We start from the raw sequence: 144179 nt of genomic DNA, 5'->3' as shown, positions 1-144179 counted from the left end.
TCGCATTTCCACCCTTTCCAACCTTCGTTGCTGCTCTACGTTCATTACCCATGTCTCGCTCCCATAAATCATAACACTGCTCACACATGCAGCATACACCTTTCCCTTCAGCTTCAACGACACTCCCCTCATCATCAGCACGCCACTCAATTCCCGAAACTTCTTCCATGCACATCTCACTCGAGCAACCATTGCCGAGTCTGATCCACCTTCTCCATTCAGCATGTCTCCGAGGTAGCAAAATGTTTTCACACCTTCCAGCTTCACGCCGTCTCCAAGATCCAACTCAACATTTCCTCCATCTGCAGCTCCCTCTGTGCACACCTTACATTTGAATGTAGCTGCCACACTGGTTAATGACCCTCTCAGACCACTACATTTTTGATGAACCCACTCAGCGCACATTGTACATTGAATGGAGTTCACTCCGACACCCTTCCTACACACAGCACAGGGCCACTTCCCAGTTCTTTCCACCTCACCACATGCTTTACCACTTGCCATCACGTTCGTCTTTCCGATATTCACCTTCAGACCTTTTGTCTCCATACATTCCTTCCACGTGTTCATCTTTTCCTTCAGTCCATCCATACTTTCCGCAATCAACACCAGATCATCTGCATACAACAACTCCCACGGTAAACCCTCCTTTACGTTCTGAGCCAGCACCTCCATCACAGCTACAAATAGTAGTGGACTTACTACCGACCCCTGATGCACTCCCACCTTCACCTCAAACTCACCACTGTTCCCGTCCTTCGTCCTTACAGCTGTGCATGCTCTTTTGTACATTGCCATCACTACTCTGATCAACCATTCCTCCACTCCTAACTTCCTCAATGCCCATGTCAATACTTTGCGTGGAACCCGTTCGAATGCTTTCTCCAGTTTATTTAAGAAATTAAACATAGGAGAAACCATATTACCCACAGATAATACCCATATTACCCACAGAAATTAAACATATTACCCACAGATATTACATGTCCTCAATAGGGGAAACTGAAATTAAACAAAGGATATTATATTACCCACAGATATGACATCATATGTCATCAATAGGGGAAACTGAAATTAAACATAGGATATTACCCACAGATATGACGTCATTTGTCCTCAGTAGTCTTTTTATAACAACAGTTATTTAAAAAAAAAATCAACACCAAACAATCACTAATGCCTAGAATTAAACTGACATAGATGTCAACTGTACATTTATTCACTTTAAATAAAAAACACCGTGAACAATGCTTCATATGTAATGGCTGTAAATATGGGACAATGGCGGACAATATCTCTGGTGGTCTTAATGTTTTTGACCGTTTTATTCATACTTGGTCTTCAATATTTGAATTATCTTGGGCAAATTTGGACCTTTATTAATAACTATGTGATTTATAATATGTATGAAGTAATCATATACAAACAAATACAAAAGTTTTAATTAAAACAAAAGCCACGTCGATGTTACACAATGCCTAGATGCAGCTGTGCCTATAACGTCGATGTTATAGGCACAGGACATTCCTATTGATTCGATTACTTGATGTTATTTTTGTGCAAAGTGAAAATATATCTCGGCAATTTCCCGTGTGGCGACGAATTTTTAATATATCTCAGCATTTTCCCATCTGTTATTTCAGGCGGTGTATGACTGACCATGCCGCGATTTAAAAAATATATATCTCGGCAATTTCCCGTGTGTGGCGACACGTGAACGAAGCTATGCTCCTCTCTCCACATTATTGTGACGACGTATAAATTAAATATTTCATCGTGACGATTGTCATCAAATGGACGAATTTTTAATATATCTCGGCATTTTCCCGTCTGTTATTTCGGGCGGTGTATGACTGAGCATGCCGCGATTTAAACAAAATATATATATATCTCGGCATTTTCCCGTCTGTTATTTCAGGCGGTGTATGACTGACCATGCCGCGATTTAAAAAATATATATCTCGGCAATTTCCCGTGTGTGGCGACGAATTTTTAATATATCTCGGCATTTTCCCGTCTGTTATTTCAGGCGGTGTATGACTGACCATGCCGCGATTTAAACAAAATATATATATCTCGGCATTTTCCCATCTCTTATTTCGGGCGGTGTATGACTGACCATGCCCCGATTAAAAAAAAAAAAATCTCAATGGACTTGAAGTTACAGGCCTTTGAGAATTCATTTCGTTCTATAAAGGGCAACTTTCATCTGATTTTCTTCCCGTTTTTTTTCAACCGAGTCTAAAACTATGTTAGCGACTGTGAAAAATGAAATGATATATCGAATTTGATTTGAAATAAAACTGTGTGAGAGAGGAAGACACCACGGGCCTACAAAACAGGCCTCAAAGCTATGCGAGTTAATAAAATGGTGGATATTTGTTTACATGAAGCCTCTCCCAAAATGGGTGGAGCTATGGTTCCCAGAATGGGTGGAGCTTCGAGGTTTTGTCTTCTCTGCAAGAACAAGAAGAAGAAGAAGAAGAACAACAACAACAGCAGAGGGCACTCTATGAGCAGTGTCTGCGACGCGGCTAATAATAAATCATATATAATTAAGAGCAGTATCATTTTCTGGATACTGTCCATTTACCATAATAAACATCCATTTTTCATTTGTCATGAACAAAAGTAAAATGTTTTTGGAAAACATGGAAAAAGTTGATAAAGTGCATATTTTGAAATTATTGAAGGGAATCTGGATACAGTACAAGTTCTTACTTGTTACTTGCAAAATCAAGAGATTTTCAAGTATATTGGTTGGTCTTATGCGTTATTCTGTCTGTTTGTCTGTTTGTCTGTCTGTATATCTGTCGCCTACAGGTCACAATTTTCAACCGATATTCACGAAACTTCACCAAATGATAGAGTTGGTCATAAGCAAGAAGCCTATTGTTTATAGGGTCAAAAGATAAAACTCCGATTGACTTGAAATTTTAAGATGATTTGCATATCTGGTCACTGAATTCAACCACCAAGTATCTTTGTGGTCAACATAGGAGAAAAGGTCAACATAAGCCAAAAGGTCAACATAGGCCAAATTTCGACAATCAATTTTTATCCGATTGACTTGAAATTTGAAGAGGACTTGCATATCTCGTCACTGAATTCAACCACCAAGTATTTTTTAAGGTCAAAGTAGACCAATAGGTCAAAATAGGCCGAAAAAATGCCACATTGTTTTTCACGGTTTTGTTTAAATATTATTTAAATATGTTTAAACTTTCCCCTGCAGTGTTTTATTCAGTGGTATATTACAACTCGCTGTTTTTCTTCCTATTTAAAAGGCTTTTTCAATTTCCTCTTCAATTCATTCCACTTCAAAAAAAAATTCAATCTCTTACAGTCCTTCCTTTCTACATTCTCTAAACTCACCTTCATTCCACCCGTCCTCTATCGTTTTTAAACGGATCTCTGACTTGAAAATCACAATAAACCCAATTTGTAATAAATGTTTGTTTTTCATTAATTTCTTTCTAAACTCCCCCCTCACACCTCCCCTCCTAAACTCCCTCCTCACCCCTCCCTTTCAATTCTCCCCCCTCACCCCTCCCCTTCAAACCCCCCCCCCCAACCCTCCCCTTCAAAACTCCCCCCTCACCTCTCCCCTCCAAAACTCCCACCTCACCCCTCCCTCTAAATTCTCCACCCTCACCCCTCCCCTCCAAATCTCCCCCCTCACCCCTCCCCTCCAAATCTCCCCCCTTGCCACTCCCCCTTCAAATCGCCCCTGACCCCTCCCCTTCAAAACTCCCCCCCAACCCCTCCCCTTCAAATCACCCCCACTACCATTTTTCTCCAATTCTCCCCCCCCCCCCTTCCTCCACAAAGCTGCCTCCTCCCCACTTTGTCTCCCTTTTTTCTCATACCTCCACCTCATCCAACCTTCTACTTTGCTCTGCCTCCTCTCAAACAACCGCTCACTGTGCCTCTTCCCATCACCATTAAAACCTTCTTTTTTTTTCTTCTTTTTTTTTCTTTTTTTTTGTATACTGAATCGAGGCTCGTGAAAGAGCTGACATTTACTTCACAAACAAATCAACCAGACAAACAAAATATATAAAAAGAGGGAGCGGAAGACAAGAGAATGGGAAGCACACAACATTTAAGAGCAGGGAGATATGTGGGAGGGAGAGGGCTTGGGGGGGGGGAGGCGTGGAAGGGGGGGGGGGGCGGGGGGAGAAGTATAAAACACAAGGACACCAAGGATTTCCAGGACAGAAGTTGGTATTTCAAAAAGTGGAATTGGGGTGAAATTATCGGGGATAGAAAAGATCAAGGTTTTGGATGGGGGAAGATAAGAGATGGTGGTGAACAGCTGTTTTAAAGACCTGGAAGGTGGAGTGGGATTTAAGAGAGTGAGGGTGTTTGTTCCAGAGGCAGGAGAAAAGAGGAATGAAGGAGTGAAGGTGAGCAGAGAGTCTTGATTTTGGCAGTTTAACCATAAGAGGGTTGCAGGCAGATCTTGTGCGACCTGTAGGAATATTTGCGGGACAGAGCCCAGAGAGAGCTGGGGGGGGGGCAAGGCCAGAGTGGAGTCGGTAGAAGATGGAAAGACCACCAACCTGCCTGCGGTGAGTGAGTGAGAGGCCCTTGGAGTTAGCTTCATCACGGGAGATTCCAATGATTCTGAATGCTTTGCTTTCAACAGCGTGAAGACGAGCTAGGTGTGAGGCAGGAGCACCAGCCCAGAGGAGAGAGAGCAGTATTCCATTGAGCTGCGGATGAAAGCCTTGTACGTGGTGAGGAGCTCAGGTGTGCCAAGGAAGGACTTCGCACGACGGAGGATGCCCAGTCGGCGACTGGCTTTGGAGGCCAGATTTGAAATGTGGGTTTCCCAGGAAAGATCATGGCAGATAGTGAGACCCAAAAGTTTGAGTGACAGAACTTCTTGGAGAGGATTATTCAGAAAGTAGATGGGAGGGTTGTCCAGTCGGTCTTTTCGGAGAGACAACGTAAGAGTGTGAGATTTGTCAGGATTGAAAGACATGTTCCACTTGTTTGCCCAGTCTGTGATTTTGTCCAGGTCTGCAGAGAGTGAGGAGGCTGCAGACTGCCGATCTGAGGGATGAAGAATGGAACGACAGAGAGTAGAGTCATCAGCAAAGAGATAGAGAGGATTTTCAAGAGAGTCGGAGAGATCATTGATGAAGACCAGAAAAAGCACAGGGCCCAGAACACTGCCTTGGGGAACTCCAGCCTGAACAGGAAGAAGAGATGAGAGAAACCCATTCAGGGCCACACGTTGACTAAGACTAGAGAGGAAGTCCGCCAGCCATGCGTGGAGATTTCCATGGATACCAACAGAGGAGAGTTTGGTGAGCAGAGCGGGGTGCCAGACCGTATCGAAGGCACGTGATATGTCAAGGGAGACAGCTCTAATTTCCTGTTTGGCATTGAGGACCTCCATCCATTGCTGAGAAAGCAGTAGCAGCATGTCCAGAGTAGAGTGACCAGGTCTGAAACCAAATTGATGATCAGAGATCAAGCCATTGGAGAAGAGGAAAGATTTCATATCTGAAGCAATGATGGATTCCATGACTTTACTGATAATTGAGAGAAGGCTGATTGGTCTGTAGTTGCTGGGATCTGTTTTTGCACCTTTTTTGTGCAAAGCGGTGATGTTGGCAGATTTCCAAGCAGATGGCAGATGACCTTGAGCAAAAGAGAGTGTGAAGAGAACAGAGAGAGAGGGAGTGAAAGAGCGGAAGAACAAGATTTTAGGACCCGTGGGCTGATGCCGTCAGGTCCAGTTGCAGAATCAGAGTCGAGGGTTGACAGAAACTTTTCCACCTTGTCAGGAGGAAAGGACACAGAGTCCAGGAGCAGCTGGGTACGACTGGGTACGGTGGGTACAGAGAGGGATGGGTTTGGGACACAAGATTTAGAGGCAAACACAGAGTTGAGGCATTCAGCTTTTTCACGCGCGGAGTCAGCCGTGTGGCCGTTTGAGGTGAGGGAGGGGATGGAGGGGGAACAAACACCAGAAACAGATTTGACCAGAGGCCACCAGGATTTGGAAGAGGGAGACAGATAAGAGAGTTCTGTCCTGAGAACGGAGAGATATTGTTTCCTGGCTCTCCTGAGGGTGGACACACACTTGTTTCGGGCTTTGTGAAAGGAAATGAGATTTCCTTCCGTTGGATTTGCTTTCCAGGAGACGAAAGCAAGTTGTTTCTGGGCAAGAGCCTCACCACAAGATTCCGTGTACCATGGATGGGAGGAAGGGTATGACAACTGAAGACAAGATGGGATAAATCTGTGCATGAGAGAGAGCAGTTTACTTTGGAAGAATTCCCAGGATGAGTTGATGTCAGAGGTGGTAGAGATGGGAGACCAGTCCAGATGATTGATGGCTGCTTGAAGACCATGCCAGTTGGCCTGAGTGAAATGCCAGACTCATCGACGCTGAGGAGGCTCTCTGAGAATGGTCAGAGAGATGTCCACTTTAACAAGCACATGATCAGATGAGCCGATTGGAGCAGAAGAAGAGCAGACGACATTTTCAGGGAAGTTAGTCATAACAAAGTCCAGAAGAGAAGATGCTCCGTTGATTGAGATCCGGGTCGGGAAATTGACAGATTGTGTCAGTCCCAGTGAGTCACAGAAGTCCTTTGCTGAAGAGCCATGGCTGGTGAGAGAGGTACCCACACCCAGCCTGCTGGCATGGTGACAATTGAAATCACCACATATGAGGAAGAGAGAGTTGGGATGGGTAGATAGAAGATGGTCCATGTTATCAGACAGCGAGATGTAGATGGAGTCATCACTGTTTGGTGGACGGTACAAAACACATATGAACAAAAGGTGGGAGCGAAGGGGAAGCCATAGCCAAAGGTATTCCTGGGGGTGAGGTGGAGAGAGGGCAGTGCAGGGCGAGTGAGGAAGAGAGTTTTTTTATAAAGATAGCAACCCCCCCTCCAGGACGAGGCCCAGGTCTATCATACCGGAGGAGGGAGTAACCTGGGAGAGATACCAAGGAATCAGAGACATCATGAAGGAGGAAAGTTTCTGTTAAGCAGATCACGTCTGGTTTGTCAGAAGCAACCTGTATGGAGATATCAGTCAAGTTTGAGCGAAGGCCCCGGATGTTTGAGGTCCATACTGTTAAAGAAGAGGAAGGGGGAGCATCGGATACAGAACAGGGGGGGGGGGGGGGAGCGGTAGGGTATGATGTGGAAGAGGTAGGGAGAGCTGTTGAAGGTGTGTCAGAGATTTCAGAACAGCTTGGAGAAAGGGAAGAATGGGGCGGACAAAAGGTTTGATGGTGATTGGGTGAGGCGCAGTGAGGTGTTGTTTGAGGAGGGGGAAGAGTGAGGCAGAAGGTTGAGGGAGATGAAGGTGAGAGTTGGAAGGGGGAAGAAGCGGGGAGGACGCTTTGAGGAGGAGGGGTGAGAGGGGAGTCTCGGAGGGGAGGAGTGAGGAAGGGTCTCAGAGGGGAGGGGTGTGGGGGGAGTTTAGGAGGGAAGGGGCAAGGGGGGAGATCTGAAAGGGATGGGTGATGGGGAAGATTTGGAGGGGAGGTGCAAGGGGGAAGATTTGAAAGGGATGGGTGATGGGGAAGATTTGGAGGGGAGGGGTGAGATTGGATTTAGAAAAATGTACGATTAATGGGAAACGAACATTTCTTGCAAAATGAGTTTCTTGCGACCTTCGAGTCAAAAATACGTTTGAGGACGCTGAAGGATGGGTGGAGTTCTGGAGAGTTTAGGGAATGAATGAAAGAGGCACTGTAGCTGTAAGAGATGGAATTTTTTTTTGGAATGAATAGATTTGGTGAGCAAGTCGAAAGCATCCTTTTATAGAACAAGAAGAAAAAGGTGTTATAGTATATGACAGAATACCATTCTTCAGGGGACAGATGAAACATTTTTCAATGACGTGAACACGTGATCACGAACAATGTGGTCAAAGAACGAACGAACAAATAAGAACGAAACGGATAAGAACAGAGAAGGGAATATATATATATATTTTTTTTGAGTTGGGATGAAAACAGAGACAGAGACCGAACGTGGAACGTGAAAAATATAGACCGAAAGGAATTGCGAGCGCAATCGAAGAAACCGCTGAGACAGAAACAAAGCCTCAAGCCAAGGTCAGACACCGTAGCCTCCTACTACTAGTCCTACACTTGGCGTCAGAATATGCGACACGAACTGTACCGACGATTCTGTACACATGTATGAAAAACCAACACCAAGAATACTATTAGAGACAAACCAATAGTTACATACACACCGAAAGAAAGATAAAGTTTCGACCTGTGGTAAAGCCGGTATTACGACAAAAACACAATTGTGAAAAGTTACTTATTAACTTCGAAAGCGTGCGCGCATGCACAGCTTTGAAGAGACGTGACGTCACGTGACTTCCCGAGACGAGAAGAGGGCCTCATTTTGTCCTCATCTTTACCTTTCTCCAAACCCTTCTGCAATCTCCGACACACTATCAACAGCTCTCCCTACCTCCCCCTCTCACCTCTCATCTTACCCTACCCCTCCCCTCCCCTGTCCTGCACCCGATGCTCCCCCTCTCTCCTCATTAACGGTATGGACCTCAAACATGTAGGGCCTTCGCCCAAACCTGATTGATCTCTCCATACAGGTTGCTTCTGACAAACCAGATGTAATCTGCTTAACAGAAACTTTCCTCCTTCAAGATGTCTCTGATTCCTGAATATGTCTTCCTGGTTACTCGCTCCTCCATCCAGTATGGTAGACCTGAGCCTCATCCTGGTGGTGAGGTTGCTATCTTTATCAAAAACTCTCTTCCTCACTCTCCTTTCACTACCCTCTCTCCACCCCACCCCCAGGAGTACCTCTGGCTTCGGCTTCCTCTCCGCTCCCACCTTTTGTTCATATGTGTTCTGTACCGTCCTCCAAACAGTGATGACTCCATTTACATTTTGCTGTCTGACAACATGAACCAACTTCTATCCACTCATCCAAACTCTCTGTTCCTCATATGTGGTGACTTCAGCTGTCATCATGCCAGCAGGCTGGGTGTGGGTACCTCTCTCACCAGCCATGGCACCTCAGCAACGGACTTCTGCGACTCTGGAACTGACACAATCTGTCAATTTCCCGACCCGGATCTCAGTCAACGGAGCATCTGCTCTTCTAAACTTGGTTATGACAAACTTCCCTGCAAATGTATGCTGCTCTTCTTGGGAGTCTTCAATTGTCTGCTGCTCTTCTTCTGCTCCAATCGGTTCATCTGACCATATGCTTGTTAAAGTGGACATCTCTCTGGCCATTCTCAGAGATCTTCTTCGGTGTCGATGAGTCTGGCATTTCACTCAAGCCGACTGGCATGGTCTTCAAGCAGCAATCAATCGTCTGGACTGGTCTCCCATCTCTCCTGCCTCTGACATCAACCCTTCCTGGGAATCTTCCAAAGTAAACTGCTCTCTCTCATGCACAGATTTATCCCATCTCGTCTTCAGTTGTCATACCCTTCCTCCCATCCATGGAACACTAAATCTTGTGGTGAGGCTGTTGCCCTGAAACACCTTGCTTTTTCCTCTTGCAAGGCTAATCCAACTGAAGGCAATCTCAGTTCCTTCCACCAAGCTCAGAACAAGTGTGTGTCTACCCTCAGGAGAGCAATCTCAAAGAACTATCTCTTGACTCTCAAGACTAAACTCTCAAACCTGTCTCCCTCCTCCAAAATCTTGGTGGCATCTGGTCAAACCAGTTTCTGGTGTTTGTTCCCCCTCCATCCCCTCCCTTACCTCAAATGGCCAAACAGCCGACACCGCACGTGACAAATCCGAATGCCTCAACTACTTGTTTGCCTCAAAATCTTGTGACCCAAACCCGTCTCTCTCTGTTCCCACCTTACCCAGTCGAACCCCCTGACAAGGTGGAGAAGTTTCTGTCAAACCTCGACTCTGATTCTGCAACTGCACCAGATGGCATCAGCCTACGGGTCCTAAAATCCTGCTCTGCCGCTCCTTCCCACACACTCTCTTTTCTCTTCACCCTCTCTTTTGCTGAAGGTCATCTGCCATCAGTTTCGAAATCAGCCAACATTACCGCTTTGCACAAAAAATGTGCAAAAATAGATCCTTGCAACTACAGAACAATCAGCCTGCTCCCAATTATCAGCATAGTCATGGAATCCATCATTACTTCGGATATCAAATCCTTCCTCTTCTCCAATGGCATGATCTCTGATCATCAATTTGGTTTCAGACCTGGACACTCCACTCTGGACATGCTGCTTCTGCTTTCTCAACAATGGATGGAGGTCCTCAATGCCAAACAGGAAATTAGAGCTGTCTCCCTTGACATATCACGTGCCTTCGATATAGTCTGGGACCCCGCCCAGCTCACCAAACTCTCCTCCTATGGTATCCATGGTAATCTCCACGCAGGCTTGCGGACTTCCTCTCTGGTCGTAGTCAACGTGTGGCCCTGAATGGATTTCTCTCATCTCCCCTTCCTGTTCAGGCTGGAGTTCCCCAAGGCATTGTTCTAGGCCCTGTGCTTTTTCTGGTCTTCATCAATGATCTCTGAGATTCTCTGGAAAATCCTCTCTATCTCTTTGCTGATTACTCCACTCTCTGCCGCTCCATTCCTCATCCCTCAGATCGGCAGTCTACAGCCTCCTCACTCTCTACAGACCTGGACAATATCACAGACTGGTCAAGCAAGTGGAACATGTCTTTCAATCCTGACAAATCTCACACTCTTATTATGTCTCTCCGAAAGGACCGACTGGACAACCCTCCCATCTACTTTCTGAACAATCCTCTCCATGAAGTTCTGTCACTCAAGCTTTTGGGTCTCACGATATGCCATGATATTTCCTGGGAAAACAACATTTCCAAGCTGGACTTCAAAGCCAGTCGCCGACTGGACATCCTCCGTCATGCGAAGTCCTTCCTTGGCACACCTGAGCTCCTCACCACATACAAGGCTTTCATCCGCAGCTCAATGGAATACTGCGCTCCCCACTGGGCCGGTGCTCCTGCCTCACACCTTGCTCAGCTTCACGTGGTTGAAACCAAAGCTTTCAGAATCATTTCACTCACTGCAGGCAGGTTGATGGTCTTTCTGTCTTCTACCGACTCCTCTCCGGCCTAGCTCCCCCAGCTCTGTCTGTGCTCTGTCCCCCAAATATTCCTGCAGGTCGCATAAGATCTGCCAGCAACCCTCTTCTGGTTAAACTGCCAAAATCAAGACTCTCTGCTCACCTTCACGCTTTCATTCCTCCTTACTCCCGCCTCTGGAACAAACTCCCTCACTCTCTTCAACCCCACTCCTCCCTCCAGGTCTTTAAAACAGCTGTTCACCACCATCTCTTATCTGCGCCCATCCAAAACCTTGATCTTTTCTACCGTCGTTAATTCACCCCAGATCCACTTTTTTGAAACACCAAATTCTTTCCTGGAAGTCCTAGCTGTGTCCATGTGTTTTATATCTCTCCTACCCCTCCCCCCCCCCTTCCCATGCCTCCTCCCCCCAAGCCATCTCCCTCCCACAGATCTCCCGATGTCCCTGTTCTCTGCTGTTGTACTTGTGTGCTTCCCTCTCTCTCCCCATCTTGTCTCCTGCTCCCTTTATTGTATGTTTTGTGTGTCCGTTTTTTTTGTGTGATTAATGTTAGCTCTTACACGAGTCTCGATCCTGTATACAAATCTATATATTAAAGGTCAACAGAGGCCAAATTTCTAAAATCCTCAACTTGCATCCAATTAATTTGAAATTTGAAGAGGATTTGCACATCTGGTCGATAATGCAACTACCACGTATTTTTGAATTCAAGAAAGGCCAACAGGTCAATATGGACCGAATTTCTAAAATCCGCAATTTTCATCCGACTGACTTGCAATTTGAAGAGGACTTGCATATCTGGCCACTGAATTCATCCACCAAGTATTTTTGAGGTCAACGTAGGTCAAAAGGTCAACAACATAGGCCACATTTCTAAAATCCTCAATTTTCACCTGATTGACTTGAAATTTTAAGAAGATTTGCATACCAGGTTGCTGAATTACTCACCTACATGCCACAATTCAACCGATCATCCTGAAACTTCACTAAGTTACAGATGTCACAATTGAGAAGCCTATTGATTTTAAGGTAAAAGTTCATCTGGAGGTCAAATTTCTAAAATCGCCATTTTTCATCTGATTGACTTGAAAATTGAACACAATTTGTACAATGAGTCACTAAATAGGGAAAGAAACTATTTTTGAGGTCAAAAGGTCAACTCAAGGTCAAACGTCTAAAATCATCCATTTTCATCTGAAAAATCGTCACTTTTCATCCTATTAACCCGAGCTTTGATCAAGATCGTCAATTTTAATCTTTATGAAATGGACAATTTAATGAATCAATGGCAACCTTTTTTTTGTGAGGGGGGGGGGTGGATTTTGCAAGTATTATGCTCTACATGACGTCTTGTTTTTTTTGGTTTTTGATGGCTACACTGATGAAATTATTCATAAAACCCGAAAGAAATTGTGTGGAAAATTTGATGCTTTTGTCCAATCTGTAATGGCATTTCCTATAAGACACCTTACTATGTACCTCTCACCCCACATCAATCACAATTCTTCTCTTCCCTTGTCATAACCTTTCCTCCTCACAATACTCCCTCCCAACCCTTTTACTCAAAATAGCCTCAATCGTGGTTACCTGACCCACTCGTGAATGTTTAGGTGATTGCAGTGAGGTGTATTCATAGTAGTGTGAAAAATAAAAATAAAAACACACACACACACACACACACACACACACACACACACACACACACGTCTATGAATTTACTTATTATTAAGTAAATATTATTATTATTAATAATATTATATTATATTTATTAGTATTAATATTTAATTTAATAATATAATATTATAATATATATTATATTATTATATAATAGAATATTATTATTATTATATAAATATTAATTATTATTAATTATTATTATTAATTATTATTATTAAATATTAATATTATTATATTACATTAATATTATTATATTATTATAATAATATAATAATTTAATAATATAATAATATTATATTAGTATTATTATATAATATTATTATATTATTATTATTATATTAATATTAATTATTATTATTAATTATTATTAAATATTAATATTATTATATTATATTAATATTATTATATTATATTATTATAATAATATATATTATATATATATTATAATAATGTAATAATATAATCTATATTCTAATCGGCGTAGGTGATCCATCTGTCCGGGGGTGTGGCTTACTCCGTTTAGAAAGTAGCTCCACCCATTCTTGGAGAGGCTTCATGTAAACAAATATCCACCATTTTATTAAGTCGAATAGCTTTGAGGCCTGTTTAGTTAGGCCCGTGCTGTCTTTCTCTCTCACAAAGGTTTATTTCAACTCAAATTCGATATATCATTTCATTTTTAACAGTCGCTAACATAGTTTTAGACTCGGTTGAAAAAAAACGGGAAGAAAATCCGATGAAAGTTTCCATTTATAGAACGAAATGATTTCTCAAAGGCCTGTAAAATAAAGCCCATTCATTGAGTCACCCTCACGATTTTATATCGAATTCACCATCTGATTTCATTTTTATCGATGGTTTTAGACTCGGTGTCAGAAATAATTGAGAACATTCACGCACACACGGGAAATTGCAGAGATATATTTTTAAAAATCGCGCCACGATGATACATGAAAATACACCGCCTAAAATAACAGTCGGGGAGAATAAAAAACCACCTTTAGAGGCCATTTTTCCCCGCAAGCGGGGGTTGGCCTTTTTCGGGAACTGTGGTTGTTGTTGTTTTTCGGTCCCCTTTTTGAAGCAATGTTTTACGGCCGGATGCCCTTCCTGACGCCAACCCTTTTTGCCGCCTTTAACGACAAGCAGGGAATTACCAGTGAACTGGTACTCAATTTGCCGACCTCGGAAGGATGACAGGCTGAGTCAACCCCCCTGGCGTTAATTCAGCGATTGACCGGGATTCGAACCCAGGATCCTAGGATCCTAAGCCGGCACCCTAGCCGCTAGCCCAACACCAGGGGAGAATGTCGACATCTATTAAAAATTCGCTTTTTCTTTTCCGTTAAGATATATTACTTTTACTTTTGATGACAGTCGTCACAAAAACGTCAACAATGATGCCGACAATCCGACATATATTTCTTCGTTCTTATTTCATTCAACATTATTATCCGGAAGTAAAGGTTCACGTGTTCATTTCACGTGTGAAAAAACAAACTCCATTTCACGTGTGCATGGACGTGTCATTCACATATGTAAAATATACTAGTACCGACTGCAAAGCCGCAATGAGCCGGCGAAGCCAAAACCTCTTGCCACTATTTTACCCATCACCATGGCATCAGTAGGTTAGGTAGTTGGTAGTAGGTAGGTAGGTAGTTGGTAGTAGGTAGGTGTAGTAGGTACCGTACCTGGTAAGACTTGGTAAAAGAGAACAGCAGACAGTCCTCCCCAATACCTGCATACCTCTTGCCACTATTTTACCCATCACCATGGCATCAGTAGGTTAGGTAGTTGGTAGTAGGTAGGTAGGTAGTTGGTAGTAGGTAGGTGTAGTAGGTACCGTACATGGTAAGTCTTGGTAAAAGAGAAGAGCAGACAGTCCTCCCCAATGGCAATACCTGCATACAATACAATAAATGTCACAAGAAGCTTAAGGAAGTAACTATACGATGTGCTAGCTTAAGGCCTATTTTTAACTGGGCTTAACATACGTTTTCACAGTAAGTGTGTAGTCTTCTAACTTCAGTCGCTGTCAGGCGCCAGGGCTGGTTCTCTGACTCTCCGGGCACGGCAGCTTCGTCCACCAGAAGACGTTAGCTTGCAGTGATTAATTCGGTGAATTCCATCTCAACTTCGGATATTTCCGGCCGTGAAAAACTATCCGTATTTCTAAACTAAATATGTAAACCGCTTATACCATATTTCTGGCCGTGAAAAACTATCCCGTACGGCCGCGAGATTTCTAAAAAATAATTCTTCTTCAATTTTAGAATATTTGACGCCGTTTTCACCGTCCGAAACGCGTAATAATATTTTTTCAAATGCTCGAATCTCATTGGTTCTGGTGCTTGATGACGATTTTCGTTGAAGATAACGAGGTTGGTCTTAACGTATTTTAATTACTAATTAGAGGTTTCATGAGATTGTGAATCAAAGAACGACGGGTGAAACAAACTCCTATTGAACTTTTTCGCAATTGTTTTATGCAAACTTCCGCATCCGGTCGATGGCGCCCATCATTGAGTGCTTTCATTTTAGAAATATTTTTGCAAATGCTCGACTCTCATTGGGTCCGTTGTTTGGTGACGCATTTTGTTGAAGATAACCAGGCCCGTGCGGGCCGATGTTGGTCTTAAATTATTTTATTAATACATCGGAGGTGCATAAGATTGTGAATCAAACGACGACGGGTGAAAGAAACTCCTAATGAACGTTTTAAATTTGTTATGCATACTTCCGCCCACGCAAGATGGCTGCGCCCACTGCGCTTCGGATTCTCGAGCCAAGGCATAATCAGGTTTTCAACATAATACGTACTCGTTTATTGACAACACCGGCTTCGCCGGCTACTAGTACCGACTGCAAAGCCGCAATGAGCCGGCAAAGCCAAAGCCTCTTGCCACTATTTTTACCCATCACTATGGCATCAGTAGGTTAGGTAGTTGGTAGTAGGTAGGTGTAGTAGGTACCGTACCTGGTAAGACTTGGTAAAAGAGAAGAGCAGACAGTCCTCAAAAAAACATGACCCATCACCAGGGACATCTACTGCAGCATATCCCCAAAAAGAAGACAATGGTGTCACATCCGATGGCTTTACTTGGTGCAACGTAAAAACCTCTCTCAAGTTACCATTGACTGTTGTCGAATCATGTTTCAGTGATGATAGCACTGGTGGAGGTTGTACCATTTTTCCTTTCATTTCGGTTCTTTTTCTTTCTCCGTAACAGACAACAGTGCCCAAAGCAATGACGATTTAGCTTAGGAAATTTGAGCATATGATGAGAACTATTTCGAGCAGTATATGCTTACGCGTGATTCGGTTGTTTTGCACCAACCTCGTTCCCGGCGTCGCAGACGTGTCGAGGGCGCTGGTAAGATGTCCTGTGTCGAGGGCGCTGATTGGCTGATTCGGTTCTCCAACGGCCACGAGATTTCTAAAAAACAATTTTTCGTCAATGTGAGAATATTTGACGCCGTTTTCACCATCCGAAACGCGTAATAAGCTTGTAAAAAATTATTTTTTCAAATGCTCGAATCTCATTGGTTCTGGTCTTTGATGACGATTTTCGTTGAAGATAACGAGGTTGGTCTTAACGTATTTTAATTACTAATGAGAGGTTTCATTAGATTATGAATCAAAGAACGACGGGTGAAACAAACTCCTATTGAACTTTTTCGCAATTGTTTTATGCAAACTTCCGCATCCGGTCGATGGCGGCCATCATTGAGCGCTTTCATTTTAGAAATATTTTTGCAAATGCTCGACTCTCATTGGGTCCGGTGTTTGGTGACGCGTTTTGTTGAAGATAACCAGGCCCGCGCGGGCCGATGTTGGTCTTAAATTATTTTATTAATACATCGGAGGTGCATAAGATTGTGAATCAAACGACGACGGGTGAAAGAAACTCCTATTGAACGTTTTAAATTTGTTATGCATACTTCCGCCCACGCAAGATGGCTGCACCCACTGCGCTTCAGATTCTCGATCCAAGGCATAATCAGGTTTTCAACATAATACGTACTCGTTTATTGATTGACAACACCGGCTTCGCCGGCTATAAATTAACAGACGGGAAATTGCTGAGAGATATTTCTTCGTTTTTATTTTATTAGTTACGAGCAGAAGTACCCGGCGTTGCCGGGCGGGGGAAGGAGGAGGGAGGAAGGAGGAAGGAGGAAGGAGGAGGAAGGAGGGAAGGGCACGTGCACTTTAAACATGTATATACATGTGGGATGTGGGATATATACATGTGCCGTGGGACATGTGTAGGTGTACGTGTGTATGTGTGTGTGTGTGTATGTGTATGCATGTGTGTGTATATGTGTGTGTCCGTGTGTGTGTGTATATATATATATATATGTGTGTGTGTGTGTGTGTGTGTGTGTGTGTGTGTGTGTGTGTGTGTATATATATATATATATATATATATATATATATATATATATATATATATATATATATATATATATTGTTACAGACGCGGTTTTAGATGTTATTTTACCGAGCGGTTGGTATTACCGCGTCCGAACAGTTACTCCCCGATTAGAACCCGATTCCACCCGACGTTGACCAGATCGCACCGCAGATATTCAATCGGGAAACCTCTAAAGCGACCGAAAGAGAAGGAAAAGAGAAGAAGACAGAGTACGGAGGAAGAACAGATTTATTATACACACACAAGCAAAAAGAAAGAGCGACCAAAATTATTTACAAGCAATGGATGGAAAAAGCAATCACACAGTGCATCGTTAGCTTATTCTATTCAATTTACTTAATCCCAAGACAACGAGTAGGACAGACGACGTTCACACTTACACGGGGGATATTGCAGGCAGGTAGGGCTTGAGGTGGATTGCTGGAGAGGGAGGCAGGGTCGGAGGCAGCCGCTCTCAATTCCTCGCGGTTTTTGGCGGGAAAACCCTTCGTCGCGTATCCGCTGCCGATGCTTTAGACGTCACGCGCTGGCTCGGGCACACCTGCTCCTCTCCTTCTGGTGGAGCCGTCCTCCCTCCTTTCAGCGCGTCTCTCCAAAGCTGGTTTCCTTTCCGAGTACCTCTCCTCTTTGGCTTGGAGCGTTTCGCATCTCACCGCTCCTCTTGGTGCCGCCTCTTCGCTCATCTCCCAGGTCATCTGGTGAAGCAGTCCCTTACAGTCGCTTTTATCACTCGGGGCGGAATCAAGCCGCCGGCTGCGAGGGCACGCCTACCGGGTTGCTAACCGCGGTGCTGGTTGGCCAAGTGGGCTTGGCTCACTCCTCCCCTCTATGACGAGGTGGAGACACGCCTTTCTTCTCCGAGATTAGCACATGGGCAATGGCGGCTTGCGGGATTGAACACCACTCGCACCCCTTTTGAAAGGAACTTTGGAGAGCGGAGATGTTTGGGGAAATTGCAAGGGCCTACGCTTATTTTGTTTGATACAATGCAAAGTCAATCTAGTGGGAAACACATATTTAGCCTACATAGAATAAGGAAATACACTATTTAAAAAGATATATCGTGGCCTGCGTGTAAGTTTCATGGAATTAACTAGGAGGACGGCTGCGACCATTATTTACATTAGGAGGGTGTTACACATACCAAAACCATACTTTTTACATTCGTTACACTTCCTCCAAAATTGTTACACTCCTCAAAAACCGTTACACTTCTCAAATTCGTTACCCACTTCTCAAAACCGTTACAATATATATATATATATATATATATATATTGTTACGGACGCGGTTTAGATGTTATTTACCGAGCGGTGGTATTGCCGCGACCGAACAGTTATTCCCCGACTAGACCCCGATTCCACCCAGACGTTGACCAAATCGCGCTATGCCAAATCAATGATGGAAAGGACACGACGACTGGGAAAGAGGAAACGACGCAAGGGGTACAGTTCTCAAGACCTCCGGAGGAGGGTATAATTACAGTGGTGGAGAAAAGGGGTAGATCACAAGGCAGAGTGAGGTAAAAGACACAGAAGAGATGGGCACTTAAATACAATCTTATCTATTCCCGGACAGACCACAGACAAACGGAACAAGGCTGACTTACACAGGGATTGATGGCAGGGAGGGACAGGTAGTTCGATGGCACAAGGTGCACCTTGGCTCGGGGACAGGATAAAGCACGGTCCAGTCCAGAAGATGCGGGGAGGCCTCACAGCGCTCGGAGGTGGTCTGGCTTGCTCCAAGCTCAGCGCGCATCTGACGTCACCTCCCTCTTCCTGCGCATGCTCAGCGGGGAGTGACACGCCCTCGGCTGGTTGGCTCCGCCCCACTGGGGCCGGTCCGCCGCTTCCATTGGGTGCGGGGGTTACCGGGCTCCGCCCTTGACGAGGAGCTGACAGGGAGCCCCTATTTGGTAACCCCGTCGAGCACATGTTCGATGGCGGCTCGTTGGGGAGGCCTGGTGCCCTCCCAACACCCGCTACCAACTAAGCCGGAGTGAGGACGCGCACTTCCCGCGCCCGCCGCTGCCGTTGTTGTTGTTGTTGTTGTTGCTGAACCGTGAGGAAGAGCTGCGGGGAGGTATTGGGAGGTCCTACACTTCCTAACGGTGCCATACAATCACATTCTGGTGCAACGAAGGGTCAGAATTAATGGAAACGAGTCCTTAACTGACATAGACTAAGAATAACTAGCAAGATGTCCTATAGTTGTCTTACATGAGATGCGGTGAACCTGGGCACGACATTTAATGGGGGAAATAGGGGGAGGTCGGGTCTACAGAGTGTTGTTTACAGAAAATGGGACTAGGGAATGGGGGATTGGGGATAGTTGGGAAGTATTGAGGAAATAGGGGAATATTTACAAGCGGATATGGATGGATGCAAATCCCATATCCGCAACAATATTGTTACGGATCGCGGATTAGATGTTATTTACCGAGCGGTGGTATTGCCGCGACCTAACAATTCCCCCGATTCTTCCCCAACTCACCCGATTCCACTCGAACGTTGGCCGAATCGCGCTACGCTAAATCAATGATGGAAAGGACACAACGGCTGGGATAAATGAAACGACGCAAGGGGTACAGTTCTCAAGACCTCCGGAGGAGGATATAATTGGTGGGGGAGAAAAGGGGGTAGACTACAAGGTAATGAGGTAAAGACACAGAAGAGATAGGCACTTAGACACAATCTTATCTATAACAGACAGACCACAGACAAACGGAACAAGACTGACTTACACAGGGATTGATGGCAGGGAAGGACAGGCAGTCGATAGCACAAGGTGCACCTTGGCTCAGGGACAGGATACAGCTCAGTCTTTGGGAGGTCTCTCGGCGCTCGGAGGGTGCGTCCTTTCTCCTTCAGCTCTGCGCGCATCTCACGTCACCTCCCTCTTTCTGCGCATGCTCAGCGGGGAGTGACACGCCCTCGGCTCGTTGGCTCCGCCCCAGATGGGATCGGTCCGCCACTTCTATTGGGTGCGGGGGTTACCGGGCTCCGCCCTTGACGAGGAGCTGACAACGAGCCCCTACCTGGTAACCCCGTCGAGCACATGCTCGATGGCGGCTCGTTGGAAAGGCATGGTGCCCTCCCAACACCCCCGACCAACCAAGCCGGAGTGAGGACGCACACTCCACGCGCCGCCGCCGCTGTTGTTGTTGTTGTTGTTGTTGAACCGTGAGGAAGAGCTGCGGGGAGGTATTGGGAGGTCCTAAACTTCCTAACGGTGCCATACAATCACATTCTGGTGCAACGAAGAGTCAGAATTAATGGAAACGAGTCCTTAACTGACATAGACTAAGAATAACTAGCAAGATGTCCTAGAGTTGTCTACGTGAGATGCGGTGGACCTGGATGCGACATTTAATGGAGGAAATAGGGGAAGGTCGGGTCTACAGAGTGTTGTTTACAGAAAATGGGACTAGGGAATGGGGGGTTGGGGATAGTTGGGAAGTATTGAGGAAATAGGGGAATATTTACAAGCGGATATGGATGGATCCAAATCCCATATCCGCAACATTGCACCCTTCTCTACCTCGGGGCGTCCCGACACGATAAATTTTTACCTACTTTAGTGTGGCACTCAGATGTAGTTCCCTCTACTATTAACTCAACCCTGAGTGCGACAGTTTTACAGATGTTCACAAATGAGTAAATATGTCCCCCTGCGACGTTGCACCCTTCTCCTCACAGAAACACACCCACAGGATAACCGAATCGCGGAAAGAATCCTCAAACTAAACATACAGCCGGTAGGGAGCATCATTTATACAAGACTACACTGATATTTACACTACGATCCAGGACCTGTTCTTTGAGGAACACATGCAGATGTTATGCATAGAGAGAGCACGCATGCCAGCATCGATACACCAACCCACGAGTGCCCTGTGGCCCTACGGCCTTTAATAATGTGCAGAGCACCCCATCCAAGCACCAAAAGCACCACCCCATTATGTACAGTCAGCACCATCCGGTGCACCAATAAAGTGTTCACAGTCACCGGTGGTGTCGCAGCCGGCCGATGTTCTGCCGCTGGTCTTGCCTTCTTGGAGTGCACTTGGCCTTCTGGCTTCTTTAGAAATAAAGAAAGGCGCCAACCGCGTCCATTTCTAATTTGTGGCCGTCAGGGGGGCCAACTAAAAGTGGTTCACCTGTATGGCATAGGTGCCACGTTGACCCAGAGGTCCATCAACGGGTGGTGCTTGCCCGCAAAAGAACTGCGGTCCATTGTGGGCGGCCACAAAAATTGCGGTCCATATGGTGTATCGATCCAGGCAGCAAGCAGCGAAAGTACAGGCCCACAACTGCGGAGCCAGCACCTCTCTCTCCCCTCTCTCTGCCCCAAAGCCAGATCCTCGGAGGTGGGAGACAAAAGAAAACAAGTGAGTAAGGTGGTAAGGGCGCAAAAGTGCACGCAATATAAGGTAATGCACACTGGGGGCACATGGGAACCAGGTGAGACAGGTACGTTCCTACCGTACGCCCCCCCCCCCCCACCAGGTAACCTACATTGCCCCTCCCTTACCCCTTACTGTATCCACAAAACACAACACTACCCATAAACATCTACTTTACACATCAACAAACGTCCCTACTGTCTTCCCCGTTCCTCCCATAAACCAAATTCGTCTTCTCTCCCTCCTAACCAATCAAATTTGCCATCTCCAACTCAACATCAAAATTTGCCATCACCAATTCATCATCAGTCCCTCCTAGGGAGGGAGAGAAGGAATCACCCCAATGTCTCATCCACGTCGTGATGCGTCTCACAAATCCACACAGCAATTCTCCCTTCCTGCAACACAGAACAAAGGAACACAGGTGTGGAGTCATCATCACCACAGGTAAGTGGCTGCGTATGGTGCGACAGGTTCATCAATCCTAACTATTTCCTAAATGACTTTAACAACTTTACATTACCCGGGGTCTTTCTCCTGCCAAACCATTGGCCCTCTTACACTATGGGTTCTAAAAACCAATTCCCATTGTCCAAACTGTGGTGCTTCTCAATTTGGGGTCTCACTCCCCCGATTCATCTCCCGGTGCCCTCGCACAATTTCTGGGCTGCGACGTGTAGCTCTCCCAGCAGGTCTACCCACCTGCACACCTCCACCACTGTAGTTGCCACCCGAGCTTACCTGCTCCTCACCCTAACCTAACTAACTGGGGAAGGCCCTCTCGCACTCTCACCCCCTCAGTGCCCTCTCTGGCACGGGCTGCCCGATCCACACCCAGGATCCTCAGGCACCCACTGACACTAACGGCTCCCAGAGCCCACCTGCGGCCTCACCTGGCCGACATCCTCACAGTGGTGGAGTGCCCAAAGCAACTACACACACTAACAGGCTACACGCCCAGCCATTTCCACAACACTAATGCACCCATCCACAATACCATTCTGCAACCGCACCACAAATGCCAATATCCAACCACAATTTACCTATACCCTCTACCTAACACTTACACTACCCGCCCCGGGTACTCATGAAAGGGGTCCACTCTTCCCCCATCCACACCTTCGCACCATGCACACCACTCCGTACCACTTACTCCAACTCTCTCCACACCACTCATTCTCCGCTCCATATATTCCACACACCTGTACTTGCACACCTGTGCTCTCATACTTGGTGCCGCCTGCACCCTTCTCTCCCCCAAGCGCATTTGCGCTGATCCACAACACTCACTGCTCCACTCACCTGTCCAGTTCTCACACAGCATCATCTCATCTAACTACTCCCCTCTGTAACTTGCGCTTCCCAGTCGTCCCTTTAAACTATTGCGCTCCCTCATCATTATCATCCATACTAATCTACCTGCGTCCCCTCTACAGGTATCAGTCACTATCTAAACCTTAACGTTACCTAATGTCATCTTCGCTAGATCCCTACACACAATATCCTAACCCACCCGGGCTAGTTTTCACTGCCATCAACCCCATAAGCTATAGCGCATTTGCCCCCCAGTTTGTGAGGGATGACAGAGTTGCCATCCCACCACATCGGGCATCTCCCACTACCAATTTTGCACATCAAATTTCAACAAATCAAAAATTTGCCAATCACTACCCATCATCTGCCAATCATTACTGCCAATCCTTTGCCAATCATCAAATTTTGTTTTTCTAATTTCGGGGCCAAAACACTATCCTCGTCATTACAGTCTACTTACTAATGCCTCTCGGTGCGCCAATTCACTTCTACTGCTCGGCTTCGTACAGCCGAGCAATGAATGCGGGTTGTTTTGTGCCAGCGGCTGGATACGTCCCGCATTTGGTGCAGGGAAGGAGGTTTACCCGGGCCGAGGTCCCACGCACCATCTCGGCACGGAGCCATCCCATGGCCCGATCTCGACCTGCCGGAATGCCTCAACAAAAAGTGGTCACCATGACGACCCTTCCTATCGGGCTGCCCGCTCCGCCTCGTGGAGCACGGACGCGGCCGTTCAAAGCGAGGCCCAGCGTGGATCGCGTACGGCGGTCCTTTCGAACCCGCCGTGGCTCGGATCCCCGCTGGTTCTCGCGGCACGCGAAGCCCGGCACGCACCGAGGGCCCGATTCGGCTATAAGTCGCTCTAACCGCTAACCCGGTTACCGTCGATGCCTCACCTGCATGCTTACATGCATACGCTACCCCTTTCTTGCCCATACATCCAGCTGTTCCCATGCTCCTCGTACCTTTCCTTACACACCTCGGTACACTCATTCCACTCACAGACTTGGTCACACACCTGACCACCGAACACTTTGGCACACATTCGTTGGTCGCACACCTCACCAACACACCTCTTCGCGCCCCTTCCTCGGTCACCTCCTCTGTGACAATCACAGGTGTGCTTTCACTCGCACACCCAACCACGTGCCTCACTACCAATTCCAGCGTGCATTCCCACACACGCTCTACCATTCCAGGTGTGCTTCCTTTCTCACCTGTCACAACCAACTCACGCTCCGTGTCACTCTTACTACTCTCACCTCCACTCTTGACAGCGCACTCACCCTTACTCTCGACAGCGCACTCTTTCCTCTTGCACCTGTCCGTCACACATCTTTCTCGCACACCCTCTCCCGTTACATCCTCTGTAACACTCACCACAGGCGTGCATTCTCCCTTTACACCCTCCGTAACACTCCTCACTACGCGCTTCCCTGTGCTCCCTCGCACACGCGCTACGACCGACTCACTCTCGACAGCACCCTCACTCCTTGGCACGCACTTTTCCCTCACACACCCCAGAGTCGGACTTTTTCGCACACCTCCTTTTTCGCACACCAGACCTGTCGCACACTTCACCAACGGCCTTTCACGAACACCCGGATCCAAACCAATCCCCAAGCTTATTAAATCACCTGGCGCATCATACGCACGACCATATTGGTCACCACTTACACCGGGTCCTCTTTCTCTTCGCTCTCCTCCATCACCTGCGAATCCCTCATCCGGTTAATGAGCACATCATCACGATCCGAACACAGACTTTGGACCAATTCTTTTACTTCCTCTTTGATCTCTTTCTTATCCCCTCTCCGTCGCTTCTTAATTTCGCTCACCCCTTCTTCCACTTCTTCTAATTTCTGCTTCACCTCCTTTATTTCCCGGTGCGTCTCCTCAAGCTCGTCCTCTAAGGCCACCTTGACCGTTTCTATGTGCGTCCTCACCTGCCGGTCCTTCGTCTCCATTACCTCTGTGTTCTTCTTTACCTGGTCCCCCAACTCCTTTTGTCCCACTGTCAGTTGTTCTACTCCCAGCGTCAACTCCTCTATACCACCTTGCAATTTTACAGTCCCCTTTCTCACCTCCTTCTCCATGCGCTCCTTACAGTGCCTCACCTCCTCGCGCACTCCTCCGACCTCCTCACTCACACCTCTTCTGATCTCTTCTCCCATCACTTGCATCTCCTGCCCAGATGCCACCCTCATCTGCTCCATTTCCTCCCTGTGAGCATCCAATTTAGTTTCTACCCCCATTCTGACCTCCTCTATCTGCTGCCCCATTTGTTTAACTTCCCTTTCCTCTTGGTCCCTCATGTCCCTCAATTTGCCTTCCATACTGTTTTCTAACCCCTCTAACCCATTTTTCACTCCCTCTATCTGATTCTCCTGGGCAGCCATTCTATTTTCCACCCCCGTTAACCCCTCCTGTATTTCCCCTAATCTATTGTCTAATCCCTCTATTCTACTCCCTAACCCTCCGATCTGGGCCCCCATGTCCTCCCTCAATTTCTCGCTATTGGACCCCATTACCCCCATTTGCTCACTCTGAGCCTCTATACTGTTTTTCAAACCTCCAATTTGGTCTCCCATTTGTCCCATAAGGGCCCTCATTTGCAGGAAAAAAAGGTTCGAATCCATCAACGGCGCTGCTACGGTCGCGGGCGCGGTCGCCGTAGCCATGTGCGAGGCGCCATTTTGCGCGCCCGTAACCTCGTGCGCGAGGACGCCATTTTGCGAACCTGCCGCCCTCACTGCTTCGCTCTCCTCATGTCCCTCAATTTGGTCCTGGATCGACCCTGCCTCACTCTCCTCTACCGGAACCCAGCCGTCTTGATCCGCCATAGCGCGACTTTCAAAATTCGGGTTTTTATTTTAAAACAAAACAAATTTCGGTTACTTGTAATTTTGAGCGCGTTAAGCGCGCTTCGCGTCCGATCTCACTCCTCGACACCAGTTGTTACGGATCGCGGATTAGATGTTATTTACCGAGCGGTGGTATTGCCGCGACCTAACAATTCCCCTGATTCTTCCCCAACTCACCCGATTCCACTCGAACGTTGGCCGAATCGCGCTACGCTAAATCAATGATGGAAAGGACACAACGGCTGGGATAAATGAAACGACGCAAGGGGTACAGTTCTCAAGACCTCCGGAGGAGGATATAATTGGTGGGGGAGAAAAGGGGGTAGATTACAAGGTAATGAGGTAAAGACACAGAAGAGATAGGCACTTAGACACAATCTTATCTATCCCTGACAGACCACAGACAAACGGAACAAGGCTGACTTACACAGGGATTGATGGCAGGGAGGGACAGGTAGTTCGATGGCACAAGGTGCACCTTGGCTCGGGGACAGGATAAAGCACGGTCCAGTCCAGAAGATGCGGGGAGGCCTCACAGCGCTCGGAGGTGGTCTGGCTTGCTCCAAGCTCAGCGCGCATCTGACGTCACCTCCCTCTTCCTGCGCATGCTCAGCGGGGAGTGACACGCCCTCGGCTGGTTGGCTCCGCCCCACTGGGGCCGGTCCGCCGCTTCCATTGGGTGCGGGGGTTACCGGGCTCCGCCCTTGACGAGGAGCTGACAGGGAGCCCCTATTTGGTAACCCCGTCGAGCACATGTTCGATGGCGGCTCGTTGGGGAGGCCTGGTGCCCTCCCAACACCCGCTACCAACCAAGCCGGAGTGAGGACGTGCACTTCCCGCGCCCGCCGCTGCCGTTGCTGTTGTTGTTGTTGTTGTTGCTGAACCGTGAGGAAGAGCTGCGGGGAGGTATTGGGAGGTCCTACACTTCCTAACGGTGCCATACAATCACATTCTGGTGCAACGAAGGGTCAGAATTAATGGAAACGAGTCCTTAACTGACATAGACTAAGAATAACTAGCAAGATGTCCTATAGTTGTCTTACATGAGATGCGGTGAACCTGGGCACGACATTTAATGGGGGAAATAGGGGGAGGTCGGGTCTACAGAGTGTTGTTTACAGAAAATGGGACTAGGGAATGGGGGATTGGGGATAGTTGGGAAGTATTGAGGAAATAGGGGAATATTTACAAGCGGATATGGATGGATGCAAATCCCATATCCGCAACAATATTGTTACAGATCGCGGATTAGATGTTATTTACCGAGCGGTGGTATTGCCGCGACCTAACAATTCCCCCGATTCTTCCCCAACTCACCCGATTCCACTCGAACGTTGGCCGAATCGCGCTACGCTAAATCAATGATGGAAAGGACACAACGGCTGGGATAAATGAAACGACGCAAGGGGTACAGTTCTCAAGACCTCCGGAGGAGGATATAATTGGTGGGGGAGAAAAGGGGGTAGATTACAAGGTAATGAGGTAAAGACACAGAAGAGATAGGCACTTAGACACAATCTTATCTATCCCAGACAGACCACAGACAAACGGAACAAGACTGACTTACACAGGGATTGATGGCAGGGAAGGACAGGCAGTCGATAGCACAAGGTGCACCTTGGCTCAGGGACAGGATACAGCTCAGTCTTTGGGAGGTCTCTCGGCACTCGGAGGGTGCGTCCTTTCTCCTTCAGCTCTGCGCGCATCTCACGTCACCTCCCTCTTTCTGCGCATGCTCAGCGGGGAGTGACACGCCCTCGGCTCGTTGGCTCCGCCCCAGATGGGATCGGTCCGCCACTTCTATTGGGTGCGGGGGTTACCGGGCTCCGCCCTTGACGAGGAGCTGACAGCGAGCCCCTACCTGGTAACCCCGTCGAGCACATGCTCGATGGCGGCTCGTTGGAAAGGCATGGTGCCCTCCCAACACCCCCGACCAACCAAGCCGGAGTGAGGACGCACACTCCCCGCGCCGCCGCCGCTGTTGTTGTTGTTGTTGTTGTTGAACCGTGAGGAAGAGCTGCGGGGAGGTATTGGGAGGTCCTAAACTTCCTAACGGTGCCATACAATCACATTCTGGTGCAACGAAGAGTCAGAATTAATGGAAACGAGTCCTTAACTGACATAGACTAAGAATAACTAGCAAGATGTCCTAGAGTTGTCTACGTGAGATGCGGTGGACCTGGATGCGACATTTAATGGGGGAAATAGGGGAAGGTCGGGTCTACAGAGTGTTGTTTACAGAAAATGGGACTAGGGAATGGGGGATTGGGGATAGTTGGGAAGTATTGAGGAAATAGGGGAATATTTACAAGCGGATATGGATGGATCCAAATCCCATATCCGCAACAATATATATATATATATATATATATATATATATATATATATATATAATTATATATATATATATATATATATATATATAATTATATATATTGTTACTGATCGCGGTTTAGATGGGTATGATGGGCCGAGCGAAGGCTCCGCGACCGAACAGTTACTCCCCGATTAGAACCCAAACGTTGGCCGGATCGCACCGCAGCTATTCAATAGGGAAAAGACAAAGGCGACACGGATGTGAAGAAGAAGAAGAAGAAGACAAAAAGGTTGGAAATACTACTAAATTTATTCCTACTATTTACATGCTCAAAGTAACCAAGGAGAAGGAAAGATAATAAAATAATATACAGAAGGATCAGAGACACAGTGCAATTATTAACTTATACAGACTTAATTAACCCAGGGACAGAACAAACAAAACAAACTCACGTACACAAGAAAGGTGGAAAGGCAGGAGGTGGATGGCTGGAGGGAGAGGGAGGTCCAAGGGGGTCCTGCAGCTCAACCGGCGCGTTTAGCAGCCGTCGTTCCTTTACGGCCCTGCTCCGAACCGCCGTTCAGGCCCCCAAGCTGCTGTTGTGGCTGCTGTGGACGTCGCGTGCTTTGCCAGGCCTTGTCCGACTCGTCTGGTCCAAACCCTCAACTCGTTCTTGGTCCACTCACTCTTTACCACCGACTCCTCACCGCAACCAACGCAACCAACTGACCACCACCACCGACTCCTCACCGCAACCAACGCAACCAACTGACCACCGACTCCACTGACTGACTCCTCACGACTCTCCCCTGGCAACCGACTCACTTGCTTCCTGCGTGTGCGCCTTTATAACGCCTCCGGCGATTAAGCCGCCGGCCTTCAGGACACGCCCATCGGGGTGCTCACCTCGGCCCTGGTTGGTCGCGCGACCCTCTGGCTCCGCCCTTGATGACGACAGGCGGGCACGCCTTTCTTCTCCGATTCGAGCACATGTTCAATGGTGGTTTTGGAGGGGAGGTAATTGGGAATCGAGGCTCGGCAATGATGAAAGGGGATGTGAAGGAAATGGGGATTTTGGGGATGGGAATGAAAGGGGATCTATTCTCTTTCACTGGTGCAATGGAGTACTTCAATTAATGGGAGACACAGCCTTACCCTAAAACACAGAATAAGAGATAACTATCAACAGGGGTATTCTATTACTTGGCTGACGTGTATGCTTGTGGACTAATTATGGGATGCCCTTTCACCTTTACACAGCTCCGGAGGTAGGGGGGGCGCAGAATAAACAATAATAATAATAATACAGCACACAATCAAAAAAAATACAGTCCTCATCTCCGCAACACTGCACCCTCCTCCTCTTAGGCATGGCCCGGGCCTACAACTTTTATTTTTAGTGTGACACGTAGGTGTAGTTCCCTCTATTTTTAACCTGACCCTGAGTGCGACAGTTTTAAAACATAAATAAATGTGTCCCGCTGCTCCATTGCACCCTGCCTAACAGACTTACGCCCACAGTTAACCGAATTGCGGAATGGTCTTCAAACTATACACTGACGGTGGGAAGCATTATTTACAATGACGCTATTTTTATTTACAAAACTAACCCAGGACCTGTGATTGTTCTTTCTGGGGGGGAGACAGTCTGCTCTGCATCGACGCACCATGAACGCACCCAAAAACGCACCAATACAAGCACCCAAGCACCAATCGGTGCAGTCACCATTGTTCAAGAGTGTTCAACAAAAATAAATTCAACAACCCCTAACCCTGCAGGTGGTCTCTTGCTCTTCGGCTCCCTCTGCTGGTTATTATTATTTGGTCTTCCAGATGTTGTCATTCTTTTGCTTTGCTTACTGGCGGCCTATTTGTATTAAAACTTGCACCCAATGTGTCCTTTTTATTTATTTTATTTATGGCCCACAGGGCCGACTAGTGTGGTTCACCTGTGGGGCATCGGTGCCCTGTGGCCAAGGTCTGCCAGCAAGATTTCGGGCCCTCATGGCCGGTTCCAGCAGAGGGGCCATGCCCCAACCCATGGGGTCCATAAGTGGTGCTCGGCCACAGGCATGTGGTCCATAATGTGGTGCATCGATGCAGACAGCTGGTTCTGGGAATTTCGGGCGCACAATGGCCGACCCACGCACGCTCCCCTCGGCACCCAATGGCGCACAGGTCATGTGGGAGACAAAAGGGGAAAGACAATTGAGCGAGGGGTAAGGTCACAAGGGTACACATCAATAAGGCAATGCAAGGCGAAATGCGTACGGAGGGCGAAGTGAGAAAGCTCGTCCCTACCGTACGTCACCCCCCTGTCACCTACCCTACCCTTGCCCTTACCCCATATGTACAAAAATCTACACATTTACAAATTCGTCACTACTGTCACGTCTTCCCCATATTTCCCCTATACCAAATTCGTCTCCACAATCCCTCTACTTCAAAATTTGCCATCACCAAATTCATCATCAATCCTCATAAGGAGGCAGAGATGGAACATCAGCACAATGTCACACCCACGTCATGATGCGTCTCACAATCCAAACATTTGCACAGTAAAAATAATTAAACATGGCATGGTGCGGAGTACCTGTCACCTCAGGTGAGTGGATGCAGATGGTGCGAGGAGACTTCATCCTAACTACTTTCTAAATGACATTAACACACTTTACACTACCCGGGGTCTTTCCCTGCCAATCCATTGGCCACTTACACTATGGGTTCTAAAAACCAATTCCCATTGACCAAACTGTGGTGCTTCTCAATTTGGGGTCTCACTCCCCCGATTCATCTCCCGGTGCCCTCGCACAATTTCTGGGCTGCGACGTGTAGCTCTCCCAGCAGGTCTACCCACCTGCACACCTCCACCACTGCAGTTGCCACCCGAGCTTACCTAGCTCCTCACCCTAACCTAACTAACTGGGGACAGCCCCTCCTGGCTCTGTCACCCCACTCGGTGCCCTCTGGCACTGGGCTACCCGGGTCCGTCCTCCGGATCCTCGGGCCCCATCCACAACAACTACTACCGGCTCCCAGAGCCCACCTGCGGCCTCACCTGGCCGACATCCTCACAGTGGTGGAGTGCCCAACCAACTACACACACTAACAGGCTACACGCCCAGCCATTTCCACAACACGAATGCACCCATCCAAAGACCATTCTTTCACCCGCACCACAGATGCCAATATCCACCCACAATTTACCTGTACCCTCTACCTAACACTTACTCTACCCGCCCCGGGTATCCGTGATGGGGGTCCACTCTTCCCCCATTCACACCTTCGCACCATCCACTCCACTCCACAATTTCCACCATACTCACTCCACAACCATCCATTCCAATACTCCATTTATTCCACACTCCATGTCTTCCACACAACCATTTATTCCATTCACCTGTTGGTGCACACCTGTGCACTCACCTGGTGCCACCTGCACCCTCCTCCTCTTCCTGGGCCATTTGGTCAACACAACACGCAATCACCACTACTCCCTCATAAACTGCTCCACTCACCTGTTCAGTTGCACACCTGTGCAATCACACCTGTTCAATCACACCTGTTCAATCCTCACACACACGGCATCATCTCAGCTAACTACTCCCCTCTGAAACTTGCGCTTCCCAGTCGGCCCTTTAAACTATTGCGCTCCCACGTCATTATCATCCATACTAATCTACCTGCGTCCCCACTACAGGTATCAGTCACTAACTAACCTTAACGTTACCTAATGTCAATCTCTTCTAGATCCCTATCAATATAACCTAACCCACCCGGGCTAGTTTTCACTGCCATAAACCCCATAAGCTATAGCGCATTTGCCCCACCCTTCTGTGAGGGATGACAGCATTGCCATCCCACCACAGCGGGGCATCTCTCACTACCATCCCCCCAGTCCTCTGACGCTACGAGCCCCCGTCGCAAGAGGTACTGGGTCCTGCCTCGGCATCTAGAGCCGAGGCGATCCATGAGGGCGCCTGCTCGCCGGCATAAGGTCTTATCCGGTCGGCATGGACGATCCGAGGGGGGGGTCCGTGGCCCCATTTTGATCTTAATGACCACGTCACAGATTTGCGACAGGACGACTCCTGGGCCTTGCCAGGGGGAGGTGAGTTTTGGGCACCTTCCCTTCCGCCTCCGGGGATTAAAGAACCAAATCTTCATCCCCGGAGCGTATTGACTCCCCTGGCTCCGGTCGTTGTACCTGCGCTTCATCTTGGCCCCCGCCAGATGGAGCTGGCAGCGGGCGAAGGCATGGACCCGCTCCATGCCTTCCTCCAGGTGACGTGCGTAACCCTCCCTCGGCGGTGTGTCCGTGGTGTCTGGCACGGGACCGCATAGCAAGTCGGCGGGAGCCCGTAACTCCCGCCCATACATAAGCAACGCTGGACTGCATGCGGTGGCCCCGTGCTGGCTAGTTCGGTAGGCCATCAACAGGTACGGGAGATGTTCGTCCCAGTCATCCTGACGGGTGGTGGTGAACAATGCCAGTTGTTGGATCAATGTTCGATTGAACCTTTCCACCATCCCGTCAGATTGTGGCCGCAAGGGCGTGGTCCTGGTTTTCCGAATTGACAGGAGTCTGCACACATCTTTTAGCAATTGACTTTCAAAATTTCGACCCTGATCGGTGTGCAGCTCCTGTGGAATCCCGTGCCGACATACAAATCCTTCTACGAAGGCCTGTGCTACCACCCCTGCTTCTTGGTTGGGGAGGGCATAGGCCTCCGGCCACTTGGTGAAATAGTCCATTACAACGAGGATATACTTATTACCTTGGCGGGTGCGGGGCAGCGGTCCTAGAATATCCATAGCCACCCGCTCAAGGGGGGCCCCCACCTGATGTAATTGAAGGGGGGCCCTCATCCTCCGTGCTGGTCCCTTTTTGGCAGAACAGGCGTCGCATCTCCGACACCAGTCCTGTATGTCGCGCCCCATATTCACCCAATAGAACCTCCGGCGGACCCGAGATATTGTCTTTGTCCTGCCCAAATGGCCGCCGGAGCGGGTACCATGCACCTGTTGCAATATGACGTTCTTGAATTTGTCAGGGACTATCACCAGCCAGGAAGTTCTATCAGAGGGAACCTCCACCCACTTGCGATACAAGATGTTGCCTTTCAATTCCAGGGTCTGCCACTGAGCCCAATACGCCTTTGTTTGCGCCCCGAGGGGGGTGACCTCTTCCCCCTTTGGTCTTTGCCCCAATTTGACCCAATTGAACACTGGCCCCAGGACAGGATCCTCCTGCTGGGCCGTGCTCCATGCCAAATCTCCAAATTCCTCGTCCGCGGTTAGTGGCAAAATTGGCCCTCTCACCCGGGTTGCCCGGACGACGAGAATCGGGGCAGAATCGTCCAATTGCTCCCTCTCCTCGTGTCTCGCACAAAATTTACAGTTTTCCCCCAGACAAGGACGCCGAGAGAGTGCGTCCGCATTACCATGGGCCTTCCCGGCCCTATGGGCCACATCAAAATCGTACTGCTGCAACTTTTCCAACCACCTTGCAATTTGGCCCTCCGGTTCCTTGAACCGAAGGAGCCATTGCAAGGAGGAATGGTCAGTTCTAACCAAAAATTTCCGCCCGTACAGGTACGGGTGGAAATGGTTCATGGCAGCCAGCATAGCCAATAACTCTTTGCGAGTGACGCAATAATTTCGCTCGGGCCTACTTAAGGCCCGACTATAGTAACCAATCACTCTCTCCACGCCCTCCTGTGTCTGAGACAAAACTGCGCCCAATCCTTCCTGGCTCGCATCCGTGTCCAGGGTAAATGCCCCGTTACTAGTGGGGTAAGCTAGAAGGGGTGCGGATGTTAGACACCCCTTCAATTTTTGGAAGGCCTCGTGGCACTCCCGTGTCCAATTAAATCGCGTCCCCTTCTCCGTAAGCCGGTGGAGGGGACGGGCCAACTCCGCAAATTTCGCCACAAAGCGCCGGTAGTAGGAGCAGAGTCCCAAAAATCCCCGCACCTCCTTGATGGTACGTGGTGCGGGCCACTCCTCTACCGCTTTAATTTTGTCTGGGTCCGTTTTTACCCCCTCGCGGCCGATCACGTGACCTAGATAGGCCACCTCTCTTGCAAACAAAGTGCACTTACTCGGGTTCAGCTTCAACCCTGCCTGTCTGAGGCACCCGAACACCTGGTCCAAATTAGCTACTGCCTGGGGGAACGTTTTGGCATGTACTAGGACGTCATCCAGGTACACCAGGCATGATTGCCATGGCATGCCGCCTAGTACATGTTCCATCAATCTTTCAAAGGTGGCGGGGGCGTTACACAAACCAAACGGCATCACAGTAAACTGATACAGTCCCTTACCTGTGGAAAATGCCGTTTTCTCCTTCCCTGTCCGATCCATCTCCACCTGCCAATACCCACTCTTGAGGTCCAAAGTTGAGAACCAATTTGAGCCCGCAACGGCATCGAGGGTGTCATCAATCCTTGGCAGGGGATATGAGTCCTTGAGTGTCACGTTGTTTAGCTGGCGATAGTCCACGCAGAACCGCGTGGTCCCATCCTTCTTTTTGACCAGCACAACAGGTGACATCCAAGGACTTCCCGAGGGCTCGATCACACCTGCGTCGAGCATTTTTTCAACCTGCTCGTCAGCTTCCGCCCTCTTGCTCCAAGGGAGCCGTCGGGCGGCCTGACGAATAGGCCGGGCCTCACCGGTGTGGATCTGATGTTTCACCAGGCCCGTACGTCCAATATCCTCGGTGGACAAGGAGAAGAGGTCCAAATGGGACCCAACCAGTTTGTGTAAGGCCTCCCTCTGGGTACCTCCCAACTCTACACTACTACGATTTACCATCTCGCAAATGGGATCGGGCCAATTCCTAGAACTTATTGAAGGCTCCCCCTGGGGCCGGCTCGGCTGGACGTTCTCGCCCCTCACTGACGCGACTTCTCTAACTGGGGTGCAGCCAGCTACCTTCGTGCCCCTCACTATAGTGCGTGGTTCTGTGCTAATATTAATTACTCGGACTGCCACCACCGGCCCGTCCGTTTTTACAAGGGTACGGCCCACGATTAAACCAGGTATGGATAGCGCTGCCACCGGTTCGACCAGGCCGCAGGATTCCTGCCATGTCGGGCGAGCTGACCATCGGGCCGGCACGATGGCCTCGGCCCCCGGAGGGATGGTCACGGCCTCAGGAGCCTCCAGCTCCACCCTCTCGGCCGTGCTCACCCCCTCCAATGGTAGCTCTTCCACTCCCCATCGCAGGATCCCCCGACTCAAGTCGATTTTACAACCGCTGGCAGTCAACAAATCCAACCCTATTAAGCATGGGTCGCACACCTCCGCCACCCAAACCTCTATCTCTTTCCTTCCCGATCCCAACTTGAGGGTCACAAAACCACGCCCTATGATCGGAGCCGTTGCCCCGGTAGCCAACTGCAAACTATGATTTTCCAGACGCTGGATTTTACCCCAGCCGTCTGCACTCGAATTAAGGACCACGGGGCTGATGATCGTGGCGCTGGCTCCCGTGTCCACCACGGCGTCCACCCCCACGCCGGCAATTTTGCACCGAATTGTCAAACTACCCGTCCCAATTCGGCCACAGTGAATGACCTGTCGCGTCAACGAGGGCTTCTCCCCATCCCCTACTGCCGAACACCGCCCTGCATGCCCGGCACGTTCTAGTTTCCCGGGCCCTGGCGGGGGGGTGTCTGAGGTCGGCTAGGCCGATCTATACGGGGCGGAGTTGAGGGCATCGGTTGGCGGGAAACGTCCCGGCGCGGAGCTCGACACTCCCATGCACGGTGACCCATCCGAGCACAATTATAGCACCTCACCTGGTAAGGTGCTTGCCTCCGGTATTCCAAATTCCCCCCCCCTGTATGTCCGAATTGGGGTACTCTGTCGGGGACTACCGGGTGCCACCGCTGGGCCGCCTGCCATGGTCCAGGTCCCGCCAGGCGCCGATCCACTAACCTCCGGACCATGCTCTCCAGGTCAGGGCCCCCGTCGGGGGCGGGCCCCCTTGGGGGGCCGCCCCCCATCACGGGCCCCATCTGACGCACCGCCACTGCGTGGCGCTCGCCTCCCCGGGCCAGGGGCCTCGCTGCTTCCCAACGGGCTGCAGCGTCGGCCGCCTGACTCATGGTCCGCGGCGCCACATGGCGAGCTGTTGCCGGAGCTCCAGATCCGGAAGGGCCTGAATAAAGTGATCCAGCGCCAGGCTTTCCTGGGAACTCGCTGCCATGTCCGCGTGTGCAATCCCGACCGCGCGGCGAATATCGTGAGCAAGTTCCCCGATGGTCTCCTGGGGCTTGCGTTTTTGCTGCGCAAGTTGGGCTTTAACAAGCTCGCTTTGCTGTTCAATGCCGAACCGATTAATTAATGCCGCACGGAGAGCTGGCAGGGTGAGAGCACCCGGTGGTAAAGCCGTCAGCACCTCCGCCGCCGCACCGCGCAGTGCCCCCACCAGGTGTACTCCACCTTCGTCCGGATTCCAACCGTTGCCTTTACACACGTACTCAAACTGCGCCAGGTACGCCCTCAAATCACTCTTGCCGTCATACGGCGCGAGTGGGACCTTGTGGGCGCCCGGAGGTCGGACCTCGCGCGTCACTCCTTGCGGGATCAACGCGGGACCAACCCGTTCGGGCTCCCACAGTACGTTATTCCCGGGGGGCTCCCGCGCGTCCCCCGTCCCTCCAAACACTACCCCTCCTGGTGTCGATGCCTGGGTCGCCCCTCCGCAACCCGCTACCCACGCCATACCCCCACATCCTTGCTCACCAGCACCCCCCTCACTCCCCATAGCCAAACCTCCTTGCACACCTCCCCTGTCCATCCACTCCGGACCAGTCATACATCTTACCATTGGTCCCTCACGAACACCCGGGTCTACACCACCCCCCAAGCCGACTGACTCTCCCCTCACATCATATACATTGCCACTCACCTCCGTACCTCGTCGTCGCACCTCCTCTGCCACCTGCAAACTTTTTATTTGGTTAGTGAGAACCTCATCATGATTTGAACACAGACTTTGTACATATTCCATGACTTCCTCCTTTATCTCCCTCTTAGTTTCCCTCCGTCTCTTCTTAATTTCACTCACCCCCTCTTCCACCTCCTCTAATTTTTCCTTTACCTCCTTCATCTCCCTGTGCGCCCCCTCTATCTCTTCCTCTAACGCCACTTTAACCGTTTCTATGTGCGTCCTCACCTCTCGGTCCTTCGTCTCTATTACTTCTGTCACCTCTTCCAACTTCTTCGTCAACCCCTCATGTACCATCTGACATTCCTTCTGTGTCGCTATTAATTCATTTTTTATGTCCTTTTGTGTCGCTTTTAACCCCCCGATTATTGCAGTGTTCTTTTCCACTTGGTCCGCTAGTTCCCTTTGTCCGACTGTCAGCTGTTCTACTCCCTTCGTCAGATCCTCTATGCCCCCCTGTAACCTAGCCGTATTATTCCTCACTTCTTTCTCCATACGCTTCTCACCTCGCTTTACCTCCTCGCGTAGCCCCGAGACCTCCTCACTCACACCTCGTCGTATCTCCTCTTTCATCTCCCCCATCTCTTTTGTAGATGCCACCCTCATCTGTCCCAATTCATCCCTCTGAGCATCCAATTTGGTTTCTACCCCGATTTTTACCTCCTCTATCTGCTCTCCCATTTGTTTAATTTCTCGGGCGGATTGCTCCCCTATTTCCCGCAATTTGTCCTCCATCCTATTTTCTAGCCCCATTAACCCATGTTTCACCTCTTTTATCCCGTTGTCTAACCCCTCAAAATTATTGTCTAACTTCCCAAATTTCTTGTCTAACCCCCCAATTTGGGCATTGGTACCCCTCGCTTCGTCCCTCATTACCCCCATAAGGGCCCCCATCATTCTGCTTTCCATTTGTTCCATACTGTCGTTTTTTTTCTGCATTTCCACCATGAATTGGGCCATGAAGGCTTGTATTTGGGCCGCGCTCATTGGTTCCGTGACCGTGGCCCCCTCAACCACGTGCGCGAGAGTGCCATTTTGTGCGTCTGAAACCTCCGCAACCACATTGCCATTTTTCTCCTCCTCCCTTTCCTCCACATACATTTCCCCGAGGTCCTGGGTCGATTCTACCCCGTCTATCTCTCCCACCGGCATCCCGTCGCCTTGACCAGCCATGGCGCGATTTCAAAATTCGGGTTTTGCTTTAAAACAAAACAAATTTCGTCCGCTCCAAATTTTGACCAAATTTTTTTTTTTTAGATGTTTTAAAAATTTGGTTCGGGCCCCGAATCTCACTCCCAGACACCAATTGTTACTGATCGCGGTTTAGATGGTATGATGGGCCGAGCGAAGGCTCCGCGACCGAACAGTTACTCCCCGATTAGAACCCAAACGTTGGCCGGATCGCACCGCAGCTATTCAATAGGGAAAAGACAAAGGCGACACGGATGTGAAGAAGAAGAAGAAGAAGACAAAAAGGTTGGAAATACTACTAAATTTATTCCTACTATTTACATGCTCAAAGTAACCAAGGAGAAGGAAAGATAATAAAATAATATACAGAAGGATCAGAGACACAGTGCAATTATTAACTTATACAGACTTAATTAACCCAGGGACAGAACAAACAAAACAAACTCACGTACACAAGAAAGGTGGAAAGGCAGGAGGTGGATGGCTGGAGGGAGAGGGAGGTCCAAGGGGGTCCTGCAGCTCAACCGGCGCGTTTAGCAGCCGTCGTTCCTTTACTGCCCTGCTCCGAACCGCCATTCAGGCCCCCAAGCTGCTGTTGTGGCTGCTGTGGACGTCGCGTGCTTTGCCAGGCCTTGTCCGACTCGTCTGGTCCAAACCCTCAACTCGTTCTTGGTCCACTCACTCTTTACCACCGACTCCTCACCGCAACCAACGCAACCAACTGACCACCACCACCGACTCCTCACCGCAACCAACGCAACCAACTGACCACCGACTCCACTGACTGACTCCTCACGACTCTCCCCTGGCAACCGACTCACTTGCTTCCTGCGTGTGCGCCTTTATAACGCCTCCGGCGATTAAGCCGCCGGCCTTCAGGACACGCCCATCGGGGTGCTCACCTCGGCCCTGGTTGGTCGCGCGACCCTCTGGCTCCGCCCTTGATGACGACGGGTGGGCACGCCTTTCTTCTCCGATTCGAGCAAATGTTCAATGGTGGTTTTGGAGGGGAGGTAATTGAGAATCGAGGCTCGGCAATGACGAAAGGGGATGTGAAGGAAATGGGGATTTTGGGGATGGGAATGAAAGGGGATCTATTCTCTTTCACTGGTGCAATGGAGTACTTCAATTAATGGGAGACACAGCCTTACCCTAAAACACAGAATAAGAGATAACTATCAACAGGGGTATTCTATTACTTGGCTGACGTGTATGCTTGTGGACTAATTATGGGATGCCCTTTCACCTTTACACAGCTCCGGAGGTAGGGAGGCGCAGAATAAACAATAATAATAATAATACAGCACACAATCAAAAAAATACAGTCCTCATCTCCGCAACAATATATATATATATATATATATATATATATATATATATATATGTGTGTGTGTGTGTTTGTGTATATATTGTTGCGGATATGGGACTTGGCCTCAATATCCGCTTGTAAATACTCCCCTATTTCCCCAATACTCCCCAACTATCCCCAATCCCCCATTCCCTAGTCCCATTGCCTGTAAATAACACTCTGTAGAACCGACCTCCCCTTTTTCCCCCATTAAATGTCGTGCCCAGGTCCACCACATCTCACGTAGACAACTTTCGGACATCTTGCTAGTTATTCTTAGTCTATGTCAGTTAAGGACTCGTTTCCATTAATTCTGACTCTTCGTTGCACCAGAATGTGATTATATGGCACCAGTAGTGAGTTTAGGACCTTCCCATACCTCCTCCCATCTTCTTCCCCAAACAACAACTACAACAACAACTACAACAACTACAACAACGGCGCGCGGGGAGTGTGCGTCCTCACTCCGGCTCGGTTAGCCGCCATTACCCATGCGCTCCGACGGGGTTACCACGAAGGGGCTCCTTGTCAGCCCCTCGTCAAGGGCGGAGCCGGTAACCCCCCCGCACGCACCCAATGAGAAGCAACGGGCCGATTCCATCTGGGGCGGAGCTAACGAGCCGAGGGCGTGTCACTCCCCGCCGGATATACGCAGCGACTTACCGGATGTGAGGTCAGATGCGGCCCCAGCTTGAACAGACCAGTCGCGACCTCCGAGCGCTGAGCGACCTCCCCGCATCTATTGGACCGGAGCGGGTCGATTCTGTCCTTGAGCCAAGAGTGCACCTTGAGCCATCGATACCCGCTTTCCTTGCCATCAATCCCCGTGTGAGTCAGTTTTTGTCCCGTTTATCTGTCGTCTGTCGGGGCTAATATAAGAGTGTGACTAAGTGCCTGCCTTTCTATGCTGTCCCTCTTGTCGTTGTAATCTGACCTTCCGCCCTAATATAACCTCCTCCGGAGGTCTTGAGAACTGAACCCTTGGTGTCGTGTCATTTTAATCCCAGCCGTTGTGTCCTTTTCCTTCATTGATTTAGCGTAGCGCGACTCGGCAACGTTCGAGTATAATCGGGTAACTTGTGCGGACACGGCGGCCATTCCGCTCGGCCCACCCTAACATCAAAGTCGTGTCTGTAACAATTGGTGTCAGGAGTGGGATTGGACCCGGAGCGCGTTTACGCGCTCGAAATTATAACAGCGAAATTTGATTGTGTTTTACAAAATATAAAAACCCGAATTTTGAAAGTCGCGCTATGGCGGATCAAGACAGCTGGGGTCCGGTAGAGGAGAGTGAGGCAGGGTTGGTCCAGGACCAAATTGAGGGACGTGAGGAGAGCGAAGCAGCGAGGGTAGCAGACGCACAAAATGGCGCCTCGCTGGTCACGGCGACCGCGACCGTGGCAGCGCCCCTGGTGGATTCGAACCTTTTCCTCCTGCAAATGAGGGCCCTTATGGAACAAATGGGGAACCGGATGGATGCTCAGAGTGAGTGATTGGAGGGCCAAATGGGGGTAATGGGAAACCAAATGGGGGTAATGGGAAACCAAATGGGGGTAATGAGGGACGAAGCGAGGGGTACCAGTGAGGGGTTAGACAATAATTTTAAGGGATTAGACAAGAAATTTGGGAAGTTAGACAATAATTTTGAGGAGTTAGACAAGAAATTTGGGAAGTTAGACAATAATTTTGAGGAGTTAGACAAGAAATTTGGGAAGTTAGACAATAATTTTGAGGAGTTAGACAAGAAATTTGGGAAGTTAGACAATAATTTTGAGGGGTTAGACAACGGGATAAAAGAGGTGAGAAACGGGTTAATGGGGTTAGAAAACAGTATGGAAGGCAAATTGAGGGACATGAGGGACCAAGCGGAAAGGGAAGTTAAACAAATGGAGCAGCAGATAGAGGGGGTCAGAATGGGGGTAGAAACCAAACTGGATGCTCACAGGGAGGAAATGGAGCAGATGAGGGTGGCATCTGGGCAGGAGATGCAAGTGATGGGAGAGGAGATCAGAGGAGGAGTGAGTGAGGAGGTCGGAGGCGTGCGTGAGGAGGTGAGGCACTGTAAGGAGCACATGGAGAAGGAGGTGAGAAAGGGGACTATAAAATTGCAAGGGGGCATAGAGGACCTGACGCAGGAGGTGGAACAGCTGACGGAGGGACAAAAAGGACTAACGGAGCAGGTTCAAAGGAACACTGCGGTATTAGGAGGGTTAAAGGCGACACAGAAAGAACTAAAAAATGACTTGGTAGCGACGAAGAGGGAATGTCAGATGGTACGTGAGGGACTGACAACGAGGTTGGACGAGGTGATAGAGGTAATGGAGACGAAGGACCGGCAGGTGAGGACGCACATGGAAACGGTCAAGGTAGCCTTAGAGGATGAGCTTGAGGAGACGTACCGGGACATAAAGGAGATGAAGCAGAAATTAGAAGAAGTGGAAGAAGGGGTGAGCGAAATTAAGAAGCGACGGAGAGGGGATAAGAAAGAGATAAAAGAGGAGATAAAAGAATTGGTCCGAAGTCTGTGTTCGGATCGTGATGATGTGCTCATTAACCGGATGAGGGATTCGCAGGTGATGGAGGAGAAGCGAAGAGGAAGAGGACCCGGTGTAAGTGGTGACCAATATGGTCGTGCGTATGATGCGCCAGGTGATTTAAGAAGCTTGGGGGTCGAGATGGACCCGGGTGTTCGTGAGAGGCCATTGGTGAAGTGTGCGACAGGTCTGGTGTGCGAAAAAGGAGGTGTGCGAGGAAGTCCGACTCTGGGGTGTGTGAGGAAAAAGTGCGTGCCAAGGAGTGAGGGTGCTGGTGAGAGTGAGTCGGTCGTAGCGCGTGTGCGAGGGAGCACATGGAAGCGCGGTGTGGTAAGTGTTACAGAGGGTGTGACGGGAGAGTGTGCGCGAGAAAGGTGTGTGACGGACGGGTGCATGGGGAAAGAGTGCGCTGTCAAAGGCAAGGAAGAATGCACACCTGTGGTGAGTGTTACAGAGGGTGTAACGGGAGAGTGTGCGCGAGAAAGGTGTGTGACGGACAGGTGCATGAGGAAAGAGTGCGCTGTCAAGAGTAAGGGTGAGTGCGCTGTCAAGAATGGAGGTGAGAGTAGTGAGAGTGACAAGGAGCGTGAGTTGGTTGTGACAGGTGAGCGAGGATGCACACCTGGAATGGTAGAGCGTGAGTGGGAATGCACGCTGGAGTTGGTGGTGAGGCACGTGGTTGGGTGTGCAAATGAGAGCACACCTGTGATTGTCACAGAGGAGGTGACCGAGGAGGGGGCGCGAAGAGGTGTGTTGGTGAGGTGTGCTACCAACGAATGTGTGCCAAAGTGTTCGGTGGTCAGGTGTGTGACCAAGGCTGTGCGTGGAATGGGTGTACCTGGGTGTGTAAGGAAAGGTACGAGGAGCATGGAAACGGCTGGATGTGTGAGCAAGGAACGGGCTGCGGGGTGTAAGCGTCCAGGTGAAGCATCGACGGTAACCGGTTTAGTGGTTAGGTCGACTTTAGCCGAATCGGGCCCTCGGTGCGTGCCGGGCCTCGCTTTGAACGGCCGCGTCCGTGCTCCACCAGGCGGAGCTGGCAGCCCGATAGGAAGGGTCGCCATGGCGACCACTTTTTGTTGAGGCATTCCGGCAGGTCGAGATCGGGCCATGGGATGGCTCCGTGCCGAGATGGTGCGTGGGATCTCGGCCCGGGTAAACCTCCTTCCCTGCACCGAGTGCCGGACGTATCCAGCCGCTGGCACCAAACAACCCGCATTCATGGCTTGGCTTTACGAAGCCGGGCTTTGGACAGGAATTGGCGCACCGAGAGGCAGTAGTGAGTAGACTGTGTGATGAGGTTAGTGTTTTGGCCCCAAAATTAGAGAAAAACAAAATTTGATGATTGGCAAAGGATTGGCAGTAATGATTGGCAGATGATGAGTAGTGATTGGCAAATTTTTAATTTGTTGAAATTTGATGTGCAAAATTGGTAGTGAGCGATGGGCCCGGTGGGTAAGGGGGGCATCCCTGCCACCCTTCCCATGGGGGCAAAGGAGCAATAGATTATGGGGTGTATGGCAGTGAAAACTAGCCCGGGTGGGTTAGGTTATATTGGTAGGGATCTAGCGAAGATGACATTAGGTGACGTTAAGGTTAGTTAGTGACTGATACCTGTAGTGGGGACGCAGGTAGATTAGTATGGATGATAATGACGAGGGAGCGCAATAGTTTAAAGGGACGACTGGGAAGCGCAAGTTTCAGAAGGGAGTAGTAAGCTGAGATGATGCCGTGTGTGTGAGAATTGAACAGGTGTGATTGCACAGGTGTGCAACTGGACAGGTGTGTGGAACAGTGTATGAGTAGTGAGTGTTGTGGATCAGCGCGAATGCGCTTGGGGAGAGAAGGGTGCAGGTGGCACCAGGTGTGAGAGCACAGGTGTGCAGGTACAGGTGTGTGGAGAGAGTTGGAGTAAGTGGTACGGAGTGGTGTGCATGGTGCGAAGGTGTGAATGGGGGAAGAGTGGACCCCCATCACGGATACCCGGGGCGGGTAGTGTAAGTGTTAGGTAGAGGGTACAGGTAAATTGTGGTTGGATATTGGCATCTGTGGTGCGGGTGACAGAATGGTATTGAGGATGGGTGCATTAGTGTGGTGGAAATGGCTGGGCGTGTAGCCTGTTAGTGCGTGTAGTTGGTTGGGCACTCCACCACTATGAGGATGTCGGCCAGGTGAGGCCGCAGGTGGGCTCTGGGAGCCGGTAGTTGTGAGTGGGTGCCTGAGGATCCCGGGTGTGGATCGGGCAGCCCAGTGCCAGAGAGGGCACCGAGTGGGGAGAGCGCCAGAGGGCCTTCCCCAGGTAGTTAGGTTAGGGTAAGGAGCAGGTAAGCTCGGAGGCAACTGCAGTGGTGGAGGTGTGCAGGTGGGTAGACCCGCTGGGAGAGGTACACGCCACAGCCCAGAAATTGTGCGAGGGCACCGGGAGATGAATCGGGGGAGTGAGACCCCAAATTGAAAAGCACCACAGTTGGCCAATGGGAATTGGTTTTTAGAACGCATAGTGTAAGAGGGCCAATGGTTTGGCCGGAGAAAGACCCCGGGTAGTGTAAAGTTGTTAAAGTCATTTAGGAAATAGTTAGGATTGATGAACCTGTCGCACCATACGCAGCCACTTACCTGGGGTGATGATGATGACTCCACACCTGTGTTTTCTTTGTTCTGTGTGCAGGAAGTAAGGACTGCTGTTGGATTTGTGAGACGCATCACGACGTGGATGAGACATTGGGGTGATTCCATCTCTCCCTCCCTAGGAGGGACTGATGATGAATTGGTAATGGCAAATTTTGATGTTCAGTTGGAGATGGCAAATTTTGATGAGAGTTGAAAATGGCAAATTTGATTGGTTAGGAGGGAGAGAAGACGAATTTGGTTTATGGGAGGAACGGGGAAGACAGTAGGGACGTTTGTTGATTAGTAAAATAGATGTTTATGGGTAGTGTTGTGTTTTGTGGATACAGTAAGGGGTAAGGGAGGGGCCATGTAGGTTACCTGGTGGGGGGGGGGGGGGGCGGGCGTACGGTAGGAACGTACCTGTCTCACCTGGTTCCCATGTGCCCCTAGTGTGCATTACCTTGTGTTGCGTGCACTTTTGCGCCCTTACCACCTTACTCACTTGTCTGCTTCTTTTGTCTCCCACCTCCGAGGATCTGGCTTTGGGGCAGAGAGAGAGGAGAGAGAGGTGCTGGATCCGCAGTTGTGGGCCTGCACTTTCGCTGCTTGCTGCCTGGATCGATACACCATATGGACCGCAATGTTTGTGGCCACCCACAATGGACCGCAGTTCTTTTGCGGCCAAGCACCACCCATGGATGGACCTATGGGTCAACGTGGCACCTATGCCATACAAGGTGAACCACTAACAGTTGGCCCCCTGACGGCCACAATAGAGAAATGGACGCGGTTGGCGCCTTTCTTTATTTTTTTGAAAGAGGCAAGAACACCAAGTGCACCACACGAAGGCAAGACCAGCGGCAGAACATCGGCCGGCTGCGACACCACCGGTGATTTATAAACACTTTATTGGTGCACCGGATGGTGCTGACTGTGTGATGGGGTGGTGCTTTTGGTGCTGGGAAGGGGTGCTCTGCACATTATTAAAGGCCGTAGGCCACAGAGCACTCGTGGGTTGGTGTATCGATGCTGGCATGCGTGCTCTCTCTCTATGCATAACATCTGCATGTGTTCCTCCAAAAACAGGTCCTGGATCGTAGTGTAAATATCAGCGTAGTCTTGTAAATAATGCTCCCTACCGGCTGTATGTTTAGTTTGCGAATTCTTTCCGGATTCGGTTATCCTGTGGGTGTGTTTCTGTGAGGAGAAGGGTGCAACGTCGCAGGGGGACATATTTACTCATTTGTGAATATCTGTAAAACTGTCGCACTCAGGGTAGAGTTAATAGTAGAGGGAACTACATCTGAGTGCCACACTAAAATAGGTAAAAATTTATCGGGTCGGTACGCCCCGAGGGTAGAGAAGGGTGCAATGTTGCGGATATGGCATTTGGCCTCCATATCCGCTTGTAAATATTCCCCTATTTCCCCAATACTCCCCAACTATCCCCAATCCCCCATTCCCTAGTCCCATTGTCTGTAAACAACACTCTGTAGAACCGACCTTCCCCTTTTTCCCCCATTAAATGTCGTGCCCAGGTCCACCGCATCTCACGTAGACAACTTTCGGACATCTTGCTAGTTATTCTTAGTCTATGTCAGTTAAGGACTCGTTTCCATTAATTCTGACTCTTCGTTGCACCAGAATGTGATTATATGGCACCAGTAGTGAGTTTAGGACCTTCCCATACCTCCTCCCATCTTCTTCCCCAAACAACAACAACAACAACTACAACTACAACAACAGAGGAGAATGGGGGCGGCGCGGCGCGGGGGGAGTGTGCGTCCTCACACCGGCTCGGTTAGCCGCCATTGACCATGCGCTCCGACGGGGTTACCACGAAGGGGCTGGCTGTCAGCTCCTCGTCAAGGGCGGAGCCTGGTAACCCCCCCGCACCCAATAAGAAGGGTGGACCGATTCCATCTGGGGCGGAGCTAACGAGCCGAGGGCGTGTCACTCCCCGCCGGATATACGCAGCGACTTACCGGACGTGACGTCAGATGCGCCCCCAGCTTGGAGAGAGAAGTTGCCACCTCCGAGCGCTGAATACCTCCCCGCATCTTTGGACCGGACCGGGTCGATTCTGTCCCTGAGCCAAGAGTGCACCTTGAGCCATCGACCAACCCGCCTTTCCTTGCCATCAATCCCCGTGTGAGTCAGTTTTTGTCCTGTTTATCTGTCGTCTGTCGGGGCTATTATAAGACCGTGTTTAAGTGCCTATCTTCCTATGCTGTCCCTCTTGTCGTTGTAATCTGACCTTCCGCCATAATATAACCTCCTCCGGAGGTCTTGAGAACCGTATCCCTGGTGTCGTGTCATTTCAATCCCAGCCGTTGTGTCCTTTTCCTTCATTGATTTAGCGTAGCGGGACTCGGCAACGTTCGAGTATAATCGGGTAACTTGTGCGGACACGGCGGCCATTCCGCTCGGCCCACCATAACATCAAAGTCGTGTCTGTAACAATATATATATATATATATATATATATATATATGTGTGTGTGTGTGTGTGTGTCTGCATGTGTATGTATGTGTGTGTGTGCGTGTGTGTGTGTGTGTGTATATGTGTGTGTGTGTGTGTATGTATGTGTGTGTATATATGTGTGTGTGGGTGTGTCTGTGTCTGTGTCTGTGAATAAGAGAGAGACAAAATTGTGAGGAACAGAAATGAAAAAACGAGATGTGTTTGTGTGTATGTGTATGTACATGTGTACATGTGTACGTGTGTGTGTGTGTGTGTGTGTGTGTATGTATGTATGTGTGTGTATGTATGTGTGTTTATGTATGTGTGTGTATGTATGTGTGTGTATATATATGTGTGTGGGTGTACATGTGTTTGTGTGTGTATATGTGTGTATGTGTGCACACACATGCATTCACATGTTATCAGAAGTAAATACATTGTGTAGATTACATCATTTGTGCATCTGATAAATTACCAGTAACCATTTTGTGAAACTGAATGTGCAGGTGCAGCATCTAACTCAATATGTCGAAATGTCACACACATCCATGCCCGTGGTATTCCCACGGGTGACCCCACTAGTAATATTATATTAGTATTATTATATTATTATATAATATATTATTATTATTATTATTACATTAATATTAATTATTATTATTAATTATTATTACTAAATATTAATATTATTATATTATATTAATATTATTATATTATATTATAATAATATATATTATAATAATATAATAATGTAATAATATTATATTAGTATTAATATTATTAATAATAATAATAACAAGCGTTACGCCTAGGTCCCCCGTCGGGGAAGTGATGTGAGTTGACAAAGTGGAAGACGCAGAAAATATGCTATGATATGATATTTCGCTCACAAGGTTCAGACATACATGGAAGCGGCCATCTTGGATTTTGACGTGGCGACCCAATTTTCAATAGCGTTCTTCCTTATGCCTAGATACACCCACACACCAGATTAGAAGTTGGTACTTCGCTTATTTTTCCAAGATATTCCGCTCACAAGGTTCAGACATACATGGCGGCGGCCATCTTGGATTTTGACGTGGCGACCCAATTTTCAATAGCGTTCTTCCTTATGCGTAGATACACCCACACACCAGATTAGAAGTTAGTAGTTCGTTTATTTTTCAAGATATTTCGCTCACAAGGTTCAGACATATATATGGTGGCGGCCATCTTGGATTTTGACGTGGCGACCCAATTTTCAATAGGGTTCTTCCTTGTGCCTAGATACACCCACACATCAGATTAGAAGTTGGTACTTCGCTTATTTTTCAAGATATTCCGCTCACAAGGTTCAGACATACATGGCATCAGACATACATGGCGGCGGCCATCTTGGATTTTGACGTTGGTTGCACCCGCATCCCAAATTCGAATGCGGTCCTTCGCTTATGCACGCACACACGCACGCATGCACGCACGGACGGACAGACGGACACACGGACGGAGGGGAAAACCATAGTCCCCCTTTCGCTCCGCGGGGCGACGGGGGACAAAAAAACACCCAGTTTCCATGTCGGTTGCTTGTGTATAAAAACAAGCTTGTGGCAATCGAAACTCAATAAGATTCCAAGGCAGATAAAATGCATAATGCTTCGATACAAACACGGAGTATCGGATCCCTGGACATCTCTGGGGCGGCCTCTGGCCATCCCGGCTTGTGCTGGTGGAACCAGAGAGCAGTTCCATCGTAGTTGTGTGCTGCACTTATCGATTGTTCCTTTGTTTTTTGACCTTTATTAAATTATATATTTTCTAATTTTGCTTTTTAAAGTTCACCCACTGTGAAGGCAATAAGGAAAATGTTACTAAAAGCAAAATAAACAGATAAAGGAAACCGCTCGGCTTTCTTCCTGCGTTTGGAGTAGGCCTCAACCACGTGGTGGTTAAAGTTGCTCTTTCGGTTACGGCGACGAGGTGACACCGCAGCTAACGCAACAACGTCGGGCCAACGTTGGCATATGGTCAATTGGTCGCAAGCAAATGGTCGACGTCGGGGTGACGTTGTTTATTGGTTGCAAACGCGACGTTTATTTTCCAACGTTGTTGTATTAACTGGGATGCATCAGGCTTAAAGCTACAAACCCAACCAGGTCGATATTGATCAGATGAACACACCAATCTTCCATGGAGATTGAATACAGACGGAATGGGTCCTTCAAGGAGGTTGAAGGACAACTTGTGCGATTTGTTTTCGGTTTGCAATGCACACTGGTTGGTCGACTCTCAATGTTATTGGCATTCTGCTCATACACCACTGACCTTTTCCATTACCACTCCCTCTTTGATGCCTCTGAGTTTGACATGTTCATCCACAAAATCATATGTAAACCTTCCTTCCTATTTAGGCTCTTGCCTCCATTCCTCAAATGTGCATTCCGTATCACACATTCTAATCTCACCCTGTCCAAATGAGTTAGGCAGCCTGTTTGGGGTTTTTTCCCCCAACTGCTTGGTGGGATTCCAGGTTCAAAGCGAATATCCTGTGTGGATTTGTCCATTGTCCCTGAATGACCTTGTCCTGCACTACGCACAACCTCCTCGATCAGTGTCCAAAAAGGCCTTCCGGGTAACTGCAAGCCCACATTTCACGTCAAATCTCGTGCTCACCTACGATCTCTTCTATTACCCTCAACTTTACAACTCAAATTCATGATTTCTTGCCTCCTCCTGTTTAACCCCTTCCATTAGTCTGTGCCACTGCAGGAAATTTAAAGGTCACCCAAAGACGGTGGATGCACAAACATGGCTTTTTTGGCTTTGTGGTGTCAATTTCGCTGACGTTCATTAACACTTCATCACACCAGTGATGGCCATGGCATAAAATAGGCAGTTAAAGTGGTTTACACAAAAAGAGGTAAGTCCACTCAGCTTATGCCATGCAGATAGTCAGTCAGTCATCCGACATGATACGCCCTTTCACAAAAAGAAAACTGTTTCTGCCACGGAAGTTTGGTGTTGGTTTAGCGGTTAGGGTGCCGGCTTGGGATCCGAGGATCCTGGGTTCGTAATCCCGGTCGATTGCTGAATTATCCCGGTTGGAGTGGATTTAGGTCGGGGCCATGACTGGTACTATACGCTTTCCACTTCTTTATGATGTTCTTGACTGTGCTCCAGGGGATATACACACAATGACCAGTCTTTGCCATAAAGGCCTGTAGCTCTTTCAAAGTTGCCATTGGCCTCTTCGTGGCCTCTCCGATCAGTCTCTTCCTTGCTTGGTCATTCAGGCCTTATCTAGGCAGGGTCTTGGTGGTACCATATGCTTTCCACTTCTTTATGATTGTCTTGACTGTTCTCCAAGGGATATTTAAGGCCTTTGAAATATTTTATACCCATACACTGATCTGTGCTTAGCGGTTAGGGTGCGGGCCTGGGATCCTAGGATACTGGGTTTGAATCCCGGTCGATCGCTGAATTAACGCCAAGGGGGTTGACTTAGCCTGGTCCTTCCGAGGTCGCCAAATTGAGTACCAGTTCACTGTGTCGCAAGAGGCGACTAACAGGGTTGGCGGCATCCGGCCATAAAACTGCTTCAAAAAGGGGACCAAGGTGCCCCAAAAAAAGGCCAACCCCTGCTCTGTGGGGGAAAAATGGCCTCTAAAGGTGGTTCATTGTTTCTGCCACCACCAAACTACAGGGTGACGCATCTTAACCCATCAGGACAATAAGGTTAAAGTTGACAACAAAGCACCAACTAAGAAGGAGCCTTCCAGACTCCTGATGGGCTCATCGGCTTTGAGTAGGCAAAAGCTAACGATCCGGGCAAAAGAGCCTCGGCCGCTTGCCTTGATGAAGACGTCACATCTGTGCGATCTGTATGGCAGCAGGGGCGTCAAATCACAGACGGTTCTGCTCTTTCTCTGGTTAAACGACACCCACATGTGAGCAGCTGGGGTTTTGTGCTTGTAATTGTGCTTGCATAAAGTTGTCCTTTTGGGAAAGGAAGCTCATATCGCATTAGACGATTGTCTGCATGATGTAGGCCTCTGCTGGTGGGACTGCCTGGGAGCATTTTGTGCCGCCTTTGTGATGGTTGCTGCTGCTTTGAGAGTCAACGGTGATTGCGGAAAGAGAAAATCGGTGGAAATTCTCAACTCTTCACGAGAGAGTTCATTTTTAACAGGAACGAGAAAATACTGTAAATGGAATGTTTGGCGAACTGTTTGTGATGTGATACTAATTGTTATTTGGAGGTTCCTTACACTAAATATCGAGGTTATGAGGTTACATATACTATACAAGAGAGCCGTTGGTCTGTCTGTCTGTGTCGCCATTTTTCTCAGACATGGCTGAACGGATCTTCGTCAAACTTTCAGAGGTTCATCAGTGAGAACCTGGGAGTGTTTTAGGCACAAAAAAACATTTTGAAAAAAAAAAAACATTTTGAAAAAAAAAAAGTTAGTTTTTTTGGATTAAATAAAAATCTCTCAAAAGTGCTGAAGCCTTTTTGATTAATGACAGTTATAATTATATACAAGTACACATTCACATAAATAAATACAAAACACAAACATTTGAACACAAAAAAAAAAACAATTCCGGAAGTGTACGAAGTTGGTAAGGCTTCTTCTTCTTCTTCTTCCAGAAAGTCATCATACTTAACTCAGAAACGTGATGAACGGCACATTCACCAGAATATATACAACGAAAAGGTGAAATGATGATTTGACATTTGTGATGGATTCTGATTTGGATGTAATTGCTTTTACATTATATTTGCCCTCATTCCAAATATGTTAATGTTTCTTTTTCGTTTGAGCAACGCCAGGTACTCCAGCTATAAACACATATATACTTTACTCGGGATACAAATACAACGTTGTCTGGGGGGTAACATAGGCTACGTGGCTGCGGCCTCATTTGGGGGTGTGGGGGACCGGGAAAGGAGCGTAAATTCTCGATGTAAATGTGTACCATGTAGCACCACCTGGTGATGGTGGCAGAGGGTATTACAATTTCCATTTTTACCTGGACAACACTGAAGTTAAAGCACTCTTTGCACGGGTACATTTTACCTCCTTCCCCCCTCCCACAAAACGCAGGATTCTGTCAACGCTCCCCCCCACCCCCAAAAGATGTATATGTAGGATGTCTTTTCCCTCCCACTCCCTTCCCCACCCCCTCCCACTCCCTTCCTCATCCCTCCCTCTCCAGCCTCCCACCCCTCACCTGGCAACTCCTGCTAGTATGAAATAACTGTTGATGTGTCATCAACAAATTTGAAACGTTTTGGACTATTTGGACCATTTGGGGATTTGGGACTATTTGGAGTTTGTTTTGTTGTCCCTACGCTTGAAAAAAAACAAAATGGTGGGATATTTGGAATGGGCTCCATCTGTCTGTCCGTCCGTCCGTCCGTCCGTCCGTCACGCTATCTCCTCGTAAACGGTTGTGCAAAAAGTCACCAAACTTAGTAGTTATGATCACCACATGGCAAGAACAGCATCATTTTTGGTCCCTACCCCCCTGGGAGAGGGGTCAAAAGGTCAAATATAAAAAAATGCAATTACAGGTATATTTTGAAAACTTTTTTTGAGTAAACGTTGCATATGTATTCAACAATGGGGGGGGGGGGGGGGATTTTCTTTTCAACTCAAAATTTGATATTGCGTAATTACAGGTGGAACATTCTGCCATCTTTTCAACTTTGCTTTAGGTGGGAAGCTTAGGGATTTGCGACGGCGCGACATCGACTCCGCTCTAGTATTTTATTGCTTTGCTAACGTTCATGGAATTTTGCAAAATTTAATATTCCTTCTGCGTTTAACATCGATGATGAAAACATAAAAAGCTGCATGAGTTTTATAATGCTGGTTTCATCGATCCGTAATAAGCACGTAATTTTGGAGTTAATTAGATCCGGATAATCCCTGACAACCAAATGATGAATTTTGAGATAATTAAACCCATATGACCCGTGATAACCCAACGATAGAGATAATCAAGTCTGGATGACCTCCAATAAGCAATTGATGAATTTTGAGAAAATTAAACCCATATGACCCGTGATAACCAAACGATGGAGATAATAAAGTATGGATGACCTCCAATAACCATTTGATGAATTTTAAGATAATTACAACCCATATGACCCGTGATAACCAAACGATAGATAATCAAGTCTGGATGACCTCCAATAACCAAATGATGAATTTTGAGATAATTAAACCCATATGACCCGTGATAACCAAATAATAGAGATAATAAAGTCTGGATGACCTCCAATAACCAAATGATGAATTTTGAGATAATTAAACCCCTATGACCTGTGATAACCAAATAATAGACATAATAAAGTCTAGATGACCTCCAATAACCAAATGATGAATTTTGAGATAATTAAACCAATATGACCCGTGATAACCAAACAATAGAGATAATAAAGTATGGATAGAGATAATAAAGTATGGATAGAGATAATAAAGTATGACCCGTGATAACCAAATAATAGACATAATAAAGTCTGGATGACCACCAATAACCAAATGATGAATTTTGAGATAATTAAACCAATATGACCCGTGATAACCAAACAATAGAGATAATAAAGTATGGATAGAGATAATAAAGTATGACCCGTGATAACCAAATAATAGACATAATAAAGTCTGGATGACCTCCAATAACCAATTGATGAATTTTGAGATAATTAACCGCATATGACCCGTGATAACCAAACAATAGAGATAATAAAGTCTGGATGACCTCCAATAACCAAATGATGAATTTTGAGATAATTAAACCCATATGACCCGTGATAACCAAACAATAGAGATAATAAAGTATGGATGACCTCCAATAACCATTTGATGAATTTTAAGATAATTAAACCCATATGACCCGTGATAACCAAACAATAGAGATAATAAAGTATGGAAGACCTCCAATAACCATTTGAAGAATTTTAAGATAATTAAACCAATATGACCCGTGATAACCAAACAATAGAGATAATCAGGTCTGGATGACCTCCAATAACCAATTGATGACCATCACTGCAACACTCCACCGATCTGGACTTTATGGCAGCGTGGCCAGACGGAAGCCAAACAGTTCAATCTTGGTTTCATCAGACCACAGAATCTTGTTTCTCACAGTCTGAGAGTCCTTCAGGTGTTTTTTTTGCAAACGCCAAGCGGGCTTTCATGTGTCTTTCACTGAGGAGAGGCTTCTGTCTGGCCACTCTGCCATAAAGCCCAGATCGGTGGTGTTGCAGTGATGGTTGTCCTTCTGGAAGTTTCTCCCATCTCCACACAGGATCTCTGGAGCTCAGCCAGAGTGATCATCGGGTTCTTGGTCACCTCTCTTACCAAGGCCCTTCTCCCCCGATTGCTCTTTGGCCAGGCGGCCAGCTCTAGGAAGAGTCCTGGTTGTTCCAAACTTCTTCCATTTAATAATTATGGAGGCCACTGTGCTCTTGGGAACCTTCAATACAAACAACACAACAACATGCATTTTAAGGCTATTTTCCCTGCTAGAGCAGGGGTTAGCCTTGCGGTCCCCATGACAATCTTCTCCATCTTGCCATATTTTCTGCATCTCTCCTTGTTAACCCCCTTGCCCGCATTTCTTCTTCCACCATCTTTGGCCAAGTCTTTCTCGGTCTTCCCCGTCCTCTACTTCCTTCTACATTCATTTCCATCACTTTTCTCAACCAGTCACTTTCATCCTTCCTCAACACATGACCAAACCATCTCAACCTGTTCCTCTTCACAACATCAATCACAGGCTCTATTCCCATCATTTTTCGCAATTCATCATTTGTCTTCCTCTCTCTCAACGAAACTCCGCACATCCATCGAACCATTCGCATTTCCACCCTTTCCAACCTTCGTTGCTGCTCGACGTTCATTACCCATGTCCCATAAATCATAACACTTCTCACACATGCAGCATACACCTTTCCCTTCAGCTTCAACGACACTGCCCTCCTCATCAGCATGCCACCCAGTTCCCGAAACCTCTTCCATGCACATCTCACTCTAGCAACCGTTGCCGAGTCTGATCCACCTTCTCCATTCAGCATGTCTCCGAGGTAGCAAAATGTTTTCACACCTTCCAGCTTCACGCCGTCTCCAAGATCCAACTCAACATTTCCTCCATCTGCAGCTCCCTCTGTGCACACCTTACATTTGAATGTAGCTGCCACACTGGTTAATGACCCTCTCAGACCACTACATTTTTGATGAACCCACTCAGCGCACATTGTACATTGAATGGAGTTCACTCCAACACCCTTCCTGCACACAGCACAGGGCCACTTCCCAGTTCTTTCCACCTCACCACATGCTTTACCACTTGCCATCACCTTCGTCTTTCCGATATTCACCTTCAGACCTTTTGTCTCCATACATTCCTTCCACTTGTTCATCTTTTCCTTCAGTCCATCCATACTTTCCGCAATCAACACCAGATCATCTGCATTCAACAACTCCCACGGTAAACCCTCCTTTACGTTCTGAACCAGCACCTCCTTCACAGCTACAAATAGTAGTGGACTTAGTACCGACCCCTGATGCACTCCCACCTTCACCTCAAACTCACCACTGTTCCCGTCCTTCGTCCTTACAGCTGTGCACGCTCTTTTGTACATTGTCATCACTACTCTGATCAACCATTCCTCCACTCCTAACTTCCTCATTGCCCATGTCAATACTTTGCATGGAACCCCATCGAATGCTTTCTCCAGATCAACAAACCCAAGAAACAACTTCTTCCTCTTCTCCATGTACTTCTCCTGCAACTGCCTCACATTAAAAAGCATGTCTGTCGTTCCTCTTCCTGGCATAAATCCAAACTGCATTTAATCCATCTTCACTTTCTTCCTTATCCTCCTCTCCAACACCCTTTCCAATACCTTCATGCCATGCTCCAATCACTTTATCGCTCGGTACGAGCCACATTCTAGAGGGTCACCTTTCCCCTTGTATAGAGGGACGAGGCCCGAGTGTACTCAGTTCCCAACCACTGGAATGCGGCCTTCTTTCACCGCCAGATTACAGATCTCTGTCATTCTCTTCACACCCCAACTTCCTGCTGCCTTCAACATAACTCCCACAACTCCCGTCGGCCCTCCCGCTTTTCTACTCTTCATTGCTTTTATCGCTTCCTCAACTTCCTTCTCAGATATCTTCTCTGCCGGTCCTAAAACTGGGTTACTCTCTATGTTGCCATCCCATTCGTTCTCTGTATTCAACAGCATTTCCATATATCTTTTCCATCTTCCTTTAATTCCATCTGGGTCCACAACGATTTGTCCCACTTCATCCTTCAAGCAACTCACCCCCATCACATCACACCTCTCTTTCGCTATCTGCCTTGCAATCCTGAATACTGCTCTCTGACCCTCTTCCGAATCCAAGCGTTCTCCGAACATTTTCCTACATGCCTCCTGCGCCTTTGCTACCTCTTTATTTGCAGCCTTCTTGGCTGCCTTATAACTTTCATGCTCTGCTGTTTCTGCTCCCGTACCCTTCGCCTTCTGCCACTCCTTGAATTTCTTCCTCTTCTCGTCAATCCTCTTTCCCACTTCATCATCCCACCACCATGTTTCCGAGTGCCTCGGTGGTGCTTTTGTCCATCCACATACCTCACCAACGGCTCCCAACAGACTAGCTTTCATTGACATCCAACCACTTTCAAGCTCAACCACATCATCCTCGACCCTACTCAGCCTCTCTTTTAATGCCTCCCTTACTGTCACCTCTTTCAACCTACACACTTTCATTCTCGGTTGGTACTTCACCCGCCGAGCTCTCCTCGCACCTTTCACCCTTATGTCGCCAACAACCAAGTGGTGCTGTGAAACAGCCTCCTCCCCCGGGATCACCTTTGTGTCCCGGAGGTGCCCCCTATCTCGCCTACGCAGCATCAGGTAGTCAACGGTTGTCGTCGACCCACCTGACGTGTATGTAACAAGCTTATTATCCTCTTTCTGGAACTGAGTATTACAAATCAACAAATCAGCTCCATCAGCAAACTCCAAAATCCTTTCACCTTCTCCATTTCTCACACCATATCCGTAACCCCCATGAACTCCCTCAAAACCATCCATACTCCTTCCCACATGTCCATTTAGGTCTCCTCCTCCCACAACAACTTCCTCATCTTTCACGTTTTCCATCAGCTTCTCTATCGCACACCAGAACTTCTCTATCGCACACCAGCAGGGCTGGTGCTCCTGCCTCACACCTAACTCGTCTTCACGCTGTTGAAACCAAAGCGTTCAGAATCATTGGAATCTCCCGCGATGACGCTATCTCCGAGGGCCTTTCACTTACTCACCGCAGGCAGGTTGGTGGTCTTTCCGTCTTCTACCGACTCCTCTCCGGCCTTGCTCCCCCAGCTCTCTCTGGGCTCTGTCCCCCAAATATTCCTGCAGGTCGCACAAGATCTGCCTGCAACCCTCTTATGGTTAAACTGCCAAAATCAAGACTCTCTGCTCACCTTCACTCCTTCATTCCTCTTTTCTCCCGCCTCTGGAACAAACTCCCTCACTCTCTTCAATCCCACTCCTCCCTCCGGCTGTTCACCACTATCTCTTATCTTCCCCAATCCAAAACCTTGATCTTTTCTACCCCCGCTAATTTCACCCCAAATCCACTTTTTTGAGGTGACTTTTGTCTTCTTTCCTGGAAGTCCTTGGTGTCCTTGCGTTGTATACCTATCCTGCCTCCCCCCAGGCCCTCTCCCTCCCACACATCTCCCGATGTCCCTGCTCTCAAATGTTGTTTGTGTGCTGCCTCCCCTTCTCTCCCCATCTTGTCGACCGCTCCCCTTTTTATATACTTTGTTTGCTTGTTTGTTTGATAAATGTTAGCTCTTTCACGAGCCTCGACTCTGTATGCCAAAAAAAACAAAACAAAAAAAAAACGTCCTCTTCATCGCTCCGACCAACCTGCGGAGCATATCCCGAGATGACGTTCACCAAGAGCTTTCCAATCATCATTTTCACCATCATCAACCTATCACTCACTCTAGTCACACTCACCACACTGTCTACAAACTCCTCAGAAAACAGGACACCAACACCATTCACGCCCTCCAGGCACCCTTGCCACACAAACTTGTATTTCTGTTCCTGCCTACCCTTCACCATTCTCACACCACTTCCCTTCCATCTCCTTCAATGGAACCTTCAATGCAGCAGAATTTTTTTTGTAGGCTTCCCCAAATCTGTGCCTCGACACAATCCTGTCTCTGAGCTCTGCAGGCAGTTCCTTCGACCTCATGGCTTGGTTTTTGCTCTGATATGCATCGTCAGCTGCGAGACCTTATATAGACAGGCGTGTGCCTTTCCAAATCATGTCCAATCAATTTAAGTTACCACAGGTGGACTCCAATCAAGGTGTAGAAACATCTCAAAGCTGATTAAGAGAAATGGGAGGCACCTGAGCTAAATTTCAAGTGTCATAGTTCTTCCAAAGAACTGTCATAGTTCTTCCAATAATTTTTCCAAAGTAAATTGCTCTCTCTCATGCACAGATTTATCCCATCTCGTCTTCAGTTGTCATAGCCTTCCTCCCATCCATGGTACACGGAATCTTGTGGTGAGGCTGTTGCCCAGAAACAACTGGCCTTCGTCTCCTGGAAAGAAAATCCAATGGAAGGAAATCTCATTTCCTTTCACAAAGCCCGAAGCAAGTGTGTGTCCACGCTCAGGAGAGCCAGGAAACAATATCTCTCCGTTCTCAAGACCGAACTCTCTTATCTGTCTCCCTCTTCCAAATCCTGAAGGCGTCTGGTCAAATCTGTTTCTGGTGTTTGTTCCCCTTCCATCACCTCAAAGGGCTACACAGCTGACTCCGCACGTGAAAAAGCTGAATGCCTCAACTCTGTGTTTGCCTCTAAATATTGTATCCCAAACCCATCCCTCTCTGTACCCACCGTACCCAGTCGTACCCAGCTGCTCCTGGACTCTGTGTCCTTTCCTCCTGACAAGGTGGAAAAGTTTCTGTCAACCCTCGACTCTGATTCTGCAACTGGACCTGACGGCATCAGCCCACGGGTCCTAAAATCCTGTTCTTCCGCTCTTTCACTCCCTCTCTCTGTTCTCTTCACCCTCTCTTTTGCTCAAGGTCATCTGCCATCTGCTTGGAAATCAGCCAACATCAGCGCTCTGCAAAAAAAAGGTGCAAAAACAGATTTTTTGTTTGATTTTTTTTTGTATACAAGATCGAGGCTCGTGAAAGAGCGAACATTAATCACACAGAAAGACAAACCGACACATAAAACATATAACATCGGGAGCGGTAGACAAGATGGGGAGAGAGGGGGAAGGACACAAACACAACATTTGAGAGCAGGGACCGAGAGACATGGAGACATCGAGAGATCTGAGAGAGGGCGAGGGCTTTGGGGGGGGCATGGGAAGGGGGGGGGGTGGGAGAGGAATAAAACATATGGACACTGCCAGGACTTCCAGGGAAGAAGTTGGAATTTCAAACAAGGTGGATCTGGGGTGAATTAGCGGGGGTAGAAAAGATCAAGGTTTTGGATGGGGGAAGATAAGAGATGGTGGTGAACAGCTGTTTTAAAGACCTGGAGGGAAGAGTGGGATTGAAGGGAGTGAGGGAGTTTGTTCCAGAGGCGGGAGAAAAGAGGAATGAAAGAATGAAGGTGAGCAGAGAGCCGAGATTTCGGCAGTTTAACCATCAGAGGGTTGCTGGCAGATCTTGTGCGACCTGTAGGAATATTTGGGGGACAGAGAACAGAGAGAGCTGGGGGTGCAAGGCCGGAGAGGAGTCGGTAGAAGACAGAAAGACCACCTACCTGCCTGCGGTGAGTGAGTGAAAGGCCCTCAGAGATAGCTTCATCGCGGGAGATTCCAATAATTCTGAAAGCTTTGGTTTCAACAGCGTGAAGCCGAGCTAGGTGTGAGGCAGGAGCACCGGCCCATAGGGGAGAACAGTATTCCATTGAGCTGCGGATGAAAGCCTTGTATGTGGTGAGGAGCTCAGGTGTGCCGAGGAAGGACTTCGCATGACGGAGGATGCCCAGTCGGCGACTGGCTTTGGAGGCCAGCTTGGAAATGTGGTTTTCCCAAGAAAGATCATGGCAGATGGTGAGACCCAAAAGCTTGAGCGACAGAACTTCTTGGAGAGGATTGTTGAGAAAGTAGATGGGAGGGTTGTCCAGTCGATCTTTTCGGAGAGACATAGTAAGAGTGTGAGATTTGTCAGGATTGAAAGACATGTTCCACTTGTTTGACCAGTCTGTGATTTTGTCCAAGTCTTCAGAGAGTGAGGAGGCTGCAGACTGCCGATCTGAGGGAAGAGGTATGGAGCGGCAGAGAGTGGAGTCATCAGCAAAGAGATAGAGATGATTTTCAAGAGAGTCAGAGAGATCATTGATGAAGACCAGAAAAAGCACAGGGCCCAGAACACTGCCTTGGGGAACTCCAGCCTGAACAGGAAGAGGAGATGAGAGAAACCCATTCAGGGCCACACGTTGACGACGACTAGAGAGGAAGTCCATCAGCCATGCGTGGGGATTTCCCTGGATACCAAAGGAGGAGCGTTTGGTGAGCAGAGCGGGGTGCCAGACCGTATCGAAGGCACGTGATATGTCGAGGGAGACAGCTCTAATTTCCTGTTTGGCATTGAGGACCTCCATCCATTGTTGAGACAGCAGAAGCAGCATGTCCAGAGTAGGGTGACCTGGTCTGAAACCAAATTGATGATCAGAGATCAAGCCATTGGAGAAGAGGAAAGATTTCATATCCAAAGCAATGATGGATTCCATGACTTTGCTGATAATTGGGAGAAGGCTGATTGGTCTGTAGTTGCTAGGATCTGTTTTTGCACCTTTTTTGTGCAAAGCGGTGATGTTGGCTGATTTCCAAGCAGATGGCAGTTGACCTTGAGCAAAAGAGAGGGTGAAGAGAACAGAGAGAGGGTGAGATAGAGCGGCAGAGCAGGATTTTAGGACCCGTGGGCTGATGCCGTCGGGTCCAGTTGCAGAATCAGAGTCGAGGGTTGACAGAAACTTTTCCACCTTGTCAGGAGGAAAGGACACGGAGTCCAGGAGCAGCTGGGTACGACTGGGTATGGTGGGTACAGAGAGGGATGGGTTTGGGACACAAGATTTAGAGGCAAACACAGAGTTGAGGCATTCAGCTTTTTCACGTGCGGAGTCAGCTGTGTCGCCGTTTGAGGTAAGGGAGGGGATGGAGGGGGAACAAACACCAGAAACGGATTTGACCAGACGCCACCAGGATTTGGAAGAGGGAGGCAGATAAGAGAGTTCGGTCTTGAGAACGGAGAGATATTGTTTCCTGGCTCTCCTGAGGGTGGACACACACTTGTTTCGGGCTTTGTGAAAGGAAAAGAGATTTCCTTCCATTGGATTTGCTTTCCAGGAGACGAAGGCAAGTTGTTTCTGGGCAACAGCCTCACCACAAGATTCCGTGTACCATGGACGGGAGGAAGGGTATGACAACTGAAGACGAGATGGGATAAATCTGTGCATGAGAGAGAGCAATTTAGTTTGGAAGAATTCCCAGGATGAGTTGATGTCAGAGGTGGTCGAGATGGGAGACCAGTCCAGATGATTGATGGCTGCTTGAAGACCGTGCCAGTTGGCCTGAGTGAAATGCCAGACTCGTCGACGCTGAGCAGGCTCCCTGAGAATTGTCAGAGAGATGTCCACTTTAACAAGGACATGATCAGATGATCCGATTGGAGCAGAAGAAGAGCAGCAGACATTTTCAGGGAAGTTAGTCATAACCAAGTCCAGAAGAGAAGATGCTCCGTTGACTGAGATCCGGGTCGGGAAATTGACAGATTGTGTCAGCCCCAGTGAGTCGCAGAAGTCCTTTGCTGAGAGAGCCATGGCTGGTGAGAGAGGTACCCACACCCAGCCAACTGGCATGATGACAGTTGAAATCACCACATATGAGGAAGAGAGAGTTGGGATGAGTAGATAGAAGTTGGTCCATATTATCAGACAGCGAGATGTAGATGGAGTCATCACTGTTTGGTGGACGGTACAACACACATATGAACAAGAGGTGGGAGCGAAGGAGAAGCCGTAGCCAGAGGTATTCCTGGGGGTGAGGTGGAGAGAGTGCAGTGCAGGGCGAGTGAGGAAGAGAGTTTTTGATAAAGATAGCAACCCCACCTCCAGGACGAGGCTCAGGTCTATCATACCGGAGGAGGGAGTAACCCGGGAGAGATACTAAGGAATCAGAGACATCATGAAGGAGGAAAGTTTCTGTTAAGCAGATCACGTCTGGTTTGACAGAAGCAACCTTTATGGAGAGATCAGTTAAGTTTGAACGAAGGCCCCGGATGTTTGAGGTCCACACCGTTAATGAAGAGGAAGGGGGAGCATCGGATACAGAACAGGGGGGAGGAGGGGTAGGGTAAGATGTGGAAGAGGTGGAAGAGGTAGGGAGAGCTGTTGAAGGTGTGTCAGAGATTTCAGAATAGCTCGGAGAAAGGGAAGGATGGGGCGGACAAAAGGTTTGATGGTGATTGGGTGAGGCACAATGAGGTGTTATTTGAGGAGGGGGAAGAGCGAGGCAGAAGGTTGGGGGAGATTGAGGTGAGAGTTGGAAGGGGGAAGAAGCGGGGAGGACGCTTTGAGGAGGGGGAGTGAGAGGGGGGAAATTGAGAAGAAATGAGGGTGGGGAGATTTGAAGGGGAGTGGCGAGGGGGGAGTTTGGGAGGGAAGGGACAAGGGGAGAGATTTGAAAGGGATGGGATATGGGGGAGATTTGGAGGGGAGGGGTGAGGGAGAAGTCTCGGAGGGGAGGGGTGAGGGGGAGTCTTGGAGGGGAGGGGTGAGGGGGTAGTTTAGGAGGGAGGGGGCAAGGGGGGAGATTTGAAAGGGATGGGTGATGGGGAGGATTAGGAGGGGAGGGGAAAGGGGGAAGATTTGAAAGGGATGGGTGATGGGGAAGATTTGGAGGGGAGGGGTGATGGGGAAGATTTGGAGGGGAGGGGTGATGGGGAAGATTTGGAGGGGAGGGGTGAGATTTGATTTTAGAAAGTGTACGATTAATGGGAAATGAACATTTATTGCAAAATGAGTTTCTTGTGACCTTCGAGTTAAAAATACGTTTAAGGACGCTGGATGGAGGATGGAGTGCAGGAGAGTTTAGGGAATGTAGAAAAAAGGCACGATAGGAGATGGATTTTTTTTTTGGGATGAATAGATTTGGTGAGCAAGTCGAAAGCAGCCTTTTAAAGAAGAAGAAGAAAAAGGTGTTATAATATATGACGGAATACATAACTTGAGGGGAAAGTGTAAACATTGAAGGTTAATAACAGTGAAAACTATCTGGGGAAATGGGGGAGAAACACGTGGTCGAAGAACGAACGAACGAATAAGAATGAATAAACGAATGAGAACAGAGAAGGAAATGTTTTTTTTTAGTTGAGATTTACACAAGGAAGTAGGCTATGGGGTGAAAAGACTGGGAAAACAGAGAACGAAAGTTATTGGATCACAAACGACGGACCGCTGAGAGAAAAACAAAGCCTCAAGGTTGTACACTGTACAAGGCCTTAAGACACGACACGAATTAACACGATTTTCAATCAGGTATGAAAGATTTGCACCGAAAATCTTCCTCGGGACACAATATACGTACACACATCATAAAATAAATAAAGATAAACACCGAGAAACTTCCAAGGTGCACAGTATAACTTCACACACCGAAAGATAAATACAGTTTCGACAAAATACAATTGTGAACAGACTTAACTTTGAAAACGTGGAGACCGTGTGGAGCTTCGAGAATCCCTGCTGCCGTCTCCAAGATCTCGCGAGATCCCCGAAGATCCCCGATCCTAGCAACTACAGACCAATCAGCCTTCTCCCAATTATCAGCAAAGCATGGAATCCATCATTGCTTCGGATATTAAATCTTTCCTTTTCTCCAATGGCTTGATCTCTGATCATCAATTTGGTTTCAGACCAGGTCACTCTACTCTGGACATGCTGCTTCTGCTTTCTCAACAATGGATGGAGGTCCTCAATGCCAAACAGGAAATTAGAGCCGTCGCCCTTGACATATCTGCTCACCAAACTCTCCTCCTTTGGTATCCATGGAAATCTCCACGCATGGCTGGCGGACTTCCTCTCTAGTCGTAGTGAACGTGTGGCCCTGAATGGGTTTCTCTCATCTCCTCTTCCTGTTCAGGCTGGAGTACCCCAAAGGCAGCGTTCTGGGCCCTGTGTTTTTTCTGGTCTTCATCAATGATCTCTCTGACTCTCTTGAAAATCCTCTCTATCTCTTTGGTGATGACTCCACTCTCTGCCGCTCCATTCCTCATCCCTCAGATCGGCAGTCTGCAGCCTCCTCACTCTCTGCAGACCTGGACAAAATCACAGACTGGGCAAACAAGTGGAACATGTCTTTCAATCCTGACAAATCTCACACTCTTACGATGTCTCTCCGAAAAGACCGACTGGACAACCCTCCCATCCACTTTCTGAATAATCCTCTCCAATAAGTTCTGTCACTCAAGCTTTTGGGTCTCACTATCTGCCCTGATCTTTCCTGGGAAAACCACATTTAAAATCTGGCCTCCAAAGGCAGTCGCCGACTGGGCATCCTCCGTCGTGCGAAGTCCTTCCTTGGCACACCTGAGCTCCTCAACACATACAAGGCTTTCATCCGCATCTCAATGGAATACTGCTCTCCCCTCTGGGCTGGTGCTCCTGCCTCACACCTAGCTCATCTTCACGCTGTTGAAACCAAAGCGTTCAGAATCATTGGATTCTCCCGCGATGAAGCTAACTCCGAGGGCCTTTCACTCACTCACCACAGGCAGGTTGGTGGTCTTTCCGTCTTCCACCGACTCCTCTCCAGCCTTGCCCCCCCAGCTCTCTCTGGGATCTGTCCCCCAAATATTCCTACAGGTCACACAAGATCTGCCTTCAACCCTCTTATGGTTAAATTGCCAAAATCAAGACTCTCTGCTCACCTTCACTCCTCTTTTCTCCCGCCTCTGGAACAAACTCCCTCACTCTCTTCAATCCCACTCCTCCCTCCAGGTCTTTAAAACAGCTGTTCACCACCATCTCTTATCTTCCCCCATCCAAAACCTTGATCTTTTCTACCCCCGCTAATTTCACCCCAAATCCACTTTTTTGAAATACCAACTTCTTTCCTGGAAGTCCTTGGTGTCTTTGTGTTTTATACTTCTCCCACCCCTCCCCCCATTCCCATGCCTCCTCCCCCCAAGCCCTCTCCCTCCCACACATCTCCCGATGTCCCTGCTCTCAAATGTTGTGTTTGTGTGCTTCCCCTTCTCTCCCCATCTTGTCTACCGCTCCCTCTTTTTATATATTTTGTTTGTCTGTTTGATTTGTTTGTGTGCTAAATGTTAGCTCTTTCACGAGCCTCGATTCTGTATACAAAAAAAAAATAAAAAAAAAATAGCAAAGGGTCTGAATACTTATGTCATGTGATATTTCAGTTTTTTCTTTTTAATAAATTTGCAAAACTTTTTAAAATCGTGTTTTCTCTTTGTCATTATGGGGTATTGAGTGGAGATTGATAAGGGAAAAAATGAATTTAAACGATTTCAGCATAAGGCTGCAACATAACAAAATGTGAAAAAAGTGAAGGGGTCTGAATACTTTCTGAATGCACTGTATATAAACTAGAACGACACTCATCAACGTCACGATGTCGACTGATATGCCTCCACCCACATCATTACGTCATTATAATACTTGTATCTAATTTGATTTAAATCCCTTCAGTTGATCCCACAAGTTATCACAATTTTACCTGACATGACCTCTGACCTCAGGACCCCAAATTCTAATCATTTAATCTTTACATCATTATACATACCTGTGCGATGTTTTGAATTCGATCACTTTAGCCGTTCGCAAGTTATAGACATATTACAGACTTTGACCTTTGACCTCTTGAGCCCAAAATCAAAATATATGTTTATCTTTGCATCATTATATATACCTGTACCAAGTTTGGTCAGAATCCCATCACTGGTTCACAAGTTAACTCAGTATCAGAACATCACAAAATAATTATTTACAGAAACAGTTTGCTCATAACGTCATTAAAAATCAAGGAGTTGATAGTCGAGCCCCCCCCCCCCCCATACCTTAAGGCGGTATGAGGAATAGATCTGTGTAATATGAAAGCTAAATATTGAACGGTTTTTGAAATATCGCGTACACAAGCCAAATTGCCGAGATTGTTTCCATGGCAGCATAATTCACCCAATCACCACCGTGATCTAATCAGGTTATGATAATGTCATGAGAAATAGATATCTGCAATATGAAAGCTGGATGTTCAACAGCCCTTATCAACCCTGGGGGAGCTAGGCCTCTCTGTCTGTGCTCTATCTATTTATGTGCTCTATATATCTATCGATCTGTCTATGTAGCTCTATCTGTGCTCTGTCCCCCAAATATTCCTACAGGTCGCACAAGATCTGCCAGCAACCCTCTTCTGGTGAAATTGCCAAAATCAAGACTCTCTGCTCACCTTCACTCCTCTTTACTCCCGCCTCTGGAACAAACTCCCTCACTCTCTTCAATCCCACTCCTCCCTCCAGGTCTTTAAAACAGCTGTTCATCTCCATCTGTAATATTCCCCCATCCAAAACCTTGATCTTTTCTACCCCCGTTAATACACCCCAAATCCACCTATTTCAATCTCTGACTCCATTCCTGAAATTCCTAGTAGTGTCAATTTGCTTTTTACCATGTACCCCTTCCCTCCCTCTCCCTTCCACAGATCTCCCGATGTTCCTGTTCTCTACTGTTCTGCTTGTGTGCTTCCCTCTCTCGCCCCATCTTCTGGTGAAATCTGTTTTCACCAGATTCTGGTGAAAGATGAAACGCCAGATTCTGGCGTCTGGTGAAATCTGTTCCTGGTGTTTGTTCCCCCTCCATCCCCTCCCTCACCTTAAATGGCCACACGGCTGACTCCGCACGTGAAAAAGCTGAATGCCTCAACTCTGTGTTTGCCTCTAAATCTTGTGTCCCAAACCCATCCCTCTCTGTACCCACCGTACCCAGTCATACCCAGCTGCTCCTGGACCCTGTGTCCTTTCCTCCTGACAAGGTGGAAAAGTTTCTGTCAACCCTCGACTCTGATTCTGCAACTGGTCCTGACGGCATCAGCCCACGGGTCCTAAAATCATGTTCTTCCGCTCTTTCACTCCCCCTCTCTGTTCTCTTCACCCTCTCTTTTGCTCAAGTTCATCTTCCATCTGCTTGGAAATCTGCCAACATCACCGCTTTGCACAAAAAAGGTGCAAAAACAGATCCCAGCAACTACAGACCAATCAGCCTTCTCCCAATTATCAGCAAAGTCATGGAATCCATCATTGCTTCAGATATGAAATCTTTCCTCTTCTCCAATGGCTTGATCTCTGATCATCAATTTGGTTTCAGACCTGGACACTCCACTCTGGACATGCTGCTTCTGCTTTCTCAACAATGGATGGAGGTCCTCAATGCCAAACAGGATATTAGAGCAGTCTCCCTTGACATATCACGTGCCTTCGATACGGTCTGGCACCCCGCTCTGCTCACCGAACTCTCCTCTTTTGGTATCCATGGAAATCTCCACGCATGGCTGGCGGACTTCCTCTCTAGTCGTAGTCAACGTGTGGCCCTGAATGGGTTTCTCTCATCTCCTCTTGCTGTTCAGACTGGAGTTCCCCAAGGCAGTGTTCTGGGCCCTGTGCTTTTTCTGGTCTTCATCAATGATCTATCTGACTCTCTTGAAAATCCTCTCTATCTCTTTGCTGACGACTCTCCTCTCTGTCGCTCCATTCTTCATCCCTCAGATCGGCAGTCTGCAGCCTCCTCACTCTCTGCAGACCTTGACAAAATCACAGACTGGGCAAACAAGTGGAACATGTCTTTCAATCCTGACAAATCTCACACTCTTATGATGTCTCTCCGAAAAGACCGACTGGACAACCCTCCCATCCACTTTCTGAAAAATCCTCTCCAAGAAGTTCTGTCACTCAAGCTTTTGGGTCTCACTATCTGCCATGATCTTTCCTGGAAAAACCCCATTTCAAATCTGGCCTCCAAAGCCAGTCGCCGACTGGGCATCCTCCGTCGTGCGAAGTCCTTCCTTGGCACACCTGAGCTCCTCACCACATACAAGGCTTTCATCCGCAGCTCAATGGAATACTGCTCTCCCCTCTGGGCTGGTGCTCCTGCCTCACACCTAGCTCGCCTTCACGCTGTTGAAACCAAAGCATTCAGAATCATTGGAATCTCCCGCGATGAAGCTAACTCCAAGGGCCTCTCACTCACTCACCGCAGGCAGGTTGGTGGTCTTTCCGTCTTCTACCGACTCCTCTCTGGCCATGCCCCCCCAGCTCTCTCTGGGCTCTGTCCCGCAAATATTCCTACAGGTCGCACAAGATCTGCCTGCAACCCTCTTCTTTTTTTTTTTTTTTTTTCTTTTTTTTTGTATACTGAATCGAGGCTCGTGAAAGAGCTAACATTTACTTCACAAACAAATCGACCAGACAAACAAAATACACAAAAAGAGGGAGCGGAAGACAAGATGGGGAGAAAAGGGGAAGCACACAAACACAACATCCGAGAGCAGGGAGATCTGTGGAAGGGAGAGGGCCCGGGGGGAGTAGGCATGGGAAGGGGGGGGGGGGGGGGGGAGGGAGAAGTATAAAGCACAAGGACACCAAGGACTTCCAGGACAGAAGTTGGTATTTCAAAAAGGGGAATTGGGGTGAAATTAGCGGGGGTAGAAAAGACAAGGTTTTGGATGGGGGAAGATAAGAGATGGTGGTGAACAGCTGTTTTAAAGACTTGGAGGGTGGAGTGGGATTGAAGAGAGTGAGGGAGTTTGTTCCAGAGGCGGGAGAAAAGAGGAATGAAGGAGTGAAGGTGAGCAGAGAGTCTTGATTTTGGCAGTTTAACCAAAAGAGGGTTGCAGGCAGATTTTGTGCGACCTGTAGGAATATTTGCGGGACAGAGCCCAGAGAGAGCTGGGGGGGGGGGGGGCAAGGCCAGAGAGGAGTCGGTAGAAGACGGAAAGACCACCAACCTGCCTGCGGTGAGTGAGTGAGAGGCCCTTGGAGTTAGCTTCATCGCGGGAGATTCCAATGATTCTGAATGCTTTGGTTTCAACAGCGCGAAGGCGAGCTAGGTGTGAGGCAGGAGCACCAGCCCAGAGGGGAGAGCAGTATTCCATTGAGCTGCGGATGAAAGCCTTGTATGTGGTGAGGAGCTCAGGTGTGCCAAGGAAGGACTTCGCACGACGGAGGATGCCCAGTCGGCGACTGGCTTTGGAGGCCAGATTTGAAATGTGGTTTTTCCAGGAAAGATCATGGCAGATAGTGAGACCCAAAAGCTTGAGTGACAGAACTTCTTGGAGAGGATTATTCAGAAAGTGGATGGGAGGGTTGTCCAGTCGGTCTTTTCGGAGAGACATCGTAAGAGTGTGAGATTTGTCAGGATTGAAAGACATGTTCCACTTGTTTGCCCAGTCTGTGATTTTGTCAAGGTCTGCAGAGAGTGAGGAGGCTGCAGACTGCCGATCTGAGGGATGAAGAATGGAGCGACAGAGAGTAGAGTCGTCAGCAAAGAGATAGAGAGGATTTTCAAGAGAGTCAGAGAGATCATTGATGAAGACCAGAAAAAGCACAGGGCCCAGAACACTGCCTTGGGGAACTCCAGCCTGAACAGGAAGAGGAGATGAGAGAAACCCATTCAGGGCCACACGTTGACTACGACTAGAGAGGAAGTCCGACAGCCATGCGTGGAGATTTCCATGGATACCAAAAGAGGAGAGTTTGGTGAGCAGAGCGGGGTGCCAGACCGTATCGAAGGCACGTGATATGTCAAGGGAGACTGCTCTAATTTCCTGTTTGGCATTGAGGACCTCCATCCATTGTTGAGAAAGCAGAAGCAGCATGTCCAGAGTGGAGTGTCCAGGTCTGAAACCAAATTGATGATCAGAGATCAAGCCATTGGAGAAGAGGAAAGATTTCATATCTGAAGCAATGATGGATTCCATGACCTTGCTGATAATTGGGAGAAGGCTGATTGGTCTGTAGTTAGTGGGATCTGTTTTTGCACCTTTTTTGTGCAAAGCGGTGATGTTGGCAGATTTCCAAGCAGATGGAAGATGACCTTGAGCAAAAGAGAGGGTGAAGAGAACAGAGAGAGGGAGTGAAAGAGCGGAAGAACATGATTTTAGGACCCGTGGGCTGATGCCGTCAGGTCCAGTTGCAGAATCAGAGTCGAGGGTTGACAGACACTTTTCCACCTTGTCAGGAGGAAAGGACACAGAGTCCAGGAGCAGCTGGGTACGACTGGGTACGGTGGGTACAGAGAGGGATGGGTTTGGGACACAAGATTTAGAGGCAAACACAGAGTTGAGGCATTCGGCTTTTTCACGTGCGGAGTCAGCCGTGTGGCCATTTAAGGTGATGGAGGGGATGGAGGGGGAACAAACACCAGAAACAGATTTTACCAGATGCCACCAGGATTTGGAAGAGGGACACAGATAAGAGAGTTCGGTCCTGAGGACGGAGAGATATTGTTTCCTGGCTCTCCTGAGGGTGGACACACACTTGTTTCGGGCTTTGTGAAAGGAAATGAGATTTCCTTCCGTTGGATTTGCTTTCCAGGAGACGAAAGCAAGTTGTTTCTGGGCAATAGCCTCACCACAAGATTCCATGTACCATGGATGGGAGGAAGGGTATGACAACTGAAGACGAGAAGGGATAAAACTGTGCATGAGAGAGAGCAATTTACTTTGGAAGAATTCCCAGGATGAGTTGATGTCAGAGGCAGTAGAGATGGGAGACCAGTCCAGATGATTGATGGCTGCTTGAAGACCGTGCCAGTTGGCCTGAGTGAAATGCCAGACTCGTCGACGCTGAGGAGGCTCTCTGAAAACTGCCAAAACTCTGAAACTTTTGGTTAAACTGCCAAAATCAAGACTCTCTGCTCACCTTCACTCCTTCATTCCCCTTTTCTCCCGCCTCTGGAACAAACTCCCCCACTCCCTTCAATCCCACTCCTCCCTCCAGGTCTTTAAAACAGCTGTTCACCACCATCTCTTATCTTTCCCCATCCAAAACCTTGATCTTTTCTACCCCCGCTAATTTCACCCCAATTCCACTTTTTGAAATACCAACTTTTGTCCTGGAAGTCCTTGGTGTCCTTGTGCTTTATACTTCTCCCTTCCCCCCCCCCCCCTTCCCGCGCCTCCTCCCCCCGGGCCCTCTCCCTTCCACACATCTCCCTGCTCTCGGATGTTGTGTGTGTGTGCTTCCCCTTTTCTCCCCATCTCGTCTTTCGCTCCCTCTTTTTGTGTATTTTGGTTGTCTGGTCGATTTGTTTGTGAAGTTAATGTTAGCTCTTTCGCGAGCCTCGATTCAGTATACAAAAAAAAAAAAAAAAAAAAAAAAAATCGTGTCCCCCTCCCTTTATTGTTTTGTGTCAGTTTATGTTTTTTGTCTTTTATGTGCTAATGTGTGTTTAATGTGCTTGCTCTTACACGAGCCTCGATCTTGTATACAAAAATAAATAAACCAGTTTTGAAATATCTCTTACACAAAAGTACATGGACAGATGGTCGGTCGGATCTCATTTTAACATCCCTGTTGTCCGATGTCAAAAAAGGACAATGTTAACTCTGATGCAGTAATTGTGCCAAAATGTTGTCTCATCGTGGAAGCTTAAGATCCCCTGCCCCCATCGCCCTGAAAATTTTACATAAAGTATAAGATCGTCAGCAGACAATGAGCAAATCAATATAGTATGTGGGATTTGAACCTGGAATTAATAAATGGGTCGTACGCATAGCTCAGTGCTCAGATGGGAATGAATATAAAGAACAGGGATTGAATATAAAGCAGTAGCCTAATGGCACAAGAAGCACAAGAAGCAGAAGGCACAAGAAAAATAAAATATTAATCGGAACACCGACTGCTCGTGCGACTCGTTCTGTGAGCAAATTGAGAATCTGCCAAGGATCAAGGATTCTTGAGTCTCACTCGTGCACCTCTCTCTTTAGAAACATCCCAGCGCGGCCTCTTTAGCAGCTGGACGTCTGCCTTGTGAAGCCTCCAGAGATCCTTCCGCACGGTGAGAGAAAGCATCACTAAGGAAGGCCCAATCATCGGTTTACCCGAGCACCATCCATCACTCATTGTGCTTAATCTACAGCAACTGCCCCCAAGACGTCCCCACTCTCACAACGCTGTCTGCCCACCGACCGCCGGATGACATCACTTCCCAAGAGCCTTCGTGTCGGAATAGAATATCGTGCTATGGCTCCCAGAAGCCCACAAGAAAGGGGTCCAGCAACAATGACATATTGGACATCAACACCGTCACGATGTGGCGGTTTGTAATTATTAATCCGTATATGCACTTTCGTCCATCACTCGAACAAGTGTGGCTGAGATGCGTGAAAGGAGATGAGACAACACAACTGGAACGTTGGTTCAAAGTTACTCCGCAAGAAGGTCACACGAGCTGTGCGCGGTTATTGAACTGTGTTCTCCCGCGAAACAAATAAATTATCCGCAGTACAGCAATATGCCTGCGAGATGCGACATCGTCTCGTTTTCATTAGAATTCATTCCTTGGATCACAAGATAAATGCAACAGGCAGAATTCGATCTCGTACGGTGATAAATAAATGCTTATCCTGGTTATTGTATTCCCGAAATGATATAGCATTCCGACTCGTATAAATCAATGGATTTCCATCTCGAGCCTCGGGAAGCGCGACGTGCAGGAAGTTTTACGACTGAACTCTTAATTTCATCGTTCCTCAATAACATCATGATCATTTCCTCGTAACCATCTGAAATGACAGGCTGCTTGGTTCGGGCGTGCGGAAGCTCAAAACGCAGGAAACCCACCTATGGGGAGCTTGTTCAGGTGTGCAGAAGCCCCGGTAACGATGAGACAATGCTGCGTTGGTGAAGCTTCACAGAGAAGTGAAAGTACGACTGCGGGCATCCACCCTCACCATCGTCCGACAGGATGGAGCTTTTCCCCTTTGAGCGGTCTCGTCTGGGTTTAGCTGTCCTACAAAGTGCGGGATCGGTGCTTGGACGGATGGACGGTAAGCCGGGTGTCCCATGTGATCACATCAGTTGGTGGATGTTTAAGATCCCATGGTGTCATTAGTGCGGAGTAGGCGTTGGTCAGACCCGGCCAGCTTGTTCGAGAAAAACTCGGGCCAAAAACGTTCGCCAGGAAAACCCGACACAAAGGTGGATTTAATTGGGGGCCGTTGGTAGTAGTAGTAGCGGAATCCATCCTCACCCTCCAAAAACATTGACAACCCATCGACCCGACATGTGCACATCGTGTTGGCCGCAACCAGATCTCACTCTAACACCAGGAAAACCGATATTGTGGTAAGTCCTTGTGGAACAGTACATTAGCACGAAATAGATTATAGGAAAAACTGGACATAATTAGACGTCGCGACGTCGACCGATATGCCTCTGCCCACATTGTCTTTGCTTACTCTAAAACTTTGACCAAAAACCTCAAGACAATTTGACATCAATATAATCAATCTGTACATGTACAGTCGTGGCCAAAAATATTGGCATCTTTGCACTTTTTTCAAATAATGCACCATTTCTTCCAGAAAATTGTTGCAATTAAAAAATGTTTTGGTGTCCACATATGTATTTCTTTGGTTTGCAGTGGAACAAAACAACAAAAGCCGAAAAGTTACTAAATCTTAGCTTATTCCACACAGAAATCCTAAAATGTCCCAGATAATATTATTGGCACCTTTTAGAAGTTGTTAGAAATAATTACATTTGAAGCAGGTGATTCTCCTTTATTTTGGAGAGTTGTGAGTTGCAGGTGCCTGCAATATAAAAATCACTCATTCAACCAGTTTGAAGAGAGATAAGGAGTCATTCTGCTGTTTTGTATTACTGTGTGTACCACAATTAGCATGGAGAAAAGAAAGAAAACCAGAGAATTGTCTGAGGAAGTCAAACACAAGATTGTAGCCAAGCATGGACAATCTCAAGGCTACGAGTCCATCTCCAGAGACCTTGGTGTTCCTGTGTCCACCGTACGCAATGTTATCAGGAAGTTTAAGGCCCATGGCACTGCAGCCAACCTCCCTGGACGTGGCCGCAAGAGAGAACTTGATCAAAGATTGCAGCGAAGTATTGTTCGAATGGTGGAGAAAGCACCTCTCAACTGCCAAACAGATTCAAGCTGACCTTCAGACACAAGGTATGACAGTTTCAACTCACACCATCTGTCGCCAACTTGATGAAAGGGAGTTCTATGGTAGGAGACCCAGGAGGACCCCACTGCTGAGAGAGAGACATAAAAAAGCTGGACTGTAGTTTTCCAAATCACACCTGAACAAGCCAAAATCCTTCCGGGAGAATGTCCTGTGGACAGATGAGACCAAATTAGAGCTTTTTGATAAAGCACATCATCTCTATGTTTACAGAAAACAAAATGAAGCCTTCAAAGAGAAGGCACCCTTCAAATCTGGGAGAACTGGAGCAGTTTGCACAAGAGTGGGTCAACCTGCCAGTAGAGAGGTGAAGGAAGCTCATTCATGGCTATAGGGAGTGCAGTTATTTTGTCCAAAGGCCGAGCTACCAAATATTAAGTCCAGGGTGTCAATAATTTTGTCAGTGCCATTTCCTTTTATTTTCTGATTTAAAAGGATATATTAAGTTCTTAATCAAAAAATAAGTTTCTGTAATATTAACAGTGAAATAAAGAATTGTGGAGACCAAATACTTTTGTCAATTTCAACTTATTTTTAGTTGAAATTGTGAGTTGACACATTTGTGAGTTGTCAATTGTGAGTTGACACAAATTGACAATTGTGAGTTATTTGAAAAAAGTGCAAGGGTGGCAATATTTTTGGCCACGACTGTATATCATGGTACATGTACTTAGTTCAGTTCAAATCCCTACATTGATAACATTTTTACATGACATGACCTCTGACTTCTTGATAATGAATGATCGTTTTAAGGCCATTTTCCCCGCTGGAGCGGGGGTTAGCCTTGCGGGCCCCATGACAATCATGGTTCCCTGTTTGAGGCAATGTTTTTATGGCCGGATGCCCTTCCTGACGCCAACCCTTGGTCGCCTCTTACGATGCGCAGGGATACGGTGTACCTATTCTAAATCGGGGTACACAGCGTGATCATTCATCCCAGCAAGCTGGTACTCAATTTGCCGACCTCGGAAGGATGACAGGCTGAGTCAACCCCCCTGGCGTTAATTCAGCGATCGATCGGGATTCAAACCCAGGATCCTAGGATCCCAAGCCGGCACCCTAACCGCTAAGCCAACACCCCGAATGGTCAGATAAATGTAAATAATTAAGTTTGTCGTTCATACCATGAGTGCGAGAGATTTATGTTGACCTCTGACTTCTTGATACTACAATATAATCAGTTCATATTCGGATCATAATATATACTTCTATCAAGTTTGGTCAAAATCCCACCACTGGTTCACAAGTTATCGTGGTAACAGACTTTTTACCTAATGGGACCTCTGACCTCCTGACCCCATTATCTAATCAGTTCATCTTTACATCATTATACATACTTATACCAAGTTTGACTAAGATCCCTTTACTCATTTTTAAGTTATCGCTGTAACATAATTTTTTACCGAATGGGACCTCTGACCTTTGACCCCATAATCCAATCAGTTAGTCTTTACATCATCCTACATACTTGTACCAAGTTTGGTCAAAATCCCATCACTGGTTCACAAGTTAGCGCAGTAACAGAATTTTTTTTACCGAATGGGACTTCTGACCTTTGACCCCATAATCCAATCCATTTATCTTTACATCATTATACACCTCCCTCCCACACCAAGTTTGACTTGGATCCCTTTAGCCATTCTTAAGTTATCGTGGTAACCCAAAACCCATCAGGGACGGACAACCCAAAAACATAATGCTTCGAGTGGCTTGGTCAGCGGAGGCATAAAAACAAGAACAAAATAAAAAGGTTCAAAACTCCAAAATGAGACCAAACTGCAGCAGTTACAACAAAGGACAAATGGTCTTCATTTGCAGTAAAACAAATTGAACCGTCACTCCACACGTTCCAAGACGTCACGTGTTGAGGTTACCGAAGATTATGCCCTTTGGGACACGGGGTACAAATGCCGGTAAATTGTGACGTGCCAGAAGCACCGATATACCTGCCATGGAGAGATAATGATGGTGGGTCGAGCAGGGATGCCTTCGAGAAAGAAAAAAAAAAAGTATGAAAACCCCCACAGGTACCATATGGAACCTTCTGCCAATGAATGAAAAGTTTGGTTTAAAACTGCCATTCTGCCACTCCACGACATCTTTCATTAAATGGGACATCCAGCAGGTACACCTGTCAACAAACAGCTGAAACCACGCAAGTGGGTTTGGCGGCTCGGTTTAAAAACACCTCGTGGTTCAGCGCAAAAGTATACAAAGATGGGGTATTGGGGGAAGAAAATTCAACAAGAAACAGCACCGAGAGAATATCCAGGTGCCGGTACCTTTGTCACGAAAAAAGAAATAAAATAAAATAAATAAATACAAAAATAAATAAACAAAAAGGACAGCAAATACAACAAATACCACCCCATCCCACTTCAAAACCCGTACCCTCATTTCTCAAATTCACATCTGTCTTTACCAGTGGAGGTATTTGGACAATTACCACCCGCTTCATCCGCGTGGTCCCCCACAGACCCCCCCCCCATCCCCACCACAATATAAAAATCCTTTGGAATCTTTAATTCCGTCATTATTGACGAAAATACGTTTTGGTTTGAACCACAGGTACGTGCCCGGTTCCTCTCACCAATTTGCCATCCATCAGGATGGTCGAATCACCTGCACAGCAACGAAACAATCAAAGCGGTTAACACCCCCTGCCTCCATTTTCCTTTGTTTACTTTGAACCCACCCGCCCCCTCCCCATCTCGAGACACCCGCCCCCCACCCCTCAACAAACCGTCCCGCTATCCCCATTACCTTCATTACCCCTTCCCATCCACATCCTTATCGGTCTCCGCTCTTTTTCCTCCTCCGGTTCACACGTCTCGGCCCTGCATATTAAATAATTCCTGGCGCACCAGTTTGACTCAATTAAAACCAAATAATCAGGAGACAGCAGACGTTCAGAAGAGCAAGCGGCGCGTGGAATGTTAAGTTATCCTTGTTTTTTAAGGCCTCCCTCCCGCCCCCATCGTCCCGCCCATTGCAAACCATTGGTACAGGGTGCCCCCAACTGGCCATCAAGTGCCACCGGAATAGGGCAGCTCGCCTTCCGAGACTCCCCAGGTGGTCCGTGACTCCAAAACATCACGTGATGCCACACCGGACTCATCCGGGATTTGTCGACTCTTATCGGCAAGAAATGAGTCGGCGGAGCCTGTTCCTGCAGCTATGCTCCGATTCCTTAAATGTAAGATCAGGATAATGGCGCTTTGTGTGATTACTGCCGTGGATCCAACAGGTAAAAACAATCCGTTTGAAATAACTTCCCCTTCCGAGAACCGGCAACGATGTTCGCTAAACCTGAGACGGATTTGTTCGTATCACAACACAACACAACACAACACCGAGCCACAACACAACACAACACATAGCCACAACACAACACCCAGCCACAACACAACACAACACATAGCCACAACACAACACAACACATAGCCACAACACAACACAACACATAGCCACAACACAACACCCAGCCACAACACAACACAACACCTAGCCACAACACAACACATAGCCACAATACAACACAACACATAGCCACAACACAACACCCAGCCACAACACAACACAGCCACAACACGACACATAGCCACAACACAACACAACACAACACAACACAACACAACACCTAGCCACAACACAACACCCAGCCACAACACAACACCTAGCCACAACACAACACAGCCACAACACAACACATAGCCACAACACAACACATAGCCATAACACAACACCCAGCCACAACACAACACAACACCCAGCCACAACACAAGACAACAACCAGCCACAACACAACACAACACCCAGCCACAACACAACACAACACCCAGCCACAACACAACACAACACCCAGCCACAACACAACACAACACCCAGCCACAACACAACACCCAGCCACACACAACACAACACCCAGCCACAACACAACACCTAGCCACAACACAACACAGCCACAACACAACACATAGCCACAACACAACACAACACAACACCCAGCCACAACACAACACCGAGCCACATCACAACACAGCCACAACAAAACACATAGCCACAACACAACACAACACATAGCCACAACACAACACAATACCTAGCCACAACACAACACCGAGCCACAACACAACAACACCGAGCCACAACACAACACCGAGCCACAACACAACACCTAGCCACAACACAACACAACACATAGCCACAACACAAAACCTAGCCACAACACAACACAACACCTAGCCACAACACAACACCTAGCCACAACACAACACCTAGCCACAACACAACACCCAGCCACAACACAACATCCAGCCACAACACAACACCCAGCCACAACACAACACAACACCCAGCCACAACACAACACAACACCCAGCCACAACACAACATAACACAACACCCAGCCACAACACAACACCTAGCCACAACACAACACCTCGCCACAACACAAAGCCACAACACAACACCTCGCCACAACACAACACCCAGCCACAACACAACACCTAGCCACAACACAACACAACACCTGGCCACAACACCCAGCCACAACACAACACCTCGCCACAACACAACACAACACAACACCCAGCCACAACACAACATCCAGCCAAACCACAACACAACACCCAGCCACAACACAACACAACACCTCGCCACAACACCCAGCCACAACACAACACCTAGCCACACCTCGCCACAACACAACACAACACAACACAACACAACACAACACCCAGCCACAACACAACATCCAGCCAAACCACAACACCCAGCCACAACACAACACAACACCCAGCCACAACACAACACCCAGCCACAACACAACACAGATCCACAACACAACACCCAGCCACAACACAACACCCAGCCACAGTGGCAAAAGTTCTGGGGTGCAAGTTGATGAAAACAATAACGAGGGATGGGTCAATCCAAGAAGATGGAATCCATCAACCCTGGAATGACATTATACTGAAAATGGATAATCAGTCATTTTCCTGAAGAAGAATCGGAAAGGGAATCTTGCACGAGATCCGTGTGGAGCCCCAATTGACGTGGCAATGGTGTCGAGTTAGCAGATAATCCCATATATATCAAAACTAGTTTTTAATCAAGAAATTACCGAGAGCACATCGTTCCACCACGATGTGTGGTTTTTCACCGAGCAAAAGTGCCCGAAAGGTAACTGCGGTTGTCGAGCTTGTGTATACTTTGTACGTCACAAGGAAGTTCATATCAAAGGTTGTTTGTCAGCCAAACCGTAAAGCAAATTGCATATTTAAAATCAAAGGAAGCGAGAATATCAGAACACTGGGAACAAGCGAGGGTTGTTTCACGGATGGGGACATTGAGTGCCGAGGAATTGTTAAACAGAGCAAAGGATCGGAGTGAGAAGATGGGCGGTCCAGCCACAACACAACAGCCAGCCACAACACAAAACCGAGCCACAACACAACACAACACCCAGCCACAACACAAGACAACACCCAGCCACAACACAACACCCAGCCACAACACAACACCCAGCCACAACACAACACAACACCCAGCCACAACACAACACAACACCCAGCCACAACACAACACAACACCCAGCCACAACACAACACAACACCCAGCCACAACACAAGACAACACCCAGCCACAACACAAGACAACACCCAGCCACAACACAACACAACACCCAGCCACACACAACACAACACCCAGCCACAACACAACACAACACAACACCCAGCCACAAAACAACACAACACAACACCCAGCCACACACAACACAACACCCAGCCACACACAACACAATACCCAGCCACAACACAACACAACACCCAGCCACAACACAACACAACACCCAGCCACAACACCTAGCCACAACACAACACCAAGCCACAACACAACACCCAGCCACAACACAACACAACACCCAGCCACACACAACACAACACCCAGCCACAACACAACACCCAGCCACAACACAACACAACACCTCGCCACAACACAACACCCAGCCACAACACAACACAACACCACACCCAGCCACAACACAACACCCAGCCACAACACAACACAACAGCCAGCCACAACACAACACAACACCAAGCCACAACACAACACCCAGCCACAACACCACACCCAGCCACAACACAACACAACACAACACCCAGCCACAACACAACACAACAGCCAGCCACAACACAACACAACACCAAGCCACAACACAACACCCAGCCACAACACAACACAACACCCAGCCACAACACAACACAACACCCAGCCACAACACAACACCCAGCCACAACACAATACAACACCCAGCCACAACACAACACCCAGCCACAACACAACACAACACCTAGCCACAACACAACACATAGCCACAACACAACACCTAGCCACAACACAATACAACACCCAGCCACAATACAACACATAGCCACAACACAATACCTAGCCACAACACACCACAGCCACAACACAACACCCAGCCACAGCACAACACAACACCCAGCCACAACACAACACCCAACCACAACACAACACAACACCCAACCACAACACAACACAACACCCAGCCACAGCACAACACAACACCCAGCCACAACACAACACCCAGCCACAACACAACACAACACAACACCCAGCCACAACACAACACCCAGCCACAACACAAGACAACACCCAGCCACAACACAACACCCAGCCACAACACAACACCCAGTCACAACACAACACCCAGCCACAACACAACACAACACCCAGCCACACACAACACAACACCCAGCCACAACACAACACAACACAACACCCAGCCACAACACAACACAACACCCAGCCACAACACAAGACAACACCCAGCCACAACACAAGACAACACCCAGCCACAACACAAGACAACACCCAGCCACAACACAACACAACACCCAGCCACAACACAACACAACACCCAGCCACAACACCCAGCCACAACACAACACCCAGCCACAACACAACACCCAGCCACAACACAACACCCAGCCACAACACAACACAACACCCAGCCACAACACAACACAACACCCAACCACAACACAACACCCAGCCACAACACAACACAACACCCAGCCACAACACAACACCCAGCCACAACACAACACAACACCCAGCCACAACACAACACACCACCCCACCCAGCCACAACACAACACCCAGCCACAACACAACACAACACCCAGCCACAACACAACACCCAGCCACAACACAACACCCAGCCACAACACAACACCCAGCCACAACACAACACCCAGCCACAACACAACACCTAGCCACAACACAACACAACACCCAGCCACAACACAACACCCAGCCACAACACAACACCCAGCCACAACACAACACCCAGCCACAACACAACACATAGCCACAACACAACACAACACCCAGCCACAACATAACACCCAGCCACAACACAACACCCAGCCACAACACAATACAACACCCAGCCACAACACAACACAACACCCAGCCAGAACACAACACAACACCCAGCCACAACACAACACCCAGCCACAACACAACACAAAACAACACCAGCCACAACACAACACAACACCCAGCCACAACACAACACAACACCAAGCCACAACACAGCACAACACCCAGCCACAACACAACACCCAGCCACAACACAACACCCAGCCACAACACAACACAACACCCAGCCACAACACAACACAACACCCAGCCACAACACAACACCCAGCCACAACATAACACAACACCCAGCCACAACACAACACAACACCCAGCCACAACACAACACCCAGCCACAACACACAGCCACAACACAACACCCAGCTACAACATAACACAACACCCAGCCACAACACAACACAACACCCAGCCACAACACAACACAACACCTAGCCACAACACAACGCAACGCAACACCTAGCCACAACACAACACAACACCGAAGCAAAACAACACAACACAACACCCAGCCACAACACAACACCCAGCCACAACACAACACAACACCCAGCCACAACACAACACCCAGCCACAACACAACACAACACCCAGCCACAACACAACACCTAGCCACAACACAACACAACACCCAGCCACAACACAACACCCAGCCACAACACAACACCTAGCCACCACACAACACCTAGCCACAACACAACACCTAGCCACCACACAACACCGAGCCACAACACAACACCTAGCCACAACACCTAGGCACAACGCAACACTTAGCCACCACACAACACCTAGCCACCACACAAAACCTAGCCACAAAATACCGAGCCACAACACAACACCTAGCCACAACACAACACCTAGGCACAACACAACACCTAGCCACCACATAACACCGAGCCACAACACAACACCTAGGCACAACACAACACCTAGGCACAACACAACACCTAGGCACAACACAACACCTAGCCACCACACAACACCTAGCCACAACACAACACCTAGCCACAACACAACACCTAGCCACAACACAACACAACACCAAGCCACAACACAACACCCAGCCACAACACAACACCCAGCCACACACAACACAACACCCAGCCACAACACAACACAACACCCAGCCACAACACAACACCCAGCCACAACACAACACAATACCCAGCCACAACACAACACAACACCCAGCCACAACACAACACAACACCCAGCCACAACACAACACAACACCAAGCCACAACACAACACCCAGCCACAACACAACACAACACCCAGCCACAACACAACACAACACCCAGCCACAACACAACACCCAGCCACAACACAACACCCAGCCACAACACAATACAACACCCAGCCACAACACAACACCAAGCCACAACACAACACAACACCCAGCCACAACACAACACAACACCTAGCCACAACACAAGACAACACCCAGCCACAACACAACACCCAGCCACAACACCCAGCCACAACACAACACAACACCCAGCCACAACACAACACCTAGCCACAACACAACACAACACCCAGCCACAACACAACACCCAGCCACAACACAACACCCAGCCACAACACATAGCCACAACACAACACCCAGCCACAACACAACACAACACCCAGCCACAACACAACACCCAGCCACAACACAATACAACACCCAGCCACAACACAACACAACACCCAGCCAGAACACAACACAACACCCAGCCAGAACAAAACACCCAGCCACAACACAACACAACACCCAGCCACAACACAACACCCAGCCACAACACAGCACAACACGCAGCCACAACACAACACAACACCCAGCCACAACACAACACAACACCCAGCCACAACACAACACCCAGCCACAACACAACACAACACCCAGCCACAACACAACACCCAGCCACAACATAACACAACACCCAGCCACAACACAACACAACACCCAGCCACAACACAACACACAGCCACAACATAACACAACACCCAGCCACAACACAACACAACACCCAGCCACAACACAACACAACACCCAGCCACAACACAACACAACACCCAGCCACAACACAACACAACACCCAGCCACAACACAACACCTAGCCACAACACAACGCAACACCTAGCCACAACACAACACAACACCGAAGCAAAACAACACAACACAACACCCAGCCACAACACAACACCCAGCCACAACACAACACAACACCCAGCCACAACACAACACAACACAACACCCAGCCACAACACAACACCTAGCCACAACACAACACAACACCCAGCCACAACACAACACAACACTACACCCAGCCACAACACAACACCTAGCCACCACACAACACCTAGCCACAACACAACACCTAGCCACCACACAACACCGAGCCACAACACAACACCTAGCCACAACACCTAGGCACAACACAACACTTAGCCACCACACAACACCTAGCCACCACACAACACCTAGCCACAAAATACCGAGCCACAACACAACACCTAGCCACAACACAACACCTAGGCACAACACAACACCTAGCCACCACACAACACCTCGCCACAACACAACACCTAGCCACAACACAACACCTAGGCACAACACAACACCTAGGCACAACACAACACCTAGCCACCACACAACACCTAGCCACAACACAACACCTAGCCACAACACAACACCTAGGCACAACACAACACCTAGGCACAACACAACACCTAGGCACAACACAACACCTAGCCACAACACAACACCTAGCCACCACACAACACCTAGCCACAAAACAACACCGAGCCACAACACCGATGCGTCAGAACGCACGTGTCGTCGGAGGGCAGCGATGCCGACTTGCGCTTTGCATTCATCATACATGGAAATCCCACAACTCATTGCTGGACCCTGGAAGCCATTTATAAAACACGAGTGGCTATCGAATTTGGAATTTTTATTTGTACAGCTTGTTTTAAGAACGACGACGTTTCAGATCATATAAACTGGATTCCATTGCAGAGAAGCCTTTAATGGCAGATGTTATTATTATTATTTTTTAATCAGAAAGTCTGTTAACACCCCCATCGTGCATCGTCCTGCGCCGTGGTGTCTGTCACTACGCACTACCCCAGCTTGCTTCCAAAACAAGTAAATGCATTGCCACGACAGAGCGCCAAGCTGCTTGGTCTGCCTATAAATGCAATGCCACGACAAAGGGGCAAAGGCTTGGACACAAAGGGCCCGATGGTATTTACTGCCCACGTGCGTGATAATAGGTCGGCAAATAAATAATGTCAAAATAAATGGGCAAAGAAAAGAAAGAAGAAGTTGGATCTGGAAAGGGTGACGATGTCACAGGTCAGCTCTCACTCCAAAGCCTGGTCCAGTTGGTGGTGAGGAAAGCGAGGTGAGACCCCCAGCAGGTTCGCAAGAGAAACGGCCACTCCTGGAATCATCGAGGAAAGGGTAGGGGAAGAGAAAGATAACTTTTATTTAGTTTTTGCATCGTGTGTGTCGAACCATCCCACCAAATAAATCATTTTGGATCCCAATTAAGCATATGGTTTCTCACAAATCCCACAAGGTCATGTTGTTCTTCCAGAATCCTGGGGTAAAAGCATTTTAAACAACCCGACAAGAAAAATAAAAAAATAAATACTCAAACTTTCATTAAAAAGCCTGGTGCCAGCTCAGCGGTTAGGGTGCCGGCTCAGCGGCTGGGGTGCCGACTCAGCGGTCGGGGTGCCGGCTCAGCGGTCGGGGTGCCGGCTCAGCGGTCGGGGTGCCGGCGACAGCGGTCGGGGTGCCGGCGACAGCGGTCGGGGTGCCGGCGACAGCGGTCGGGGTGCCGGCTCAGCGGTCGGGGTGCCGGCTCAGCGGTCGGGGTGCCGGCTCAGCGGTCGGGGTGCCGGCTCAGCGGTCGGGGTGCCGGCTCAGCGGTCGGGGTGCCGGCTCAGCGGTCGGGGTGCCGGCTCAGCGGTCGGGGTGCCGGCTCAGCGGTCGGGGTGCCGGCTCAGCGGTCGGGGTGCCGGCTCAGCGCTTAGGGTGCCGGCTCAGGGGTTAGGGTGCCGGCTCAGGGGTTAGGGTGCCGGCTCAGGGGTTAGGGTGCCGGCTCAGGGGTTAGGGTGCCGGCTCAGGGGTTAGGGTGCCGGCTCAGCGGTTAGGGTGCCGGCTCAGGGGTTAGGGTGCCGGCTCAGGGGTTAGGGTGCCGGCTCAGGGGTTAGGGTGCCGGCTCAGGGGTTAGGGTGCCGGCTCAGGGGTTAGGGTGCCGGCTCAGCGGTTAGGGTGCCGGCTCAGCGGTTAGGGTGCTGATCCTAGGATCCTGAGTTTGAATCCCGGTCGATCGCTAAATTAACACATGGGGGGTTGACTCAGCCTGCCATCCTTCCGAGGTCGACAAATTGAGTGCCAGTTCACTGGTAATTCCCTGTGCGTCGCAAGAGGTGACCAATAAGATTGGCTACAGGAAGGGAATCTGGCCAGAAAACATTGCTTCAAAAAGGGGACCAAGGGGACCAAAAAAAAGGCCAACCCCTGCTCTGCGGGGAAAAATGGCCTCTAAAGGTGGTTCTATGATTTCATCAGAATGTTTTACATTCCATAAAAGATAAAACAAATTCAATGTACAGTTCTCAGCACAATGGACGGTGAAGAGGAGGGAGGTTTATGTCCTATGCACGAGTGGATGCGAGAAGTCTGTATTTACTAATCAGTCGTGTTATGTTGTTATTGCCGAGGAAAAACAAACAAAAAAAACAACTCCAGTCCCCGCAAGATAAATCGGGGACCAACAAAGTAGGGGGAGGTTCAAATGAGGGACATGGGGAACGGGCAGCTACTCACCATGGCCCGGGTTGTGGAGTTTTTCCAGCCTTGAGCTCATCGATGATCTGCTCGATGTTCTCCGGTGTTAGATCCTCCTGGCAAACAAGTAGCAAGTTCACAGTGTTAGAGATAATATGTGGAAATGTAACTAGTCACCTGTTCTTTTCCTTCGTGCTATTCCCAAGTTTGCCTGAGAAGATGCTCATGGGCCTCCTCGATAAACTGCTGCAATCCCTTTATTGGTGGTGAGGGTCCTCGGTACGGTTTTGTACATCTCAACTGTACCTGATCACGGAGGCTAGGAGGAATTGTTCAAGTATGGAGGGCGAGGCGTTGTGGCGCATTCAGTAGACACTGCAGACATTGACCGCCAGAAACCGAGTGGACGTTCATTTGAGAATGTGGTCACCTGATTAAACGGACATCTCAATGCTAGATCAAGTCAAACTTGCTGAGTGTTGTTTTGGATGCTCCCATCCAGGTGACTCGCAACTATGCAATCACATTCTTGATGGTGAAGAGGTATTAGGGGGTCAGGTGACCTATTTATCACAGACTATGACCTACGCCCAGGCTGTGACCTTTTCTTCCAACCAGGTTGTTGGTGTTGAGCTTATGGTCAATCATGACATCAACAATGAAGTATCAATCATGACATCAACAATGAAGTACTCTGAGATGGTGGTGCCATCGAAATTCAGAGGAATTGTTGGATCTATGTCATTGGGAGATTGAAAGGTATAGACTGCGGGCCGAACAAGCAAAATGTGTAGTTTATTATTATTATTTTTTTACTTTTGTGACCCACCTCTGGTATCTAGCTGAAATTTTGCATATATTTAGTTTAAAAATCGCTTATAAAGAATTCACAACTCCACAGTGCAAAAGGTTGCGCATTAATTAGTTATGTTCATTAGCAAAAACTATAGCGCCATCTTGTGTCCATTATTATATAGCTGTGTATAACTGAATGGGAATTCTAAATATAAAGTATGTAGTCTATGTAGAGATGGGGAAACTGTCCAGGAGTTTGGGTGATCGAGGTCCGACCGACACACACACACACACACACACACACACACACACACACACACACACACACACACACACACACACACACACACACACACACACACACACACACGTAATTCAAAGGCAGATACTTTGGCATGAAAAGTTCATAAAGTTTAAAGTTCATTTAAAGTCGCCTTCCGTAGCTGCATCTGACAACATGTAAGTCGCCATGACAGCTGTGCCAGTACTGTATGTACAGTCTGAAACGAAGCGCGCGATTGGCTGATTAGTGCTCACGGCCGCTCGTGACCTATGTTACATGTGCTGTGATTGGACAACATTTATTATTAAAATCGTCAACATTTTGGGCGTTTTTTTTTGTTTGTTTGTTTTTCCACATTTTGAAAATATGTGCAAGTTTTGTGCTTGACAAGTTTCAGATATGAATTCTGTAATATATTTACACAACATATAAATGCAGGTAGACATGCGAGGTGGTTCACGAAAGGAAACAACACAGGGGCTCGGCCCACGGTCTAGTATGAAATATAACTTGCCTCATGCCAACCCCGGATATACTTAAGGTCCTTGCTGCAGGTGGTTGTGTGTTGCTTCAATGTTAGAGATGTGAAAAATAGCTGAACAACCATACACCTGCCTGTGCATATAATGGAGGTGAAGTCATTGATAAAGTAACTGAAGATGGTCGAGTTGATGACGATGCCCTGCGGAACTCCTGCAGCTATACCCGAGGGTTGTGATGATTTGTCCACAAAACAATAACAACCATTTTCCTTTGTACATTGATCTGAACCTTACCAGTTCTCCTTGATGTCAGACTCGAATGAATGCTGCCTTGATGTCGGGGGCACAAACGTTCACCTTTCTGTCATTTCGCTCTCGCATCTATGTTTGGATGAGAGCCTAGTGTTGGCTTAGCGGTTAGGGTGCCGGCTTGGGATCCTCGGATCCTGGGCTCGAATCCAGGTCGATTACTGAATTGTCGCCAAGGGGGTTGACTCGGCCTGTCATCCTTCCGAGGTCGGCAAATTGAGTACCAGCTCACTGGTAATTCCCTGTGTGTCGCAAGAGGCGACTAATAGGCCGGCCATAAAACATTGCTTCAAAAAGGGGACCAAGGTGCCCGAAAAAAGGCCAACCCCTGCTCTGCGGGGGAAAAAGGCCTCTACAGGTGGTTCTTTTTCTTCTATCCATGTTTGGATAAGTACTGTGACTGGATGTGGTGCTCATGGAACCCGAACTGAGAATATGTGGGCAGGCTGTTAGTTTTTAGATATTTCCATATGATCCTGTTGATGACACCTTCCATGATCGCCCTAACGATTGGGAGGACACCGTTTGGGCAATGGCTGGCCTGATCGAACAATTCCGTTTCTTGTTTCTTTTTTCAGGCCAGTGGAGAACAGCTCGTTATCTCACCGAATGGACAATGCAATGGGACATCTGATTTACCAGACAGACCAAAGAAGGCCTTAAAACATATTTCACATATTACACCTTACAACTTATTTCATTACCATGAATCTCCAGGTACTGAGGATGGCGAAACCCCAATTACGGATACAGCAGAGGAAGCACACTACACTTAGCATTAATCAATAAAGAAAACCCTGTTGGTTTTCAGTAACCAAAGCCACAGCCACATCGGGCTCAGACGTCCACAAACAGCATCACCATGGTGATCCTGCAGAATCCTGTTATTGGACAGGTGTAAATGGCTTTGTTCATGTTATCTGCGCCACAAAATTGTAATTGCACAGATTGGTACCTGAAGAAAAGACATCGTTTCAGAAATACCGAATCAACTACAAGGAGACAAGCCATGTTGATCGCAACATAACGAGGGATTAAAACTGGAATGGGAATTCGAGCAAATATAAATCACAAAGTTTCTACATTACCACGGTTCAAATCCGGCAATTTGTTCTAGGGACACCAAAAAGGACTCATAGTACGTTGTGTTGACAAACACAGTTATGCCCATGATTATTGTTTTCAAAAACACATTGCAGGAAATGCATGTGGACAGAGCTGTTACTTCTCTGCCTAAATAACACAACTCTCAATGTAAATATTCCATAAACGGGTTCAGCGGATGAATAAGGAATTCGACAATACCAGACTTTGTGATGTAATGGTTCAAATGTCCACTTCCGAGTCCTCTTGACTCCATAATCTAATCAGTACATCTTTACATCATTATATGTACTTGTACCAAGCTTGAGTTTGTTCCCTTCAGTTGTTCTTAAGTTATCGTGGTAACAAAAAGCTATCATGGATGGCGGACGCACGGACGGATGGACAACCCGAAAAGAAAAGATCATGATGAAAAGATAATGCCTCCGGCAACTTTGTCAGCAGAGGAATTAAAAAAGGTACGTGTTGCAAACTTGCTTGACACTCAGCATTTAAAAGGATAGAGCACGGATAACCATAGGTTGGCAACTATTGCACAGGCCTAATGGCCTCCTCATGCGTCAAAGTTCCTTGTAAAGGAGCTCATCTATAATAATAAAAAGCAATGTATGTCAATCAGTCCGTTAGCCAGTCAGTTAGTGTGTGTATGTCTCCTCCATAACTCCTAAACCATGAAACCTAGCGGCCCGAAACTTTGCATGCATACTTAGCAAACTCCAAGGGAGTGCCTAATGAAAACTGGGTGTTTTAAAACCACTTTTGAAGACAATTTCAGGGATACTAATCACAAAAAAAATAAAAAAAATAAAAACTGCCTTACCAAATGGCAGTGCACCATCTTGATCAGCCCTGTCACATCACTGGGTTCTTAAGCCGCCATTTTGTTTTGGCCTATTCAAACATGCCCTTGCCTTGGAAACATTGCTCACCTGCACTCCTTCATTCCTCTTTACTCCCGCCTCTGGAACAAACTCCCACACACTCTTCAGTCCCATTTCTCCCTCCAGGTCTTTAAAACAGCTGTTCACCACCATCTGTTTTCTTCCTCCATCCAAAACCTTGATCTTTTCTACCACCATTAATACACCCCAAATCCACCTCTTCAGATTCCCTGTATTCTTTCCTGAAAGTCCATATAGTGTCCATCTTGTTTATCCCATGCCCCCCCCCCACCCCCCACCAAGCCCTCCCCGTCCCACAGATCTCCCGATGTCCCTGTTCTCTACTGTTGTACTTGTGTGCTTCCCTCTCTCTCCCCATCTTGTTTCCCGCTCCCTTTATTATATGTTTTATGTGTCCGTTTATGTTATTTTTGTCATTAATTTCCACTCTTACACGAGCCTCGATGTATACAAAAATAAAAATAAAGAAATATAGTATAATAAAAAACACGATCTACTCTCATGGACTAATTAAAGTATATAGTCAAATTCTGGGTTCAGGCTTGAGGATCAGATCTCAAAGACTAAAAAAAGTGCCGAAAACTGGAGTGAATCTGTAAAAAAAAATTAATCCCAAATTCTTATAACCACATGTAATTACGTAAGCAAGGCTGTCATCCGTCCTTCTGCACTGTTGTCTTAATTCACACCTCCATAGGATAGGGTGTCGGTCAACTGGGATCTGCGATACTTGTACGGCAATGCATACACTTTAATAATATATATGGATGAGACGATACATCAGATGTTTTTTCAAGTTGCAAAATGTTTCAACTATGTTGCCATTGTTCATAATTTCATTATTGTGATTGTAAACAAACAGAATATGGAGAAACTGTGAACAAAGCATCAGCGCTTATTCGTCTACTTTGTCAAAGCATGGCGGAGAAACTCAGTTACGAATGAGATTGCCAAACATGGACATAAACGATCATGTTATTATTCCCTGTGGTTTTTTAGGCAAAATACACCACCCAGATCTTCAAACTCATCGAAAAACTTTCTTCAAACTCTGAAAACATTAGGGAGAAACTCAGCTTCTGATAATTATTTATCTCATTCTGATGCTCCCCTCTCACCCCGTCCGCCTGCTCCCCTCTCACCCCGTCCGCCTGCTCCCCTCTCACCCCGTCCGCCTGCTCCCCCTCTCACCCCGTCCTCCTGCTCCCCTCTCACCCCGTCCTCCTGCTCCCCTCTCACCCCGTCCTCCTGCTCCCCTCTCACCCCGTCCTCCTGCTCCCCTCTCACCCCGTCCTCCTGCTCCCCTCTCACCCCGTCCTCCTGCTCCCCTCTCACCCCGTCCTCCTGCTCCCCTCTCACCCCGTCCTCCTGCTCCCCTCTCACCCCGTCCTCCTGCTCCCCTCTCACCCCGTCCTCCTGCTCCCCTCTCACCCCGTCCTCCTGCTCCTCTCTCACCCCGTCCTCCTGCTCCCCTCTCACCCCGTCCTCCTGACCTGATCCCCTCTCACCCCCGTCCTCCTGATCTGATCCCCTCTCACCCCCGTCCTCCTGATCTGATCCCCTCTCACCCCCGTCCTCCTGATCTGATCCCCTCTCACCCCCGTCCTCCTGATCTGATCCCCTCTCACCCCCGTCCTCCTGATCTGATCCCCTCTCACCCCGTCCTCCTGATCTGATCCCCTCTCACCCCGTCCTCCTGATCTGATCCCCTCTCACCCCGTCCTCCTGATCTGATCCCCTCTCACCCCGTCCTCCTGATCTGATCCCCTCTCACCCCGTCCTCCTGATCGGATCCCCTCTCACCCCGTCCTCCTGATCTGATCCCCTCTTACCCCGTCCTCATGATCTGATCCCCTCTCACCCTGTCCTCCTGATCTGATCCCCTCTCACCCCGTCCTCCTGATCTGATCCCCTCTCACCCCGTCCTCCTGATCTGATCCCCTCTCACCCCGTCCTCCTGCTCCCCTCTCACCCCGTCCTCCTGCTCCCCTCTCACCCCGTCCTCCTGCTCCCCTCTCACCCCGTCCTCCTGCTCCCCTCTCACCCCGTCCTCCTGCTCCCCTCTCACCCCGTCCTCCTGCTCCCCTCTCATCCCATCCTCCTGCTCCTGCTCCTGCTCCCCACTCACCCAGTCATCCTGCTCCTGCTCCCCTCTCACCCAGTCCCCGTCCTCCTGCTCCCCTCATCCTCCTACTCCTCTCATCCTCCAGCTCCCCTCTCAGATTCGGACTTGTGTATTGATCCCAGTCCTGACTACCAACTTTGTGGTAGACCGCGAGTGGACACCCAGACGGTCACCAATTTAGTGACGGCTGGTCCTCAGTGGCCATATGCCATCCGCCGGGAAAGCCAAACAAATCTTTACTTCAGTATCTGACATATAGAAACTCTTAACAAGATGTCGCCGAGAGCCAGTTCATCATTCTGAAAAGATGGGTGGCCGAGTGATGACCCAAGACTAACCGCTGCAGTTTTAAACCTAAAGAGGGTTTGGCACCAATTTCCAACAGCCGCAGATTTTGAATCACGTCATGCTTATAAAAGCCCAATTTTTACCCGCACAATAGGCCGACATGCGAGTGGTGACAAAACAGGGTTCATTACAACCTTAGGAAGGGTAAGAAAAGTGTTACGGATTCGGCCCTAATGATTGTTGTTATGATTATTGTTGTTGGTTCGAAGTATTCTGGTGATTGTGGTTGAAGGGAAAGGGTTATTATAGTTAAAATATTTAAAAGCGCTCCTGGTAAAATGTGGCCGGAAATCCGGATCGTGACCGGAAGAGGTGGAGCGAGGAAGAAGAGGCGGTAGGAGATGGTGAAGAGACGTGGTTGTTGAAGCTCCGGACCGAGCGGCCGACGTACAGTGCGAGTGAACTTTGCGTCCTTGAAGGGAAGTTCGGGCGATAAGAGATATCGCCGGAGTGCGTGGAGCCTGTGTCGTCGGGTATCCTCATTGAGGTTCCGGAGGATCCTGGCCTCAAAGCCCGGGTTCGAATGAAAGCCGTCCGCCATCTACGCCACGCGAGCAACCTGCAGTGAACCGGTGTTGGTCGTGACGGCTGGGCATTATTCCCCGGTGGTTTGCCGGGGACGGCTGTGCCAGAAAGGGCACTTGAGAATTATATTGAGGCTCGCGGATTGAACCACAAACATGTACGTCGGAGCGCGTCTTTGTGAGGTTCCTTTCCACCGCTGTATTGCGGGGTGCGGAACAACGTGACCTTGGGGTCGACTCGATCGCCTACGCCTCAATTGACTTTGATCGGGCCTTGACTCCCCGATCGCGGGAGCGCACAGAGACATTGGGACTTCGCCTTGGAGGGGTGCAGAGACATTGGGGAGGTGCCGTGAGTTTGGGGTTAAGGGGCTTGATAAGGTTACCACCGTAAGATTTGATAGTAGGGGTGATTGCCCCCATTGTTGTATGGCTCTTTCTGTGTGATTTCTAATATATTATTGTTTGTTCATAACCTGGTGTGGTTGCATTATTGATTTGACTGTTTCATTTGCTGGTTCCATTGAGGGTTTCATTATTTGCCTGAGTTCAACCAAGGATAACACATCTTTCTGCCGGGGACCCTCTCGGGGTTCGGAGGTCTACCGAGACCAGAGGTAAGGGGAGGACCCCGTAACAAAAGCAACACACTTCTTTCGTATGCAGCACTAGGCTGCAGGGTAGCAACATTGGCTGAGGGTGCGGCTGTGCCGCTGAAGCAACACACTGAATTATTTATACAGGTATACATCCCCATGTGCCCACAAGACTGACGGCTTAAAGCGGTAACTTAACCACCCACATGACAAAGAGTAAGACAGGGATAGAGGCCACAAGCCTGAAAAACATGGTCCTCACATGATAAGTGCGTGGGATAGCAATGTCTGGCCATTATTGGCACAGCAGGAGAGAGTAAGAGAGAAGGAGATAACGGGTTCAGGTGTGTCCAGGCATGTGGCAAGAAGTCAACACATGTACATGCTTCCCTGCCTGAGGCTCAAACTGGTATCCCCAAAGTTTCCTCATTCACCTCTCTCACTCACAGTCCTCACCATCATCCAGCGTACTCCGCAGGCCAGAACTGCACACTTAGTGTGGAACTGACGAACAGAACAGCATGAACCAAACTCTCCACTGTCTCGCTCCTGGATTAACTGAACTGGCTCTACTTCCCCCGGCTCCTCGGCCTTCTATTACCCTTGGACCACCACGCACCGCCACGCGCCTGTTAGCTCGCAGCTTAGCTTCTCGTCGGTTCAAGCAGTTTCTCATGGTTCTGAGTCCCTGAGACCGCAGTCTCAGCATGACTCTTGCCTTCTACACAGTTGCATGGTCCCACATTTTTCCCTCCCGAAGGGGAGGTGGGGAGAATTTGTTAGCTTGCTTAACTGGCAAATAAATTTGTTAAAGCAATGCAGACAGATTGCAAAGGCAACAATTCAAAGGATTGACGAGGGAGGAATGGTGGGGAGCTTTAGACACATTACAAATGGGAGAGATTTTGTTCAGCAGATTCGGAACACATTTCGACACGTCCAATCATTTTTACACAGAAACCTCACACTTAAGCTAGGTGTTTATGCATGAAATAACTTGTCAATCTTACAGCCATGACCCACTCTGACTGTTCCCACAACTATATACAGTCGCGGCCAAAAATATTGGCACCCTTGCACTTTTTTCAAATAACTCATAATTGTCTCTAAAAATAAGTTTAAATTGACAAAAGTATTTGGTCTCCACAATTCTTTATGTCACCGTTAATATTACAGAACCTTTGTTTTTGATTCAGAACTTAATATATCCTTTTAAATGAGAAAACAAAAACAAATGGCATTGACAAAATTATTGACACCCGTGTCTTAATAATTGGTAGCACAGCCTTTGTACAAAATAACTGCAGTCAAGCGCTTCCTATAGCTATGAACGAGCTCCCTACACCTCTCTACTGTCAGTTTGGCTCACTCTTCTTGTGCAAACTGCTCCAGTTCTCCTAGATTTTAAGGGTGCCTTCTCCCAACTGCTGTTTTCAGATCTCCCCATAGGTGTTCAATGGGATTTAGATCTGGACTCATTGCTGGCCACTTCAGACCAGTCCAGTGATTTGTCTTGAACCATGCCTGGGTAATTTTTGAAGTGTGTTTGGGGTCTTTGTCCTGCTGCAAGACCCATGACCTTCGATGGAGACCCAGCTTTCTGACACTGGGTTGAACATTGTGCTCCAAAATACCTTGATAATCTCCTGATTTCATGATGCTGTGCACACATTCAAGGCACCCAGTACCAGGGGCAGCACAGCAACCCCAAAACATCACTGAACCTCCTCCATGTTTGACTGTAGGGAAGGTGTTCTCTTCTTGGAAGGCTTCATTTTGTTTTCTGCAAACATAGAGATGATGTGCTTTACCAAAACGCTCTAATTTGGTCTCGTATGTCCACAGGACATTCTCCCAATAGGATTTCGGCTTGTTCAGGAGTGTTTTGGCAAACGCCAATCAGGCTTTCTCAGCAGTGGGATCCTCCTGGGTCTCCTAGCATAGAACCCCCTTTCATTGAGTTGGCGACGGATGGTGCGAGTTGAAACTGTTGTACCTTGTGTCTGAAGGTCAGCTTGAATCTGTTTGGCAGTTGATTGAGGTGCTTTCTCCACCGTTCGAACAATCCTTCGCTGCAATCTTCGATCAAGTTATCTTGCGGTCATGTCCAGGGAGGTTGGCTACAGTGGTATGGGCCTTAAACTTCCTGATAACATTGCGTATGATGGACACAGGAACATCAAAGTCTCTGGAGATAGACTTGTAGCCTTGAGATAGTCCATGCTTGGCTACAATCTTGTGTCTGACCTCCTCAGACAATTCTCTGGTTTTCTTTCTTTTCTCCATGCTCATTGCAGTCCACACTAGCACAAAACAACAAAATGACTACTTCTCTATTCAAACTGGTTGCATGAATGATTTTTATATTGCAAGCACCTGCAACTCACCATAGGTGAGTTCAATTCCAAGGTAAAGGAGAATCACCTGCTTGAAATCTAATTATTTCTAACAACTTCTAAAAGGTGGCAATACATTTTTCCAGACCATTTTAGGATTTCTGTGTGGAATAAGCTAAGATTTTGTAATTTTTTTAAAGCTTGTTTTGTTCCACTGCAAACCAAAGAAATACAGATGTGGATTCCAAAAGATTTTAAATTTCAACAACTTTCTGGAAGAAATGGTGCATTATTTGAAAAAAGTGCAAGGGTGCCAATATTGTTGGCCACGACTGTGTGTGTGTGTGTGTGTGTGTGTGTGTGTGTATATATATATATATTGTTACGGTTTTTAGAACCTTCACTAGTAAATTTTTGTAAATGTTTCCCTTATAAATGATCCCCTGTAAATATCCCCATTAATTGGCTTTATTAAAGATCACACCCTAGTTAGTCCATGTACAACACGTAGAGAACCATAGGATCTCTCTGTAGTTATTTCATTATTATGTGTTTCAGTTAAGGATCTGTTCCCAATAGTTGAATCTGCGTTGCATTAATCAAATAAGATAGGCCCCTTTCAATTTCCCCAATCATCGCTCCCGCTCTTCAAAGTGCAGTAGCAGTAGAGCAGCGTTCGCTGCTCCTTGCCTTGATTCGGTTGTTGGCCCCAAACCGCCATTAAACATGCGGTCTCAAGCCGAGGAAAAGGGGGGCGGGACACAGGAACAAAGTGTGGCACGTGAACTCGTCATCAGAGGTGGAGTCAGCGAGCCCTTGCTGGCCAACCTGCGCCGAGGTGAGCCGACCGGTAGGCGTGTCATCGGAGCCGGCGGCTTTTTTTTCTTTCTTTTTTTTTTTGTATACAAGATCGAGGCTCGTGAAAGAGCAAACATTAATCACACAAAAAGACAAACCGACACACAAAACACAAAAAACAAGGGGAGCGGCAGACAAGATGGGGAGAGAGGGGGGAGGACACAAAAGAGAGGGGGAAGAAGGGGAAGGACACAAACACAACATTTGAGAGCAGGGACATCGGGAGGACTTGGGGGGAGGTGGGAGAGGATTAAAACATATGAACACTGCAAGGACTCTGGGGTGAATTACCGGGGGTAGAAAAGATCAAGGTTTTCGATGGGGGAAGATAAGAGATGGTGGTGAACAGCTGTTTTAAAGACCTGGAGGGAGGAGTGGGATTGAAGGGAGTGGGGGAGTTTGTTCCAGAGGCGGGAGAAAAGGGGAATGAAAGAGTGAAGGTGAGCAGAGAGCCTAGACTTTGGCAGTTTAACCATAAGAGGGTTGCAGGCAGATCTTGTGCGACCTGAAGGAATATTGGAGGGACAGAGCACAGAGAGAGCTGGGGGAGCAAGGCCGGAGAGGAGTCGGTAGAAGACAGAAAGACCACCAACCTGCCTGCGGTGAGTGAGTGAAAGGCCCTCGGCGTTGACTACATCGCAGGAGATTCCAATGATTCTGAAAGCTTTGGCCTCAACAGCGTGAAGCCGAGCAAGGTGTGAGGCAGGAGCACCAGCCCAGAGGGGGGAACAGTATTCCATTGAGCTGCGGATGAAAGCCTTGTATGTGGTGAGGAGCTCAGGTGTGCCAAGGAAGGACTTCGCACGACTGAGGATGCCCAGTCGGCGACTGGCTTTGGAGGCCAGCTTGGAAATGTGGTTTTCCCAAGAAAGATCATGGCAGATAGTGAGACCCAAAAGCTTGAGCGACAGAACTTCTTGGAGAGGATTGTTGAGAAAGTAGATGGGAGGGTTGTCCAGTCGGTCCTTTCGGAGAGACATTGTAAGAGTGTGAGATTTGTCAGGATTGAAAGACATGTTCCACTTGTTTGACCAGTCTGTGATTTTGTCCAGGTCTGCAGAGAGTGAGGAGGCTGCAGACTGCCGATCTGAGGGATGAGGAATGGAGCGACAGAGAGTAGAGTCGTCAGCAAAGAGATAGAGAGGATTTTCAAGAGAGTCAGAGAGATCATTGATGAAGACCAGAAAAAGCACAGGGCCCAGAACACTACCTTGGGGAACTCCAGCCTGAACAGGAAGAGGAGATGAGAGAAACCCATTCAGGGCCACACGTTGACTACGACCAGAGAGGAAGTCCGCCAGCCATGCGTGGAGATTTCCATGGATACCAAAGGAGGAGAGTTTGGAGAGCAGAGCAGGGTGCCAGACCGTATCGAAGGCACGTGAAATGTCAAGGGAGACAGCTCTAATTTCCTGTTTGGCGTTGAGGACCTCCATCCATTGTTGAGAAAGCAGAAGCAGCATGTCCAGAGTAGAGTGACCAGGTCTGAAACCAAATTGATGATCAGAGATCAAGCCATTGGAGAAGAGGAAAGATTTAATATCTGAAGCAATGATGGATTCCATGACTTTGCTGATAATTGGGAGAAGGCTGATTGGTCTGTAGTTGCTGGGATCTGTTTTTGCACCTTTTTTGTGCAAAGCGGTGATGTTGGCTGATTTCCAAGCACATGGCAGATGACCTTGAGCAAAAGAGAGGGTGAAGAGAACAGAAAGAGGGAGTGAAAGAGCAGAAGAACATGATTTTAGGACCCGTGGGCTGATGCCGTCAGGACCAGTTGCAGAATCAGAGTCGAGGGTTGACAGAAACTTTTCCACCTTGTCAGGAGGAAAGGACACGGAGTCCAGGAGCAGCTGGGTACGACTGGGTACGGTGGGTACAGAGAGGGATGGGTTTGGGACACAAGATTTAGAGGCAAACACAGAGTTGAGGCATTCAGCTTTTTCACGTGCGGAGTCAGCCGTTAAGCCGTTTGAGGTGAGGGAGGGGATGGAGGGGGAACAAATGATGTAGATGGAGGGGATGGAGGGGGAATGGAGGGCTTGATACCAAAACGGACAATAAAAGCGGCTGCGAGGGACTGCTTCGGCAGATGAGGTGAGAAGGCGATCAGATGAGGTGAGAAGGAGTTCGGGTCGACAAGCTGGAGCGGAGCTGGGAGCTGCGCCATGAACTGCTGATGGTAACGGACTGCGCAGGGGACCGTTGATGATACGAACCTTGTTCAAGAGAGAGAGAGAGCATTGGCACGAGCCACATATTATGTACGCCGTATCCCAGTTTCCCCGATATATATAACGTCCGCTCGCGGTCCACGATACACGCTCGCTGCCTGCCAGGGTTTCCCGCCACGACACCACTCCTGGAGCCGGACCTCGACGCCTACCATCTGCCTGGACCCTTCTCCTCCTTCCAGCCATTCCTTCCTGCCATTCCCAGTCGTGTAAGTCTGTTTGTTTGTCTGGGGTTATAATATAAGACTGTTTTAAGGTTGCCCTGTGTATCTGCTTCTTCCTCTTCCTGTACAGTCCTACCTTTCGTTTCTTCCTTGGTTTTGGTTTTGTAGATAGTGAATAAACCTGTGTTATTTCTTACCCTTTAATTTGGTTTCATTCTCCCCCAATCGCTTTAGTCCCTTCTTCCCATTGAGTACCTGTGGCATGATTCGGCCAACGCTCGGAGCCGGGTTTAGTCTCTTGTTAACGGCCTGAGTCGTGGCTCACTTCGCTCAGCATGTCCATTACAGCCGCGGCTCGGGCGGGGCTCATTTCCTCGCTTACCAGAAGGCGCTGGTAATTAAGTCATAGGAATAATTGGCCTACTACCCTATTCAGCGCTGACCGGAAGTGACGTCAAAGCTCCAGGACTCGGACGGCCAGTGTGATAGACGAGGGGATTAAACCCCCCTCGGTAAGGGGAGTGCCGAAACCGAGATCCGTAACAATATATATATATATATATTATATATATATATATATATATATATATATATCATATATATATATATATATATATATATATATATATATATATATATATATATATATATATATATATATATATATTGTTGCGGATATGAGATTGGCCTCCATCCATATCCGCTTGTAAATATTCCCCTATTTCCTCCATACTTCCCAACTATCCCCAATCCCCCATTCCCTAGTCCCATTTTCTGTAAACAACACTCTGTAGACCCGACCTTCCCCTATTTCCCCCATTAAATGTCGCATCCAGGTCCACCGCATCTCACGTAGACAACTATAGGACATCTTGCTAGTTATTCTTAGTCTATGTCAGTTAAGGACTCGTTTCCATTAATTCTGACTCTTCGTTGCACCAGAATGTGATTGTATGGCACCGTTAGGAAGTTTAGGACCTCCCAATACCTCCCCGCAGCTCTTCCTCACGGTTCAGCAACAACAACAACAACAGTAACAACAACGGCGGCGGCGCGGGGAGTGTGCGTCCTCACTCCGGCTTGGTTGGTGGGGGGTGTTGGGAGTGCACCATGCCTTTCCAACGAGCCGCCATCGAGCATGTGCTCGACGGGGTTACCAAGTAGGGGCTCGCTGTCAGCTCCTCGTCAGGGGCGGAGCCCGGTAACCCCCGCACCCAATAGAAGCGGCGGACCGATCCCATCTGGGGCGGAGCCAACGAGCCGAGGGCGTGTCACTCCCCACTGAGCATGCGCAGGAAGAGGGAGGTGACGTCAGATGCGCCCTCAGCTTGGAGAGAGAAGGACGCCACCTCCGAGCGCTGCAATACCTCCCCGCATCTCTGGACCGGACCGTGTTTGATTCTGCCCCTGAGCCAAGGTGCACCTTGTGCTATCGACTGCCTGTCCTTCCCTGCCATCAATCCCTGTGTAAGTCAGTCTTGTTCCGTTTGTCTGTGGTCTGTCTGGGATAGATAAGATTGTGTCTAAGTGCCTATCTCTTCTGTGCTTTACCTCTTACCTTGTAATCTACCCCTTTTCTCCACCACCAATTATATCCTCCTCCGGAGGTCTTGAGAACTGTACCCCTTGTGTCGTTTCATTTATCCCAGCCGTTGTGTCCTTTCCTTCATTGATTTAGCATAGCGCGATTTGGTCAACGTCGGGTGGAATCGGGTAAGTTGGGGAAGAATCGGGTAAACTGTGCGAACACGGCGGCCATTCCGCTCGGCCCATCATAACATCTTAAGCCGTGTCCGTAACAATATATATATATATATATATATATATATATATATATATATATATATATATATATATATATATATATATATATATATTGCTAAGAAAATGGCTTCAAGGGAATCGAGTTTAGTTTACACGAGTTATTTTACAGCAAATGTCAAAACTAGAACGGCACTCGGTAGAGAGCATACCTCCGCCAGGCTGAACAGTTTAGGTTTTGTATCCCACTGATAGGTCATATTTGGATCCAGACCTTAACCCAAATCAAGTCCGCTTGTTCTTATCACTTACCCACTCATCCACAAAGTTTTGTCAAAAGTCGTCCACAATTGTTTTTAATATCATGCTATATCTTAGTCAGGTCAGTCTCCCTTCTTGACTACTACTGGTAACATGTAACACAGCAGATGACGAGGCTACAAAATGTGGGTGCCCCACAGCATAGACAAGGAGTGTGCGCGCGGCGCTGCAAGGATTGGTTTGTGTCTTTGGTTTCTGTCTAAATAGTTAATGTCAAAGTTGCCCGAGGGTTCGCATCAGAGGGTCCACATTTCACAGCCCCGCCTCTCCTGAGTTTCGTTCTCTCGCTGGTTCCCCAATTCCTTCCCGAGAAGCCTGTGTTGCCATGCAAGCGTGGGTTCATGCCCCGGGGATGTGATTGCGGGACCACTCTCCCTCTACACACCCCTGGTCATCGCTGCACAGAGAAGCCTCTTCGAAGCCTGCCCGCTAGTCCCATTGGCGCAATGACTGCCTGCAAGCAAAGGCTGTTCGCGCCAAGGTTTCTACTGTCCCGTCTCCTCTCTGTCTTGTCAACCCCCAAAATGAATGAATGAATGATCGTTTTAAGGCCATTTTCCCCGCTGGAGCGGGGGTTAGCCTTGCGGGCCCCATGACAATCATGGTTCCCTGTTTGAGGCAATGTTTTTATGGCCGGATGCCCTTCCTGACGCCAACCCTTGGTCGCCTCTTACGATGCGCAGGGATACGGTGTACCTATTCTAAATCGGGGTACACAGCATGATCATTCATCCCAGCAAGCTGGTACTCAATTTGCCGACCTCGGAAGGATGACAGGCTGAGTCAACCCCCTTGGTGTTAATTCAACGATCAATCGGGATTCGATCTCAGGATCCTAGGATCCCAAGCCGGCACCCTAACCACTAAGCCAACACCCTGAATGGTCAGATAAATGTAAATAATTAAGTTTGTCGTTCATACCATGAGTGCGAGAGATTTATGTTAACACTCCTTTCGTACAATTTGTTTCACCGCTTGCTTCCGTTTCTCTTCCCTACTCCCATATTTATTGTTAAATCTTTTATTAATGAGAACCTGTTTTGTGGACACTGGGTGAACGGGGGCTCTCAAGCGCATTAGTAAATTTGGCACGTAAACACGTATGAATACGTACGTAACCACGTTACATTATGAATCGGTGTAATAAGGTGCCACGAGTTAAAATCAAACTGCCCTTCGGCATCGCTCAGCCAAATTTGGAACGGCACATGGTTCTCAAAGCACTGACCTGCACGCAATTTACGGACCGACTTGACAACGTCTCATCCTTCACTCCTGTCGGTTTCTTACAATTTTTTTGTTTACGTATTAAAAGAAAACTCCGTTTGATCTCATGCACATGACTTATGGCAGGCCTCTAATGCAGTGTGCCACTTCAAATGTTTTAAGGAATAATGAGGACTTGGGTAATAACACTCGTTTGTAGCACCATTGTCTGCATTAGTTAGGCCCAGTTAGCTTGACAGTGCCAAAAGCAGCTCATTACACGATATAGATTTTCGTTAGAAATCCACAACCTCGACTACTTGACATTAATATAATTTTTCTATCCTCCTTCCCCAGCCGTAATGATAAGTACTCAAAAGATTGCTCTCTCTCATGGACAGATTTATCCCATCTCTTCAACAGAAGCCTGCTCTCCGTTATGCACAACTTCATCCCATCTTGTCTTCAGTCGTCATACCCTTCCTCCCGCCTATGCTCAGAACAAGTGTGTGTCTTAAGGTATCCATGGAAATCTTCACACATGGCTTTCGGACTTCCTCTCTGGTCACAGTCAACGTGTGGCTCTAAATGTAATTCTCTCATCTCCCCTTCCTGTTCAGGCTGGAGTTTCTCAAGTTCTGGGCCCTGTGCTTTTTCTGGTCTTCATCAATGATCTCTCCGACTCCCTGGAAAATCCTCTCTATCTCTTTGCTGATGGCTCCACTCTCTGCCGCTCCATTCCTCATCCCTCAGATCGGCAGTCTGCAGCCTCCTCACTCTCTGCAGACCTGAACAAAATCACAGACTGGTCAAACAAGTGGAACATGTCTTTCAATTCCGACAAATCTCACACTCTCACTGTGTCTCTCCGAAAAGACTGTCTGGAAAACCCTCCCATCTACTTTCTCAACAATCCTCTCAAAAAAGTTCTGTCACTCAAGCTTTTGGGTCTCACTATCTGTCATGATCTTTCCTGGGAAAACCACATTTCCAAGGTGGCCTCCAAAGCAAGTCAACGACTGGGCATCCTCCGTCGTACGAAGTCCTTCCTTGGCACTTCTGAGTTCCTCACCACTTATAAAGCTTACATCCGCAGCTCAATTGAATACTGTTCTCCCCTCTGGGCTGGTGCTCCTGCCTCACACCTAGCTCGGCTTTACGCTGTTGAAACCAAAGCTTTCAGGATCATTGGAACCTCCCACCATGAAGCTGATTCTGAGGGCCTTTCACTCACTCACCGCAGGCAGGTTGGTGGTCTTTCTGTCTTCTACCGACTCCTCTGCGGCCTTGCTCCCCCAGCTCTGTCTGTGCTCTGTCCCCCAAATATTCCTGCAGGATGCACAAGATCTGCCAGCAACCCTCTTCTGGTTAAACTGCTAAAATCAAGACTCTTCTCACTTTCACTCTTTTATTCCGCTTTTCCCCGCCTCTGGAACAAACTCCCTCACTCTCTTCAATCCCACTCCTCCCTCCAGGTCTTCAAAACAGCTGTTCACCACTATCTCTTATCTTCCCCCAATCAAAACCTTGATGTTTTCTACTCTCGTTAATACACCTCAAATCAACCTCTTTCAAATTCCGACTTCTTTCCTGAAAGTCCTTGTAGTGTCCATCTTGTTTATACCGTGTGCCCTGTCCCAGCCCCTTCTCTTCCACAGATATCAATGTCCCCGTTCCCTACTGTTGTGCTTCCCTCTCTCTCCACCTCTTGTCTCCCGCTCCCTTTATCATATGTTCTATGTGTTAGCTCTCACACGACTCTAGACTAAGCATACAAAAAAAAAACGTTAATGGTGACAAGAAACACTCGTCCACCAACAAACTTCTTTTCTGCAAAGTCAAAGATCCAAGTAAGAGCTCCGCACATAAATAATTGACAGGACAGACAAAAATGTTGGGACAAGAAACACAGGGCATTACTTACACAACCATAACGCAATCAAGCAGGTACACCTTTATCCTCATACCTTCAGTTTTATCATGCAATTTCAGCTTCAGGATGTGGGTACAATAAACTACAAAAAATAAGAATAAACTTCTGAACAGAAGTCCAGCATGGCATTGGTGGAAGTAGCGAATCTGTCGGAGCTTGGCTTACATAATAGCTATCGTTGATCTGGACCATAGGGGCGTTGACACAGGCACCGAGACACTCAGCTTCGCCCAGGCTGAACATCCCATCACTGGTCATCTCTCCCACACAAATACCTGTACAATAATGACAGCAAGTGCACAACAGTGGGTCAGTGACAAGGTCAAGATGCACAGACATTCCGACTTGCGGAGCCGTCAGGGATGTCGAAGAATCAACATACCGAGTTTGTCTTGGATGGTCCGAATGATGTCGTCAGAGCCGCAGAGCATGCAGGGTGTCGTAGAACACACCAGCATGTGATACTTGCCTACAGGTGAGCGTTGGAACATGGTATAAAATGTCCCAACTTCGTAAACCCTCATCCGCGACACACCCAAAATGTCCGCCACCTATAAGCAGGTCAGCAGAACAAACATCACCTCTACTGCAATGCTGGAGGTGTATAGATAGCAAAGATGTGTGTGGGTAAGCACCACCTTATTCATGGCAGAAATGGGTAACCAGCCATGCTGCCTCTGGGCCAAATCAAGGACCGGAATAACAGCCGCGGCACGGTGACCCTCTGGGTAGTTACCCGTTATGGTCTCGATACGCTGAAATCAGAGCAAGCACATAAGAGTTCGTGGATAATATCAATGGTGGAACCAACATGGCGGCACATCAATGGGCAAAGCTTTGTGCACTGTGATAACCCAACATCAAATACAAGGTCGGGTTATCATCTGACGTTACCATTCTTGGGATTGTTCACCTTGTAATTCTCAATTGTAAAATCGAATGCAGTGTCGGCATTGTTTTCAGGCGTGTCTCTGTGCTTTAACAAGAAACAAACAAAAAGAAGGATTATTCACAATGAATTACCATACCACATTACACCATTCTTTTACTCCTTTTAAAATATGCACCATTAACAAGTGAATCCAACTTTATAGAGAATTCCCTGGAGGTTTAGTGGAGGAAGCAGTGTCTTGCCTTTCCGAGTCCCCGATTGGCTGTGGAACATTTAGATCATGTGACATGACGAGGTGAGGGTTTGTGTCACAATAAGGTCGGATTTTTTTTTTTTTTTTTTAAACTGTGAGTAACAAGGTTACAAATGAAGAAGTTAACCCAACCTTATCCAAGGTGGATGGTGAAGTTAACCATACCAAATCCCAAGGTGCATGGCGAAGTTAACCATACCTAATCCAAAGGTGGATAGTGAAGTTAACCATACGTAATCCCAAGGTGGATGGTGAAGTTAACCCAACGTAGTCACAAGGTGCATAGTGAAGTTAACCATACCTAATCCCAAGGTGCATGGTGAAGTTAACCCAACCTAATCCCAAGGTGGATGGTGAAGTTAACCATACGTAATCTCAAGGTGGATGGTGAAGTTAACCAAAGCTAATCTCAAGGTGGACGGTGAAGACCTCATGAAAGTGCCTTACCACAAACAATGCTCCACCACTGCGCAATGCGCTGCTGTGACATATCATCCGCTTGTGTACTTCACAGTGCTGTGGAAATACCATAAGAGAAACAAATGTAGTGAAGAGGTAATTAACTTAATAAATTCAGGTGCACATGAGACCCGAATGCAAATTTGTATCATTTAGGGAGGAGCAGTTACACCAGATAGATACATCCCTCCCTCTCACCCCTCCCGTCCCCACAATAAATCAGAACTTATCCAAGACACCACTATGCAATGGCCTACTCTTTTCAAAAGGCACCATGTGGTCTTTAACCTACACCAGTAAATGCTAGCAAATGATATATATATATATATATATATATATATATATATATATATATATATATATATATATATATTGCGGATCTCGGTTTACGGCGCTCCCCTTACCGAGGGGGGTTTATTCCCCTCGTCTATTAAGCTGGCCGTCCGAGTCCGAGAAGATATCACGCTCCTCCCGGTCGGAAGCAGGGCGATACTTCTGCCCGAGCCACGGACAAGATGGAATGTTGCCGAGAGGTTTAGCAATCCGAAGCTCGAGTCGTTAGCAATAAAACTAACCCGATTCTGAGCGGTTCTAATCATGCCACAGGTATTCAATTGGGAAAAGACGAAGACGATCGGACGAGAGGAAACCAAAAGGTAAGGAAAGAACAAATATAATTTATTATGTACACTAACGAAGAGGAAACGAAAGAAGGGAATATACACGAAGAAGGAAATAAAAGGACATAGGGCAAGCTTATCTAAACAGTCTTAACTTATCACGACCCGAGGACAAACAGATAGACTCACACGGAATGGGAGCTGGTAGGGGAGGAAGGTCCAGGCAGATGGTTCCAGGCGATGGGATCCGTCCAGGCTCCGGGTCCACGGGCGAATAACGGCAGGCACCTTCGCGTATCGTTGGCGCGCGACCGGACCTTACATATGCGAGGGGCTGGAATGCTGCGTACGTATAGCGTGCCGAACGCTCTCAAAACCAATCGGCAGTTCGTATCAAACGATCCTCTGCGCAGTTCCTCATCAAAGGGCTTCCCTCGCGCAGTTCTCTTGGTGTCTGCCGATCATTCGCTCATCTCCCCCGCATCTCCCGAAGTAGTCCGCGGCGGCGCTTTTATTACAAGCCTCGCGTATCAAGCCGTGTCCGCTTCGCTCCGCCTACTCGTGAACACGCATCGGCCCGGATTGGTCGCGAGGGTTCATTGGTACCTCCCCTCGTGATGCGTTGATGGGGCCACGCCTATGTTCCTGGCCGCTCCTCCCTTCTTCTCCCACTCTGCCACGTGGCTTATGGCGGCGGGCAGGAACAAACCAAAAGGCAGCGACGACGGCAATACGATTATGTGGCAGCATTGGGAAGGACAAGCCCCGTTGAAGGTGCTACTGGCACTTTGGAGAGAGAGAGAGATTGGGGATAATTGAAGGGGCCTAGGTTATTTGATTAATACAACGCAGATTCAACTATGGGAAACAGATCCTTTCCTGAAACACATACTAATGAAATAACTAAAGAAGAAGCCTATGGTGTGCTACGTGTTGCTCGTGGCCTAACTAGGGTGCGACCTTTGACCTTTACACCAAAAATGGGAATATTTACAGAGGATTATTTATAAGGGAATATTACAGATATTTACAAAGTGGAGGGTTCTAAAAACCACAACACTGCACCCTCATTACCTCCAGAGCCGTCCCGGCCCGAAATAACTTTAACTTAGTGTGACACTCAGTTGTGGTAACCCTCTACTATTAACTTCACCCTGAGTGCGACATTTTAAAAACAACTAAGTATGTCCCGCCTGCTGCGTTGCATTCTATCTAACTGATTCACGCCCACAGGATAACCGAATCACGGAATTAATTCTCAAAACTAAACATTGACGGTGGGCAGCATTACTTACAAAGACACTATTTGGTATTTACAACGCGAACCCAGGACCTGTCTTTTGGGAAACAAAAGAAGATTTTTTTGATAAGAGGAAAGGCATACACTGCACTGCACCAATACCACCAGCACCAATAAGCACCAAAGCACCATCCAGTGCACAGTCATCACATTTCAATAATAATGATCAGCAGATGACGTCTTCTCTTCTGGGCTGATGTTTCTGGACGACTTCTTGCTTGCTGCCTATTTGGTAATAAAAGGGCACAAAACGCGTCCACTTTTTAATTATGGCCAGTAGGGGCCAACTAAGGGTGGTCCACCTGCATGGCTTAGGTGCCACCTTTACCGTCGTCCGCAAGCAAGATCTTTCTGGCCACAATGGCCGGTCCCCAGCAGAGGTGCCAGGCCCCAAAACCTGGGGTCCATGAATGTGGTGCTCGGCCACAGACCTGTGGTCCATATGGTGGTGCTCGGCCACAACAACGTGCGGTCCATAAGTATGGTACCGGTCCAGGCAGGCAGCAGCGAGGGTGCGGGCACACAACTGCGGGCACCTGCACACTTTCCCCTCGGTACCCAAAGACCACGGTCCATGAGTGGGGAAGGAAGACAAAGCAGGGTTAGCGGGGTGCAAGGGCGCAATAGTACACATTAACACGAGGTAATGCAGAGGTGAGGTGCGCCGGAGAGAGAGCCGAGAAAGCTCGTCCCTACCGTACGTTCCCCCCCTGTCACCTAATCTACCCTTGCCCCTTACCCCGTATTTACACAATTTACAAATCCGTCGCTAACATCCTGTCTTCCCCATATCTCCCCTAATTCCAAATTCGTCATTGATCCCTCTAAACCCAATTTGCCACCAATCAATCCCTCATCAATCCCTCATAAGGAGGAAGAGATGGAACATAACAAGCACAATGTCACCCCCACGTCATGATGCATCTTACATACCAGACATTTGCACAAACCGGTGGTGTGGAGTCCTGTCACCCTGGTGAGTGGATGCGGATGGTGCGAAGAGACCTTCAATCCTAACTACCTTCTAAATGACTAACACTTTTACTCTACCCGGGGTATTTCCCTGCCAAACCATTTGCCATCTTACACTATGTGGTTCTAAGAACCGAACTCCCATTGAACAAACTGTGGTGCTCACCAATTTGGGGTCTCACTCCCCCGATTCTTCACCCTGTGCCCTCGCACAATTTCCGGGCTGGGTCGTGTGGCGCTCCCAGCAGGTCCGCTCACCTGCACACCTCCGCCACTGCAGTTGTCTCCCGAGCTTACCTGCTCCTTACCCTAACCTACCTGGGGAAGGCCCTCTGGCGCTCTCACCCCCTATCGCCCTCTCTGGCGTCGGGCTACCCGGGTCCGTCCTCTGGATCCTCAGGCCCCATTGAACAACTACTGGCTCCCAGAGCCTACCTCCGGCCTCACCTGGCCGACATACTAACAGTGGCGGAGTGTCCATTTAATCTTTCTCACTAACAGGCCACACGCCCAGCCAATTTACTCTACTAATGCACCCAACAGAACACTCCTGTGCAACTACCCGCACCACAGATGCCAATATCCAACCACAATTTACCTACTCCCTCTACTTACTTTTAAACTACCCTCCCCTGGTACTCGTGAAGGGGTCCATCTTCCCCATCCACTCCTTTCGCACCAACCACTCCACTCCACGTATTCCACACTACTCACTCCACACCATCCATTCCATACTCCATGTATTCCAGACCATTCACTCCATACTCCATGTATTCCATACCAGCTATTCCACACGACCATTCTCCATACACCTGTACTTGCACACCTTGTGCCCACACACCTGGTGGCACTTGCACACCTGGTGGCACTTGCACCCTCCTTTCCTCCAGGCGCATTCATTCAATACAACGCACAATCACACTTTTCACAATACTCTGCTCAATCACTTCAACCACACACACTGCATCATCTGATCTACCTAGTTTTCCCTTTAACTTAGTGCTTCTTGTCTTCCCTTATACTATTGCACATCCCACGTCGTTATCATCCATCTAATCTCTCTATGTCCCCTCTACAATTACATGTCGCTACTTAACTCTGCAGTTACCTATTGTCATCTTTCTAGATCGTACATTATCCAAAGCCTCCCTGGCTTGGTTTTCACAGCCATACGCCATAAATCCTATTGCTCATTTGCCCCCAAGATGTGATGTGAGGGATGGTAAATCTACCATCCCTCTACACCATATACCGTTTGCCATCAATTCCCAATCACACTATCACTATCGCCCAATTGCTCTCTCTCCTCGTGTCTCGCACAAAATTTACAGTTTTCCCCCAGACAAGGACAACGAGAGAGTGCATCGGCATTCCCATGGGCCTTCCCATGGGCCTTCCCGGCCCTATGGGTCACATTAAAATCGTACTGCTGCAACTTTTCCAACCACCTTGCAATTTGGCCCTCTGGTTCCTTGAACCGAAGGAGCCATTGCAAGGAGGAATGGTCAGTTCGAACCAAAACTTTCCGCCCGTACAAGTATGGGTGGAAATGGTTCATGGCAGCCAGCATAGCCAATAGTTCCTTGCAAGTGACGCAATAATTTCGTTCGGGCCTACTCAAGGCCCAACTATAATAAGCAATCACTCTCTCCACGCCCTCCTGTGTCTGAGACAAAACTGCCCCCAATCCTTCCTGGCTTGCATCCGTGTCCAGGGTAAAGGTCCCGTCACTAGTGGGGTAAGCTAGAATGGGTGCGGATGTCAAACACCCCTTCAATGCGAGGAAGGCCTCTTGGCACTCCCTTGTCCAATTGAATCTCGTCCCCTTCTCCGTAAGCCGGTGAAGGGGCAGGGCCAACTCTGCAAATTTCGCCAGAAAGCGCCGGTAGTAGGAGCAGAGTCCCAAAAATCCCCGCACCTCCTTGATGGTACGTGGTGCGGGCCACTCCTCTACCGCTGTAATTTTGCCTGGGTCTGTTTTTACCCCCTCGCGACCGATAACGTGACCTAAATAGGCCACCTCTCTTGCGAACAAAGTACATTTGCTCGGACTCAATTTCAGCCCTGCCTGTCTGAGGCACCCAAACACCTGGTCCAAATTAGCTATGGCTTGGGGGAATGTTTTAGCATGTACCAGGACGTCATCCAGGTACAGCAGGCATGATTGCCATGGCATGCCGCCTAGTACATGCTCCATCAATCGTTCAAAGGTGGCGGGGGCGTTACACAAACCAAACGGCATCACAGCGAACTGATACAGCCCCTTACCTGTGGAAAATGCCGTTTTCTCCTTCCCTGCCCTATCCATCTCCACCTGCCAATACCCACTCTTGAGGTCTAAAGTTGAAAACCAATTTGAGCCCGCTGTAGTGAAATCGTATTAACGCTGAACCCAGGTGATGCTCGCTGCTCGCTGACACCGCTAGGGGGGCGCGGCTATAAGACCCGATGCGGCCGCTGCTCTAGGCGACTTCTCCTGTGACATGTTACAATGACTAGTAGACTCGCTAACGGTACGTACCGCATAGAATATTACGCTTGCTTTCATTGAACTATATTATGGATTGACCTATGTGATGCCAAACCTTATTTCTATTGCATTCCTGTATTTGCAGAATGATGTCAAAGGTCTTAATGGAATTAAACCAAAAGATGGACTAAAGTTGTGGACTTGAATGATTTCCACAACACCCGCAACGGCATCGAGGGTATCGTCAATTCTTGGCAGGGGATATGAGTCCTTGAGTGTCACGTTGTTTAGCTGGTGATAGTCCACGCAGAAACACATGGTCCCATATTTCTTTTTGACCAGCACAACAGGTGACATCCAAGGACTTCCCGAGGGCTCGATGACACCTGCCTCAGGGGGTTTTTTTCTACCTGCTCGTCAGATTCCTCCCTCTTGCTCCAAGGGAGCCGTCGGGCGGGCTGACGAATAGGCCGGGCCTCACCGGTGTGGATCTGATGTTTCACCAGGCCCGTATGTCCAATATCCTCGGGGGACAGGGAGAAGATATCCAAATGGGATCCAATTAATTTGTGTTAGGCCTCCCTCTGGGTACCTCCCAACTCTACACTACTTCGATTTACCATCTCGCAAATGGGATCGGGCCAATTCCTAGTACTTATTGAAGGCTCCCCCTGGGGCCGGCTCGGCTGGACGTTCTCGCCCCTCACTGCCGCGACTTCCTTAACTGGGGTGCAGCCAGCTACCTTCGTGCCCCTTACTATAGTGCGTGGTTCTGTACTAATATTAATTACGTGGACGGCCACCACCGGCCCGTCCGTTTTTACGAGGGTGTGGCCCACGATTAAACCCGGGATGGACTGCGCTGCCACCGGTTCGACCAGGCCGCAGGACTCCTGCCATGTTGGGCGAGCTGACCATCGGGCCGGCATTATGGCGTTGGCCCTCGGAGGGATGGTTACGGCCTCGGAAGCCTCCAGCTCCGTCCTCTCGGCCGTGCTCACCCCCTCCAATGGTAGCTCCTCTACTCCCACTTGCAGGGTCCCCCGGCACAAATCGATTTTACAACCGCTGGCAGTCAACAAATCCAACCCGATTAAGATTGGGTCGCACACCTCCGCCACCCAAACTTCTATCTCCCTCTTTACTGACCCCAACTTGAGGGTTACAAAACCACGCCCTATGATGGGGGCCGTTACCCCGTTAGCCAGCTGCAAACTATAATTTTCCAGACGCTGGATTTTATCCCAGCCGTCCGCACTCGAATTAAGGATCACAGGGCTGATGATCGTGGCGCTAGCTCCTGTGTCCACTACGGCGTCTACCCCCACGCCGGCAATTTTGCACCGAATTGTTAGGCTACCTGTACCAATTTGGCCACAATGAATGACCTGTCGCGTCAATGAGGGCGCTTCACCATCCCCTACTGCCGAACACGGCCCTGTATGTTCGGCACATTCTAGTTTCCCGGGCCCTGGCGGGGGGGGGGGGGGGGGGTGTCTGGGTTCGGCTCGTCCGACCCGTTCGAGGTGGAGTTGATGGTCTCGGCTGTTCGGGTCCGTCCCGGCGCGGAGCTTGACACTCTCGCGCCCGGTGACCCAGCCGACCACAATTATAGCACCTCACCTGGTGAGGTGCTTGCCTCCGGAATTCCAAATTCCCCCCCCCCCGAATGTCCGAATTGGGCCATTTGCCACCTCCGGGGCCGCCTGCCATGGTCCAGGTCCCGCCAGGCGCTGGTTCACCAGCCTCCTCACCATGCTCTCCAGGTCAGGACCCCCTTCGGGGGCGGGCCCCCTTGGGGGGCCACCTCCCATCGCGGGTCCTACCTGGCGCACCGCCACGGTGTGGCGCTCGCCTCCCCGAGCCAGGGGCCTCGCTGCTTCCCAACGAGCCGCAGCATCAGCCACCTGGCTCAAGGTCTGCGGGCGCCACATGGCGAGCTGTTGTCGGAGCTCCGGATCCGGGAAGGCCTGGATAAAGTGATCCAGCGCCAGGCTTTCCTGGGAACCCGCTGCCATGTCCGCATGTGCAATCCCTACTGCGCGGCGAATGTCATGGCAAAGTTCCCCGATGGTCTCCTGGGGCTTGCGTTTTCGCTGCGCAAGCTGAGCTTTAACAAGCTCGCTCTGCTGTTCGATGCCGAATCGGTTAATTAAGGCCGCACGGAGGGCTGGCAGGGTGAGAGCACCCGGCGGTAACGCCGTCAGCACCTCCGCCGCCGCGCCACGCAGTGCCCCCACAAGGTGTACTCCACCTTCGTCCGGATTCCAACCGTTACCCCTACACACATACTCAAACTGCGCCAGGTACGCCCGCAGAACACTCTTGCCGTCATACGGCGCGAGTGGGACCTTGTGGGTGCCCGAAGGCCGGACCCCGTGCGTCGCTCCTTGCGGGGTTAGCGCGGGGCCGAAACGTTCGGGCCCCCACAGTACACTATCCCGGGGGGGGGGGGGGGCTCTCGTACAACCCCCGTCCCTCTGAAAACTACCCCTGTCGGTGTCGATGCCTGGGTCGCCCTCCCGCAACCCGCTACCCACTCCATACTCGCACACCCTTGCTCACCAATATCTCTCGCACTCCCCATGGTCGGACATCCTTGCATGCATCCTCTTTCCACGCACTCTGCACCAGTCGCACACCTCACCAGTGGCCTCTCACGAACGCCCGGGTCTAGACCAACACCCAAGCTCGCTGAACCTCCCCTCACACCATATATATTTCCGAACATATCGCCACTCACCTCGGCGCCTCTTCCTCATCGCTCCTCCTCCACCACCTGCAAACTCTTTATCTGGTTAGCAAGTACATCATCACGATTTGAGCACAGACCTTGCACCAATTCCATCACCTCCTCCTTAATCTCTTTCTTAGTCTCCCTCCATCTCTTCTTAATTTCACTTACCCCCTCTTCCACTTCCTCTAACTTCTGCTTCACCTCGTTTATTTCCCGGTGCGCCCCCTCAATTTCTTCCTCTAATGCTACCTTGGTCGTCTCTATGTGCTTCCTCATTTCTCGTTCTTTCGTCTCCATCGTCTCTTCTACCACCTCCTCCAACCTCTTTGTGAGTCCCTCGTGTACCGTCTGACATTCTTTCTTCGTCGCTATTAGTTCTTTCTTTATCTCCTTCTGTGTCGCTTTCAGCCCCCCTATCACGGCTGTGTTCCTTTCCACCTGCTCCCCTAACTCCTTTTGTCCCACTGTCAGCTGCTCTCCTCCTCACATCAGATCTTCTATGCCCCCCTGTAACCTAGCCATGCTGTTCCTCACCTCTTTCTCCGTGCGCTCCTCACCCTGCTTTACATCGTCGCGTACTCCCGCGACCTCTTCGCTCACCCCGCGCCTTATATCCTCCCCCATCTCTCCTATTTCCTTAGTGGATGCCGCCCTCATTTGTTCCAGCTCCCCCTTGTGGGTGTCCAATTTGGTTTCTAGCCCGATTTTTACCTCCTCTATCTGCTCTCCCCCATTTGTTTGATTTCCTGGGCGGATTGCTCCCCTATTTCCCTCAATTTGCCTCCCATCTTGTCTTCTAACCCCGTTAACCCATTCTTCCTCCCTTCCATTTGGTTCTCCTGGGCGGCCATTCTGTTTTCCAGCCCCGTTAACTCTTCGTTCATTTGGCTACTCACGTCCTCCAATTGGCCCCCTAATCCTCCCAATTTGCCTTCTAGCCCCCCAATTTGGCTTTCTAATCGCTCCCCCATTCTATCTTCCAAATTACTTAACCCGTCTCTCAATCCCCCAATTTGGTTTTCTAATCCCCCAAATTTGACTTCTAGGCCCCCAATTTGGTCTCCCATATCATTCCTCAATTCATTTCTCAATCCCCCAATTTGGTTTTCCAATTGCTCACTGGTACCCCTTGTTTCGTCCCTCATTTCCTGACTGATTCGCTCACACCGAGCGTTCATCCTTTGCTCTGACTCCATCATACAAGCCCTGAATTGTGCCATAAGGACTTGCAGATCCACAACCCCTACTTGCGCAGCGGGCGCGGCCCATGTCGACATGTGCGAGGCGCCGCCATCTTGTGCTGCCGCGACCACGTGCGAGGTGCCTCCATCTTGTGCGCCTGCAACCCCCTCTACCGCACCTTCTTCAACCTCCTCTTCCATTGCTCCCACTGCCTCCCTGGGGTCCTGGGTTGACTCTAACCCCTCTTCTATCTCCCCCACCGGCATCCGATCGCCTTGACGATCCATGGCACGACTATAATTTGGTTTTTAATACTAGATTTCGGCCGCTCGTAATTTCGACCAAATTCTTTAAGATGGATTAGAATTTGGTTCGGGTCCAATCCCACTCCCCGACACCAATTGTTACGGCCAATAGCACAATTGGTGTCCAAAATTTGGTCTAAATAAATTTAGTCCCAGGTTCTAAATCCCAACTCCTGACTAACAATTGTTGCGGATCTCAGAGTATGGCACTCCCGTTAGCAAGGGGGGGTTAATCCCCTTGTCTTGTTAAGCTGGCCGTCTCCGGTCCTGGAACTATCCCACTCCTGACACCAATTGTTGCGGATCTCGGTTTACGGCGCTCCCCTTACCGAAGGGGGTTTATTCCTCTCGTCTATTAAGCTGGCCGTCCGAGTCCTAGAAGATATCGCGCTCCTCCCGGTCGGAAGCAGGGCGATACTTCTGCCCGAGCCACGGACAAGATGACATGTTGCCGAGCGGTTTAGCAATCTGAAGCTCAAGCCGTTAGCAATAAAACTAACCCGATTCTGAGCGGTTCTAATCGTGCCACAGGTATTCAATTGGGAAAAGATGAAGACGATCGGACGAGAGGAAACCAAAAGGTAAGGAAAGAACAAATATTAATTTATTATGTACACTAACGAAGAGGAAACGAAAGAAGGGAATATACAAGAAGAAGGAAATAAAAGGACATAGGGCAAGCTTATCTAAACAGTCTTAACTTATCACGACCCCAGGACAAACAGACAGATTCACACGGAATGGTAGCTGGTAGGGGAGGAAGGTCCAGGCAGATGGTTCCAGGCGATGGGATCCGTCCAGGCTCCGGGTCCGCGGGCGAATAACGGCAGGCAGCTTCGCATATCGTTGGCACGCGACCGGACCTTACATATGCGAGGGGCTGGAATGCTGCGTACGTATAGCGTGCCGAACACTCTCAAAACCAAACGGCAGTTCGTATCAAACGATCCTCTGCGCAGTTCCTCATCAAAGGGCTTCCCTCGCGCAGTTCTCTTGGTGTCTGCCGATCATTCGCTCATCTCCCCCACATCTCCCGAAGTAGTCCGCGGCGGCGCTTTTATTACAAGCCTCGCGTATCAAGCCGCGTCCGCTTCGCTCCGCCTACTCGTGAACACGCCTTGGCCCGGATTGGTCATGAGGGTTCATTGGTACCTCCCCTCGTGACGCGTTGATGGGGCCACGCATATTTTCCTGGCTGCTCCTCCCTTCTTCTCCCACTCTGCCACGTGGCTTATGGCGGCGGGCAGGAACAAACCAAAAGGCAGCGACGACGGCAATACGATTATGTGGCAGCATTGGGAAGGACAAGCCCCGTTGAAGGTGCTACTGGCACTTTGGAGAGAGAGAGAGAGAGAGAGAGAGAGATTGGGGATAATTGAAGGGGCCTAGGTTTGATTAATACAACGCAGATTCAACTATTGGAAATAGATCCTTACCTGAAACACATACTAATGAAATAACTAAAGAAGAAGCCTATGGTGTGCTACGTGTTGCTCGTGGCCTAACTAGGGTGCGACCATTGACCTTTACACCAAAAATGGGAATATTTACAGGGGATTATTTATAAGGGAATATTGCAGATATTTACAAAGTGGAGGGTTCTAAAAACCACAAATATATATTACAGTATTGCGTAATCAAACGGTATAATGTCGAATGAGTTCACAACGCAGTGTCTGCACAAGATCATAAGGATCTTTCAGAACTGAAAATGTGCAAAGAGGGTTAATAATGCACAAGTTCAAGACGTCATCTGTACATTCAATTGTGCTACATGATACGCATGACCGCATTATTTTAAAGCACGAGTTCTGAAATTCAAATAGTCTTTCAAACATGATTTTTAGCATTTAGACGAAAGAGTGGAAATGTAAAAATGGGTACCCAAAATTGTTCTGTTCCTGAATGTAAATCAGGCTCATGATGATATGGGATATACGAGAAATATCAACGAACCGTGGGCCTTTCGTTCGGCCCATATTGGTGGTAGTTTTTGTGGTACGGACTGCAAGATACAGTATCAACTTTTTGGAAGAGTTGATCAGGAAGTTCTCCAACTGTTTCATAGTGCAGAGGCACACTCGGTTCTCCCAGGTACGTTTACAAGTATTTTCAGCTTCTTTAAAAGTTTTTTTAGTCGTTTCATTGTACAATCCTTGTCTGGGAGGCATGAAATACATCCAGGCCATCCCGATTCACTTCTTCACTTCCGTAGTGTGTTCAAAAAGTATCCGACCTTTATTTTTCGTGCGTAAAAAAAGAAGAAGCTAGGGAGGCGTTGATTGGTGCACGTATGTAGGCGATCCTAATGCGCACGTGTGAATTTTTTCCCACCTGCAGAAGCTGTCATTCGACGGCAGACCGCCGATGAGTGAGGACATGTAAGTGAGCGCCGTCGGATTTTAGTTTTTGACAAAATGACGGAAAAACTTGAACAACGCTACTGCATCAAATTTTGTGTTTTTTGGCCTCGGGGATGTTGGATGCTTCCATTGTGATGACTGCAACTTGGTTTCTGGGTCGTACCCATAAACCCAGGACTCATCGCCAGTGATCACTGTGTTGAGGAAGCTGGGATCGCTGTTAAGTCTCCAGCATGTCCTGTGCGATCTCCAAACGGAGTTGCTTCTGCTCAATCGTTAGCAGCTTTGGTACGTACTTCACTGAGATTCTCCTGAAGCCCAAATCCTCCTTCATAATGGAATGAACGGTGTTGAATCTTGCGGATCGTTTCCACTTGGGAATCGCCAAGCTTTACACAAAATTTGATGCAGTAGCGTTGTTCAAGTTTTTCCGTCATTTTGTCAAAAACGAAAATCCGACGGCGCTCACTGACATGTCCTCACTCATCGGCGGTCTGCCGTCGAATGACAGCTTCTGCAGGTGGGAAAAAATTCACGCGTGCACATTAGGATCGCCTACATACGTGCACCAATCAACGCCTCCCTAGGTTCTTTTTTTTTACGCACGAAAAATAAAGGTCGGATACTTTTTGAACACAGTAGTAGATCGATGTTACTTATCTTTCTCTCTCCACTTGTGTGTGTGTGTGTGTGTGTGTGTGTGTGTGTGTGTGTGTGTGTGTGTGTGTGTGTGTGTATATATATATATATATATATATATATATATATATATATATATATATATATATATATATATATATATATATATATATATATACACATATATATATATATCAGTCACTATGCGACTGATATATATATAAAATCAAATTTATATATATATAAAATTCTTCATTGATTTATATATATATATAATTTATATATATATAAAATATATTTATATATATATAAAATATTGATATATATTTCATTGATATATATTTATATCAATATCTTCATTGATATATATTTATATATATATAAAATCAAATTCTTCATTGCATTCTTTATAGCTCCAACCTAATTTAAATAAGCCAGAAATATTATTATTATCATCAAAGGTACCAAACTATTTCTGGTTTATCCAAGATTTTGTTCATTTTCAAGATTCGAGAAATTGCATTGCCAATCAGCTGATGGAAAACCAGCACCGGCATTCTATTTTAGACCCGCACCAGTCTGCTTTCGAACAGCTAAACAGCACCGAGACCGACTTCCCGAAGGTCACAAGGCATGAAAAGTGGAGCAAGGATCAGCTTATAACCTCTGGGCCTATCAAATGATTGTGACAGGAAAAAAATAGGACGTATAGTCAATTATCAGGTCCTTTCCATGGAGAAACAAGTTAAACATCAGCAATCCGCGATTCTTTAAATAGCGGGCATCTCGCATCAAAAAAAGAACCGCTGGTAGCTCGTGCTGTAAAAATGGCTTCCTAAAGTTAACGTGTCAACTAGTCCCTGACAGAGGGTATAACTCACATATCTGTCATAAAAATATTTTCTGCATTTACATCTTAAATGTCAATGGTGGTGAAAACCAGGAAAAAAAGAAGAAAAAAAAAAGCTTTAAACAGTTCAACTATTAAACAGTCCCCCAACTCACAGTCTTTAGAAACAAGGAGTAGCCGAGGTCTACGAGCGGCAAATTTGATTGGTCGTAATGATGTAAAATGCTGTAATATTGCGTAAAAAGTGCTGCTAAGCGGAAGGGTTTTGAAAGTGACAAAAAGGCGATTTGTTTTCTACAGTGTTCGTTCAAGTATATATTTCAAATAAAATAAAACAATGATTTTAGAGGGTTGAAAAAAAAAAAATCCAAAAGTTTACCGCCGTTGATGCAGCGTCTTTTAAACCACCTTATTTAACATGTTACATTAGTTATCTGTGCCTGTTGTTTGTGTTCTTTGCGACGTCCTTAAAAACTAAGCATCCTGTTTGGAATTATTTTTCTTTTTTTTGGGCTACCACGCAGACAACAACAACAACATGCATTTTAAAGGCCATTTTCCCTGCTAGAGTGGGGGTTAGCCTTGCGGTCCCCATGACAATCTTCTCCATTTTGCCCTATTTTCTGCATCTCTCCTTGTTAACCCCCTTGCCCGCATTTCTTCTTCCAACATCTTTAGCCAAGTCTTTCTCGGTCTTCCCCGTCCTCTGCTTCCTTCTACATTCATTTCCATCACTCTTCTCAACCAGTCACTTTCATCCTTCAACACATGACCAAACCATATCAACCTGTTCCTCTTCACAGCATCAATCACAGGCTCTATTCCCATCATCTTTCGCAATTCATCATTTGTCTTCCTCTCTCTCAACGATACTCCGCACATCCGTCGAACCATTCGCATTTCCACCCTTTCCAACCTTCGTTGCTGCTCTACGTTCATTACCCATGTCTCGCTCCCATAAATCATAACACTTCTCACACATGCAGCATACACCTTTCCCTTCAGCTTCAACGACACTCCCTCATCATCAGCACGCCACCCAGTTCCCGAAACTTCTTCCATGCACATCTCACTCGAGCAACCGTTGCCGAGTCTGATCCACCTTCTCCATTCAGCATGTCTCCGAGGTAGCAAAATGTTTTCACACCTTCCAGCTTCACGCCGTCTCCAAAATCCAACTCAACATTTCCTCCATCTGCAGCTCCCTCTGTGCACACCTTACATTTGAATGTAGCTGCCACACTGGTTAATGACCCTCTCAGACCACTACATTTTTGATGAACCCACTCAGCGCACATTGTACATTGAATGGAGTTCACTCCGACACCCTTCCTACACACAGCACAGGGCCACTTCCCAGTTCTTTCCACCGCCCCACATGCTTTACCACTTGCCATCACCTTCGTCTTTCCGATATTCACCTTCAGACCTTTTGTCTCCATACATTCCTTCCACGTGTTCATCTTTTCCTTCAGTCCATCCATACTTTCCGCAATCAACACCAGATCATCTGCATACAACAACTCCCACGGTAAACCCTCCTTTACGTTCTGAGCCAGCACCTCCATCACAGCTACAAATAGTAGTGGACTTAGTACCGACCCCTGATGCACTCCCACCTTCACCTCAAACTCACCACTGTTCCCGTCCTTCGTCCTTACAGCTGTGCGCGCTCTTTTGTACATTGCCATCACTACTCTGATCAACCATTCCTCCACTCCTAACTTCCTCAATGCCCATGTCAATACTATGCGTGGTACCCTATCGAATGCTTTCTCCAGATCAACAAACCCAAGAAACAACTTCTTCCTCTTCTCCATGTACTTCTCCTGCAACTGCCTCACAATGAAAAGCGCATCTGTCGTTCCTCTTCCTGGCATGAATCCAAACTGCATTTCGTCGATCTTCACTTTCTTCCTTATCCTCCTCTCCAAGACCCTTTCCAATACCTTCATTCCATGTTCCAATAACTTTATCGCTCGGTACGAGCCACACTCCAGAGGGTCACCTTTCCCCTTGTATAGACGGACGAGGGTACTGAGTTCCCAATCCACTGGAATGCGGCCTTCTTTCACCACCAGATTACAGATCTCTGTCATTCTCTTCACACCCAAACATCCTGCTGCCTTCAACATATCTCCCACAACTCCCGTCGGCCCTCCCGCTTTTCTACCCTTCATTGCTTTTATCGCTTCCTCAACTTCCTTCTCAGTTATCTTCTCTGCCGGTCCTAAAACTGGGTTACTCTCTATGTTGACATCCCATTCATTCTCTGTATTCAACAGCATTTCCATATATCTTTTCCATCTTCCTTTAATTCCATCTGGGTCGCCAACTATTTGTCCCACTTCATCCTTCAAGCAACTCACCCCCATCACATGACACCTCTCTCTTTTGCTATCTGCTTTGCAATCCTGAATACTGCTTTCTGACCCTCTTCCGAATCCAAGCGTTCTCCGAACATTTTCCTACATGCCTCCTGCGCCTTTGCTACCTCTTTCTTTGCAGCCTTCCTGGCTGCCTTATAACTTTCATGCTCTGCTGTTTCTGCTCCCGTACCCTTCGCCTTCTGCCACTCCTTGAACTTCTTCCTCTTCTCGTCAATCCTCTTTCCAACTTCATCATCCCACCACCATGTTTCCGAGTGCCTCGGTGGTCCTTTTGTCCATCCACATACCTCACCAACGGCTCCCAACAGACTAGCTTTCATCGACATCCAACCACTTTCAAGCTCAATCACATCATCCTCGACCCTACTCAGCCTCTCTTTTAATGCCTCCCTTACTGTCACCTCTTTCAACCTCCACACCTTCATTCTCGGTTGGTACTTCACCCGCCGAGCTCTCCTCGCACCTTTCACCCTTACATCGCAGACAACCAAGTGGTGCTGTGAAACCGCCTCCTCCCCCGGGATCACCTTTGTGTCCCGGAGGTGCCCCCTATCTCGCCTACGCACCATCAGGTAGTCAACGGTTGTCGTCGACCCACCTGACGTGTATGTAACAAGCTTATTATCCTCTTTCTGGAATGGAGTATTACAAATCAACAAATCAGCTCCATCAGCAAACTCCAAAATCCTTTCACCTTCTCCATTTCTCACACCATATCCGTAACCCCCATGAACTCCGTCAAAAACATCCATACTCCTTCCCACATGTCCATTTCGATCTCCTCCTACCACAACAACTTCCTCATCTTTCACGTTTTCCATCAGCTTCTCTATCGCACACCAGAACTTGTCCTTTTCTTCATCGCTTCGACCAACCTGCAGAGCATATCCCGAGATGACGTTCACCAAGGGCTTTCCAATCATCATTTTCACCATCATCAACCTATCACTCACTCTCGTCACACTCACCACACTGTCTACAAACTCCCCAGAAAACAGGACACCAACACCATTCACGCCCTCCAGGCACCCTTGCCACACAAACTTGTATTTCTGTCCCTGCCTACCCTTCACCATTCTCACACCACTTCCCTTCCATCTCGTCTCTTGCACACAACATATGTCCACTCTTCTTCTGACCAATACTTCCACCACTTCTCCTGATCGCCCTGTCATTGTCCCTACATTCCATGTCCCAAACCTCAGAAACCGATCTCCACTTCGGGCTTTACCCTGCCCATATGTAGTTGTAATTGTCATGGTTCCCTTTTTGAGGCAATGTTTTTTTTTTATGGCCGGATGCCCTTCCTGACGCCAAACCACGCAGACAGAATCGAGAAATTACCTTACACCTACCTCTGTGCTCATGCGATAAGATTGCGTACAATTTGCCAACTTCAGAGCTAAAGTTCTTCTCAACTGCAGGTTAGTTTTCTGATGCATGTTCCGATTCAAGTTTAAAATATAACATTAAATCGAAATCAAGTTGCTCCTCAATCATAAACTAACATTTGTAGTCACGCAGAGAAACAAAGTGAACCAATTGCTTAACCCCACTTTTCACAGCGCGGGTGCGGGGTAACAAAAAAATACTGACGAGAAACACCAGAAAGCCAGCACGGAAGAGGACGTTGACAGTTTTCCGTTTCTGTGGTTCCAGCAGATGGTAATCCAAGGAGAGCAGATGTCTAGGTCTATGGTGAAGCAGAAAGTCCTTCCACATTGCCTCACACCTTTCACCTCTTGAAGCAGTGAAGAACAAGGTCTTCAAAATAATTTGAATAACCTGCAAAGAAGCTGAATCTCTGTGCCCGTTTATCTCGCATCACAGACAGGCCGGTGACCTATTGGCTTCTTCGTCTTTGACTGCCTCCTTCCTGGTCGAGTAACCTCTGCCTCTTTTGTGCCCTTCCAACCCGCCAGGGCAAACGTGTTCAGCCAATAACCCACTTCTGGCAAAACTCCAAAAATCCAAGCCCATTGCTCACCTCCACTCATTTGTTCCCCTCATCTCCCACCTAGAGAACCAACTTCCTAAATCTGTTTAATCTACTCCCATCCAAGGCTTCAAAATGGCTGGTCGCGTTCTTCTCTACCACCGCCACCACCACCATGGTATAGGATGCAGTTTAGATCCTGTGGATTCCCAGTCTTTCTATCTAAATAACATTTTGATATTGGGTGTGCATGCATGAGGGCTCAGGGAAGACAGAACCCTTCTACCCACCATTGTCTAGATGTTTAAATCTTAAACTTCTCCACGCTATGAGCTTCACCAACCCGCCGTGGGAGCAAATTCCAGTTCTCGACCCCGTGATTGGTGAAGAACTTGTCCTCAATTAAAAGACGGCCCTTTTCTTCGAATAGCTTAAAGGGGCGTCCTCTCGGTGTGTACTCAGCCAGGCAGAAAACATGCTGTAATCACGCATTCACCAAGCTAGGCAAGGTTTGGTACACCATTGACATTTGACCTCATCGTCTTCTGTAGTATTGTGAGTAAAGGTTTAGCTCCTTCAGGGTGCTGACGTCGACATAGTTGTGGGATGATATTTGTTGCTCTCCTCTGGACTCCATCCACCTTATCAGCACCCCCTTTATATAAAGTGCTACAGGACATTGCCGTACTCTTAAGTGTGGCCTGACAAGCGTCTTCAAAAACAACGGGAAAGTCCTATTGCTGTCTCATCAGGTCATATCCCACCCATACTCATGATCTTTTCTATCTTTAACTTTCTCCAAGGCAATTCCTTCCTTTCCAGGTTATTGAGTTTGCCCTTCCTTTCCCTTACATTTATTTGTTCCATTTCTCTTTCATTTCAGGTTTTCCCTTCCTGTACGTTCAGCCCCTTACTTGTACCCAGCTTTTTCATCTGGAGCTGTGTCCTGTTGCACTCTCCGCCCCCTTCGACGTACTTTCTCATTCTTCCACAAAGGGACTGCCTGCCCTGTGGTTGGCATGTTCTAGCTACTTTGTTCTGTCTTCTAGCTCTTCCATGAGCCTCGACATTGTATACGACAAAATACAGAATTTTTGTTTAAAGTGAAACAGATTGCAGAACCTCTGGGGAAGGACCTCTCTCTCTGACCCATTGCAAGATGCATATCATCTACGAGGGGTTTGGCGAGAAGAAGGATGCAGAATACTGGGGGCATGTGACGAGATGTGTAACATTCTTCCAAACATTCTCCAGTCTTCCAACAAGGACGACTTCTTTTTTTAATGCAGACAAATCCAGACTTTTGTGTGGATTCCCAGAGGTTGTGTGAAAGTATACGATCGCGCTAATGGGAAGAAAGTCCAGGAACAGCTATTAATATGCCCTTGTGTGCACACGCAAACATGTCTGGAACTTAGAAGCATCCGCTGCTCATCATTGGCAATAGTAACTGTCCACATTGCTTTTTGAAGGGTATGTGACAGGTACCACGTGACTACACCAGCTGAAGGGTATGTGACAGGTACCACGTGACTACACCAGCTGAAAGGTATGACAGGTACCACGTGACTACACCAGCTGAAGGGTATGTGACAGGTACCACGTGACTACACCAGCTGAAGGGTATGTGACAGGTTCCACGTAACTACACCAGCTGAAAGGTATGTGACAGGTATCAAGTGACAACAACAGTACTAAAGTCTCGGATGACTATCAGTTTTGTTTATTTATTTATTTATTTTCACGTGACTACCTGCCACCTTGGGCTTGGGACAAGACGTCATGTTTAAATGACTACAACGATGATCAAATCAGCAACACTTCCCGCCTATTCTAACAACCCCCAAACGTACATAATGAACAGAAGACTTACAAGGAAGATTTAAATAAATGAGCAGTGTATAATTAACTTGGAGATCGCATGCCACATGGGACACTCGTTCAAACGACTGATGCAATTATTGTACAATACAAGCAAAAGTGAAAAGGTCATGGTTCGTTCGGACACAGATTGTGAACGACAAACACTCAAGCACCCCCATGACGATGTCGTGAGGTAAAACTCACGGGCCAGCGTCGGAGCAAGAGAGCCAGTGACCCCAATAACCTCATATCGACTCGTTACGAGAAGCACCCACAAACTGTGCACAGAACCGGAAATAGTCGATTTTCTTTCTGCAGATGATCTCTCGTTCTTCGTACCAACTAAATAATCTCCGTATACCGAACACGCACATGTAGCATCGATATTGTACACCTTGCACGGCGTCGTGAGAAACCGATCAAAAAAAATAATAATCATCGACTGAAGGTTGAGAACACCACCGCTTACTATACCGCCATGGTTCCGTTCAACGTATAAATATTAGATGTATTTAATTAGAGCTTTGTTTTGAATTGACGTTTTGTAAATAAATAACCATACAATAAAAAGCATTTAGAAAGTCAATGAAAGACGGATGAATGTAATATTTTTGGATTCCAGAGCTCTGGGAAAGAATTATCAAGAGCCTACAACTTGTTTTTTAAATTAAAGCCTTTTTAAACAGTGACGTGAAGCTCACGGAAGGAGCTTGAATATGCATCACGTGCAAGACAAGGGAAGATAAATACATCAGTGTAGGTCGACATATATGTTATTATTACTACGTCTACAGGTGAGGGCGAGACTTCCGGAAGTCAGGTGCAACACGTGCCCTTTTGTGGTTTGTTTTCAACGTATCCAATCACGTGACTGTTGTCGCGAAGGGTACACTAACCAGAAGTTACGTATTTCCGCGGGCGCCTATTAGTGCGATTCAAGCGATCCACACGTGGACATGTGAAACGTGCTTTTTAAAATCAAATAAAAAGGGATCTTTAATATATATTTAGTTGTCTGAGCTTGTGTTTTATGTACGTATAAGTATTAATGTACGTATAAGTGCACCCTTTAACAACAACAACAACGATTACTGAAGCGTTTTCGTTCGCTCCCCGAGGTTGCTATGGACGCCAGGCGTCGGTCGCTAAGTGCCCTGGAACGTGTCCCGATCTCCACAAACACGTTTTCAGCCGCAGGTGTGTACAGCACACATTGACAACAATCAACCCCCCTATGTCGCACCTGTACGACCCCATTTACCTTATTCTAAATGTTATCGTATCCTTTGCAGTCGAGTATATTCTCCACACCTGATCGACCGTGCGTTTTTTATTTTTTATTATTTATTTTATTCAGCCCTGGTAGTGTTCCTATCTTTCCTTCTTCCGGTGTGGTTATCGCAGTGGTCAATGGCCGGATGTCCAGCAGCAGGAAAGGGACCCAGGATATTGAACGGGTCCAAAGGTCTCTGCGGTATTTGAGCTGCCCGTAGAACAGGCTTCATGCCAGTCAAGGCCAAGCTGGTAAAACCCAGGTAGACCTACTTGTTAATAATCATCACCAGGCATTGATACGAGAATGACGAAACCACACCTGCAGCAGCAGCACCATGGTACTTTGAATCCCGGGCTCTAAACTGCCGTCCCGGTGTTTCGCAGGCAGGTCGGTTCATCAATGTGTGTGTTCCCTCCCTCGGATGGACGTTAACCCTCTGGAGTCTACGATGCGGTTAGATGCGGTTAGAGCCGATCAATTCGGCTTGTAGACATTTCGGCGCATGCGTGAAGCCGATATAATCGGCTTGTAGACTCCAGAGGGTTAAACTGGGTGTCCCGTGTGTGTTCTGAAGCAATTACAGGCTAGGAATGGCAAATGAGCTTTCCACCTTCTATGGAAAGGTTTGTCCGAAGTCTTTCACGAGCCTGGCGTTCAACTGAAAGTATCAGGAATCTGTAACTTGCTCAGGGTGCCAGAGATAAGGTGCCTCCTTTTCAGGAAAGACATCACAGGGTCTTTAAGGTCCACCAACGACCATGTCAGATGGGTCCTTTGGCTTACCATTGATGGGCTGCAGCGCTACATGCGAAAACACCACGATGACAGTTTACAGGCAGGTCAGGAATTGAACTGAGAACCAGACTGCTCAGATGTGTTCACATTACTAGAATGGAACAACATAGGCTGGATCCGATATGCTGGATCTGGATCCGGATCTGAAACAAAATCGACTCATCCACCAAGCTTTGTCATAATTCATCTACAATTTTTAGAGGTATCCGTCTGGATCTTCATCAAAATGTAATCAATTCATCCGTGTCACACACCCAACCAGTTCACCAAGTTTTGTCCAAATCTGGCCAAAACTTTTTGAAATATCCTGCTCACAGACAGGGGTGAAAATCTAACATCCGTCCACCTTCGATGTGTTCTAACATCCATGTGTTCGTTTGGTGAAGGTTTCCTTTCTTCCACTAAGACATGCGTGAGTGCATCTCCATCCATATCGGCCAGGCGGGCGCGCAGATCGGGAATTCTTGCTGGGAGCTCTATTGTCTGGAGCATGGGATCCAGTGTGATGGACAAATGCCCAGTGACAAGACCATCGGGGGTGGTGATGATTCTTTCAACACCTTCTTTTATGAGACGGGCGCTGGGAAACACGTTCCTCGTGCCGTCTTTCTTGATCTGGAACCGACCGTGATTGATGAAGTCCGCACCGGTACTTATCGACAACTCTTCCACCCCGAGCAACTTATTTCGGGCAAAGAGGATGCAGCGAACAACTACGCACGGGGCCACGCCATTGCAAAGGAGCTTGTGGACCTGGTTCAAGACCGCATCCGCAAGCAGGCGGACCTGTGCAAAAGCATGCAGGGTTTCCTGATCTTCCAGCTCCCTAGGGGGTGGCACGGGTTCCGGCTTTTCCTCCCTGCTTATGGAACGTCTCACCACCGACTATGGCAAGAAGTCGAAGCTGGACTTTGTCGTGTCCCCTGCGCCTCAAGTGTCCAGCGCCGTGGTCGAGCCATACAACTCCGTTCTGACGACACACAGCGCGCTGGAGCACGCAGATTGTACCTTCGTGATAGACAACGAGGCCATCTATGACATTTGTCGTCGCAACTTGGACATAGAGCGTCCGAGCTACACTAACCTGAACCACCTCATGGCGCAGGTCGTCTCGTCCATCACCGCCTCGTTACGCTTCGATGGCTCACGCAATATCGATCTGACCGAGTTTCAGCCAAACCTGGTGCCCAACCCACGGATCCACTTCCCATTGGTCACTTTGTCACCTATTTATTTCTGCTGAGAAGGCTTTCCATGAGCAGCTGTTGGTGTCCGACATTACCTGCGCGTGTTTCGAGCCGGCCAATCAGATGGGGAAGTGCGATCCTCGTCACGGCAAGTACATGGCGTGCTGCATGCTGTATCGCGGATACATCGCCCCCAAGGACGTGAACACCGCCATCGCGACCATCAAATCAAAGCGCTCCATCCAATTCGTCGACTGGTGCCCTACCGGTTTCAAGGTTGGCATAAACTACCAGCCTCCGACCGTGGTACCCGGAGGCGATCTCGCCAAGGTCCAGCGGGCCGTGTGCATGTTGAGCAACACGACGGCCATTGCGGAGGCCTGGGCACGGCTCGATCACAAGTTCGATCTGATGTATGCCAAACGTGCTTTTGTGCACTGGTACGCGGGGGAAGGAATGGAGGAGAGAGAGTTCGCAGAGTCACGGGAGGACCTCGCCGCACTGGAGAAGGACTATGAGGAGGTTGGAGCTGACTTCATACAGTGAGAGGGGGATGAGGAAGAGTTCTAGGATGGTTAGGCCCTTCTCATTTCTCGGGTTGTTATTAAGTTTTCTCCCGGTGTGTACCCTGGTTTAGAATAGGTATCTCTGCGTGTCGTAGGAGGCGAATAAGAGGGTGGGCATCAGGAAGGGCATCCGGCCATAAAAACATTGCCTCAAAAAGAGAACCATGACAATTACAACTACATATGGGCAGGGTAAAGCCCGAAGTGGAGATCGGTTTCTGAGGTTTGGGACATGGAATGTAGGGACAATGACAGGGAGATCAGGAGAAGTGGTGGAAGTATTGGTCAGAAGAAGAGTGGACATATGTTGTGTGCAAGAGACGAGATGGAAGGGAAGTGGTGTGAGAATGGTGAAGGGTAGGCAGGGACAGAAATACAAGTTTGTGTGGCAAGGGTGCCTGGAGGGTGTGAATGGTGTTGGTGTCCTGTTTTCTGAGGAGATTTGTAGACAGTGTGGTGAGTGTGACGAGAGTGAGTGATAGGTTGATGATGGTGAAAATGATGATTGGAAAGCTCTTGGTGAACGTCATCTCGGAATATGCTCCCAGGTTGGTCGGAGCGATGAAGAGAAGGACAAGCTCTGGTGTGCGATAGAGAAGCTGATGGAAAACGTGAAAGATGAGGAAGTTGTTGTGGTAGGAGGAGACCTAAATGGACATGTGGGAAGGAGTATGGACGGTTTTGAGGGAGTTCATGGGGGTTACGGATATGGTGTGAGAAATGGAGAAGGTGAAAGGATTTTGGAGTTTGCTGATGGAGCTGATTTGTTGATTTGTAATAATCGGTTCAGAAAGAGGATAATAAGCTTGTTACATACACGTCAGGTGGATCGACGACAACCGTTGACTACCTGATGGTGCGTAGGCGAGATAGGGAGCACCTCCGGGACACAAAGGTGATCCCGGGGGAGGAGGCTGTTTCACAGCACCACTTGGTTGTCTGCGACATAAGGGTAAAAGGTGCGAGGAGAGCTCGGCAGGTGAAGTACCAACCGAGAATGAAGGTGTCGAGGTTGAAAGAGGTGACAGTAAGGGAGGCATTAAAAGAGAGGCTGAGTAGGGTAGAGGATGATGTGGTTGAGCTTGAAAGTGGTTGGATGTCAATGAAAGATAGTCTGTTGGGAGCCGTTGGTGAGGTATGTGGATGGACAAAAGGACCACCGAGGCCCTCGGAAACATGGTGGTGGGATGATGAAGTTGGAAAGAGGATTGACGAGAAGAGGAAGAAGTTCAAGGAGTGGCAGAAGGCAAAGGGTACGGGAGCAGAAAAAGCAGAGCATGAAAGTTATAAGGCAGCCAGGAAGGCTGCAAAGAAAGCGGTAGCAAAGGCACAGGAGGCATGTAGGAAAATGTTCGGAGAACGCTTGGATTCGGAAGAGGGTCAGAGAGCGGTATTCAGGATTGCAAAGCAGATAGCGAAAGAGAGGTGTGATGTGACGGGGGGTGAGTTGCTTGAAGGATGAAGTGGGACAAATTGTTGTGGACCCAGATGGAATTGTTTTTTTTTTTTTTTTTTTTTTTGTATACAAGATCGAGGCTCGTGAAAGAGCTAACATTAATCACACAAAAAGACAAACCGACACACAAAACACAAAAAACAAGGGGAGCGGCAGACAAGATGGGGAGAGAGGGGGAAGGACACAAAAGAGAGGGGGAAGAGGGGGAAGGACACAAACACAACATTTGAGAGCAGGGACATCGGGAGGACTTGGGGGGAGGTGGGAGAGGAATAAAACATATGAACACTGCAAGGACTCTGGGGTGAATTACCGGGGGTAGAAAAGATCAAGGTTTTCGATGGGGGAAGATAAGAGATGGTGGTGAACAGCTGTTTTAAAGACCTGGAGGGAGGAGTGGGATTGAAGGGAGTGGGGGAGTTTGTTCCAGAGGCGGGATAAAAGGGGAATGAAAGAGTGAAGGTGAGCAGAGAGCCTAGACTTTGGCAGTTTAACCATAAGAGGGTTGCAGGCAGATCTTGTGCGACCTGAAGGAATATTGGGGGGACAGAGCACAGAGAGAACTGGGGGAGCAAGGCCGGAGAGGAGTCGGTAGAAGACAGAAAGACCACCAACCTCCCTGCGGTGAGTGAGTGAAAGGCCCTCGGTGTTGACTACATCGCAGGAGATTCCAATGATTCTGAAAGCTTTGGCCTCAACAGCGTGAAGCCGAGCAAGGTGTGAGGCAGGAGCACCAGCCCAGAGGGGGGAACAGTATTCCATTGAGCTGCGGATGAATTAAAGGAAAATGGAAAAGATATATGGAAATGCTGTTGAATACAGAGAATGAATGGGATAGCAACAGAGAGAGTAACCCAGTTTTCGGACCGGCAGAGAAGATAACTGAGAAGGAAGTTGCGGAAGCGATAAAAGCAATGAAGAGTAGAAAAGCGGGAGGGCCGACGGGAGTTGTGGGAGATATGTTGAAGGCAGCAGGATGTTTGGGTGTGAAGAGAATGACAGAGATCTGTAATCTGGTGGTGAAAGAAGGCCGCATTCCAGTGGATTGGGAACTGAGTACCCTCGTCCCTCTATACAAGGGGAAAGGTGACCCTCTGGAGTGTGGCTCGTACCGAGCGATAAAGTTATTGGAGCATAGAATGAAGGTATTGGAAAGGGTGTTGGAGAGGAGGATAAGGAAGAAGGTGAAGATCGACGAAATGCAGTTTGGATTTATGCCAGGAAGAGGAACGACAGACGCGCTCTTTATTGTGAGGCAGTTGCAGGAGAATTACATGGAGAAGAGGAAGAAGTTGTTTCTTGGGTTTGTTGATCTGGAGAAAGCATTCGATAGGGTTCCACGCGAAGTATAGACATGGGCATTGAGGAAGTTAGGAGTGGAGGAATGGTTGATCAGAGTAGTGATGGCAATGTACAAAAGAGCGCGCACAGCTGTAAGGACGAAGGACGGGAACAGTGGTGAGTTTGAGGTGAAGGTTGGAGTGCATCAGGGGTCGGTACTAAGTCCACTACTATTTGTAGCTGTGATGGAGGTGCTGGCTCAGAACGTAAAGGAGGGTTTACTGTGGGAGTTGTTGTATGCAGATGATCTGGTGTTGATTGCGGAAAGTATGGATGGACTGAAGGAAAAGATGAACAAGTGGAAGGAATGTATGGAGACAAAAGGTCTGAAGGTGAATATCGGAAAGACGAAGGTGATGGCAAGTGGTAAAGCATGTGGTGAGGTGGAAAGAACTGGGAAGTGGCCATGTGCTGTGTGCAGGAAGGGTGTCGGAGTGAACTCCATTCAATGTACAATGTGCGCTGAGTGGGTTCATCAAAAATGTAATGGTCTGAGAGGGTCATTAACCAGTGTGGCAGCTACATTCAAATGTAAGGTGTGCACAGAGGGAGCTGCAGATGGAGGAAATGTTGAGTTGGATCTTGGAAACGGCGTGAAGCTGGAAGGTGTGAAAACATTTTGCTACCTCGGAGACATGCTGAATGGAGAAGGTGGATCAGACTCGGCAACGGTTGCTAGAGTGAGATGTACATGGAAGAAGTTTCGGGAACTGAGTGGCGTGCTGATGAGGAGGGGAGTGTCGTTGAAGCTGAAGGGAAAGGTGTATGCTGCATGTGGGAGAAGTGTTATGATTTATGGGAGCGAGACATGGGTAATGAACGTAGAGCATCAACGAAGGCTGGAAAGGGTGGAAATGCGAATGGTTCGGTGGATGTGCGGAGTATCGTTGAGAGAGAGGAAGACAAATGATGAATTGCGAAAGATGATGGGAATAGAGCCTGTGATTGATGCTGTGAAGAGGAACAGGTTGAGATGGTTTGGTCATGTGTTGAGGAAGGATGATAGTGACTGGTTGAGAAGAGTGATGGAAATGAATGTAGAAGGAAGTAGTGGACGGGGAAGAGCGAGAAAGACTTGGCTAAAGATGGTGGAAGAAGAAATGTGGGCAAGGGGGTTAACAAGGAGAGATGCAGAAAATAGGGCAAAATGGAGATTGTCATGGGGACCGCAAGGCTAACCCCCGCTCTGGCAGGGAAAATGGCCTTAAAATGCATGTTGTTGTTGTTATTGTTTGTGTTGGTCATAGATGAGTGCCAAAACAGGTGGGATGGGATTGTGGGCCCCCAACTCCCAGTGAAATGGCACGTCCCAACATAGGTCCCTGTCCAGGCCTAGAAAATGGAACATGAAACTGGTAGTTTGAAGGGAAGAATTAAAAATTGCTCCATCAGTTGAGAATATTGCTAACTTGATCTTCTGGAATCGAGTCATTTGTGTGAAGCTTTCCAGAAATGGTGGAGGGCAGCAATCTGCACCTTTTCGGAATTTGAAGAGGCAAAGGGAGAACCTCACGAAGTTGCTCATTCCCTCTTATTCACATGTTCCTCACGTATCTCGGGCACGAGGGAATATTGAATTGTGCTGCTGGTATTTAATCATGCGGCTGAAAAGTTTCACTTCAGCTGATGTGGAATCGAATAACCTGCAGGATAATCATGTAATTCTTTGGATTCAATGTGGATAATGTCAAAACCACCGCAGTCATTTAATAAGGATAGCGGTGGCCTGCGCCGCTCACTGAGGAAAGTTTTGGTTGCCTGGCTAACATGTTGATCAATGATTGCAATAACATCTACAAACTAGAACGTCACTCGGTAGAGAGCATACCTCCACCAGGCTGAAAAGTTTACGTTTTCTATCCAACTGATAGGCCGGATCTGGATTCGGACCTTAACCAAAATCTAATCGGCTTGTTCTTGTCACCTAACCAACTCATCCACCTAGTTTAGTCATAACTCGTCCATAACTTTTTGAGATATCCTGCTATGTATCATTTTTGGCCCTATCTCTCAATGTTGAAGAATCACTTAAAAAATTATACTAGCCGGATCCGAATCCGGATCTTCACCAAAATCTAACCATTTCGTCCGTGTCAAATACCCAACCTCTCTGCCAAATTTCGTCCGAATCCGTCCATAACTTTTTGAGATACCCTGCTGTATATAGTTTTTGGCCCGATCTCTCAATGGTGAAGAATCACTTAAAAACTTCTAAATTATACGAGCCGGATCTTCACCAAAATCGAATCATTTCATCCTTGTCACATACACTACATCTCTGCAAATCATCATCCGAATCCATCCACAACTTTTTGAGATATTTTGTTCACAGACAGACGGACAGGGGTGAAAACATAACCTCCATCCACCTTCAGTGGAAGAGGTAATAAATAAAATGAATTTAAAAGTACTACTTATTAAAAAACAATTACAAGTACATATTCAGGCATGTATAACATATAGTCAGAGGTGATGCAAGCCATCGTCAAAGCCAGGAGTGCAGCCAGGAGCCTAATCCATGGAAATCCAGTGCAGTTCCCGCCTAACCAGCAGTCCAAGGAAGGCACGAGCACGAAAGCAAAATGCAGAGCCAAGAATATGGCCCCACTCCTGACTCCCAAGGCTTCAGGCATTTGTCCATCACAATCCCTGCTCAAAACCCTGCTGATCAAACCCACTGCCAGACTCCTCTCTGCCACTGCAAGAGCGGCCCGAAAGGTCATGAACCCAAACATCACTAAAACCGCCACATTCACGAACAAGACCACGCAGTCCATGCTGGCAGGGGAGAGAGGGTGCACCTCGATGGCACCGAGACTATAGAACCACTGCAGAACCACATAAGGCTCAGAGGCATAACTTCAGCACGAAACCACACAATACATGCAGCTCAAGAAATCTGGATAGTCATTATGGATCCATATTGAAGCATTGGAACTCCCTCGGTTGCTAAATTTAAATATAAATTAGAATAAACTTAAAACAGAACTTTAAAACCTAAGGACTCTTTTCACCAAGAGATACGCCGGCTATTCCCGGGCGACGACCATCAGCTGCCGACGTCATCACGGCGCTTCCTGGACGTAAACGTCGTACGATGATAAGATATTGAACGATAACGTTATACGATGAGGAGACAAAAATGTCAAAGCAAGAGGAGGTATTGCAGCAGCGGACAGATGCAGATGCAGAGAGAGCTGATGGAGATCTCTCCGAGGGAAAGGAAGGAAGGATGAATGACCCTCTTCATGCTGTCAGGTTCTGGTCCTGGTTCTTCAGGTTCACATCTGCGTTCATGCGTTGGTTGAAGTATGTGCGCAACATCCAAGAGACAGGATACTGGGCATAGAGGGATGTAGAGGGAAAACTTGTGCAGTTGACTCCACAAAATAATGGGATTAATTGAACCCAGTGAGGTATCATAGTAGCAGCAGTAGTAGTAGTAGTGACAAAGTCTAAGTACCATGTGTCACCTGAATGGAGTCAAAGGATGAACCTATCAGCAAAGTGCTCTGCCAACTCGCCATCAAAACAGGATTAACAAACAAGACGATGGTGAGTCAGGACGTTTTAACATCGCACGGACATGATGAACAATCATTTACTTTCAAATCAAATCGAATCATGCAACAGACTGCTAATCAGCATCAATTGTTCAAACGATTTTGCAACTTTTGTTGTTGGACGTACAGAACGTTACGGGTGCACGTGTTGGACACCGAGGAGTTCATCTCTTTGGAGAGTTGGAATTGGTGCGGGATGTCAAGATACAAATCCAGCTCCTCACAGGCTTCCCAATGGATTTCCAGCGGCTCACTTATCTGGACGATGGTTTACATCACCTCGTTTTTTACGACTTAGCCGGTAGGGAAATGCCATCGAGAACAACGTTGGTCTGTCCATATTTTTTGTTGTTGTTGTTGTTGAAGGCTCCAGTCACGAACTATATGGTCCTCATCGAGGCCAGGCCTTAAATAAAAGAAAAGAGAAGAAAAGCGTATGATGTTTGTTTGCAAGAAAGAGAGATTGAAGCCAGCCAGGTAGCCCACAAACGTATGTATGTTCCCACAAACGTACACCAATCGGAGCGGAGGATCTGGTCACATGAAGGGGAGACAGCATTTTGTAACCATTACAGTTGCATATTTTACTACAAGGAAATTTTCTGTGGAATGTTTTGGGGTCCCAGCTGGTGTCATAACTTTGGGGTCCGAGCTGGTCCCAGCTGGAAGGAGGTTTCAGAAATTCCTCAATACAATTATAATTTTGAAATTCCAGACGGACCCAAAACCGGAAGTCAACAGATGATAACGGTTCGCTAATATCTCAATACAATCGTGATTTAACATTTTATTTTGATACATTAATACCATAGTATTAATTTGTGATTGGAATGGTGAATGATGCTGTTTGGAATGAAAATATAGAGATATTCAGTTTAAAGCAAAAAGAGGAAATGACGTAGAGGTTTCCATCCGTGACATTCGCGAATTCTCCATTTGCAGTTTCGCCATTGACTGGACAAAGCAACATTCCGACCGGGTACGTTTTTTTGTGCAAGTCATTCACGAACCTGCTGTCAATGCCTGATGTTCAACTGAATGTGGCACAGGAATGTGGAATTTATTGGTTCATCATTTGCCATTCGCCGTTTTTTTACCCAAGTCATTCACGAACCAGCTGTCCATGCCTGAAGTCCAAAACATTAACACGCATTATTTGCTAACTGGTCATACTATCCTCTTCGACTGAAGTATCAAACAAGCCCGGCTATGCCGTTTTAGACTGTCGGTCTTGTTTTTATTATATTGTGGTGGACACGATGGCTCGCTGGCGCGGTGACATCATTCCGCGCACCAAGAGGGTGTCGGCCACGCCCAAGGGGTAGGCGTGGCCTCGGGATATACACGGGGCGCGCAGCCCCGAGCACTTCAGTGCTATAGTTGAGCTTTGTGAATAAAGACTCTTTTTGGTTACCCGCGTTGTTGCTTATCTCCTTGGCAAACAAGTCGTGTGCATAGCACTGCACTTCACTGGTGACCTCGACGCTGGTTCAGCCACTGCTGACCAACAGAACGCGCCATGTCAAACAACGCGGTAGCGGTGAAGCTCCCTGAGTTTTGGGAAGCTCAGGCCGAGGTATGGTTCGTGCAGGCCGAGGCACAGTTCCAACTTCGAGGCGTAACGGCGGATGAGACGCGTTATTACCACGTCATCGCCGCCCTCGGGCCCGGCACAGCCGCCCGAGTCGTGTCCGTCCTGCGGAACCCACCGGCCGACCACAGGTACGAGGCGCTCAAGCGTCTCCTCATCGCCACGTTCGGCCTCATGGAGTGTGAGCGGGCCGACCGCCTCCTGGACCTTCCCAAACTCGGCGACACACGACCATCGGTGCGGATGGATTACATGCTGTCGTTGCTGGGTGACAAAGCCCCGGATTTTTTATTCTGGGCGCTCTTTCTACGCCAGCTACCGGCACAGGTACGCCTCGCGTTGGCCGGTTCCAAAATAAAGGAACCCCACGCTCTGGCCGTCGAGGCCGACAAGTTTTTTGTGGCTTGTGATACGCGGGCGAGAGTCGGTGCGGCCGTCGTGGATCCCGAGGCTGATGCTGCTGCACACCTCGTGGATCCCGAGGCTGATGCCGATGCACACTTCGTGGCCGCCGCCACGCCCCGCCCACCACCACCGCGAAAACCGCGGCCTCCGCCTCCGCCGCAAACATGGTGCCGTTTCCACGCCAGGTTTGGCCACAAGGCTAGGAATTGTTGCCCGCCGTGCTCGTTTGGCAAGTCGGGAAACTACCAAGCCGGCGCTCGGTAGCGGCCCTGAGCGTCGGCCATTCCGGCAGCCTCCTTTTTGTCATGGACACCTTGTCCGGGCGTCGCTTCCTCTGCGACACAGGCGCACAGGTGAGCGTTATCCCCGCCTCCACGTCCGACAAGCGAACCGCGGGCCGGGGCCCCACGTTTCTTGCAGCCAACGGTACACCCATACGCACATTTGGGAAGCGCTGCCTCTCCCTGCGGTTCGGAGGGCAACGCTTTCAATGGACGTTCGTAACCGCCAGCGTGCCCATGGCATTGCTCGGTGCGGACTTCCTATGTGCAAATGGGTTGTTGGTCGACGTTAAACACAGAAGGCTCGTCCAGGCCGAAACGTTCAGCTCGCTTGCTTGCGCGCTGAGCAGTTCGTTGGGCAGCTCCCTGAGCGGCTCACCGAGTGGCTCGCCAAGCGGCTTGCTGAGCGGTTCGGTCCCGGCGAGGTTGGTCTGTATGCTTCCGGCAGCGGACGAGTTCACCCGCCTCCTCGCCAGCTTCCCGGACCTCACGCGGCCCACCTTCTCGGCGGTGGCCGTCAAGCACGGGGTGGAACATCACATCCCCACCGTCGGGCCACCGGTCTACGCCCGGGCACGCCGCCTCGAGCTGACGAAGCTCGCGGTGGCAAAGGCGGAGTTTGCTACGCTGGAGCGGCTGGGCATCGTACGGCGCTCCAAGAGCGCCTGGGCGTCGCCACTGCACATCGTGCCGTAGCCCGGCGGGGGATGGCGCCCGTGCGCAGACTACCGCCGCCTCAACGATGCCACCACCCCCGACCGCTACCCGGTCCCTCACATTCAGGACTTTTCCGCCCGGTTGGCGAAAATGTCCTTCTTTTCTAAGGTGGACCTCATCCGCGGATACCACCAGGTCCCTGTCAGGCCGGAGGACATACCGAAGACGGCCGTCATTACACCATTCGGCCTCTTCGAGTTTCTTTGGATGCCCTTCGGGTTGAAGAATGCGGCTCAGGCGTTCCAACAGTTGATGGACAGCGTCTTGCATGACTGGGATTGCGTTTACGTCTACCTGGATGACATCCTCGTCGCAAGCGCGTCCCGCGAAGAGCACCTCCGCCACCTCCGCACGCTCTTCGAATGCCTGGGCCAGCATGGCCTGATCGTAAACCCAGCCAAGTGCCGGTTCGGCATCGCCGAAATCGACTTTTTGGGGCACCGCGTCACCAGGCACGGGGCCACCCCCTTACCGGCAAAGGTGGAGGCGGTCAAGGGGTTTCCACGCCCCCGCACGATCAGGGGACTCCAGGAGTTCCTGGGCATGGTAAACTTTTACCACCGTTTCCTGCCCCGCGTCGCCCAGCTCCTGCGCCCCCTGCACGAGGCCCTCCGGGGGAAGCCAGGCAAAGGTGACGTTGTTTGGACCGAGCAGATGGACGCAGCGTTCGCGGGCACGAAGCTCGCCTTGGCTAGCGCCACCATGCTCGCACACCCGGCGCTCGATGCACCGATCGCCCTCACCACCGACGTGTCGGACTACGCGGTGGGCGCGGTGCACGAGCAATGGGTGCGTGGTGCTTGGCAACCGCTGGCGTTTTTCAGCCGGCAGCTTCGCCTGCACGAACGCCGGTACAGCACCTTCGACCGTGAGTTGCTCGGGCTCCACCTGGCGGTCCGGCACTTCCGCCATCTGCTCGAGGGCCGTTCGTTCACGGCCTTCGTCGACCACAAGCCCCTGGTCTTCGCGATGGCCAAGGTCGCCGAGCCATGGTCGGCCCGGCAGCAGCGTCACCTCTCGGCCGTGTCCGAGTACACGACGGACATCTGGCACGTTGCGGGAAAGGACAACCCGGTGGCGGATTGCCTTTCCCGCTCCGTCGCCCACGCGGTCCACCTCGGGATCGACTATGCCCGGATGGCGGCGGACCAGACCACCGACCCCGACGTCCAGGCCTTGCGGACCGCCGTCACGGGCCTCCGCGTCACTGAGGTGCCGTTCGACGGCGCGGGCACGGCCCTCTTGTGCGACGTCTCCCTCGGGCGGCCTCGCCCCATCGTGCCCACGGGCTGGCAGCGCCGGGTTTTTGACGCCATCCACGGCCTGTCCCACCTGGGCACGAAGGCCTCTCAGAGGTTGGTCGCCGACAAGTTCGTCTGGCATGGCCTCCGGAAGGCCGTCCGCGATTGGACCAGGACGTGCCTCGCATGCCAGCGCGCGAAGGTGCACCGCCACACCCAGGCCCCGTTGGCCCCGTTCACGGTGCCCGAACGTCGGTTCGACCACGTTCACGTGGACTTGGTGGGACCTCTGCCCCCCTCGCGGGGTTTCACCCACGTCCTCACCATGGTGGACCGCACCACCCGGTGGCCGGAGGTCGTGCCTTTGGCGGCAACGACGGCGGCGGACGTCGCGCAGGCGTTCATCACCACCTGGGTTGCCCGGTTCGGCGCCCCCTCGGACATCTCGTCCGACCGCGGCCCCCAGTTCACCTCGGAGCTCTGGGGGGCGGTCGCGCGGGGGCTCGGCGTCCAGCTGCACCGCACCACGGCCTACCACCCCCAGGCCACGGCCTGTGCGAGCGCTTCCACCGCTCCTTAAAGGCCGCGCTCCGGGCCACCCTCCGCGACGGCGGCTGGGTCTACAGGCTCCCCTGGGTCCTGCTGGGCCTCCGGACGGCGCCCAAGGACGACCTGCGCGCATCCGCGGTGGAGTTGGTCTTCGGACAACCGCTGCGGGTGCCGGGCGAGTTCCTCCCCGACTCCACGGCACCATGGTCCGCGGCGCAGCAGCGCTCCGCACTGCAGGAGACCGCCCGGAGGTTCGCCCCGGTGCCGACGGCGCACCACGGGTGCCCGCCAACGCACATCGCCCCGGAGCTTCGCACGGCGGAGTACTTGTTCGTCCGCCACGATGCCCACCGGACACCGCTGCGGCCCCCATACGATGGGCCCATCCGCGTGCTGGAGACCGGGGCGAAACACTTCACCCTCGACTTCGGCGGTACTCCTGACCGCGTTTCCGTGGACCGCCTCAAGCCGGCCCACCTCGACGTGGACCACCCCCCGCCAGTGGCTCGGCCCATGCGTCGGGGCCGCCTCCCGGCGGGCGGACCTCCGGCACCGCCCAGCCCCGCCGGCACGCCCCCCACCCCCCCTGGTCCTGCACCCATCCCAGGTGCCGCCGGGGGCATCCCAGAGGACATCCCGGCATCCCAGACGCCGCCAGCCGCCAGAGGTCGCTTCAGCCGGGTCATCCGTTTGCCCCGCAAACTGACCCTTCAGGTGCGCGGGAATTCTGGGGGGGCGCGTGTGGCGGACACGATGGCTCGCTGACATCATTCCGCGCACCACGAGGGTGTCGGCCACGCCCGAGGGGTAGGCGTGGCCGCGGGATATACACGGGGCGCGCAGCCCCGAGCACTTCAGTGCTATAGTTGAGCTTTGTGAATAAAGACTCTTTTTGGTTACCCGCGTTGTTGCTTATCTCCTTGGCAAATAAGTCGTGCGCATGGCACCGCACTATTTTTGTGCATCGCACTGCACCGCACTTGCATTATTTGCTAACTGGTCATACGATCCTCTTCGACTGAAGTATCAAACAAGCCCGGCTATGCCGTTTTAGACTGTCGGTCTTGTTTTTAATATATTAACGTTTTTTGTATTTAAAAAAAAAAAAAAAAAACCGCAGAGGAAGAGCAGCTTTCACTCGACATACTGGAACAAAGAGAGCAGAATATGAAATGTGACGAAGGAATATGAAAATCAACTGAGAAGAGGTGGGGTGTACAGGAAAGGGCAAATGAGTCTTCTTCTTCATTCATATGCAGCACAAGACTGCGGGGTAGCATCATTGGCAGAGGGCATGGCCGTGCCACTAATGCAATTCCCTGTGCTGGTTAGGCTGTGAAACACAAGTGTGTGACAGTTTATAACTGGGTCAGCATTGAAACTCAGGCTAGACAGCTTAGAGGTGAGTGTGCGTACCTAGAGGTCTCTGCTGTCCTGTCAGCCTGGCTAATAAGTAAGAATCAACAATAAGTAATTCTCGAGTTGTCAGGAATAGGAAGAGAATTGGTAAAAGTTTGAAAGGAAATTACATAGGCTGTTGTCGCAAAAGGTATGGAACACCTCTTTGGAGTTGTGAGAATGGCCCATTGGCCCAATTGGCCCATGCGTGCATCCAATTTGACTAGCTATGAATATTATAATAATAATAATAATTCATTTATTTTGTATAGCGCTTTTCAAGAAGCCCAAAGGCGCTTTGACAGAGTGGAAAACATAATGCATAACAATACATGAAATCAACAATTGCAAAAAGACAAGAATCAATAGGGAAATATTTAAAGCAAAAGGAGGGAGAAGGAGAAGAGATAGGGGTTAAATGCTGTGGGTTGAATGTTGAATGCAGTGTTGAACAGGTGGGTCTTTAGTGATGTTTTGAATGTGGTGAGTGAGGAGGAGTCTCTGATGGTGTGAGGTAGTGAGTTCCAGAGGGTGGGAGCAGCGATGGAGAAGGCCCTGTCCCCCCAGGATCTGAATTTGGTCCGGATGGAGGGGGTCAGGAGGTTGGTACCAGCAGAGCGGATGTTGCGGGTGGGAGTGTGTCTGGAGAGGAGGTCAGCCAGGTAGGATGGGGCCAGGTTATGGAGGGCTTTGTATGTCAAGAGGAGGATTTTGTACTGGATTCTCTGGGGGATGGGGAGCCAGTGAAGCTTGTAAAGGACGGGGGTGATGTGGTCACGGGTCCGGGAATGGGTGAGTAGACAGGCAGCGGAGTTCTGAATGTATTGGAGTTTATTGGTGATTTTTGAGGGTGAACCATAGAGGAGGCTTGCAGTAGTCCAGACGGGAGGTGATGAAGGCGTGGATGAGGGTTTCTGCAGCCGTGGAGGAGAGGGATGAGCGGAGACGGGCAATGTTTTTCAGGTGAAAGAAGGCTGACTTTGTGATCTGTTTAGTGTATTTGTCGAAGGAGAGGGTTTGGTCAAAGATGATGCCAAGATTCCGGATGTGAGGGGAGGTGGATACTGGGAAACCGTCGATGTTGAGGGCAAAGTTATGGGTGGATTTTGTGAGCGTTTTTGGGCCAATGATGATTATTTCAGATTTATCACAGTTAAGCTTGAGGAAGTTGATTTGAAGCCAGGATTTTATTTCAGTGATGCAGTTTGTCAGGATAGAGTGGGTGTCAGTGGAGACGGACTTGGTGGAGATGAAAAGCTGGATGTCATCGGCGAAGCAGTGGAATTGGAGACCATGACGGCGGATTAAGTGACCGAGGGGGGACAGGTAAAGGATGAAGAGGAGGGGGCCAATAACTGAACCTTGGGGGACACCTTGGGGGAGGGGAGCAGTGGGGGATTTGCAGTTATTGATGGAGATGAACTGGCGTCTGTCAGAGAGGTATGATTTAATCCAAGAGAGGGCAGTGCTGGTAACGTTAAAGGTGGATTCAAGTCGGGTGAGGAGGATGGTGTGATTGATGGTGTCAAAGGCAGCGCTGAGGTCGAGGAGGACGAGAATGTTGAGGTTGCC

General features: G+C 48.6%; 2 protein-coding genes, 1 long non-coding RNA gene and 1 pseudogene across 4 annotated transcripts; 2 read left to right on the top strand and 2 right to left on the bottom strand.

The window, feature by feature from the left end:
* Positions 1-78243: 78243 nt before the first annotated feature.
* LOC144893576 (uncharacterized) lies at positions 78244-81974 on the bottom strand. The gene is made up of 2 exons (XM_078784060.1): positions 80841-81974; positions 78244-78409 (listed from the first exon to the last, which is right to left on the bottom strand). The coding sequence occupies exon 1, from the start codon at positions 81896-81898 to the stop codon at positions 80918-80920; it is 981 nt and encodes a 326-aa protein (XP_078640186.1). The 5' UTR covers positions 81899-81974; the 3' UTR covers positions 78244-78409; positions 80841-80917.
* A 2890-nt stretch (positions 81975-84864) lies between these two features.
* Positions 84865-126727, bottom strand: NDUFV2 (NADH:ubiquinone oxidoreductase core subunit V2). Of its 2 annotated transcripts, none has more exons than XM_068100052.2 (8): positions 126446-126727; positions 106603-106671; positions 105924-105986; positions 105649-105765; positions 105393-105561; positions 105176-105285; positions 86769-86845; positions 84865-85371 (listed from the first exon to the last, which is right to left on the bottom strand). In XM_068100052.2, the coding sequence occupies exons 1-8, from the start codon at positions 126488-126490 to the stop codon at positions 85278-85280; spliced, it is 744 nt and encodes a 247-aa protein (XP_067956153.1). In that variant the 5' UTR covers positions 126491-126727; the 3' UTR covers positions 84865-85277. The 2 variants fall into 2 exon arrangements, with proteins under 2 accessions (XP_067956153.1, XP_067956154.1); XM_068100053.2 differs by having other exon boundaries at positions 126614-126637.
* Positions 126728-127830: 1103 nt separating this feature from the next.
* On the top strand, positions 127831-137726 carry LOC144893575 (uncharacterized). The gene is made up of 3 exons (XR_013624476.1): positions 127831-127904; positions 136555-136726; positions 137368-137726. It is a non-coding gene; the product is annotated as an uncharacterized LOC144893575 (long non-coding RNA).
* LOC137414546 (tubulin alpha chain-like) lies at positions 128721-130069 on the top strand (annotated as a pseudogene).
* Positions 137727-144179: the final 6453 nt, after the last annotated feature.

Source organism: Myxine glutinosa, chromosome 9 (genome assembly GCF_964187855.1).
Source record: "Myxine glutinosa chromosome 9, kmMyxGlut1.1, whole genome shotgun sequence".
Taxonomy (NCBI): Eukaryota; Metazoa; Chordata; class Myxini; order Myxiniformes; family Myxinidae; genus Myxine; species Myxine glutinosa.
Note: the sequence above shows the minus strand (reverse complement) of the source record. Positions and strands in the feature narration are given on the sequence as shown.

Bases quoted from the DNA above. Each gene is read 5' to 3' on its own strand.
- LOC144893576 (XM_078784060.1), bottom strand. From the start codon at position 81,898: ATGTTGTGGCTGGGTGTTGTGTTGTGTTGTGGCTATGTGTTGTGTTGT.
- NDUFV2 (XM_068100052.2), bottom strand. From the start codon at position 126,490: ATGAGGTTATTGGGGTCACTGGCTCTCTTGCTCCGACGCTGGCCC. The intron at 105,987-106,602 runs GTAAGGCACTTT...TTCTTGTTAAAG, and splicing joins GTGGTGGAGCATTGTTTGTG to CACAGAGACACGCCTGAAAA. The intron at 105,766-105,923 runs GTGAACAATCCC...CTCTGATTTCAG, and splicing joins TTACAATTGAGAATTACAAG to CGTATCGAGACCATAACGGG.